Here is a 129442-nt window from a genome sequence, read left to right as displayed (position 1 = left end):
GACTCAAAACGAAAGCTAAAACAACTACATGTAGATCCAGTTATGAAAATTAAAAAACTTGTTCCTCCTATTAAATCAGTAATCTGATAATCTATAATATATGATCATAAAAATTTCCCGCCGATTTTGCGATTATTTTGGTGGAAAAACTGTTTATCATGTGAGATTGTTTGCACCATTGAGAATCTGCTCCGATCCTACATGCATAGAGCCTGCCACACACAGGCAGGAAGCCAGCTCGTTTGCAATGTAGGCCTATTGGGTTAGGATAAAAATCACCCGCAAAACTTTGCAAAAGTTTAGTTATCGATTTATTGTTGTCTCTGCTTCGTAATCTGTTAGGTTATTTGATGAAAATTCGTCACTTTTAAATGTATCAACTACATTTTGTTCAATATTCTAAAAATACGGGACAGATAGGTGTCCCGGAAAGGGTTTGTCGGGACGCCGGGACAAAGGAGCAAAATACGGGACGATCCCGGGAAATACGGGACGTCTGGTCACCCTGGAAATATTTGACAAGAGGTAGTGGCCTTTTTGTGCAATTTTTGACATGTGGAATATTTCATATATATACTGACCAGGATATGCTTATAATTATCTGGTATGTGAAAATAAGCGAAATTTAGTGCCACAACTTTTTAAATGGAATTACCATTGCTTTGTTTTTCTGATCTGTGCTCTAATTAGTAAACTTGTTAGAGTTGAATTTGTTTATCCATCACCCCTTCCTTTATGTAAAGGTGTATTGATGTATAAGCACATGTCGTGCAACATCCATGCTCTTCCAAATTAAATTTCATAAGAATTCAAATTATATTGTGCCCATTTTTATATACACTGTACTTAGTAGATATTTCATGGCTGAGCACACGAAGGTCCAACTTTGAAGGCTCATTAAAAGTAACAACCTTCTTGTCCTCAAACTTCTATCCAATTTTTCACCCTAAATGTGTGATTGAACAGTATGAGAGGGAGGGAAGGGAATATTTACTCAAAATTTATATAGAGAAAGTTGAAATGAGAAAGGCAAAATGGTAAAGATGCAGCCGGAGAGAAAAAAAGAAACAGACGATCAACGAGAAGAGATGGAAAGAAGAGGAAGATCAAAGAGATCGAGAGAGGGAAAGAAAGGGGGAAATGACGAGGAATGAGAAAGAGGTGAGGAGAGAAAGGCGAGACGAGAGGGAGATAAGAGGGCTTGATATAAGGGAGATGGGGAAATAAAAGAGAGATATAAGGGGGATATATAGAAAGGGAAGGTAAGAGAGAGAGAGATGAGAAAGAAGAGGAAAATCAGAGAGAAAGAAGCCAAAGAGAAAGGAAAAATAATAAAGAGGGAGATCGAGATGATATAAAGGGGAGAAATAAGAGAGAGTTGTTGTTGGGCCTTTCTTTGTCATAGTGTGCGCGTGAAAAAGGTCGAGTTTTTATGATTTCATGTCTGTATATTTACTCCCCTTTAATACAAAAATGTGACTAAATCAACATTTTCAGTTATGAAAGTATTCAATAACATATATTACATGATGTAACAAAGCAAACTAAAACTTTAAACAGCACAAGGAACACTTTCTTTGCGTTCCTTTCTCCCATCTGCCTTCACGCAGCATTTGTCGACTAGCCAGTATTGACCTAGCAAAATGGCGGCGCGCTCAGTCGAGCGTGAAGTCCGATGCTCTTCGTTGCCGCACGGCTTTGTGTACGTTGGGAATAGGGACACGTATTCCACGTATCTCTAGTTCAGTGGTTAGAACTCAATGATCGACTTACGCAACGCACTGCGTAAGGCAGCTCTCGGAGACTATAAATAGCGGAGTTTCGCAGTGATCTCGTCACTTCGACGGCGGCTGAGGTCGGAGTCAGACGACGAACTCTCTGCGCTCCTCTCCAACTGGGCTGAATCAAGAAAAGGTTTGGAAATGAACAATGCTCGCTTAATTTCTACTACTGCAAATACATTTCTGGATAATTGGTGACGGTGTTAATGGTGATAACCTGTACAAATGCTGAACAATGATGTATAATTAAATTATGACCGTTGTCATACACCAAATGTAATCATCGTCTCCAACCTGTGTGATCTATGGAATCCGATTGACTTCTACAGTATTAGCCTTCCCATAGAGATTATACAGCTCCAATAGAAATCCCCTGTTCTTCTATATTTCACCTGTTCAGACTACCCCTCAACACTCCACCCCCATATATTTTGGGAAAACGGAACACGCCCAGGTCTCTACATAAAGCCATATTATACAGATTATAAGGAAGCTGCTCGCATCAAAGATGGCTAGTAATTCATCAACGGATGAAGGTGAAAGAGGCAAGGGACAGGCCGGCCCCCCAGCATCCAGAACCCGTTCCAAGAAGGAGGGCCGCCACACAAATGGTGTCAGAAGTGGGATGGAGAATGTGAGGACATCTGGAACAGATGGCAGCAATTCTTCAGGGGATGAATCAGTTTCTACACATTCTGGAATCAAGTTATCTACCAGTAGGAGGAGGCAGAAGACCGAGGCTCTGATGGAGATCGCACAGATGATGAAAAATCAAGCCAAGCTAGCTCAGGACGAGATGATGAAACAGCAAGCCAATGCCCAGGTTATGATGATGCAACAGGCTAAATCTATGCAAGCACAGATGGAGAAGCTGCTTCTGTCATTCTCTAATGAGCAGAGTAAGCCTACCAGACGGAGACGAAGAAAACTGAGTACTCGGGGGAGCACAGATAGGTCTACACAAACAGCATCATCAACTGAGGAGGAGGAAGTCCAATCCAACACTACGTGGCAGAATAGGAGAGGCATTCCTATTAATTCGCCAGTACAAAATGCTGCCAGGGAAACGGCATCACCAGCGGTGCAACCAACTGCTGTGCGAGACCCTCCAATTGATGACAGTAGGCTCCAGGCCATAATCCAGCAAGCATTGGAAGATACACTCCAACATGGGCATACGTCAAAACCAAGGTCATCACAGGATGCCCAACAGAAGCCTAGGGGTACCCACTTTATCAAGCCAGACAAATATGATGGATGTTCATCATGGATTGATTACAGCCAACATTTCGACTCATGCCGAGCAGTGAATGGCTGGGATGATGAAGAAGCGGGGAGGATCCTAGCATCATGCTTACGAGGTCAGGCACTAAGGCTGCTACGTGAACAAAGGCAGATAGTAGGCTTCAGTGACCTGAAGAGAATGCTTGCCAACCGGTTCTCAGACGATAAACAGGCTGAGAATCATCTACTAGAGATGAAACAAAGACAGAGACAGGAGGGCGAGACACTAAAGGAGCTTGCACAAAGCATCAGAGAGCTCACATCATCGGCCTATCCAGAGCTGGATTTTGATGTTCGGGACAGATTGGCGAAGGGACACTTCATGGACGCCCTTGTGAAACCCAAGCTTAGAGAGGCAGTGTTCAACAACCAGTGTAAGACATTGGATGATATGGTACATGCTGCAGTGGTAGCTGAGGCCTTCCATCATTCTGAAGACCAGCGGAGCAGCAGGAAACCCAAGTACAGCAGGGCAATGACAAAGGAGAATGAGGAAGATGAATCAACCTCCGAACCAATTTCAGAAGTGAAAGCTATGGTAGCTACCTTAAAGGAAGAACTCTCCAAGCGTAATGCTGAGATGACCACATTGAAGGAAGAATTGGTAGAGGCCATCAGGACTGCACTACAGCCACAACCTCAGACTGTGGTACCTAGTGACAAGCAACAGCAGAAGCAGGGAAATTCAGACAAGTTTGATGGTAGCTGCTACTATTGTGGAAAGAAAGGCCACATGAAGAGGAAGTGCAAAAAGAGGATGAGAGACGAGGCTCAGATTCATCAAGCCGAGCAACAATATCAGAGCTCAACAAACGAAGTAAGGTCGCCCCAGGGGGGCATGGCGCGGCCGTGGAACCTGGAAGCACCAGCCACTCAATACCAAATGCCACACAGCCAATAGTTACAACCAGGTACAATGGAGAAATCAACAAAGGAATTATGAAGGGCATGTATGTGCCAGTCACTATCGGTGGGACACAGCTGAGTTTTCTGGTAGACACAGGAGCAACAGATACATACATCTCCAAGTCAGGCTATAGGAAACTACAAGAGAAACCTGTGATTCAAGCTACTACAGAGAAGGTTATGCTTGCAGATGGCTCACAACTAGAGGTGGATGGAAAGATCCACACAGAAGTGATAATAGGCCAGGGGAAGGCAAGGATCACCCTTGTCGCTGATATCTGTAGCGATGGAGTCTTGGGCATGGATAATCTTCTACAGTTAGGAGCAAGGCTTAACTTGGAGACTGCTACAATGGAAACCAAGTGGGGTTCAGTTCAGTGTCGCCATGATGACAACACTAGAACTTGCTTCCGCATCATAGCTACTGAGATGTACACCATACCGGCAGGCCGAGAAGGCATCATTACAGGAAAAGTACTGGATGGGGTTTCAGATGACGTTACAGGCATGGTCGAAGCATCAAATGATAGACGTCAACTTACACAGAAAGGCATCATCTTGGCCAGGACCCTCGTCAGAACTAGTAATGGAGCAGTCCCAGTTAGAGTATACAACCCTACAGGATCACAACGTGTGATAAAGAAGGGGACAGAGCTAGGATATTTGTCGGCAGTATCAGAACTAGATATCCGAGCATCTCATCTTTCCAGTGAGGAGATTGATCTACCAGAGTACCTGACTGATTTGTACGAGCGGAGTATACAAGAGGTGCCAGAGCAGTACCATGCACCTATTGCTAAGCTACTGACTACATACCAGGATGTCTTTTCTAAGGGAGACTATGATCTGGGGAAAACCAACCTGGTGAAGCATACAGTTGACACCGGGCAGACCAGACCAATCAAACAGAGGCCACGGAAACATCCATTTGGACAGCGAGATGAAATCAGGAAGCATGTCAATGATCTCCTGGACAGGGAACTCATCGAGCCTTCAGACAGTCCATGGGCAGCCAACATCGTCTTAGTCAGGAAGAAAGACGGCTCCCAACGCTTCTGTGTTGATTACAGGCAACTGAATAGTGTTACCATTAAGGATGCATATCCTCTCCCTCGTATCGACGAGACCCTTGATGCACTCTCTGGAGCCAAATGGTTTTCAACGTTGGACCTTGCTAGTGGGTACTGGCAGGTAGAGCTTGACTCAGATGCTAAAAAGAAATCAGCTTTCCTAGTAGATGGGGGACTGTATGCCTGGAAGGTTATGCCTTTTGGCATGTGCAACGCCCCGGCAACGTTTGAAAGACTCATGGACCAGGTACTGAGAGGACTGCACTGGGAGACTCTATTGGTCTACTTGGATGACGTGATCGTGTTCGGGAAATCCATTGATGAGGAGATGGCGAGGCTGCAGCAGGTGTTTGAACGTCTAAGACAGACAGGGCTGAAGCTGAAGCCAAAGAAGTGCAACTTGTTCAAGACTTCTGTTTCATACCTCGGGCACGTCGTCTCTGCAGAAGGCATATCGACTGAGAAGGACAAAACAGAAACAATCAGGACATGGCCCAGACCTGAGTCAGTGAGGGAGGTCCGTGGATTCTTAGGCCTTGCATCTTATTACCGTCGCTTCGTTGAAGGCTTTGCTAGAATTGCTAGACCTCTGCATCAACTGGCAGAGAAAGGACGGAAGTTCGAGTGGAATCAGGACTGCCAAGAGGCCTTTGAGGAACTGAAGCACAGACTAGTCACGGCTCCAATACTGGTATACCCTACTGTGGAGGGAAGGTTCATTCTGGACACAGACGCCAGCAATGATGGTATCGGTGGTGTACTCTCCCAGATACAGAATGGCCAGGAACGGGTGATAGCCTATGGAAGCCGAGTCCTAAGCAAACCAGAAAGGAACTACTGTGTAACCCGCAAGGAACTACTTGCTGTAGTAGTGTACCTCAAACACTACAGGCAGTATCTTTATGGTCGCCACGTCCAGGTGAGGACTGATCATGGAGCTCTGAGATGGCTGATGAATTTCCGGCAACCTGAAGGTCAGCTGGCAAGATGGCTGGAAGTCATATCAAGCTACGACATTGAGATTATACACAGAGCTGGAAGGATTCACAGCAACGCTGACGCTCTATCACGAAGACCATGCAGGCAGTGTAAGCGAGAAGGAGGCTGCATCTATGGAGGAGACACTGGGAATATCAACGTTATCACGTTGAGGAATGATAACCTAGCTGACATCCAAGAGGCCCAGCAGAAAGATCCTAACATAAATCCAGTCAGGAATGCACTGGTGGAAGGGAGGAAGCCATCCCGGGAAGAGGCGACGGCATATCCTTTTAAGGTCAAGGTTCTCCTGGATCACTGGGACCAGCTAGAGGTCAAAGATGGTGTTCTCTACAGGAGGTGGGAATCAGGAGATGGGCGAGATGTCAGGTGGCGTTATGTACTACCTAAAGCTCTGATACCGGAGGTGCTACTAGACCTACACTCTTCTCCCATGGCAGGACATCTTGGTATGACAAAGACTCTACACAAAGTACAGGAGCGTTTCTACTGGGTAGGAATGAAGGAAGATGTCAGATCCTTCATTAGGCAATGTCCAGACTGCGCTCGCCGACAGAAGGCAGGACCATGGAAAAGAGCTCCGCTTCAGCAGAGGCAGAGTGGATATCCAATGGAGAGGATCGCCCTGGACATTATGGGACCATTGCCAGTTACTGATGACGGGAACAAGTACATTCTTGTGGTAGCTGACTATTATACCAAGTATGTCGAGGCATATGCAATACCAGATGAAAGAGCTGAAACAGTGGCACGGAAGCTAGTGGACGAATTCATCTGCCGCTATGGAGTTCCTAATGAGATACATAGTGACCAGGGCAGGAACTTCGAGTCCAACATCTTCCAAGAAGTTTGTCAATTACTGGGTGTCAGAAAGACAAGGACGACACCGTACAACCCAAAGAGTGATGGGATGGTTGAAAGGTTCAACCGGACACTGATCAACATTCTTGCTACCCTACTGTTCAGACTACCCCTCAACACTCCACCCCCATATATTTTGGGAAAACGGAACACGCCCAGGTCTCTACATAAAGCCATATTATACAGATTATAAGGAAGCTGCTCGCATCAAAGATGGCTAGTAATTCATCAACGGATGAAGGTGAAAGAGGCAAGGGACAGGCCGGCCCCCCAGCATCCAGAACCCGTTCCAAGAAGGAGGGCCGCCACAGTATGTTACATAATGCAATCTTGACCTAAATTTGCCTTTTGGTAATTCAGGAAAGAAATAATAATTCTCGAAAATGAAATCATTTATGTGTCAGGTATATTCCGAGCATTTTCCAAAATCGTTAAACCATTAATTTCACAGATTAAGTGTCAAAATTAAGCACTAAAGTGCGAAGTGATCATTACAAGGGGAAAAGGTACGTGGAAAATACCACCTTACACCAGTATGGGACTAGATATCCGTCCCCGCAGACACGGCGATCAGCCCGTGTGCGCACGCTAAAATTTATCATTCTGCGGCTCGTGTGCTAGGAATGAACTTGATTTTTCTCTCAATTACGAAACTCATCGTGGAAAAGGTTATCCAACATGCATTGATATACTCGTAAAATTTATCGTCATGTATCATTTACAACACAAAACATAGAATATAACTCTTCTTTCGGAGAACTATTAGTAAGTTGTTCGAATCTAACGATTTTCTTTTAAAAATTTAGCTGATTTCAAATGCCTGTCATTTCCTTTAAAAAACTGGAATCAATAATCCACTACCGTTATCAGTTATGAAAAATTCTAGGAAATGTACTAAGATGCTTTTAAAGAAAATAAAAAATTAAGGTGATTCAAAAATAAGGATTTTGCAATGCTATATCAAATTTCTGTTATATTTTCATCAATTTTGGGATTGCATCGAAATGACTGATAATTCGACGTCTTACCAACACTTGCTTTTAAATTTGGTATATGTTGGTACACTGATAGTCAACGTAAGTGATAAACATTCATAGCCTCACTGAAATTTAACGATTCCATTGTTTTTATGATTTTAATGTCGCAGACATTTTAGAGAGTGAGCAAAGTGATGCTCACGAACGTCGCTAACAATACGGCTAGGCGGGAAGGCCTTTCAATGGCGCGCTCCACTGATTTGAGGCCGTGAACATACGTGCTCCAACATCTCTTTTACACTCTTCCGTATTTTGTTTTTTATTCCCCTTTCTCTTCATCTCTTTTTCTTCTAACTTTTATTCACTATTAAAAGGTCATATGGGCTTTCGCCCCTGCCCCTATATCACCGCCTCACATATCCCAGCCGGAAGGAACACAGAGTCACGCAGCGTGACCAGTGTGTTAAAAAGTGGACTGCGTGAAAATATTATGCACACTGTTAAAATGCTCAAATTCAACAGTGTAAAGATATTTTCACACTATAGTGGACACGTCAACAGTGTGACTGTTCACATCGTGTTCACATGGTCGACCATATGAATAAGGGATTCGCACTGTTGAAATGCTCAAATTAACAGTGTGAAGGTGATTTCACATCGTGTTCTGACACTGTCAACATGCATATAGGCTGTATAGAACACACACAGCAAAAACTGTGGTGTTAACCGGTGTACATAGAGGACCACACCAGTTATTTTACTCCGGTGTTAAATTGATGGTGTTAGTTTAACACTTTGGTTGTTACATTTACACTCTTTGGTGTTATGTTCAATCTCTAGGGTGTAATTTTAACACCTCGGGGTGTGGTCCTCTATTAACACCAACTGGTGTCAGTTTTAACACCACAGTTTTTACAGTGCAGGCGTTCTTTCCAGAAGTGATATTTACCGTCAAACAGATAGTGACGGGATTGTCGTAATTATAAAAGCAAACCTTAGGGTTCAATCAAAATGTTCTCCCTACTGGAATGAACACACTGCAGTGCCCCGTGTGTGGTGTAAAATCACCTTCACACTGTATAAAATTTGAGCATTTCAACAGTGTGAATCATAGTATTCACGTAGTCGACCGTAGATTTCTTTAATAAATATATACCCAGTTTTGTGATCTCATTTTAGGGTATATGGTATCATGAAAATTTAGTTTCGCATAAGAATATTGCAATATGGGAGAATTAAAAAAAAATTCTGGGAATGGACCTAACCCCTTTTGCAACCAAACTCTTCTAAAGAGCTCACCTGTCAAAAGGGGTTAGGTCCATTTTTCATAAATTTTATTGTTTTCTGTCTCAAAACCTATAGATTTTTAGTCGCTATAATGATACCAAAGAAAAATTTGAAATTAACATTAAAACGTGAATAAAATTGGCAAAGATAATCATTTTTATATTCAAAAGAGATTGAATTCATTTCAGATTGCTTGCAAAAGAGGTTATTGGTCCACAATTATAATTTTTGAACAAAATATGTAGAAAAAAATTGAATACAGGTACGTTTCTTTTACACCCAATTTTATGTTTACAGTCATGATCGGGTAGTATGACAATTTAGTTTATCATAAGAATATTGCAATAAGTGCATGAGAATAAAAAACATGATTTTTCTCGGAATGGTCCAAAGTGGACCTAACCCCTTTTGTAACCAAATTCTTTATACATTATTTCAATTTCATGTTTCATTTCATAATGAATTTGTTTTTACTTAAGGAGAGGACATGAAATACTCAAGGTAAAAAAAGTTCCCAGAAAATGACATTTCATTTAATATTTATTTATTTATTTGTTTATTTATTCATTTATTTATTTATTTATTTATTTATTTATTCATTCATTCATTCATGTATTTATGTATTTATGTATTTATGTATTTATGTATTTATGTATTTATTTATTTATTTATTTATTTATTCATTTATTTATTTATTTATTTATTTATTTATTCATTTATTCATTTATTCATTTATTCATTAGTCCTTGATAGATGGGGAAGCTGCCTGCATATGACGTTACAAATGAAGCAATTTAATTCCCTTGAAGGATATTCCTCAAAATGTCACTTCTGGTATCTTCTATTCGTCTCGCTGTTCAAACTTCCCTTTATAAAATAATTAAAAAAAAGGTTGGATGAGCATAAAAATGTAACGTAAAGATGGCGCTCTTCATTCTGGTAAAAAGCTAAGGAGTGCTTGGTGAATTGGCCTATCAAACAACCCCACAAACAACCAAACCACTGGGGTCGATTGCACGAAAGGGTCTTTGCAAGGACTGTCTTTCGTGTCGCCCATTTTTTTATGATGTGCCATGTGAAACGTATTACAAATAAATTATCTGCAAACATATTTTATTCGTCCGTTAAAATAAACAAAATATTTGTTTATAGAATGATGTGATATTTCATAAAATTGCATAAAATTTTATTTGAAAGCAAGCTTACGAATTTTATTTGTTTATCCTAAATTTCAGAAACACCCCGCTTATAGCGCATCATAAAAGATGGGCGACGCGAAAGACGGTCCTTGAAAAGACCCTTTCGGCAATCTCCAAACCTCGAAACCAACCAACCTCAGAATTGCGCGCGCCTTTCGAGATTTTCCCGCGGTATCGTTTGATAATCGCAATCACTCGTTAATGCACGTAACCTCCATAGAGTAAAACGTAAACAAGTGATCGCGATATGTCTCTAGCGGAAAATCTAATTTTGTAAAGAGATCGAGAACGAAGAAAGGAGTGTGTCTGACTTAACGCAGGAATGCATTCCAAGGTTAATTCTAGATCGAGTTTTAGTGGGTTTCCAACACCAGCCAGACCTGTTCCGAAGTTTTTCCAGGAACCTTCGTTTTCACAGAAAAAGGTAAGCAGAGAAGAGTCCAATTTTATTGTGATGTGACTGTGAGTGTGAGTGTGTGAGCAGCTGAGCTGAGGCTGAGCTGGGGCCTGTTGCATGACGAGATGAGCGATACGTAGGAACGTCCTAGGACCATTCTTCCGAGATAGGAAGATTGGCGACAAATCAGCGCTTTCCGTTTCACGAAGGCAATTTTGTCTTCCAAGTCCGCGACATCGTTTGATATCGATAGTATCGGAAAAATATTTAGTCTTCATCGTCACCTGAACCTTTTATTTCTGAATGACGACTTTACATAAAATCCGATATTTCAATAAAAGGAGATCAAATAATGTTTTATTTATTACTGATAGTAGAATTGATGTATGGAGCTTACTTTATGAGGTTAAAAGAGAAAAAACTTTAAAGATTCACAAACATAACTAAATAAAATCGAAATTTTCATTATTTCCCTTATTTAGAACACGGTGTCTTTTTAGAGACACCTTTTATTGATATTTCAACGAAAGAGACCCTTGTCCGACATAAAAATTGATTTAACTAAGTAATTTCGACATTTATGAGTTCAATATTCTGTATTTTTATAGAATACTTGTATATAATGATAATTTTGCAAATTATGCGTTAATATGTTATTTGTTGAGGTAAATATAGGGTTTGAATGGAGTAAACAAAATCAACAGTGTCTGATTGTATGAGACTAAAAAGGAAAATATGAGAGGCTGCGTGTGAAAAATCTAATTTATTTATTTTATTTGTCAGATATAACGCAAGAAATACAAATGTGAGTATTTAGAGTATAAACATACCTCAGTTGCATGATGAGTAACAGAAGAAAATGAAAATATGAAAATTGCTGCAAACATGTCCAAGTGGATAAAGTAGTACTTTGCAATAATAATTAAAACATAGAAAAAGGTGTGAATCAATCCGCAATGGACAAATACTTTTACAGAAATAATGCTAAATATGACAACGATCATAAACGCTGGTCATATTTAAAGATGATCACTTAATTTATGGAAGGTTTAAGAAATAACATAAAAGATTTAAAATGCGCCTCTTCGTATGGACTTTCCATAATCTTTTCTTTAATGAACTTATCTTCATTTGTAATGATTGTGATGGATTCGTAAGCTATAGGCTTAATCTGTATCTTAAATTCAATATTAGCTGCAGGTTTTTTGTTTTGTTTCACTGTTTCAAATCCAACAATTAATTTTCATTGATTAAAATAAATCTCAGCAAAAAAAAATAATTATAATGAAAATAAAATAAAAATAAATAAATGATTTAGCATGTTTAACATCTTAGTTTTGTTTGTCTTGGTTTTTTTTTGCTGAATGTTATTGAACACGTTTTTTACCTTACATAATTTCTTTTAAAGAAATTTGTTGTTTATCTTTAATGAGAAAGCATGACTGGGGTCGGCTAAAGAGATATAGTGCCGCCCATTTCAAGTATTTCAAGTTTATTTTTTTAATAGAAAAGGGGTGGGATAAGACGGAGGGAGAATAGAAGAAAACATATTATTTTAAAAAATATTTGGCCCTATACATTACCCCCGGGAATAATACATGTACCCCGGCCGGAGAAGTTAAAATGACATCCGTTTTTGGTCGTCCTGCCGTGCAAAAAGACGACCTGAAATTGATGACAACTATAGCCCCCATATAAAACATAACTTGGCACCATCCCAGATAAAATGCATCAGAGTGCAACCAAAAAAAATGTTTAGAGGTGATATGTCAGTGTGGCTTGCCGTAAATGCATTTTCTCTCAATGCCGACGGTGGCGGGCGGTGTGCAAAGAAGATCATGCCTACGTAGGACATGTCTGGAGGTGTCTTTCCAAGGACCATTCTTCGTATCGCCCAAATCGGCTTTGTGAAACAGTTGAGCGATATCTCGTTCTTACGTAGAATGGTTCTACGAAAGACCCTTTCATGCAACAGGCCCCTGGACTCCTGCAGTCATCGTTTGGCCCGTACCGGGCCGGGCCGCCGCGGCGACTGGCACCGGTCTGCACAGCTGAGCTGACCTTACGAAAGCAAGGACAAATGTACGATAATTTCATCATTTTGACTGTATATCTCTGCCTATTGTTATCTTGTCAGTAGATAGTAATATGATGATCGATCATAATATATCGGGTGACCATAATTTGCGGGCATAATCGTGATATAGTCCCCAAATCCAGAAGTGGGGATTATTAGAATCACACCTACCAGAACGCATGAAAATCACTTCCTTTCTCCAGAACACAGTCTCCAACTCTCGCACAACTCTGTGGCAAAATGATAACACACACAAATGAAACACATTGTATATAAACACTAGGGTTCTCTCCCTATTATATACTCGTGATACAGTCCCCACTCAACGGGAAATCAAGCTTGATTTTCACGGCGGTGGGGACAGTTTCAACAGTATATATACTCGTGATCCAGTCCCCACGCTATGGGATACACGGTTCACTTTGCACGCAGTGGGGACAGTTTCAACAGTATAGTATACTCGTGATCCAGTCCCCACGCTATGGGATACACAGTTCGTTTGGCACGCAGTGGGGATAGCTCCTACAGTATATTATACTCGTGATACCGTCCCCTCACAACATAAAATCGTGCTCGTTCAACAAGGGGATGGGGACAGTTTCCCGATGCATTGTGACAAGGATAAAACATTTTAGAGTATGGCTGCGGAAGTTGAGGGAGGGGGGGGGGGACTTCAGCCCCGCTTCAGCCCCTACCTTTTTCCAAAACATTGTGAATCATTCTGAACTAAAATCCTATAGAAATGCCTTTTTTTCCAGACCCGGTTAATTAAAAATTATAATATAAGTTCAAAGTCTTTTTTTCCAGACCCGGTTGTTTAAAAAATTATAATATAAGTTCAAAGTCTTTTTTTCCAGACCCGGTTGTTTAAAAAATTATAATATAAGTCCAAAGTCTTTTTTTCCAGACCCGGTTGTTTCAAAAATTATAATATAAGTCCAAAGTCTTTTTTCCAGACCCACTTTTACAAATCATTTCTTAAAGAGTAAAAAAGTAACAAAGATCCCCAATCTCTTATTATTGTTAAATAACATGGAAATATAGCGTAGTCTTTCCTCCAGACCCAGTTATAAAAATCGTTAAAAACACAACAAAACAAAAACCCTGAAATCTTATCAACATTGAATAGCACGGAATATGGTGTAGTCTTTGCTCCAGTTATTTCAAAATAGGAAATCATGAGTAACAATAAAAACAAACAATATTAATTAACCAAGGCCCCCCTAATATTATTGATGTAGAATAACGTTGTTGTTGTTGTTGTATTATTATTTATAATTTTGGAATAACAGGGTTTGGAGAAAAGACTAAATTCGATTTTTTTTTATTCCACTGGAATATCATTATGGTATCTTAGTTTGGACTTATATTATAATTTTTAATTAACCGGGTCTGGAAAAAAAGACTTTGAACTTATATTATAATTTTTTAAACAACCGGGTCTGGAAAAAAAGACTTTGAACTTATATTATAATTTTTTAAACAACCGGGTCTGGAAAAAAAGACTTTGGACTTATATTATAATTTTTAATTAACCGGGTCTGGAAAAAAAGACTTTGAACTTATATTATAATTTTTAATTAACCGGGTCTGGAAAAAAAGACTTTGAACTTATATTATAATTTTTTAAACAACCGGGTCTGGAAAAAAAGACTTTGAACTTATATTATAATTTTTAATTAACCGGGTCTGGAAGAAAAGGCATTTCTATAGGATTTTAGTTCAGAATGATTCACAATGTTTTGGAAAAAGGTAGGGGCTGAAGCGGGGCTGAAGTCTAGTCTGCAGGCACAGACCCTGATTGGAACTTTGATCAACAAGTGTGCCTCCACGCAAAGACTAGCACATACAAAACTTGCTGTTCCAATCAACGTTGCCAGAACTGGCATAATTATGCTTTCTGGCATAATTTCGACCCTTTCAGCATAATTCATTATGCCGGCATAATTCTGGCATAATTAGACTTTTTTTCTGGCATAATTTCGACCCTTTCAGCATAATTTGGGGCATAATTAGGCTGTTTTAAGCAAAGAATCTTGCATAATAATAGCATAATTGATCTATTTGAAGATTGAAGACCTTTTTTTTTTTTTTTTTTTTGCTTGTCAATTTTTCTTCTGGTACGAAATCCTTTATTTGTGATTGAAGACCTTTTTTTTTTTTTTTTTTTTTTTTTTTTTGCTTGTCAATTTTTCTTCTGGTACGAAATCCTTTATTTGTGATTGAAGACCCTTTTTTTTTTTTTTTTTTTTTTTTTTTTGCTTGTCAAATTTTTTTGGCGGACGGTTTTGCCCCCCCCTGTGGAAAATCCTAGGGTCCAAAACGGTTTGGCATAATTTTTCGTGATCTAGCATAATTTCGCTGCTCCTCTGGCATAATTTGATTTTTTTCACTGGCCACGCTGGTTCCAATACAGGGTCTGCATAATCTTCCAAAAATCATTTCTCACGCTCCAAATCTGGCCCCACCTCCTTCTTTCAGAGTCACTTTCCATTGGCTAGTAAACATTGTCAATCAGCCTCCCAGGGGAACTGCTACCAGTGGCCAGTGGGAAGATAATTGATAACTCAGATAAGATTTAGCCAGTAGTTAATCCAACATAAACAATGTCCCCATGCCCAGAAAACCCTCCAGGGATCTTGTGGTCTACATCCAAATGCAGAAATGAAATGGTCATTATAGGGCCTACTGTATAATACCATAGGAAATAGTCACATATCCCTGCTAGAACAAATCTTCCAGTCCTAAGCAGGGAAGTACACGTAAGCTATAGAAATGTCTATTTCTTGTATTGGCCCATTATAGTTTGTTCCAATACCAATGCAAACAGTTTCTTTATATCTTTCTGTTGGGTAATTTTTTCACTTTATATACATGTAGGCCCGGGGGGGGGGGGGGGCACTCAGTATATAATGCATAGTGGGTATGTGCCGCGGAGGGGACCCCCATTTTCACACTCAAATTTTCGTTCCGAGGCATAGCATTTTTGTCTTATCGAGACAAAAAACAAAGAAAGCCGCTCCAAGGCATAGCACTTTGTTCTTATCGAGAAAAAAAAAGAAAGAAATCCGCTCCAAAGCTTCGCATATTTTTCGTTACGCCGTTCCGGTCGCATTGATCTGCTGCAATTTTGGTGAAAAGCGGCCGCCGAGTGCTGTCCGACCATCGTCTCTGCGCTAGCGCACCCAGCGGAGGCCGCGTATAGCTGCATCATGCACGCATGCCCGTTCCATAGGGGTACATACGCACGTACTCGCACGCTGGCGATCCGTTCCAAGGACCCCCGTTTTCACAAAATTGTAGTTCCGAAGCCCGTTCCGAGGACCCTCCTTTTTACAATAAGCCCGCTCCAAGGCCCCCGTTTTTTGTCTCGCCCGCGGCACACCCCTACCACTTTTTTGGTCGAGTGCCCCCCCCCCCCCGGGCATGTAGGTTGGAACTTCCTTCATGTATTTTATTAGCCCTATAATAGATTATGAATATAACTAAGGATCAAGGACAAGTTCACCCAACAAAGAAGTTGATTTGAATAAAAAAAGGAAAATCCAACATTTTGTAACACTGAAAATGTCCTCAAAATCGAATGTTAAATAAGAAAGTTTAATCACATTTTAAAGTTTCGGTTAAATTCACATACAGTTTTTCACATCCTGGTCCGATTTGCAAATGAGGAGACTATCCACTTTTTTTGCATTTGATTATGTGAAATATTCTAATTTTCTCCTCATGTCAAATGAAACAACGACCAATTCCTCCCTGAACATGGTGAATCAGCTTTTTTATTACTATGGTTTAGTTAACTTGGTCCTTATTGCACAATTTAAACACTAACAAACAAATGAAATAGTGAGTTAGGGTTATAAACTGTCTCGTTTGCATCCCAGGTGTGCATGTCACATCACTGTTTTGTGAAAAATAAGCGAAACTTTAAAATATCATACATTTCTTATTTTACGTCCGATTTTGATGAAATTTTCAGCCTAGCTAGTTTGATTTTCTTCTATTTATTCAAATAAAAAAATTATAGGGTGGACTTGACCTTTAAGATTTCATATAATTTGCACGAAGTCCATTTCTCTTTGGCTCTCATTTTTCTTCCCTATTCTCCACATTTATTTGATTCTATCTCATTACTCCTTAATCACTTTTCTTTTTTCTAGTTAAATATTATTACATCTTTAATTCCAATCTGTCATTACAGCCAGGGCTGTTGGCAACAGAAACCTGTGTGCAGGTTATAAATAATAAAATTAAATTCAAATACTTAAAAAAAAAACAGTGAAGACTTTATATTCACAACTTAAAATGGCATGTAAAATGAGAAAGACAATGATGTCCCTCATTTTATACTTTTTCTTTCTTCTTCTTTCATTAAAAAATAGTTTTAACGATATTTCAATGTTTACAGATTTGACATAAAAGACCAACTTGACTGAACATATTAAATGTTAGTACCATGGCAATGCCACATGTTTAGAAGAGAAAATTTTGCTTCACGTGACGATGAGGAGAAATTTGAAACATCAATATTCAATATATTAAAATACCAAAAAAAATAGTGAGTGATGTCGTCAGTCCCCTCATTTGCATACCGACCAGCAGTGGCGTACTGTGGGTCACGGCATTGGGGGGGGGCACCAGCAAAAATTCTGAGCCACTTAGTGAGCGCGCTTCGTATGTATCTAACTGATCAAATAATGCGAGCGCGAAGCGCGAGCTGAAAATGTTGGATATTCAGACCTAAAAAGGGACTCAAATTTCTGTAATCATTATACGTACCTGTCTCACTAAACAATGCGAGCGCGAAGCGCGAGCTGAAATTTTTGTATATATTGACCTCAAACAGGGAGATTTTAAGGACTATATTTTAGGAATCCATTAAGAGTATACATATCTCACCATAGTCATCTAATGCGAGTGCCAAGCTCTTGCTGATTTTGTTAGTATTGCATCTAAACACATTAAGCACTTGTCATGCTTGTAGTAATTGTAATCATCATACGCATCTCACTAATCAAATATTGCGAGCGCAAAGCGCGAACTGAAAATTTTGGATATTCAGACCTAAAAATTGACATTATAATTAAATTTGTGTAATCATTATACGAAGAGCGAGCTGAAATTTTTTTACATTCAGATCAGAAAAAGGGACATTTTAAGGACTGATTCTATAGGAACTCATGGAGGGCAGTTATACCTCACCAATCCACTAATTGCGAACGTAAGCACGGACAGGAAATGTTTTATATTAAGACCTTAATATTGGGCAATCGCTTTAAGTAGTCATGAAAAAGAAGCATACTATTGTGCATAAAACAATATCTCGAAGTGCGAAAAAATATATTTGGTGTATATTGACTTGAAAACGGGAGGTTTTAGTACAACAGGATTAGATATCTTCTTAAACAGACAATGCGAGCACCAGGAACAGTGAAGACATAGGGCCTGAGTTAATGTTTCATAAATTTATGAAAAAGATATTTCTTATGTAATATAACATAACATAATCATAATTTAACAAAACATCATAATGAACAATAATTTCTTCTTTCCCAGTACATTTCTCTTCCTTTCTCCCTCTTTTTCTCCTTTCCCCCCTTTTTTTTTTTTTGGGGGGGGGAGTCAGCCGATTGGGGGGCACATGCCCCCCTCCCGTAGTTACGCCACTGCCGACCAGGATGTTCACATCATTGTTGTGAAATACATCACAACTCCCTGGTGAAATGAAGCAAACATGTAAATTGTTATCACTTTCTTTTTTTCAGCGTTATGCTTGTGGGATTTTTCTCTTTTTACTCAAATCAACTTTGCTTATAATAAAAAAATTGCACATGCACATCGATTAGGATGAAAATAAGGTACCAGTAATAAAGAAAATAAAAAATAAAGTTATAATGTAGGCAGTGGAAGCATGGGCGGGGCATAAGGATGAGTCTACACTAAATTTCTGGTGGGGACATCCCTCCCAAACAAAAAGGAAACCTAAATGAATAAGAAAAAATGGGGGAAAGTCACGGGTGAAAAAAAAGGGAAAGGAGCCCCTGGTGAAGAAAGGATGTAAAAGTCGGTTAACATTATAACTCTACCCGCCTTGCCGTGGGGGGGGGGGGGGGCAGTCAAATGTACTGCTGTACACATGACCAAATTATTTCCAACCCCCCTATAAACGAGTTTTCCTCTGTGTTGAAAATAACCCGCTAAACAAGTTTTTCGCGGGTTCATTTTGCACATTTTGGCCCCTAAACGAGTTGTCGCCAGAATATGACACCTAAACAAGTTTTGTCTCAGGCCCATACACTTTTCAGAAAGGAGGAGGAAAAGCCCCGAGGAAAAAACATACCCTAAACGCGTTTTGCTAGTCTAAAAAAAAACTTTGGAAAAAACATACCCTAAATAGACTCTACGTTTGACCCCGCGATTGACCATTGACCAGTCTTTCAAAACCACCCCTTTTTTGAAAATTTGTATTTTTGATACCCTAAACAAGTGCATGCGCGGTCCGCGTCCAAAACTTAAAAAATGCACCCCTTTAAACTATTTTCTTTTTTTGGTTACGCATGTGTACAGCAATATATTTCACTGCACCCCCCCCCCCCCCGCCACCTTGGCGCTACGCGTTCGCGACGCATGCCCAATTATTCACACAATTATACTGCTTTGTATAAAGAAGACTATAGGCCAAAACTACAATTACTGTATTTCCCTGTAACGATAATTATGTGGATCCAGAGAGCCAGAGCGGCTCCGCACCCCCCCCCCCTTCTGCCGAAAATAGGGGAAAATGGTAAATAAAAAAGGAAGGAACATACACAAATACGAAGAAAGAAATGAAGAGAAAAAATGTGAAGATGATATAAGGAGGGGAATAATTGGAAACAGAGAAACTGTCAGGTCATTAAAGGTCAAGTCCACCCCAGAAAAATGTTGATTTGAATAAATAGAGATAAATCAAATTAGCAAAACGCTGAAAATTTCATCAAAATCGGATGAAAAATAAGAAAGTTTCAAGTTTTGCTTATTTTTCACAAAACAGTGATATGCACAACTCAAATGAGAAAGTTGATGATGTCCCTCACTCACTATTTCTTTTGTTTTTTATTGTTTGAATTATACAATATTTCATTTTTTATAGATTTGAAAATGAGGACCAACTTGACTGAATCATATAGTATTAAACAATGCTTATTCCACATGTTCAGGGGAGAATTAATCGTTGTTTCACTTGACAAGGATAAAAATAGAATATTCCCTATTTCATATAATAAAATACAAAAGAAATAGTGAGTGGATGACGTCATCAGTCTCCTCATTTGCATACCCACCAGGATGTGCATATAACTATTTTGTGAAATTAAGCAAAACTTTAAAATGTCATAACTTTCTTATTTTACATCCGATTTTGATTTTCAGTGTTATGTTTGTTGGATTTTTCTCTTTTTATTCAAATCAACTTTTCGTTGGGGTGGACTTGTCTTTTAAAGGACAAGTCCACCCCAACAATGACTTGATTTGAATAAAAAGAGAAAAATCCAACAAGCATAATGCTGAAAATTTCATCAAAATCGGATGTAAAATATGACATTTTAAAGTTTCACTTCATTTCACAAAACAGTTATATGCACATCTCGGTTGGCATGCAAATGAGGGAACTGATGACATCACTCACTCACTCACTCACTATTTCTTTTGTATTTTATTATATGAAATATGAAATATTTTGATTTTCTCTTCATTGTCATGTGAAACGAAGTTTCATTCCTCCCTGAACATGTGGAATTCCATTATTTGAACATTTTGTGGTTCAGGCAAGGAGGTCCTAATTGTCAAATTTGTAAAAATTGAAATATTGTATGATTCAAACAATAAAAAACAAAAGAAATAGTGAGTAAGTGACATCATTGACTCTCTAATTTGGATGTAACTGACTCGTTCATATAACTATTTTGTGGAAAAATAGCGAAACTTTAAAATGTCATAACTTTCTTATTTTACATCCGATTTTGATGAAATTTTCAGCATTGTGCTTGTTTGATTTTTCTCTATTGATTCAAATCAACATTTTTCTGGGGTGGACTTGACCTTTAATGTTTTCTTTTTTTTTTCTTTCGATCAGTATTTCAATTGATATATAGGTTGTAGTAGTTTTGTATTTTCCAGGGTTTGTTCGGCTTTTTGCTGTCTCATTTTTAGTGTAATTTCTATAAAATGTTATTTCTTTCTTTTACCATTTTAAGTAATCGAGTTGGTGTTAAAGATAAGAATGTTATGACATTAATTTTTCACAAAACATTGAGTTTAATGTTTATACATTTGTACATGAAGGCCTACCTCCTGATCATCATGCAAATGAGAGAATTACCCATGTCACACACCATTTTCATTTGCATTATCTTATGATGTGAAATGTTTCAATTCCTTCTGTTTGTAATCATATATTATGAAAAATTATTAATATGACTGAGCAAATTTGTACATGTGGAACCACAAAAGGCATATTGTAGATGAATATGAATTATTCGAGAGTATCTTTGATATCAAATTTAGTGAGTGTAAATTGATAAATGCTTTGCTTTTTTCCAATAATTATAGGGGAAAACAAACCCATATAAGCCTACAAACTAAAACTTGATAATTAAGATAATATCAACAAAATTGATATTGATGTTACAGTTTTGGAGAATATTTCCAGAACTTTCTTTGCCTTCTAATGCCTATACATGTAGGATAAAATGTTATGCCTGCGCTGTCAAAGATTACTTTTGTTTGATAAAACTTTGCTGTACAATGTTAATTATAAGCAACGAAAAGGGCTTTGTTTAAAAAAAACACTGTGTGATCCAAAATAATAAACATACCAACATGCACAATTAAGAAAACTATCAAGATTCAAAAAGAGAGAAAGCAACATTTATTTATCAGGGAGTCAGGGAACATGGCAAGACATTTGCCATATATGTATGCCACTATGCTATTGCATAATGCTAGACTGGAGTTTCAATCAGGAGTATAAGTGCGATGCAGCGTGTAATTAAACAAACACCAGTTGATCTCCTGCCCAGTAGGTGACTGGCCCAAATGACCAGCTAGTGGGAGGAGAGTTCAGAGAGGGAATGTCATGGTAACAAACTCACAGTGATTGACATAGCAAAATTTGTGCCCAACTTCCAAAGATGAAGCAGACCCTTCGCGAGAGAGCCTTCAGTACACAAGGCATGAGTAGGCTGCACATTCAGACCCTTAACTCGAGCGAAGGGTTTGCCCAGCAGACTAGCTGAAGTCCCCCTCCCTCAACTTCCGCAGCCATACTCTAAAATGTTTTATCCTTGTCACAATGCATCGGGAAACTGTCCCCATCCCCTTGTTGAACGAGCACGATTTTATGTTGTGAGGGGACGGTATCACGAGTATAATATACTGTTGGAGCTATCCCCACTGTGTGCCAAACGAACTGTGTATCCCATAGCGTGGGGACTGGATCACGAGTATACTATACTGTTGAAACTGTCCCCACTGCGTGCAAAGTGAACCGTGTATCCCATAGCGTGGGGACTGGATCACGAGTATATATACTGTTGAAACTGTCCCCACCGCCGTGAAAATCAAGCTTGATTTCCCGTTGAGTGGGGACTGTATCACGAGTATATAATAGGGAGAGAACCCTAGTGTTTATATACAATGTGTTATTTGTGTGTGTTATCATTTTGCCACAGAGTTGTGCGAGAGTTGGAGACTGTGTTCTGGAGAAAGGAAGTGATTTTCATGCGTTCTGGTAGGTGTGATTCTAATAATCCCCACTTCTGGATTTGGGGACTATATCACGATTATGCCAATTTGCGCACATTTGTCGATTTGAAAAATTATCATTCAAGTTTTCAACCCCCAAATTATAATGTCCAACTCAAAGTTCACACACAATCAAAGTTAATTGAAATCATCAATACCAAACAGAAGGCAAGATCCTATCTAGTCATGATCACTGATCAAATGATAGTTAAAATCGCATTGACAGTGATTTTCCGTCTCAAAAAATTGTATTTTCTGTTTCTGAAAATCACTGTAATTCCGTTTGAACTTGATTTAAAAATGGAAATTCCGTTTTGTCACTGAAAATGTACACAGCAAAAACCTGACCTCCGTTTTGCAAAGGTGGATTCCGTTAAATTTTACATGAAAAGTATAAGAACCAAACGGAATTTCCATTTTATTTACCGGTAAAACGGAAAATCACTGTCCCTAAAATCGATTGATGGAATTATAATGTAACTTTAGTAGATCAAGGGTTTCGCTGGTATCGCTATCTCAATTTAATTTGCATCATCCATGCCAATGGTGATCGAGTATGGATGAAGTTAATGTGAGTGGCTGAAAAGGTGTGACCTTTACTTTCGCATGATCGTTTTGCAAAGCTTTATAATAGAAATGGACTAGGAGTGGACAAAGGTAAGATTAATAGTATCACTATCAGATGGAGTTTAAAATGCCATAAAATCGGTTGGTATCACATTTTTTTTTTTTTTTACTTTAGAGACCTGGCACTTCTTGCAAAAATTGTGTTTTCTTGATGCTTGTCGAGAAGTTCTGACTTTCATTGAACGGATGCAAAAGTCAACAAATTTTGTCAATATTTCAACAAATGGACACCAAATCTTCAACAAAATTACTCATCTGGGTAATTTTAACTTTAAGTTAATTTTTCTGTTGGTGTTATCAGATTTTCAAGATATTGATTTATTTTGAGATATATGCGACTTTGCGGAAAATAAGGTAACACGCAAAATATTTTCAATATAGGCCTAGGCCTACATATTGTACAAGCCAGCAAGACCTAAGTCCCATCCACTAAAATTGAAGGAAAAAAAATGAAAAAGTTTAAAAGTTTACTCATATTTATTTAATTAATTATAAAACAGTGAATGTAATTATTATTACTCCATTCTCATTTGCTCGAGATGTACCTAAGGGAATTCAAGAAACTTACAAAAATAAAATCCTGGTGAAACTAACACTAACAGAAGATCTGGGCCTAATTAAACAAAAAAGGTGTAATAAATGTAAACCAAAGTGACAATTTCAGGAGACACATCACACTGTAATTTTTATAAGGCTTTAATCTGCACCTATGATTGTTTATCATGCGATATAAATGCTGTGAATCATTATCATTGGCTACAAGTGTAGTCCACAAGTAAAGCCTACCATGTTCTACTATACTAGTAAACTAAAACCTTTCATTCTTTTCTCGTCTGCCTGAAACCACTTCATAGAACCTCAATGGCTCCCAACAAATTGTGTTGTACTACTATATTGAATTAAATCTAGAATTGTAACATTTTTTTTCTTTTTTGATTTGTTTCAGAATACTGGCTCGACCCCTCATGGCTCTCTACCACCGCGTCCTCCAGCGAAGAGTCTTCCGTCTGTGAGCCGTTTGTTTCCTCACCGATCTAGAACAGAGGATGAGAACAGAGCTACAAATGTGTCCTTCAGACAAGCAGATAACTGTATCCTTCAATAGAAAATAGTGATTACGATTAAGATTAATTATTCCAAGATGACAACACTTGTACTATTTTATACAAGCAAATAAATATATCCTTAAGATAGAAGAAAGACAGAAAGAAAGAAAGAAAGAAGGAAGGAAGGAAGGAAGGAAGGAAGGATGGAAGAAAGAAAAAGAAAGAATGTACAAAAACTAATGAGACTAAAATAAAATTCAGAGCTCTTTATTCTTCAAACTTGCAACAATATGATTATTTCACACTTATAGAAATAAATGCATCTTTTGTAGAAAATGTTGTCTTTAATTATTTTCAAAAGACAATAATCATAATAAAAGGTCTTCAATATATTTTATATTTCAAGTTGACAACACTACAGATCAATGTATCCTACATGGAAAAAAGTATTTCAAACTCATTTGACACTAGCAGCAATTTGAAGCTCTTGTTTTTCCAGCTTTATTCTTTAAATTAGCAACTCGTAAAGTATGGGTTGAAAATTTACAAACTTTCTTGTGAATGCATTGAAATTTGGGTTGTATTGCTTTGCCAATTTAAGGATTATAGTGATATTTTCCTTTAAGATTAAGGACTTTACACAGTATGACAATCAGTCAAATTTGACTTCTTTTGCCACACACTATAGATGTACTCCTTCAAAGTGATCTATGCTTGTTTGTCTTTACACTCATGAATATTAAATATGATATGATTATTGCCTACATCTGGGACAGAGTTTTAACGTCACGATTCAACAAAGCTCTGCATCAATTTGTAAAGTTCCTTTTCATGGTTGTAGCTTGAATTACAGGTGTATGCTTCAATGCCCAATTGATGTTTATATTCCTTGACTAGTCTATTTTCCAGCTGTTCTCCAGAGCCCTCACTATAACCAAAGCAGTGGAGAACTCTATTTTGATCAGTGTTTCAGAGTGGAGAGAAGACTAGGAGCTGGATCATTTGGAGAAGTAAGAAATTATAAAGTAGCTTTGGATAAATCATGCTGTCTCAAACCAAAAATTCATTGGCTTGCCATACATGTAGCTATTTTTTAAAATAAAATCATTAAATCTTTCATAAAGTATTCCTCTATAAAACCTCTATATAAACAAATTAAAATCATAACCTTTTAATAATAATGACACTACCGCTTGCCCAGGGCAAGTAGATTGCTGTGTCAGGCAAGTAAAATTCAATAATTTTCCTTACCCGCTTGTTTGTTTGGAGCCCTAGGCTGGTATTCAGTTGAAAGTATTGATTTAACCTATCATCTTAATTGATATTTTTTTTTTATTAAAAAGGACAGTACAAAAGACCAAACATGTCTGTTTTATCTATTGTTGGACTCAGTGGCCATGAAAACAAATATTCAGACAGATAACAAACGACAGATGAACATACATGTATAATCAAGGTTCTATTGTACAAAAATTGTCATTTGGGAGCAATTTTTACCAAAAATGTTTTATTTGCCCACCCCTAGTAATAGTATGATACAAGTCATATTAGTAGTGTTGATCAACTTCACTCAACGCATACAATGAGTGATAAAATGATGTGTTCACATTGGCCTTTAACTCATGTTTTTGTTGCATTCATACCAGGTTTTCAAGGTCCAGAGTAAAGAAGATGGCGGGTATTACGCGGTCAAGAGATCAAGAGATAGGTTCAGAGGAGAGTCGGACAAGTGAGTTATTGAATAATGTATCAGCTCAAAGCCACAAGATATAACAAAGCCTAACCTTATTTATTTCTTAGATAAATGTTAGCTATGGTAACAATTTCAAAATGAGCTTTATGGTATCAAACAAAGGGGCCACCCAAATGTCTGTATGTATGTGTATGGATTGAAATATGTTCCAGAGGACTCTGGAAGAAATTGTGTAATTGCTGAGAAATAAGCAAATTGAGCATGACATTTCACCAAAATAACTGTCTGCCCTTTCATACTGTAAAAAAAGTCGTAATTTGAATGATGATTCCAGTGACAAAGAAGAATAAATTTTTAGCACGTGTGAATCCAAAGTAGAACATGATTAGAATCATGAACGCTAATCACAATCACGAATTCAAATTCTACTCCGGAGATGAATTCCAGTTAAGTTTCACTCAATTTACAGTACGAAGTTTGCGTTTGAAAGGCTTGAACTCTAAAACATTTTTTTGGGGGGGCGGAGCTTACGTGACCTTTCAGGCACTTCCATAGATAATACAATTGTCACGCACTCATCGTAGTTTGTATTTGCGATGCAGTGCTTTGATTGACAAGTCACCAAGGACACATATCGCCTTTGCTCAGGAATTCAAATTCAAATCATAGTTTTTGAGTGAGGGTGTGAAAGGTCTGATGATTCTAAAGACAAATTGCAATCATTATTACAAAGATGATTCAAGATTCATGTGTGAAAAGGCCCTGTACCTGATCTACATGTACATCTAGGATAATATGGTAACAATAAACCTTGGTTTTACAGACTTTTTCATGATATCTGTGTTTACTCTTGGTATCAATAATGCATAAAGCATTTTCATTTATTAGATGCAAGATAACAGAGCAATGTGGATAAAATTCCTTGGCCAAGGGCTGTGCTGGGTATCGAACCCCAGACCTTCATGGTGTAGCCGGGCGCCATGGACCACTCGGCCACAGCATTCTTTAATGGGGAAAGGGGGAAAACTTCAAGAAACAAATTTCTTTAATGGAAAGGCATTTTATTTTTAAGAATTCATTTATTTTATATCCTCCTTTGAAAGTGCTTCATTTATCAGCACTGTGAATGAGGACTAGAATAATATTAACAGAAACGGTCTTTAATCTGAGTCGAACATTCAAATTCAAATTAGTATGAATGATCACTTATCAAAACTGTTGTAAACATTTGCGACACTCTTCCAAGATCTGAATATTAGAGAAATACATGTACTTCAATGCAGATATAATTCACATTTTAACAAACTATAAGTAGGCTATAATGTTTATGATTTTATTTTTGAAATGATTATAATTAAATTTGCAGGAGGAGAAAGCTAGAAGAAGTGAAGAAACACGAGAGTCTTTCCAAACACCCCAACTGTGTGGAGTTCTATAAGGCATGGGCTGAGAGGGGACATTTATATATACAGACTGAACTCTGCAAAATGACGTAAGAAGGGCTGAGGGAGGGTTTATTATAATAGGTATCGGGGGGGGGGGGGGGACGCGGAGAGAGAGCATTATGGGATATACAGAGAAAACTGTGCAAGATGACGTAAGACAGCCTGAGGGAGGGTTGGGTATGGGGGTGGAGACGGGGTGAGAGGATATTTTATATACAGACAGAACTGTAGAAGATGACATACAGTTGTAAGAAGTATGAGGGAGAGTAGGGCATCTGTATGGGGTGGGGATGAGGTGAGGGAGGGCATTTGAAAGCAAAGTTGGCTCAGTCGGTAACGCGTCTGCCACCCCGGGCGGATGACTGAAGCCAGTGCGTTGTGTGTAAATGTCTCTCCCATGTTTCATAGATGCAGGCAATGTTACAGTGGAAAACAGTCCGTCCCTTGGATAGGATGTTAAACGGAGGCACCGTGTAGAGGAGAATCACCACCTTTGCACGTAAAGAACCCACTGCACTATTCGAATAAGAGTAGGGGGAAACCCCGGTGTAGTGGTCTCCTGCATTCCCCCAGATATCGGGAGGAGAGACCTGCGGGTCACAGTTCTGTGTGCGCGCCCTTCTAGGCTACCCAGATTGGCTGGTTCCTCCAATGCGCCTTTGAATGTCTTTGACAGATACATGGCGCTATACAAATGCTGTGCATCATTTATATAGCTGGAACTGTTAGGGATAGTTAGGTATCAGGGGGGGAGGGGTGGGGAGAGAGCATTATGGGATATGCAGAGAGAATTGTGCAAGATAACGTAAGAAGGCTAAGGGAGGGTGGGGTATCCGTATGGGAAGGGGATGGGGTAAGAGAGGGCATTTATAGACAGAACTGTGCAAGATGGCAAGAAGGGCTGAGGGAGGGAGGGTCGGGTATGGGGGTGGGGAGAGGGAGAGCATTTACAGACTGAACTGTACAATGAAAAGCCTGGGGTTGTTGGGAGAGAGGACGAACAGATAGAACTGTGCAAGATGACAGAAGAAAGGCCGAGGTACATGTAATTTGGGATAAAGCGAAGCAGAAAAAATTTTACCTCTCGTAGATAATGATATGTACATGTATACACCCCTCCTGCTTCCATTTCTTATTTCTTTGCTTTTGATTTCATTAGTCCTTCAGATGTTCAGAGGCAAAATATTTATATCTATTTTTGAATTTTGAAATACTTACATGTATATTTATATCTATTAAAGCTTGTATTCTATAAATGTGGGCCTGCCTTTAGCTTGTTTCAGGTGCCCACCTCAGGAATGCAATGAAGGTTTCTGAAAGGGGTCCTCCAGGCTAATAAGCAGGGCTATTTGAAGAACCAGCTTACAGCTCTACTGTGCGTCCCAGAAAAAAAAAACAAAGCAGAGAATTTATTTTGTTGGGGGGAGGGGATACAATGTGAGGTAGTAGTTTCCCAGGGTAAAACTTGGATTATTTTCATTACATTTCATTTCACTTTAATTTCAGCTTGCAGTCTTATGCTGAACAGAATCACAAGATTCCTGAACATATCCTCTGGAGCTTCTTAGTGGATCTTATTCAGGTATTGTGAAGAAATCGCCCTCTATTTCTGATCTTCCACCTCAATAATAATAATAAACAGTTCTGGTATAGCGCATTATTACATTATGATTATAACGTCTTTATGGGTGTCAAAAGGACTTGGATATTATAACCCCGGCTTCAAATTGGCGGCCGAAATTACTTACAGAGCACACGCAGTAGGAATTAATTCCTACTAGGTACCTATTTTGCTCACCTGGGTCAAGTGCAGCACAACATGGATACATTTCTTGCTGAAGGAAACTACACCATGGCTGGGATTTGAAAACAATGAGCCAAAATCAATTTCGAGATAATGTTATAGGTTTGAATATGCAGATTGTAAAGTGTAAGATGATAATAATAATAATACCAACATGCTTATATAGCGCATATCACTGCCAAATGCGTCCCTATGCGCTTAATTGGATATTGTTACCCTGGCTTTAGCCTCGCAGCCTTTTACAGCGCGGTGGCATTTCAAGGAATAAATTCCTGCCAGGTACCCATTTACCTCACCTGGGTCGAGTGCAGCACAATGTGGATAAATGTCTTGCCGAAGGAAATTACGCCATGGCTGGGATTCGAACCCACGACCCTCTGTTTCAAAGTCAGCAGACTAATCCACTGGGCCACAACACTCCACATTGATAATACATTACCTGTCAAAATTGTTTGAGTGACAATAACCCACACACAAGAAAAAAAAAAATTGATATTGATGAAGCACCTTCAAAGAGTAAGAATAATACAGGCTATGAAGTTTGGGGTTCACTCATTTATTGTTGAAATATTGATTGTGTGAATTTGTCTCATTATCATGATTAAATGGTGTATCTCACATTTTGAACATTTGACAATTTTGTTCCCAATCAAAGGATATTCTCTCTGAGATAAAAGTCCAATTCAAGACTTTTGGTGATAAAGCTTATGTGGAAATGGCACCAAAATTATGGGGCAACCTACCTCATAATATAAGAACAATAACAAACTTCGACGGATTCAAATCTGTGTCAAAAACATATCACACATAGAGACTATTCATATGGCATTATGGGTCTGTAAGTACTGATTATTATTATTTATTATAAAAAAAAATTGAGAAGACAGCTCCAAAACGGTATTTTAGGAATATGGCAAGAGTGGCAATCTATAAATGTTCTAATTCCTGCAGAGAAATTTTCCAAGGCAAAAGAATGATGCTACTTGTGTCTTATCTCTAAAATCAAGCTTCTTTTCAAGCTTTTCATCATTTTGTGTGGAGCGTTGTGGCCCAGTGGATTAATCTTCGGACTTTGAAACAGAGGGTCGTGGGTTCGAATCCCAGCCATGGTGTAATTTCCTTCGGCAAGAAATTTATCCATGTTGTGCTGCACTCGACCCAGGTGAGGTAAATGGGTAGCCGGCAGGAATTTATTCCTTGAAATGCCACCTCGCTGTAAAAGGCTGCCGGGCTAAAGCCAGGGTAATAATATCAAACGAAGCGCATAGGGACGCATTTGGCAGTGATATGTGCTATATAAGCATGTTGGTATTATTATCATTTGACAGCTCAGTCGATGATAGGTGTATTAAATATTTTTAAAAAGCAGAGGCTAATGTCTAAAATGATGTATTGCATGTTAAAATCATTCAATAATCCACACAAATATTTGATTCAATGTTGAACTACATGTACCTTGCAGTTGGGCAATCTTATATAAAGTAGAAAATTAGATGTGTAATTTCCTTCGGCAAGAAATTTATCCATGTTGTGCTGCAACATTGGGTTCACTCAGTATTGATGAAAATTGTGTGAAATTGATCCCATAACCAGGAGAAAAGAAATACGTTGTAACAGTTTTTGTTAAATCTGTTTTTCAATATTTTTCAGGGATTACACCACATGCATTCACACGGTCTGTTGCATCTGGACATTAAACCAGAGAACATCTTCATATCTTTTGATAAAGTCTGCAAGCTGGGGGACTTTGGACTGTCTGTTCAAATGAATGAAGTAAGTTTTTATTATTTTTTTAGGGTAAGATTTAATTTGTGGATGGATTTCATTTGATTTTTTTGTGGGTTTATATCGACTTGGACCGCATACCTATCTACCTTCTGAGTGGAAACCAGTTTAATGTATAATGGAAAGTTTGAACAGTCTTGAAAGAGATCTTAAGTGGTCTCACCTTGCGATGTGGTTCAGGATATTGTGATGAGAATATTAACAAAGGGATCTTCTAAACTTCTTTTGAGAGCGTTGTTGGCTCAGTCGATAACGCGTCTGCCCATCGAACCAAAGATCGTGGATTCGAGTCCACCCCTGGTGGATGACTGAAGCCAGTGCGTTGTGTGTAAACGTCTTTCCCATGTTTCATAGATGCAGGCTATGTTACAATGGAAAACACTCCGTCCCTCGGATAGGACATTAAATGGAGGCCCCGTGTAGAGGAGAGTCACCACCTTTGCACGTTAAGAACCCACTGCACTATTCGCATAAGAGTAGGGGGAAACCCCGGTGTAGTGGTCCGCGTGCACTCCCCCCCCCCCCCCCCCCCCCCCCCATCGGTTATATTGGGAGGAGAGACCTGCGGTCATAGTGATTCAGTTCGCTTTTCGCCTCCTAGACACAGGCGATGCCAAACAAATAATGATAATAATAAAAACTCTTTTGTTGAACTGAGTAAAGGGATACCAGTTCAAGAAAAAAGATGAGAGCATGGTCTTTCATTTCATTTATTTCATCTTTATTTCACAAGCCAATCAAAATAGGCTGATAAAACCTACATACAATATAACATTTCAATTACAATGTACATAAGGATGTAGTACCTCATCACAGATTATGGTAAATAGTAAAATGGTAAAATATAAAATACAGTTGTGTTCTATAAAAATGCAAGGCTTGTGAGGCACACCTAAGAAGGCCTAAAGGCAAGGTAGCCTCAAATAAGAAAATATGTCAATAAAAGGGATGAACTCAAGGATGCAGTAATAGACTGAGAAAGAGATCAAGTAAAGATGAGTCGGGAGGAGAGGTAGGAGAGGTAAAGTGAAAGAAAAGGAGAATAAAATTAGCTCCAGAGTAGAGAGATGAGCGAGAGAGACTGGATAGAAATATACAGATCGTATAATAAAAGGGAACATTCCTAACAACCAGACAAACACCGTCTTGTTTTACTACGTGGTCTCAATCTTTGGTCGACTGCCCCAGATGGTTCATTTCTACTTTGTCTTTATTGTATTGCATTTTGTCAGCTGAAAATTTGGTAAATAACACTAATAGGTCTTTTAATCATATGGATGTAAAGCCCAACGCAAACTATGCTATGCGATTGCACTAAGATCTGATTCCAACAAGTTGCCGTTCCCATCTTCGTGCGATCGAATCGCAGGCCAGCGCACACATTGCAACAGCTCTGCAGCGCGTTGCATCTCACGGTGCCTCTTCTTTTGCGCGTTCTTTGTCTGGGCTGCAGCAGTGCAGCAAATTGGCCATGATTTTGTCGTCTAGGACAAATCTGATTGGCTGAAATTAGTAAAAGCGCAGAAAAATCACAAAGATTTGACACGTAAAATGTCTGAGATTTGTTCTGCGATCCTACTGTAACAAAGCGGGTCGCTATTGCAGTGAGTGCGTTGTAGGTTGGCGCACACTCTGATTTTGTTACAATTGGATCTTGATGCAATCATGTCGCATAGTATGCGCTGGGCTTTAGTGTTAGTGATATTAGACCAGGGGGTGGGGGTGTTTCACAAAAAGTTTAAGTGTTATATATTCTCTGTCTGGTAATGACGGAGGCAAAGATTTGGATTGTTTGCGATTGAGAATGCTTCTAGTTTCATGATATTCTTACTAAATATAATAAAAGGAGTTCAAGAACTCAATGATTACTTCCATTTTAACTTTAAGTCTCTTTTTATTTTGTTAATCTAGCGTGATTTCACTGATGCTCAAGAAGGAGATCCTAAATACCTAGCACCTGAGCTTTTACAAGGTCACTTTGGAATGCATGCTGATGTTTTCAGGTAAACTATTTTTCCTTCACTTTCGTATGAAGAAATTCTTCATTTGTTTATGTTATCTCTTTACTGCACAGCAGAGTGAGTCTGTAGGTGCTGTTTTTCTGACAGCAGCGGCAGCAGTATAATATATATAATAATATATAACAGCCATATCTTGTTGTTTCTTTATGTTAACAGCAAGTGACAGAGTTTTAACAGCTAATTTCAAGAAAATTTGTTTATAAACATATTATCTATTCAATTCACTTCTATGTACAATTTCCCTTGCTCTGTACAAAATATTTGCCCAATATTACTTTCAGTGTGTGCCTAAGTTAACTTCGATTTAATAAATACAATGAGAATACATACCTGTGTTTTTCAGCTTAGGTATAACGATCTTCGAGCTCGCCAGCGACTTAGAGCTTCCTCGTAATGGAGACTCCTGGCATGATCTACGAAGGGGGAGGATACCATGGCAACTAACGGCTGGTATGTCAGGAAATCCATTTACGTGCTTAATAATGCATGAGCCACTAACATTCATTTGATATATTGGTAGAATTTGCTTACAGGTATATTTGTAGCTTGTCTGTATATATGTAAAGGAACTGTTGCTGGGCTAGCGCCGTGAAGGTATTTGCACTTTATATAACAACAACAGCAGTAGTAGTAGTAGTAGTAGTAGTAGAAGTAGTAGTAGGAGTAGTAGTAGTAGTAGAAGTGGTGGTAGTAGTAGCAACAGCACTAGCAGCAGCAGCAGTAGTAGTAGTAGTAGTAGTAGTAGTAGTAGTAGTAGTAGTAGTAGTAGTAGTAGTAATAGTACTAGTAGTAGTTGTAGTAGAAGTAGTAGTAGTAGTAGTAGTAGTAGTAGTAGTAGTAGTAGTAGCTGTAGCAGTAGTAGAAGTAATAATAGTACTAGTAGTAGTTGTAGTAGAAGTAGTAGTAGTAGTAGTAGTAGTAGTAGTAGTTGTTGTAGTAATAGTTGTAGTAGTAGTAGTAGTAGTAGTAGTAGTAGAAGTAGTAATAGTAGTAGTAGTAATAGTACTAGTTGTAGTAGTTGTAGTAGAAGTAGTAGTATTAGTAGTAGTAGTAGTAGTAGTAGTACTACTACTACTACTAATAGTAGTAATATCAGAAGCTGGTTATGAATTATGAATTCTAATGAATTAATTGATACATTATAAGTGCAATGAATATGGAAGAAATATTATGAATCCCATCATTCCATAGAAGTGCGGTTATAATTCTAGTTTAGACTTGGGTTAAACCTTGGTTTTATTATCAGGATACCACCCAATGGCCTGTATTCTGAGTCTATGTCAGGTTTAAATTAGACCATGGTTTAATTTAAGTCTGTGCTAAAATTATGGGAGCCAAAAATTCTAACAATCTGTTTATATTGTATATTTCTTGTTAACTATTTTGATTTCTGTTGCTTTCATAATGATAAAATACTTGGGTGTCATATGAGTTAATGAATTGGATGTGTACTGTTAGGGATTTGTGCCCCAATTGGCTCTACATAGTTAAACCACATTTTGAAACCAGGGTGTAATTTAAACCGGAGTTCAGAATACGGGCCAATATGTTTATTATGCTTTTTTTATTCCCTAGGTATTTCATCTGATCTGAAAGGATTGATAAAAAGTATGATGAATCCAGACTTTCAAAAGAGACCATCCCTTGCTGAATTGATGGAGACTAGTGTAGTTCAACGTACTATTGCCTGGCAGAGAAGAAAGAGGGCGCTGTGCAGAATGGTGAGGAAAATAAATGCTCTACTCCGCCTTGGTTGATATGCTGGTAGTAAGATATCATCTGCTACTGTGTGAGGCACCTTGTCTGAAGGCCTCTTCGCACTTAACGACTGGTCCACAATCCAATTTCGAAACAAATCACGTCATGCTTATTTTCTGAAAATGTGAAATGAAAAGCATCTTCTTATTTTAGGTTGAAATTAATTGTAAGAATACCCTACATCTGTGACTTTCCATGCATTGTAGTCAGTGGGTACCCGGTACGAAGGAATTCCTTGGAACATGCTAAAGCCATTAATTGTATGCAGTGCTTAACATTAAAGATCAATAACACAGATAGGCACATGTGGCGAAGATTCCTTAAATGTCCACTATTCTCGAAGCTTTTGGTATTGTCTTTAAGAAGAACATTCTCCTTCTTTCTAGAGCAATCCTAACTCTAGGAGACTCTTGAATGACCTCAGTGAAATTAACAATGTAAACAACAGAGCTTATCCTATTTTCATTTTCCAACTGCTTTTAGCAGGCCCTATTGCCTGCCAAGAATCATTGTATATTACACAAATACCAATCATTATTCTGCCTCATGCATACATACCTAAATAAGACATTCTGAAATGTTCTTATTATGCAATAAACTTCCTTATAGAAAAAGAATAACTAAATGGATGAATATACATGTTATTTCTCCTACAATTCTTATATATAATATATTGTTATTGCTTGAAAAAGCCTTGAAAATGCCTAGAATGCCATACTTACGGGTATTTTGTTATTTTTCTGCTGTTACACATTCTCAAATAAAATCATTTGCCACCTATGAATACATACAAACAATTGAGCGTTCATTATATTGGATTCTCTTTGAATTCATTTTACAATCCATATTTTCATATTTTATATTCAATGAAATACTCAGAAAATTTGTTTTTGCCCAATTGATCGCAGGCTCGGCAGCCGCTGTGCAGCGCCAGATTGACGGGGCTCTATCCCTTTAATTGTTGAGCCCAAACAGGGTAGCAGCAACTCCCATCTTTTTTTAACGTCTTTTGGTCTGACACAGCCGGGGTTTGGTCTCACAACCTCTCGGTTGCGAGACGGACGCTCTACCAACTGAGCCACCACACTGGTTGATAAGATTTTGATTTGAATGCTAGTATTCAAATGCTAGTATCTTTCCAAACCTAGTGTTTATCTTGAAGGTGCTCTCCATTTTCTTTTATCCCCAGTGGAACAAGTTTCAAGGATTCCTTTCGCTTCTATTCACCCTGCTGAGTGCTGCTGTCTTCAAGATCTTATCCCCATCCAAGCATAGTATGAACCAAGATGAGATCGATGCCCCTGTGATCAAACACAGACACCCGTCATCATGGGATCTCAGCTTTTCAGATGGTATGTGAGGGGATTCAATAGGGAAGGGGCGCTGTGAGTAGGGGTAATGGGGGAAGGGGTGTTAGAGGAAGGGAGTGGTAGATGTGTGGGTGAAGTAGGGAGAGAGTTTTACTGGTTACCCAGATGAAATAGATTGCCGTCTAGACTCCAATAGACTCCCATCATCGTGGGATCTTAGCTTTAGATTTAGATTTATTTATTTCCATTTTCCAAAATTTCAAAATATAATCAAAGTAAGAATACATAGATTATTCAATATAATACAGACAGATCAATGACATTTTGTAACAAATATTGAAGATAAGTTAAACAAAACTAAAGTGAGTTGCAATTATTTTATCCATGAAAAGAATGAAGAAATGAACGGAGGGACTTGCCAAGAAAAGCAAAGCTTGTATAGAAGGGAAGTCCCTAAACTTAGTTTCAATACTAATTATAAACAAACTATATATACAACTATATACAAAAATGGAGACGGACACAGTAGAGCTTAAAACAAGTAATCTACAAATATCAGAATAAAGCGAATAAGTGACAATAAAAATATTAAAAAGAGAAAGTAGTTCATATAATAATAAGCTTTTCAGATGGCATGTCAAGGGAGTTGGTTAGGGAGGGGGGGCTGAAGGATAGAATTATTGCAGACCTGCCAACCAGTACATTTTAGCCGTATTTAGTACGTTTTTGCAACCAAAATACGGCAGTACGTTTTTTCTTTGAAAAATACGTTTTTTGTAAAAAAAAAAAAAAAAAAAACTAAATCGTAATTTATTGAGAAAAATAATCTCTATATGTCTCTATTTCATAAAACGTGCACAAATATGGTTATTAGATCAATGTAATTTCAGGTAACTTGTTTTTTTTTCAATCATTTTGTTCAAACCAGGGTGAAGATATACACATGTTTTAATGTTTTTTTTTTTCATCTGCAAGAGCAGTGCGCATTTTAGCTTGCATGCAGCGAGTGAACCAAGCATTTTATTATGAAATACACTTTTTTTAGGCAAAAATACAGTTTTTTTTATCACAGAATACAGTTTTTCATTCCCAGAGATTGGCAGGTCTGCTATTGAAGAAGGAGAGGGGAGGGGGTTATGGAGGGGAAGAAAGTTTTGTTGGTCATCAAGATGAGATAGATGCACCTGTAATTAAACATAGACACCCGTCATCATGGGATCTAAGCTTTTCAGATGGTATGTGAGGGTTAGGGAGGGGAGCAGTGGAGGAGGGGTAATGGTTGAAGGGGCAGTGGAAGAAGAGGGGGAGAGAGATTTGTTGGTAATAATAATAATAATATAGAGTATTTATAAAGCGCCAAATCCACATTGATTATGTGCTCAAGGCGCTGAAATATACTTGGTATATTATTATTACCCCAGCTGCAGCTGAGCGGCCATATAGGCGCTAAAGCATTCAAGGAATAAAATCCTACCGGGTACCCATTCACCTCACCTGGGTCGAGTGCAGCACAATGTGGATAAATTTCTTGCCGAAGGAAATTACGCCATGGCTGGGATTCGAACCCACGACCCTCTGTTTCCAAGTCTGAAGACTAATCCACTGGGCCACAACGCTCAACCCAAACTAGGTTGATTATCCTGTACTAAAACATAGACGCTTATTGTTATGGAATCTTTCATTATCAATGTTGTCAATAATGTTTTGTATTCAGAACTGAATATTCATTTTTATTTCAGATGAGATATTTGAGAGTGACATATCACACGGTTCCTTGGGTTGTCCTTTGGGCAGTCTTTCATTCTCTAGTGAGGAAGATGCCTGCAACATCCAACATACAAAACCTATTCATAACAGGTAGGTTGACTTCACACTTTATTGCTACTTCAATGTTTTAAGAAAATTGGGCAAAACACATAATGACCACTACATTTGTGTAATATTGGAATTTTATAGGGTACTCGAGTATAATTATACAATATTGACTGGCCTTGAGGGAACATCAAATATATGTATTGCCCACAACAGAATCATATTGGCCTGAGTCTTTAGACGAGGGCAATATGGTTCTTTTAAAGATAAATTCCAGGGGCCCGTTTCATAAAACATTTGCCGCAGCGGCAACTCCCATTTTCTGCGGCAAATCTGTGTTTCTGCGGCAAATCTTATAACAGCGTCAAGTTTCCGTTTCATAAAACTTTGCCGCAGATACTTTCTGCGGCAAATGACAATTTCAGCGGCAATATTTGACGCAGCTCAAGGAGCTGCGGCAAATGACAATTTCTGCGGCAAATTTGATGCAGCTATTTGAGCTGCGTCAAATATTGCCGCAGAAACAGCTTTTTCATCAAAATACCAACAATTTTGAGGGCCTAAGAGCCATATTGGTCAATTTTTTGATGATTTTGATTTGATAAATTGCTTTTTGTCATTCTAAATAGAAAATACATGTATTTTTACTCATTGACAAATAAAAAGTAGATATTTATTGAATCATCATTCATTCTTTTTAAAGTCAAATTTATTTCAATAAATAGATACATAGGGAACATACATTGTGTTCCTGCAAATTTACACTTTCAAAAAAGCTTTCCTTTATCCTGTAAAAGAATGAACAAATGATGTCTCATTTTGTTAAAGATGTTTCCTCATTGGCTTTTAAGTTTCAATTAAATTCATTTCATAAGTGCTGTTGTTGCTGCTGCTGTTGGTTTTTGCTGATGTGTTTGTTGAAACTCTTGCTGAAGTTGTGGTTGCTGTTAATGTTCCCGGAGTGGTTGTTGGACATCTTGATGTTGTTGAGGTTGCCGGTGTGGTTTTTGCACCTCCTGCAGAAATTGTTTATGCTGCTGTTGTTGTTGCTGTTGGTCAATGCTGTCGTTACATCTCCTGTGTGGTTGCTGCTGTTTTTGCTCCTGCTGCTGTTCATGTGATTGAAGTACCTGAAATAGAAATTAATTTATAATGCATATAAGCAAGATACCAAATTTATTCCTAATTTCATTTTCATTGTTAACCCTTAATAGACTGTGGGGGAGGGGGGGGGGGGAGGGGTGGAGGCACCTTTGGATACTTTGCAAGATTTCTCCAAATGGACAAGATCCTCAGGCGCCACCTGGGATGATCTACCAGAATAGCCTCACCTAGTAAGGTGTATTAACAGGATTTTGTACTCATTACATTCAGTTGATTTTGCATGAACTCAATTCATCAAATGAATGTAAGGGATCTACCAGTAAAAAAAAAATTATGTGAGCTTCTTCGGGTAATCTTTCTGAGTCATTTTACTCCTTTACTGACAAATTAATAATTAAAAACATGATGAAGTGAATTTGACAGTAATTTGACATGTTGCATCTTAGGTGGTAGTGGTGGGGGTCAATAATTATAGAAATGCAGAATATTCATGTACCAATTTGGCAAGTCACACCAATAATTTATTAATATTAATTATCTACCAATGATTGATATTGGTTTGTTATTTTTGCAGCTGAAAAAAAAAATCATCAACACCTCAAACTTAGAGTTTATTTCTAAAATTTGGACTGGATTCTTGACAAAGAGCATATGAAGAAGAAAAAAATCATTCAAATTGTTATTATGTGACTTACTTTAAATGCCAAAGTGAATCAAAATTATGATCAAGAGTGTTTAACTTACGGGTGAAATCACATTTCTAGGCTCTTTGTCTGGCTCTCCAAACCATTCAGTCGTTGAATTTGGCATGGCTTTCTGATACTATCTTGTGTCTTTCTGGAAATGTGGACAAAGCCTCACCTGAAGGAATTAAATTGAAATTTTCAAAAAATGTTTCGCACTATATTTTTTTTCCTCACATGTATACATTGCAAGTATATCAAAAGAAAATAAAAGGAAACGTCATTTGACTACTAGGTTTTTATCATGGGGGGCGGGGGGGGGGGTAAAGGGCTCAAGATGGGTTAATATGATGAACAAAAATGCAAACATGCAACAATAGATAATATATAAGGAATCTCTGGTTGAGAAACATCACTTCATATGCTATACAATTGTAATTTGTTCCTCATAATTTATCTTGCACACATATGTACACGTAGTGAGGATGGGTGAGGGAGAGAGAGAGAGCGAGCGTTGTCATCGTACATGCAAAAAGTATTAAATCCATCACTGGTGTATAGATGAGGGGGCAATGCCCCCCCCCCCCAATGTTTCATGACCAAGAAAAAAAAAAGGGAATGGGAAAGGGTGAAATAGTCTATTATTTTCTGATTACATCAAAATCTTTCTAAAAATTTGATTTCTGTATTTAAAAGTTCAACAATTTTGCTCACTCCCTTCGCTCTCTTGCATCTTTGGAGAACTTTTGTTCCATCCGCCATATTTAGCCCTCTCAAAATATTTGGCTCATTACGCCACTGAAATCCATTGTAAGAATTTTATATTTTAATGTAAACCTAATCTAACCCTAATAAGACTGCCAGGGTATTTTGGAGGCAGGAAAGATGGGTGGAAGGGGGGTGGGGGCCCTCAAGAACTTGACCGTTAATTGCGCAATTGTGAAGAAATGCAATATGCCTGCCACAGATGAAAAAATTGTATATTTGATCGTTCTAAAATTATTTAAATTTAATTTTTAATAAATATATTTTATTAAATCATGCATGAAATTAGAATTTGGCTGGAAATCTATAAACAAAGCCCTTGAATTTTTTTGTTTTGTTCAGACACATAAAAATTAATTGATATCAAATCCCTTTCATCTGTATTTTTTTTCCTTTCTGAAGTATTTCTTTGTTTTTTGTTTTATTTACTTTTTTCATATTGTTGAAAAAAATTTCTGATCATAAGCACCAATTAATTGATTTTAATCAGTAAAAATAAATATTAACCAGTATGATGCAATTATGAATTTTGGCTAGAAACAGAATTTGCATTGGATTTGTTCATGAAATCACATTTTAAAGCAATTCTGACATGTACTTACACAACGTTGCGTAATTACAGAACCGGGTACCCATGTGTCACAAATTTTGTCTGAAAACTCATGAATCTTTAAAAAAAAAAGGCATATAATGACGCGGCACCATCTTTCACGTTGTGGATTTATCGTGAAAATTTTGGGCCCCCACCGCCTTTTTAGGGTTAAATCAGATTGCACATCATGATGGGTTTTACTGATATTCATTCTGCAACCCATATTTCAAAGACTATCCATCATATCTGACATTGATTTTTACCTGTGGCAGTATGTTAGTCTCTGCATTTCTACAACTGTGGCCAAATATTCTGCTACAAGTTCATTAGATGGGCCCTTGGCATTTTTCTTATTGTAGGAGACCGGTAAGCCCTGGCTTTGAAGTTCCTGGTCTATCCTTCTCCAGCTGCAATATCTGGTCAGTTGAGGACTTGGGGGCTTTGTGTCAGGAGTGGTCTTGGTAGTGGCGGTGGCAATGGTGATGGCAGTGGCAGAAGCAGACTTGGTGGTGGTGGCATTAGTAGCACTGATGGTGGTGGCAGCAGTGGTGGTGGTGACTGCAATTGCAGCATTGTTGATGGTGGTATACGCCTCATCACGACCAACATTTGCTCCTGCTGCCATCTATTATGTTTTAAGTAGAATAAACATTAAAACATTTGATTATTAACACATCAACTTCAGAACACTAGTATATTGATAATAAAACTAGTAGATATAGCAGTCAAAGCATAAAATGAAATTCCACAGAAGAGTACATGTACCTTCTTCTAATAGATTTCAGACCACCTTGATGATGTTATGCTCAAAGCAAGGTTTTTATTTGACAACATTGGTCAAAGAGGAACATAAATTTAAATCTTTGGTTGATCAATAGTACTGTACAATACCCCATTCAGATATACGTTGACCAATTATTTCTTGTTGAAACACATATGTCTTTGTTATCAATCTTGTAGGGTATAGAGAGCATGCTGATTCTATAGCTATCAGTGTTGTGTACCGAGGACGGCCTCGGGACCAGAATTTGCGTCCTCGGCCTCAAAGCCTGATGTCTCGGCCTCAGTCGCTCTGTCTTGATGTCTCGGCTCCGAGGCCTGACAAATGCAGTCATTTCCAGCACATAAATTGTGTCCATCATCAACGCAATGTGAATTTCTAATGCACACATTATTATTAGATCTAGATTCCACCCCACCCCCTCTCTGTAGATTATATATACCGGTAATATCTATATATTTTGCCTGTTTTTTTAATTAATTCTATTTATTTATTTTCAATTTTTTACATTCATTTATTTATTTTTTCTTGAGGGGGGGTCAATGGTCAATTGAATTTAACAAAAAACATGCAAATATTTTTAGCGGTCTCTGTCTCGGCTGACCCAGCCTAGGATACAACACTAATAGTTATGCATTTAGATATGATTCACACATAGAAGTGTTGTATTGTCTAAATTAAAAAAAAAAATGGTCTATTGAGAGACACATTCCTAACGTCGATGCATAAACTATGTTATGTAAGCTAAAAAAAAAAGTAGCCCCGGTATCGATCTGCCATTTTGTTTTCAATTTTGAAAGCAGAACAAAAGCGACATAACTTTCGCCTTTTTTGAGCTTACACTTTATGCATCGATGATAGTATTGTGTCACGATAGATCTTCATCCATGTAATAGAGGCAAGTGCATAATTTTCCCCCTTTAATTTGGGGTGATATGGTGACCACAATTCTACCCCATTTGTCTGCCAACTAGCCAGGAGCTGTCCGTGTAATACACGGACAGCTCCTGGGCTGCAGCCCGTACAGCGGGCCGCAGTTGCCTGGGTTACTCGAAATATATCACAAAATCAGATTTTGTATAGAGTCTAGATCTAGAAGTACTTAGATCCTCTAAAAAAGGCCCAAATTTTTGCTAACTGACTCAGCTTTAAAAAAAAATTAATTTTGCCTTTTTGTATTACTGTCTGGCCACTAAACTGTTTATACTCGCAAGCCACCCACCCCCCCCCCCTGAAAACTATAAGAAAAACAATCCTTCACAGTTACAGAGTACAATATTTGTGACAGTCACCCCCCCCCCAAAAAAAAAAAACATGCCAAAGGCAAAGCCGAGGCCAAACATAAGCGTGAACACCAATCGACACCCATCAATGCTTCTCGAGACTTGACTGTATTTTTGTCGCCCACAACAAGCCAAGCCACAAAAAAATAAAGGCTCACTCTCACACAGCTGTTCACATATCGCACTGAATTAGGTAATTAAAGACTAAAGTCAGAAAGAAAGACAGATGCAACTCGAGTCGCAACGCCGCTCATTCGAGCTCCACCCCACACACATCAACACTACTGCCGTGTACTACGCCGAAGCTCCGGGATAGCGACCACTCGGCATCTCGATGATGCCTCCACGATATCCCCGGGCAAAATGCATGTTTACCTCGTAGAAAACGATGGAAATATGATATGTATTATCAATGTCATTCTTTCGGAAGTGATTTATTTATTACTTTATCAAATGATGTAATAATTGAATAAATACAATAATTAGAAAGTACTTACATCTCCGATTCAAATTTTACGTAAATTCTTTCACCATCAAAATTTTTTCGCAGACGACGTGTGTGAAGAAAAAAACCGACTGTTAGCTGCAAATCAGGCGCAGGCTCGTTCACGAACTATTTTTCATTTATTTATTTTTATTTACGATAACAATTTGTTATTGCTTTTATGAAACGGATATTTGCAACTATGACAAGTTGCCATTGCAATAACAAGATTTGCCATAGATATGGGAGATGGTTACAGCCCGATAGACCGCGGGTCCGATAGACCGCGGGCCCGATAGACCGCGGGCCCGATAGACCGCGGGCCCGATAGACCGCGGGCCCGATAGACCGCGGGTCCGATAGTCCGCGGGTCCGATAGTCCGCGGTGTGTGTAAAATTATGATCAGGATATAGTTAAATCCAATGCTATCAAGAGGTTAAAGGTCAATGATACGAGTCCATGGGGTTCTATATCGATGACCCAAAGGACAATCGCCCCCTGACTTCTACTTCAAGGAAAATATTATCCCCATATTTTTATCGTCAGGGACTGTTACCCCCCGGAAATTTACCCTCTAGACGCCATACGGAGCCTCTAAAATGCCATCGACTCGACGACATGGCGAGATACTTTATCTTGCCATGTCGACTAAATAAGCTTATTATGTCCGCATGGCGCGATACGTTATCCTGCCAAGTCAGTCCACTTATAAAAAGTTATTATGTCAACATGGCGAGATATTTTATCTTGCCAAGTCGACTTAAATAAGTTACATGTCAACATAGCGATATATCGGGATTCTCGCCGGGACTTGTACACTTCATATTTCGCCATGTGGACATATCTACTTGACAAGATAGAATATATCGCTATGTCGAAATAATAAGCGTATTAATTACTTAGGCGGCGGAAGCGGAGGGGGGACCTTTCTCCCCTAAATTTGAGGTGGGGGACGGCCCCCCCCCCCAGATTTTTAGTTGAGAACCTTTTTTTTTGCTTGTCAATTTGTTTTCTACGCCCCCCCCCCCCCTAATTGAGGTTAATCCCCCCTAAAATCTTTGTCCCCCCTAATTTTGGTTAAAAACCTGTTTTTCTTGTCAAAAAATTTTGGTCGTCCTTCCAATAAATTTTGGTTGATTTGCTTGTCAATTTTTTTTACCTGTGTCCATCCCAAAATTTCAGGTGGACCCCCTAAATTTTTTTGCCTTCCGCCGCCAATGATTAATTAAGACATGGCAAGATAAAGTACCACGCCATGTCGTCACGTTGATGGCATTTTCAAGGCTCCGTACTAGGGGTAATTATTCGGGGTAATTGTCTGGAGGGTAAATTTCCGGGGGGGGGGGGGTATTAGTCCCCGGCGGTAAAAATATGGGGATAATATTTACCTAAGTAGTTTTCAGGTGGTGATTGCCCTAACTGGGTTATTGTTATAGAACCCAGGCGCGGATCCAGGATTTCGTGTGGAGGGAGGGGGGGGGGGGCAATTTGACCTGATATTTGGCGCCCATATGTGTACTTTTCGAAAAATGGCGCCCACTCCCTCCCGGCCAGGCTAACTTAAGTGCCTTAAATGGATTTGAATTATCTTATAATCTTATTTTTAAAAAAATCAAAGACCACTTTTTCATGTGTTCTTGACAAAAAAATCCATGAATATATAATGTAATATCAATGGGAGCGCGAAGCACGAGCGATTTGGGGGGGGGGGGTTCAATTTGGTTTAACTTCTAACCAGAGTAGGCCCTACTAGAATTTTGTGTGGACGGGAGCTATAGTTTCTGTACTGTTGTGTTAGAATACCCCTCAATAATATTAATGATAACCTTTTGGGAATAATGCAATCTCGAAGCAATCGACTAATTCTCATCAGTTGCGTATTTATTCAGCATGAGTGCACGGAAGGGAGGGGGGGTGGCGAGGGCACCAAGTAAAAAAAATGAAATGGGGGGGGGGTAGACGTCAAAGAAAATCTGAGATTTCATTCTCAAAAACAAATTGAGGTATCTCACAAGGCCTAAATAAATAATGAGAACGCGAAGCGCGATCTGATTTTTTAAAATAGATTTTTCATGTATTATATCTTGGAAGCCTAAGTCAGGGGTGGACCCAGCTTCCGCCAATAGGGTGAGGGGCCATTTTTTCACCCATATTTACCCCGATCGGCCGCTCAAAGTTGATTTTTTTTTCTTTGAAGGGGTTGTCCCAGTGCCGTAATGAGCCAACAATCTCGAGGGGGCTCGAGATTGTGTATCGCATAAAATTAATAAGAAGTTGCCAGTGAGCGAAGCGAGCAAGCAAATATGCTGACATTTTTATAACAAAAATACAAGGTTGTGATAGATTTTGACATAATATTTGGAAAATATTATATTTCATTCTAATCCCTTTCCTTTTCTCTCTATTTTTTCTTAGTCTTGATTCTCTCTTTTTTTAGGGGGGGGGGGCAAAACGCCCATGTCCTAACAGTCATTGCCTAGCTTTACTTTATAAGCAACATAAATGTGTAATAATCTCTTAAGTCCTATGTAATCTAAAAATGAAATTTCATGTATTTTGTCCTGAAAATTGAACATTTTGGGCAATGTTTGTGAGCCTGAACAGGACGCGTACGTAACTAGATAATTACCACGGGCGCGAAGCGCGAGCAGAAATGTTAAATATTCGTTCTGGACTGGTCGAAAAGGGACCTGTTAAGGATGTTTTGCAGTTAGCCATTAAGACGATACATATTTCAACGATTAAATAATGCGTGCGCGAAGCGCGAGCTGAACATTTTTGATGTTCCAACCTAAAAAGATGAGATTTCAAATCCCCCAATGGGACAATCAATTCATGTTTGTCAATCATGAAAAAGGATGAGTAATTTTTGGTATCTAACTACAATAATAATGCAAGCGCAAAGCGCGAGCAGAAATTTTTTGATATTTTGATTCGAAACAGGATAATTTTAGCACGTTTAGAATAAGATCAAGCTTTGTATCTCAAAAACATGCGTGCGCGTGTTTTAGAGTTAGACAGAATACTGGCAAGCTGAATACATTTCATTTTTCATCATAAAAATCAATAATGCGAGCGCAGAGCCCGAGCTGAAAATAATATTTGAAATTCCGATTTGAAAAGGGTCAATTTAAGCGCTGTTTACAGCACTGTGTATATAGGGAAATTTGATAGCACTATATAAATAATGCGAACGCGAAGCGCGAGCTGATATTTTATTATTTATTTGACCTAGGATCAAGACATTTTAGGCCTAAGGACATTTTGTCATCATATAAGAATGATGACTATCTTCTATTTCTTTTCCTAAAACTTGTTGACATTTATTTTGAAAAGGGGACAATTTAGTTATTATGAATTCATACAAATTTTATTTCATATTTATTAATCTGTTAAGCCTCATGAGTGTGTGAAATTTGTTGACAGTGCATGAGGCTTGAAAACTGGATATTTTAAGTATTTTTGTAATCCTGAATAGGATTCATTGGTTGATATTATTTTTAGCAAATAATGCGAGCGCAAATTGCGATCCGGAATTTTTTAATGGGGGGATTTAAGTAGTTTGTTATAGAATTAATATATATGTATACATAACTCACCAATCAAAATGCGAGCGCACAGCTCTAGCTCATAGGCCTTTATTATTTTTTTTTACAATCGAGACACCTGAAAAGGTATATTTAGAGAATCTTATATGAAATATAAAAAGACAATAGGTAGGCCTACTTGGCAAATAGTGCGAGCGCACAAAATGTTGCAAATGTTGATTCATACCATAAAACGGACATTTTCCAGAGCACATAAATTGGTAAATAAAACAAAATAATGAAAGATCGATGTCCGATCTGAATTATGTTTTGTATATTGATATTTTAAACTACATATCAGCCTATTGAGCAAGATATGTATCTTATCGAACAGGCAATGCGAGCGCGATGCGCGAGCGAAACTTTAATATAGTGACATTAAATATTTTTACAAATTGTTTTCCAAGTCTTCTCCTGACCTTGTTTTATTCACTCGTCTTCCTCCTTTTATGTTTCGTCTTCTTTTTTCTCCTTCCTTTCCCCCTTTTTTTCTTTCCCCGTTTTTCACAATTTATTTGCTCTGTCAATAGGGGGAGGTTGCCCTCGGGCCGCCTCGATCCGCCTATGTTAGTAGTTGTTATGATGAACACGATGCATATCTATTAAAAAATGAATGCGACTGCGAAGCGCTAGCTGAAAACTTTTATAATGGTGAAATGAAAAATACATTTTCAGTTGTCAGGTTAGAATATCAAATATTTTCAGCTTGTGCTTCTCGTTCGCATAAAAAACTGTAAGGTCGGGATGCGTATATAATTAAACAATTTATTGATGCCAGCGCGAAGCACGAGCTCAATTTTTTTATATACTGACTTAAGAAGGACTAAGTTATAATTCCTACTCTAATTGCTTGTCCTTTTTCTCTTCCTTTTTTTCTGTTTCTTACCCCTTTTTTGCGCCACCAAGGGGGGGGGGAATCTTTGCCCCCTGGATCGGCCTATGTATTTTGACTTTAAAAACACTAACACTTACATGTGGGATTGAAGCAGAGGATGCATATTTCATTAATCAAATATTGCGAGCGCGTAGCGCGAGCTGAATTTGATAACCCTTGTTTGTGACCCTAAACAGGGTATCTATCTCGCTAAACAGACTTAAAACTCGAAAACATTGTTTTTTTCTGCTATCGTAAAAACGTGATATTTTAATTCAGCCGCATTAATTTAAGTTTTTTGGCAGGACATATATTTCACTATAAACAGGAAATACGAGCAATGTTGCGCCCCCGGTAGAAAATGAATTTGCATGAAGCCCTCTAAGTTGAAGGTCAGTTTGGCGCCCTCGGTTGAACATAAACTTGGCGCCCCCATGTGAAATATAACTTTGCCCTCCCTCCCCCTCTGAAACATGTATTAGTCGCATTATGGTCAAAATTCAAATTAGCGCTCCCCTAGTTCGAACATCAATTTGGAGCCCCGCTATATCGAACATCAATTCGGCGCCCCGTAGTTCGAACGTTATTTTGGCGCCATCAAATCGACGTCCAGGTCAACATCTCCCTCTACCGTTTCCCATCTCCTTTTCTTTCTTTTTTCTTTCTCTTACCCTCATTCTCCTTCCTTCCTTTCTCTCTTTCTTTTCTTTCCCCTTTTCTTCTCTTTTTTCTCTCTTGTCTTTTCCTCTTTCTTTTCTCGTTTTTCCTCCCTTCCCCCTTACTCTCTCTTTTCCTCTCTCTCTCTCTTTTCTTATCCTTCTTCCCATCTTCCTCTCTATTTAAATATTCTTCTCTTCCTTCCTCTTTTTTTCCTCCTTTTCCTTTCTCCTTTCTTTTGTTTTCTTCCTTTTCCGTCCTCTTTTTTCCTCTTCTTTCCCCTTTTCTTCTCCCTTTTTTTCTTTTTTTCCTTTCCCCTTTTTCTTCTCTTCCTTTCTCCTTCTTACTCTCTTTTCTATTATCTTCTTTACCATCTTCCTCTTTCTTTTTTTATTCTCTCTTTTCCCCCCTCTTCCCCCTCTTTTTTGAGCTGGGGGTGGGGGGTGAGGCAGTTCCCCCTCGGCCCCCCATGGAACCGCACCAAATAGAACCCCATGGCCTCGTATCATTTGACCTTTGGTCTTCTCGATGACATTTGATATATCTTATTATAATTTTACACACACTGCGGACTATCGGACCCGCGGTCTATCGGGCCCGCGGTCTATCGGACCCGCGGTCTATCGGGCCCGCGGTCTATCGGACCCGCGGTCTATCGGGCCCGCGGTCTATCGGACCCGCGGTCTATCGGACCCGCGGTCTAACGGACCCGCGGTCTATCGGACCCGCGGTCTATCGGGATGTCCCCTGGGAGATGTTACAGTTGCAAGTCAAAAGTTTTATGAAACGGGCCCCAGTAGTTGCAGTAAACACTGATTTCATGAGAAAGTCTGTAAAACCAGGCTTAATTGTCAGTATATCATCGAGGATCTAGATCTGGTACAGTTTCATAAACTGAACTTTGTGAAATCTTGAAATCTACGCTGAAAATGTTCAGACTGAACTTCCCCAACACAGATAAGCGCACGTGGGACTGTGTATAATTATTGCTTTGAGCGTCGGGCCCGACGCTCTACCCGAATCCTGTGCTTATTTGCTGATTTCTCAGCAATTACACAATTTCTTCCAGAATCCTTTGGCACATGCGTTTTATTTATACAAACAGACACTTTGGTGGTCATTTCATTGGATTCTTTCATTTTGATATCGTTACCAAAACTAGCATTTACCTTTAAGGGCAATATATTTGATATTCCCCGAAAGAAGAGCCAGTCAATATTTTTATTAAAATCCAAATCAGACATTTAGAGCAAAAATCATGGAAATTGAGATATTTCTTTTAAGAATAGGGTTCTAATCTGTCATGTTTTTATCAGTTGATAGGCTCAGCACTTCACCATTATGACATACCTTTTAGGTCCCCAGGGACGCATATCTAGTTCCAGAATCCTGCATTGTCTTTGTTATGCCATATCCAGACCTGCCAACCAGTACATTTTTGGCGTATTTAGTATGTTTTTGCAACCAAAATACGGCAGTACGTTTTTTCTTTAAGAAATACGTTTTTTTTTTTTTTACAAAATCGTAATTTATTGAGAAAAATCATCTCTGTATGTCTCTATTTCATAACACTTACACAAATATGGTTATTTAAATGTAATTTCAGGTTTTTTTTTCAATCATTTTGTTAAAACCAGGGTAAGACAAACACATGTTTAAATTTTTTTTTTTTTCATTTTTTCATCTGCAAGAGCGGTGCGCATATTAGCTGGCATGCAGCTTGAGCGCCGCGATGAGCGGGTGCGCCGCGCATTTTGTTATGAAATACATTTTTGGGGGGAAAATACACTTTTTTTTTATCACAGAATACAATTTTTCATTCCCAGAGGTTGGCAGGTCTGCATATATTGTTGCTGCGCAGAAGCGTATCTCTTTCTTCGCGTCTTTAAATGCCCGGATATGAGACCAGGGAAAATACAAAGGTATATTTTGCGTCGTCTCTGCATGCCAAGTCAATACACGCATGGAGACCGAGCAAAAGACAAAGAATATACCTATCCTTTCCCGATATTCAGAAAATCTAGGGCAATACAGTTTTATAAATGACCGTCGAAATCAGAGATGTCTGATACGGGTGATAATTCACATAGTATCCCTTACCGAACCTTAACCCTATCTTAACTGGGCTATTTCAGACTAACATATACTTGATTGACCCCCCCCCTCAGATCTCAGCGGTTGATTGCGCGATCGTTGCGAAAATTTGCACGCGCGTTAAGCCGGATGTAAACTACAAGACTGTATAGTAAAATTTTCTAAAACTTAATTGCTTATATTTCTTTATGAAATAAATATGCAAAAAAGGGTATAAAAAAAAAACTGCCCTAATTTTGGTGTTTTTTTTGGTATGTTTTTGCATTAAACTCTATTTATATAGCTAGTAGAATGCTAATTTTTTGTGAACATATAGAAATTGACCCCCCCCCCCCAGTTTGATAAGGGTTAACCCTAAATAGACTGGGCTATTTCGACGCCTAAGAAGATGGGGAGCCCCCCCCCCTTATGATCTTGAACGTCGATCGCGACGAAAATTGGCACGTGCATTACCCATGGCATTATCTACAAAACTATAATATCAAATTCTGCGAAAAATCTAAAGAAATACATGAGAAATTTAGAAAACAATAGAATACATAAGATGTATTCTATTGTTTTCTACATTTCTTATGTATTTCTTTGTTTTTTTACTTTTTTTTATTGTTTTTTCAGTGGAAATTGTCAGGGACTTTATTTTGACCATAAACAAGTTAAAATTAATTGATTTTAAGCAGTAAAAGGAAAAATAATGATACATTTTATGAATTTTGGCTAAAAACACTATTTGCATTGGATTTGTACACAAATTCACGTTTTTAAGTAATTTTGGGTCTGCATGTATTTACGAAATGTTGCGTAATTTCGGAACCGCTTACCCAGGGGTCACAATTTTGGTCTCAAAAGTTGGGCGAGACTTGAAAGTAAAAAGTCAGCGAGCAATGCGGTTAAAAAAATTTAGCGGCGGATTTATCGCAAAAAATGTCGAGGGGGGGGGCTGATTCAGCCCCCCCCCTCCCCAGTCTTCTTAGGGTTAAGACAGGCTTTAATATGCCCTGTGTTTTGTATTTCCTACATCTTTAGTAAGGGCATACTGACTCCATCTACACCAACTCTATTGAAGAAGAAGAAGAAGTGCGGTGGTCCTACTCCAAGAAGCTCATCTCCCATCACTAAAAACAGACAACCAGCAAAGTAAGTAGCAACAATGGCATATGGCCATATGCAGCATACTGTACCAAATCTATATTCATGACGAGAGAATGGCCAGTTCGGAGTTCCATTCTGTGCAGGGAATAATTTTCCTCGTATCGCATCGCAATTTGCTCCACACTTTTTAAAGACTGCTATGCATAAACTCTTTCGTATAGCATATTTTTACATAGGACTGTACATTACTTAGTTGAGAGCTTTTCTCTTATGACCAAAAATGCTATTCAAATTTGTAAAGCAAAATTATTCTCTGCTGCGCATGATCAGGAGAAGATCATTTGTACTAAAATAATATGGAGGTTTGATATTTATTGAGATAAGCACCAACTTTGATGTCTTGATTATTCATGCATTCTTTTGAATTAGGTTTTTCATTTCTCAGTTGGCCAAGTGCATTGATATAACAGCATGCTAATGCATTCACAGAAATGTAATAAATACAGTACCTTGATAGAGTGTTCAATGTGTGTGCTATATTAGTCACCTGGGCCCCGTTGTACAAAGAGTTACGATTGATCCGATCAATCGTAACTCTATGGAAATCCATTAGTGTCATAATTTTTTGTACAGGAAATTTGCAAAATGTCCTTTGTAATCAAAGGAGAACACCCCAAATTGTCAAGAAATCAATGAATTTATGGATATGCATTCATATCTAGATTTTTTTTTAACAAACATGCATTTCATATGTTGACTTTGCTGGCTTTCCATAGTTGCGATTGATCGGATCAATCGTAACTCTTTGTACAACGGGGCCCAGGTCTATGCAATTTCTGCATCCTGCTATGTAGGGCATGCTCACATAATATCTTGCTTTGAATTCTACCTATCATAATGAAAGAAAAAAAGCTGATATGACCAAAATTGCCCTTGAGGTAACTCAGAACTGGTCTATTCATCAGCAAGCTTGTCATGGTGGAGCAGTTGCCACCCCCCTCCCCCCCCCCCCCCCCGAAAGTTAGAGAACTTACATTTTTTACTGAAAATTTTTACGAAATTCACCTAAAGTGTGCATGAAGTCCTTAAATTTCAATTAAGTAAATGCAAAAGCGCCCCCACGACAAGCTCGGTGGCAAATCCTATTGTCATGGATCCAGATCTGGTACTGTGTCATTACCTGAGCTTCGTGAAATAGTTTAATCTAAGGTGAATAGCGATAACCCTGTAGATCGACTTCAGAGATAAGCATATGTGGGACAGTGTATTATTATCGCTTGGAGAAATACCTGATATTCAGCGCAAATCCTATGCTTGTTTTGCTGATTTCGCAGCAATTGGCACCTTTGGCACCTGTTATTTATGCAAACAGACACTTTGGTAGTCAGTTTATTGCATTCTGTGCAAACTCATTGGCCCGTAGTCTGAACTCGGATTTAAATTAAACCCTGGTGTAAAGTTGTGGTTTAACTATGGAAAGCCAATTGGAGCACAAATCCCCAACAGTACACTTTCAATCTATCAATTCATATGACACCCAAATTGTTCAAAATTTTCAGGAATGATAAATGAAGTATTTTTATTCATTATAAAAGGAAAAGGAAAAGAAAAAAGTAAACATAAGAAATATACAATATAAACATAATTATTTAACTTTTGGTTTTATTTAATTTTAGCACAGAGTTAGACCGTGGTCTAAGTTAAACCTGACTTCAGAATATGGGCCATTATGATCATTACCACAACTGGCATTTATCTTTTAACAGGCTGAGTCCATGTGGAAGTCCCAATGTAAGCTTAGTACGGGGTGCAGAATGGATTGGTACCCCTACGCGTCCTTCGCCGTCCAGAACGTCGGTCCTTCTAACCCCGAGATGCACTCCTAGTAAACTAGATTTCAGCTCGATAGATAGTGAGACAGAGAGACATAGTTGTATGATTGAACCTAGGAGCTTAAGTTTGGTAAGTTCATGAAAGTGATAATCAATGAAGTGGTGTTTTGTATTCCAAAACGCCGGGGGGGGGGGGGGCTTTTTTGCCTACCCCCCCTTAAGATCCTTGCCTTAAAATTCTTAAATATTGCTAAACAACGGCTAAATTTTGGACTGGATGGATGGATGGATGGACGGACGGATGGATGAATGCATGGATGAATGAATGAATGAATGAATGAACGGACGGACGGATGGATGGATGGATGGATGAATGCATATTACATGGATGAAAGCATGCATGGATGGATGAATGCATGGATGGATAGATTGGATGTGTGGTGGATGAATGGAGTAATGACTGACTTTAAAGGGGAATGAAACCTTTGGAAAAACAGAAAAATCAAAGAATAAGAACAAAGAAAGTTTGAGCAAAATCGGGCAAATAATGAGAAAGTTATGAGCATTTGAATATTGCCATCACTAATGCTATGGAGATCCTCCCATTGGCAATGCGACAAGGATGTGTGATGTCACATGTGAACAACTTTCCCTTTGATGGACTATAAAATACCCCCAAAATGTCTCTTTTTGCTTTTTCTTGCGGTGATACAAACTCTTTAGCCATGATGTATTCTTTAAAAATCTGTATTACATGCCCTCCTATAGAAAGAACACACGATCTACTGATAGATGTGATAAAAGAGGCAATTTAAGTGAAAGTATACTAAAGTAATGGGGAGAGTTGTTCACAAGTGACATCACACATCTTTGTCGCATTGCCAATGTGAGAATCTCCATAGCATTAGTGATCGCAATATTCAAATGCTCATAACTTTCTCATTATTTGTCAGATTTTTCTCAAACTTTCGTTGATCTGTTTCTTTGATTTTTCTGTTTTCACACAAGCTATCTTGTTCCAATGGTTTCATTCTCCTTTAATAAATGAATGTATCAACAAATAAATTTATGAAAAAGATGTCTTTAATACATTTAATCTTTTTTTTTTTCCAAAGAAATTCAAATTCCAGTATGATAAACTTTTATGACCCATGTTGTGATAGTATTTGACTATTCCCACCGGATGGATCAGAACTTTGATAGTATAAAAATTTGAGTTTTTAATTTCATGCCTTTAAGCATTGTTGACAAAATTACAGCAAATGTATTTAATCTCGTTTTCATGCAGAGTTGTTAGAGGATAAGATTTTTTTTTTTTTTTTTTCAATTTTTCAATATTTTTCTGAGAATTTACAGGAATTTTCCATTCTCTGTCTTTCTGTCTAGGAATTTGATGAGTTGGGGGAAGACAGTGACTGAAACAGAGACTACCTTGACCACATCCAGGATTATGAATATTCATGAGAAAGCCAACAAAATGAGGCTGTAAAGCATTGACAGATACAGTGTTGAATAATTCATGAGACCTTATGGGTTGTGTGGTCTAGCCTTGGACTTGTGAACATGAGGTCAAGAGTTCAAATCCCTGCTCGGACATTATCTCCACTTTATTAAACCAGACTGGGCTGAGAGTAATTCATTTCATCTATAACTGATTAACTGAGACATTGTGGCCCATGTTCTAAATTCTGGTTAACTAAAAAATGGTCAGGGGCCCGTTGCATAATACTTTTGCCATAAAAAACCCTTGCAAATAAACAAAAACTCTGGCTAACAAAACTATGCAATTGAAAATTACACGTTTTTTTCATGGCGAAAGGTTTTATGCAACCGGCCCCTGATGTTGTGGTTTAACTATGGAGAGCCAAACATTACACGATTATATGACATGGCAGGCTCACATTATCAGCTCATTTTACACTCAAATCATTCGTAACTGTTTTGCAATGATACTCAAAATAGCTTTCTTCATTATTATTATTTTATTCGGCACTTAAAGATAAATTCCAGTTGTGGGAACGATCTCAAAATGATTTTTTACAGAATTTAATGTAATGATCACCAAAGTGTCTGCTTGTATGAATAAAAAATATGTGCCAAAGGATTCTGGAAGAAATTGTGTAATTGCTGAGAAATAAGCAAAATAAGCGCGGATTCTGTCATTTCCGTCGGGTCTTTATTCCAGCAATAATAATACACTGTCCCACGTGTGCCTATCTGTGTTGGCGATCTTCAGTGTGATCGTTTTTAGCTAGATATTATGATTTCACAAAGTTCAGTTTATGTAACTGTACCAGATCTAGATCCACGATGATATATCAATACTTTACCTTGGTTTTACAGACTTTCTCACGAAATCAGTGTTTTACTGCAACTACGTTCATTTAGCTTTAATAAAAAACAAGACAGCATGTACAATGCAAGATTGAGAAATAGTACAAAAAATACAAATATTCTTTAGACCCTTTCTCACCCAACCAGGTAGCCTGGGTAGGAAATAGGTCAACTTAATGGCCATGACCCACAGGCCTCCCCTCCCACACCTGATTGGGTGAACAAAGATCATTACATACAATAGAGTTACAAAATGGAATAACATGATGATAGTATAAAACAGGTAGGTTGCACAAAAAAGGAACCAACTTATGATTAACAACCATAGAAAGCCAGGAGGAACAAATATTTGATTAAAATAAATTGATCCAGAATTAGGGAACAGTTGAAATCAGCATTAAAGCGTGAGGGTACAACGAAAGAAATATAGAACCATACAATGTAAACAACATTTTGACATGTTTCAGATTCCCATAAATGTAGCACAGAGTTAAATCATGGTCTAAGTTGAAATGGACCCCAGAATAAGCCAGTTCGGAGTTCCATTCTGCTCATGATCAGATGAAGGTCAGTTGTACTAAAGTGACATGGTGGTTTAATATTTAATGAACTATAAGCATCAACTTTGATGTCTTGATTATTCATATATTGTAAATAAAGAGGCTTAAATAGGAGGAAATTATAATTTGTAAACAAATTTTCGGCATTACTCCTACGTGTTCAAGATCGCACGCTCAATCTGTAATGAAAATCATAAGTCAGAAAAAATTGGAACACGGTGGGATTCGAACCTGCCATCTACTGCTTTCCGGGCAGCGACTTACCCACCAGGCTATTCTGGTTCACGGCTAAATCACGATGAACTGGAATTTTGTCTGACTTATGATTTTCATTACAGATCGAGCATGCAATCTAAAACACATAGGAGTAATGCCAAAAATTTGTTTACAAATTATTCATATATTCTTTTGAATTGCGTTTTTCATTAGATCCACACAACACGTTGATCCGTCAACTATAGCGACTGGTATTACACAGTTGGCCAAGTACATTCTTATAAGAACATGCTAATGCATTCAAAGTAGAAACGCAACAAAACCTTCATAGAGTGTCCATTGCTGTGCTATTCTAGTCACCTGGGGCCCGTTCCATAAAGCTGTTCGTAAAATATGAATGACTTTACGCAAGACCGGTGACTAATTACTACAGAAATTGTTAACAAAGATCCCAAATAATTTGACTGACAAGCAGAAAAAGAGGATTTATTGCACACAAAAATATGACTTCATGTTCAAATTCAAAAGATTTTAACCCATTTTTACAGATGTATGATTTTTTTTGCTATTACTGATAAAAACCAATTTGTTTTCGGATTTTAGAGATGATGGAAATAGTGCTGACAAATATCGGTGAAAAGGAACAAAACAATACGAGAACTCAGTTTTTATACCTCAATTCTTTTCAAGTTTATTTTGTTTATATACAACTCAAGAGTATTAAGACATGAATGAAATCAGCTCTTTTTAATCATCAAATTAATCAAGACTAGAAAAAACAAGATTTATAAGGATTTCATATTAGCATCAAGAGCATGTTTTAGAATATTATATTGTTTTGTTGAAGAAATGAAAAAAATCAATCTTGGAGTTTATGGAACAGGCAAGGATTTGTTTACTCTCATAATTACAGGGACCACTGAAAGCCTTTCTGGAAGGTATTTAGAGATTTTACTAAGTATATGGTCGCCCCCTTATATCGACTTCTTCAGTCTCCTGATTCCTATAGAGATTTCTTTTTAGACAAAAGAAGGTGCTTATGTTGACTACTTAAGGCATCCTCTTTTTTGTGGTTGGGGATCCGCTGTCCTTTTTTTTTATTAGGATTCCACACAACAGCAACGATATATGGCTCCAAATAAATCCAGTAAAATGTGATTTAAATATGGCCCCATTCTTTATATATATATATATATTAGGAATATATATATATACACACACACATGTAATTATCTACTCATGTGATGAGAATATGTCATTTTGCAACAAAAAAATTAAGAATGTTTTAAAAAGATTTTCTATACTTTACACCTTAATATGTTCTAATATGTACTAAACAGAATGTATGTTATTGTATATATTGATGAGAATAAAAGATAGCGACCTACTATTGACTTATTGCTGAAAGTGATTTGGTTTGCTCTGATCCTGTTGTGTTACTTTGAGTGTACTTGGCCAATGAAGTCATATTTTGGTTGTGTTTGGGTGAGCTAGATGCGCATTGTGGGGGCGGGATGATTGGGGAGGGGGTGGAGTTCAAGAGGAGGAAGAAGAGAGGGGAGCACAAAGCGAGGAGACAGTGGAGAGACTACATAGGAATGAGGAAACGGGGGAAGGAGAGGGGTAGAAGTGAGACAGAGAAATAAAAGAGAGTAAGAGGGAGAGAGTAGGGGTGGGGGTCTATATCTTACTAACTAGCTTTTTTGTAGACCCCTCCACTTTTTCATGTTAAAATAATATGCATATTCCAAATGAATGGATCAATATTTAAATAAGTTGGAAATTTGTGTAGGGTCTATATGTTTATGAATGACTTATTGTACTGGTACCTTGATGAAAATGATATTATTTATGAAGTTGTCATAATATGATGTCTATGCAGTTATGACGTTATGAAATTTATGATGTCAGTTTGTTTATACTCACTGAAAGAACCATTAAAAGAATACACCAACTGGGGAGTGAACTGTGTGTGGTCTCTCATTGACTGATAGTATTAAAATATACGTTTTCAGATATCTACTGAAACTACAGAAAATAAATTGACCTATAATTGCATTAATGTATAGAGAAACTAAAACGTTTTGAGAGGAAAAAGTAATTGTTTTGCTACTTGGTAACATAATTATTGCGGTATAAATGTATTGAGTAGTTGATTAGCGTGTTATCATTCAAGTGGGTCTATATTACTAGACTACACTAGCATTATGGGTCAGGAATCTGGCCAGGTACGAGCAGTTGAGAACTCGAGGTGGTGCTCCATTCGTCGTATCTGAATTTTTTTTAAAGGGGGAGATCCAAGAGAGGGAGAAAGGAGGAGAGGGGAGGGGGCAGTATATAGAGCGAATAGATGTTAAGAGAGAGAGAGAGATGGTGACAGATCAAAAGTAGGACAGTGAGGAGGTGATCAGAGAGAGAGAGAAAGAGGATGAACAGACCGCAGTATATTACCCCCCCCCCCCCCCGCCCCCGATCCGCGCGCATATAGTATAGTATAGTATTTATTTTCCGTATAAAAACAAAAAAAATGCCAAACGGATGGATAGCACATTTTCAGTTTAGTCGACAAGACTATAGGCTACTGTTCTTCCATGGGGTCCATATACAATACAAAGTAAAAAGTAAACACATATGAAAGAAGCATAACATATACGGTAAATCAAACAAAATAACAAAAATGACATGATATATGTTGTTACTAATTAGAAAAGATCATAAAATTAAATAGTTTGGCAAGAATTTACACTAAATATTTTTTAAATGAATGAATTGAATGAATTAGGATGCTATCACGTTATTGAAAAAGGTTTTCACAAGGAGCAAGGAATAGTAAAATGAATAATATAAATATACAATATAAATGAATATGTAATCATTGTAAACTGTCATAATAACACAGGATTCTGGTCCACGCATACAATTTTAAGAGGACAACAATAAGAGCGTGAGTGACACTATGCAAGAGAGTGTTAAAAGATTTGATATCCGACTCAACTGAATGGTGTGCACACCCAATAATGGTGTGTATGTGTGTCAGTGAGGGAGGGGTGGTATAGGCAATATGCATATTTCAAACTCACATACGTTCTTGGCAAACTTATCCCCAGGCTGGCCAGACATATGAACTCTTTTAGAGTTTCAACGAGGTCTGATCTCTGCAGACTACTAGTACTCAACCTGCTCAAATAGACGTCATGATCGAGTGGAAGAACACAATAAGTTCAGATCAACTATTGGACAGTGTATAGAATTTTCAACCTATGTATTGCATAATTATCCACACGAATGAAAAAGCTTCCATAATATCACGGCAACATTTTCAGGACAAGCTTTTAATTACAGTATCGATGTTTGTTATAGGCAGTGTACGTAGAGCTTGAAGAAGAATGGTACTAGCTCTATAGTCTATGTCAATTATCTCCGTTCTAATCAGATCGAGCATACCAGTATGCAGAATTTGCCTGTAACACAGATGTTTCTTTGAATATATAGGCCTACAGATATCGTGGTTTATGTCACCAGTCCATTCACTGCCGTTTATTTCGTCAGCGGTGGTGACATCTTTCCACTCCCATTGACTTTGTACACAACGAGCGCGCACACACCGACACACACGAGAAGAGAGGTGACAAATTTCACGATAAGGCCAAGATTAAAACCTGTCGAAATAACTGCCGGTAAGTACAGTACGTCCCTTTTAATTTACTCTCTTGTGTGTCTATGCTCTATAACAACTTTAACAACACTGAAAAAGTTCAGTCCTTATACCCTCATTAATAACAAGAAGACTTCATACTAAGCTTTTGCGTTATTGGATAATCTAATGCAATACATACATGCATAATAGTTTTCATGTTTTGTTAGGTTGTACGCAAATCTAGGATCGTGTAATATGCGGTACTAAAAATATATTGGGTTCAATTTCTTATACTGATATTCATCAGAACCATAATATGTTTGATTTTGTGCATGTATATGCCAGTAGCATGTGAGGTGGGAGACAGATATGCTGTATGGGAGCAGTAGGGGAGAGTGGGGTAATCCCGAACGCGGGGTAATCCCGAACACCATAATATCTATAGGAGAGGTGAGGTCCTGCTGTCATGGCATAATAGCCGTAACACAGAATGTTGTCTGAATTCCTATGCACGGATCTGTTGACTGGTCTCTTCCGATTAAAGAATAATCGAGAAAATGCATATGACAGATTTTCGCTTTTTTACGTTTCCTTCATTGAAGAATGAAGAGTGGGGTAATCCCGAACGCGGGGTAATCCCGAACATCTCAATATCTCCTAGGAGAGGTGAGGTTCTGCTGTCACGATATAATAGCCGTAACACAGAATGTTGTCTGACTTTCCATGCAGGGATCTGTTGACTTGTCTCTCCCGATTAAAGAATAATCGAAAAGAATCCAAATTACATATCTTTAATTGTTTATGTTTCCACGAATGGCGTTCGCGATTACCCTGTGGCCCGGAAGTGTGGGGTTATCCCGAAAATCTGCGTTTTGTACTATAAATTCTAAAGGAATGCTTGATGTTGAATAAAGACGTTGTTACAGTCAATATATGGTGTGTTTTTTTATCAAATTATGTACTAGTTTTGGAATAAGGCTCACTTTGATTCTTGCTATCGCTCTGATCAGAAAGGTGTTCGTCATTACCCCACTTCCCCCTATTTCTAAAAAGATGCGCGGCGATCGAACGGGAAATGAAATATGCCTTAGTTTTTATGAGGTAAATTTTAACGTAATACTTAAAATGATGTCATATTTTACCCTCTTTCCTTCCGCTTCTTTCCTTTTCTCTCCCATTTTTTTTTTGGAGGGGGTGGTGTGAAACTTGTGGGGCCATGCCCCCATAAAGCATCCCCCCCCCCATTTGTCCGTTAGTGATGTGTAAGTTAACTGTGTAATATAACATTTGTTTAAAAAAAAACGGAAGCAATAACTTGATTGTGAGCGAGGTCGAAGTCGACTTGTACGGGACAATATTTTGATAAGATTCTCAGCTTGTTAAATGTATAGGCCCTAATAGTTAATTGTTGCTCGATTAACAATGGTATCTGATCGAATTTTTACTTTCTTTTTCTATGGTAAGGCAATGTATAATGGTCATTAATTTTATATATATAGGGGGGTACAGTCTTTATTATTTCGATTCTATGACGGCAAAGTTTATTTAAGCACAGATTGAGGTATTAAATTTTTTACAAGCTCTGCTTCTTTTAAGTGCCACATTTCTCATGTTTTCTAATCAAGCTCATTGATTTTGTATGTGTATATATCTAAAATTTATTGCCAATTTACTTCAATTTCTATGTACCATTTTTGATATTGTATGTTCATTTGACACATGAGAAATAAAAACGCTTGAACTGAATAATTACCGGAAACTGTTCACCTTATATGAAAAGTCCGCCCCAGAGTCCAACCTAGTTAATTCAACTAAAAGGATAATTCAAACAAACATAATACTGAAAATTTCATCAAGATGGGGTGTAATTTAGAAAGTGATGACATCTTAAAGTTTCACTTAATATAAAGTTCTAATAACACATTCTGGTGTAAGTGCGAATGGGAGACTGATGACATCACCTATCTGCTTTATACTTTTTATGTATATTTTGTCAAATATTGTATTTAAAAAAATAACAATAATAATAAATAATAATAAAATAAATCAATAAATTTAAAAAAAAAATTTCATTGTCATGTGAATCAAACAAAGCATTATTCCTCTCTGAACATGGAGAATTACCATTGTTTAAAAATCTTGTCACTCAATCAAGAAGGTCCTCATTGATTAAAAAGGGTCAAAATTTTTCCTCGGTCGCTTCGCTACCTCACATATTTTTTTTAATTGGGCCCTACACGCCATGTCTGGCCACCCTCAGGATTCTTGTCTCGTGACGCCCTTAATATACATGTTAATGTAGCTCGAAAGAGCTAGAGCCGCCAATAAACCATGATGAATTGATCCATAAAACCCTTCCGTTTTCTTTCTTAATTCATTAGAATTCTAATTGTGAGGCATGCACAGTCATGCTCACATGTCAACACAATCTTAGACTTTGGAACCTAGCTCGATGGACGTTTGTCTTCTACCAAGAGCAGGCTGTATATCACTCATGTGATCACAATAGACCTACAACTAGAGTGTAAACAGCCACTAGATATAGCGTTGCGGTAAGAATATTAGTTTCGTTAATTCTATATAGATTACACTTTAGGCCCATCATGCCCAGTCAGTCGAAATGTGTGTAATAATAATGTTTTTGGATGTTATGATCTGGTAATTCCTTTGGTGACGTGAGGCGACATCCAACAGCGCTTTGTATCCGACTATTATGCAATAGTGTTATAACTAACATAATCTTTGTATCATACATGAAACACATTTATGCATGATGGACCGAGATTCTGGAACTCCCTCAGTGAAGAGATCATTGATAGCTCATCCATCAGTTCTTTTAAAAGAAAAAACCTTAAAAACATTTTCTTGAATCATACAGGTCATCATTTCCTCAATGATGAATAATCGTACCATTGAATTTACAATTTCATGCATACTTTAAGGTATGGTCCGGGCTTAAAATATTTATATCTAAATGAATAGATTAAAATTCACAGAGCAAGATGCTGAAAATTTCATCAAAATCGGATAACAAATAACGAAGTTATTGAATTTTAAAGTTTATCAGTATTTTGTGAAAACAGTTATATGCACAACGTCATGAATATTCATTAGGTGAACTGATGATGTCACATCCCCACTTTCCTTTTTCTTATGTTATTACGTGAAACCATATTATTATATTTGTTCATACATGTGTAAATAATGTGTATCCATTATGATGAAACAAGTTGCGGCAGTACATAACTAATGCCCTTAATCAGTTGTCAATCCATTTTTTTTAGTTCTTGGAAGAAAAAATTGAATAAATATAATTTCATATAATAAAATACAAAAGAATTAGTGGGGATATGACATCATCAGCCTACCTAATGGATATTCATGAAGACATGCCTAGAACTGTTTCACCGGAATAATGCAAATCTTTATAATTCAACAACTTTGTTATTTGTTATCCGATTTTGATCAAATTTTCAGCATTTTACTCTGTTTATTGAGATATAAATATCTCCAGCCTGGACCGTCGCTTTAAATTATTTTCACTTTTTTCAGCGTTGAAGCCCTGCTCGTATATTATTTCCATTTCTTTCTCCTTTTGTTCTCATATCCCTCGTGTGTGTTTCTTTTTTTTTCTTGTTCTTTGTTTTTATGCTGTTATTTGTTCTGTCATCTCTGTGTCCGTCTTCGTAGGCAATTCTGAAATAATTATTTAGAGGGGTCCACACTCTACAAGCATTTTCTTTTTAGTGGGTCTCTCTTTTTTCTCATATCATTAGTTTATGATAATTTGCTTATATAAAATACTTTTTTTTACTTATGGAAAAAAACAATAGATACATGTGCCAACCTCAATTTATGTTGTTTGTGTAAGTTTCATTTGCAATTGTCATTTTATACGTCCACTTTACTTTGTTCCGTTGAAAATGAAATGAAATGAAACAAATTGAATTGAATTGAGTTGAAATTAAATTGAATTGAATTATAATCCCATGAGAAATAACTAATATTAGGCCTAATCGTATTTAGGCCTATGGTAGTTATTATGGACTTTCTGCTTCATCGCGTTTCCTTGTCTTTCTCGGTTTACCTTTGCTTAAGGAAATTCTGAAAAGGGGTATTAAATATCGTGATGATAATCCCTGATTAGGGGCATTATTTAGGGATTTATAGTTATATGCCTATGACAATGTGTGGTAGATATTTACTATCCATTGAGAAATTATAAAGATTACATAAATATCTATATTGTTAGTTTGATAACACCACAAAGTTGATGATAATAAAGCATTATCATCACATCTTCTTCGTAATTTGAAGTTTCTTTGTCAGTATTTATATAAAATGGATGTTGCGTGATAAGGGCCTTATCCCATTTCCCTTGCCGGGCTATAAAATTATGTTACCTCTCAAACTCGAACTAAAGGCCTCGATGCAATTTATTCATTTAATTCTTTATTTCATTTCCATTCAAATATAATGATATAAAGTAGGCCTATATCAGATGCAAAGTAAATGATTTAACTTCTTGAACTAGTGTAAGTGTAGTCTTTTTACCTATCCTATAAATGGTGCGATTTGGAATCCCTCCGATCCCGTATACAGTGCGTTTCAGAAAAAAGGTAATCAAAATCTAGAGGGCCGATATTCGGATCATGTTTAATTTTGTGAAATTATTCTGCATGGATATGAAAGAAAAACCCGTCAGCTTTCCATTGATACCGTATTTGTACAATTTGCGCCAAACATGACCGAACTAATTGATGTTAAAGACAACAGGTGCAGGTACCACTTTTTTATGGCTAAGTGGGTTAAATGTGTGCTTCATAGAATAAAATGTAAAAAAGTATTTTTGGGGAAAGAAGAGTCAAGGCATTCCTCTGAAATGATGATTGAAAAGTTAATGTCTTATTCACCCACACCTTCAACATGCCCCCTTCTCCTCTGCACACAAAAACGATAGCGTGGAGGAATTAAGGATATCTTGGACAGATCGTCTTACCATTGCCAGATCATTGCAAAAAAACATCCACCTCATGTTGAATTTGGCCCTGCAAATCATCAAGATCTTGAGAAGGAATTACAAATGCCTTATTTGAATTGTCTCCAAAGGAAATAATCACAGGGCGCGAGGTGAGGGGATCTTGGTGGCAATTCTACGTCATGGTTGAGGGCAACAACTTGATGTCCAAAGAGTTCTTTGAGCCTATCTCGAATGATGTTGGATCTAAGGACAGGAGTCCTAGTCCTGAATCCACCAAAGATGCAGGTACACTCCTCGAACCTGCCACTTAAAATGTTGATCCAACGACTGTGGTACGATCTCCTCGTTAATCATTTGCAAGTTCATTTGCCCACTTACTCTCGTTATGAATGAAAAGGTCCAATCAAGATTTTTTTTCTAGCTCAGGCATCGATGAAAGTATTCACATCGTCATCTGCCCTTTCATCAAGTTTTCGAAAACTTGGAAAAAGTGGTATCTGCACCTGTTGTCTTTAACATCACTTAATTCGCTTATGCGTGGCACAAATGGTACAAATGGGGTATCAGTGGAAAGCAGATGAGTTTTTCTTTCACATTCATGCATAACAATTTCACATAATTAAATGTAATTCGAATACCAACCCACTAGATTTGGATTACCTTTTTTCTGAAACGCACTGTATAGAGTCCTTGAGAAAGAGGGTTCCCAAAAAGGTCCTTTACATACTCAAAACCTTAAATGTTTTTTTAAGAACTGTAACATTTTTAAAGGATCGGAAGTGGATGTTCAAGGTGATTTAGACCCTTGTCGGGAACCTTTAAAGGTTTCAAAATCATGGGACAAGTATACAGAACCCAAGTGCCATCATATTTGTTTTAATCGTAGTTTTGTTGTCTTGTCTGAATTTAATTTCACAGTTGTGTTGATTCTGTGGAATAAACTACGCTTTATGGTTCGCTTAGGGCGGATTTGGCATCAGGATGGAGGAAAGTGATGAAAGGAGCGCCCTCTACGTTGGGGCTTCTTCAGACCTAAGGGACTATGCATCTTACGAAGCACCCCCTCTACCGGACCAGGATTCACCCGTGGCTATCGTTAAAGAGGTAAACACTGGGCGGACTCGTCGTTGCTGGATCACCGTAGAGTTTATAGTTATCTTGGTGGCTGCTAGCTATGGTGGCACATCCACACTTGGCGGGCAATACATCAGGTTTCGCGTAAGCTCAGAACTCTACGGAAACGCAACCTTTAATAGCTCGCATGACAGCGCCTGTGATCAAGGCAACTCTACCGCGTTCATCGAAGGGGAGATCCAGAAGATCACGTCTAAATGGACGCTTTATCTCACTTGCTCCGCTTCTCTTCCAGGCATCTTCACGACACTGCTGATTGGAACCCTGAGTCAGCGATACGGGAGAAGAGTTTCCATCCTTCTGCCATGCATGGGATTCCTCGGAGATTGCATTGTCAAGCTTTTTGTGATAAATCTCCAACTTCCTCTAGGCTACCTCTTCGTTGGCAGCATCTTCTGTGGTCTTTGTGGCAACCTGGCCCTTTTCATGACAGGATGCTTCACTTACATCACTGACATAACTACAGAGAAAGATCGGATGATCCGGATTGTCATTGTTGAAATTCTTATATTTGTTGGGATAGCCGCAATGCAGATCACCCTCGGGTACTTGATCAATGCCCTAGGTTTTGCTCGGAGCCTTTGGGTTCCGTTCACCGCCCTGGTTCTGAGTATCATCAATGCAGGGACCCCATGCCTCTTGGAAGAGACTATTACCGATGAGAAGAAGAGGGACACGGCTGAAGTACTCAAAGACATCGTTCGTCTGTTCCGAGGCAATAAAGGTAAACATCTGTTAATGGTTAACACATTACCTGGCACTATTTCATCATGTTTCATAAAGCTGTTCATGAGTATTACGCGTGACATTGCGCACGACTGGTGATCCTTTCTTGCGGTAGATGATCTACTACACATCATCTTTGTTGTCGATCTGCCTTTCGAGAAAAGATCACCAGTCGTTTGCAAAGGTCTGAGTACTTTACCAACAGCTCCATCGGGAGACCGTCTCATGAAAGGATTTGTCGGACATTTTATCCGACAAGTCCTGTTTTATCCGACAGTAACCGTAGTAACAGCGCCTCTCAGCCAATCAAATTCAAGGAAAGTTGCCAGACCTGACAACTTGTCGGACAAAAATATTGATGAAACACTCCCCTGGAATACGTCCTCCCCATGCCGTACAAAGTCGATTGGAATTCCAGGTCCCCGTCTTACAAAGAGTTATGATTTATCCGATCAATCTCAAGCATATGGAAATCCATCAGTGTCACAAATGTTTCTTTAGGAAATTTGTTCAATGTCCTTTGAAAACAAAAAGAAGCATACTGAATTGTCAAGAAAACAGTGAATGTATGAATATACATCATTTCTAGAAAATATTGTGAACATGACAAAGAAATCGTCAGTATATGTCGTGCCATCTCATCGGGTTATCATGTCTTGTCGGGCAATCGTGTAAAACAACCATTCGAGTAAAGGGTCCCCTAAATTTCGGAAAGGTCGGATTCAATTTAGGCCAATATCTTTGGTGAAAATTATTTGCCAAATATACAACTTGACCCGATCTTTTTGGGGAATTTAGGGGGTCTTTCTCTTGAATGAATTAGTTACACGATTGCCTGACCGGACGCGATAACCCGATATGATGGTTTACCCGTCAGTATAAGTCTTTATTTTATTTTAAGCTCGGTGGTTATTACATTATATTACATATCATATCGGTGATTATTACATATTATATGTTCCTTATTATCGATATCGGTATCATATTATATCGATATCAAACAGATAATCGTCTCTACATTCTGATTACAATGCTTGCTGTCAGTATACTAGTCGGTATCGTGATTCAAGGCGGTATCATGATCACAGTGCTCTATGGCCAAGGGCAACCGTTCTGCTGGGGCCCAGTCATGATCGGGTACTTCGTCACTATCTCCCTCGTGATACCAGGAATTGGTAAGCTAGACCCTTGCCGAAAACAGAGTGTTTTTGCACCGCGACGCAGAACGATTCCAAGGACACAGTGGCCCGTATTCTGAAGTCGGGGTTAACTTAAACTCAGGTTTAAAGTTGTGGTTTAAGTATGGATAGCCAGTTGTTGCATAAATCACTAACAGTAGAGATATCGTATTTCAGCTCATTTTGGCTCTCAAATCATTCATAATTGTCTAGGAAGTGGAAATAGCTGATTGTCTTCACCATTGAATAATCAGGAAAGAGCACAATAAATGTAAGAAACATACAACTTAATAAAAATGTTGACACTTTCCGCTTCCCATAATTTTAGCAAACAGTTAGACCATGGTCTAAGTTAAACCTGACTTCAGAATACGGGCCTATAAATGCAATGAAACTGCTCGTCAAATGACAATGAACAGCTAGGAGGCCTCTGTCGAAGATTGGTAAACCGGAACCGGAAGTTTCGGAGCTGACAAAACAATTTTATTGCAAATATTTCGTCTGTCATTAGTCCGGGACCAAATTGGTGTTTTGATTCGCCAATTTTCGGCAAAGCCTCTTGATTGCTCTTTGTCATGAGAGGCATTTGAAAATACGTTTTCTATGTTCTTGAAAACGTTTTGCGTCGCGGTGCAAATACTCGACATAAACCTTTTGAGTATCATGTATAACATACAGACATATGCGAGTTTCTTTATCTTTTTGCACACGACACTTAGCCTCTCAATCTTATTTCTCTTTTCCTTTCTCTGTTTATAAAGGCCACCGCACACCTTACGACTGGTCTGCGACCCGATTTTGGAACAAATCGCATTTTGCTAATTTTCTGAAGATGTGAATGGAACATATCATTTTATTTGAGGTTAAAATTAATTAAAATAATAATATTATAACAATTTTGAATGATTGCAAGCCCTTATTTTGGAGTGAAGTCCAAATTAGTTTCAAATCGTAGCCAATCGTAAGACTGCTATGACATCATTACGACTAGATATTGAATTCTTTTTTATTCTAAGAAGGATGATAGCATAGTCACAAATTTGATCATAGGTATTCGTACGATGATTTCGAACATTACACAGTAAGATATTCCAAGTCTCAATATTAGCATCAAATTCTATTACATTTTATTCTGAAATCGGGTCGCAGACCAGTCGTAAGGTGTGCGGTGGCCTTAAGGGATTATCGCTTTTCCGGTATCGTTACCACTCTCTGCTTTTCTCTTTTTTTTTTAGTTTGTGTAGTCACTTTTCTTTTTTCTTTGTCATAAAAAACCCAATTTTCTTTTCGATGTATATGATTACGTTTACACAACCCGACTTCTAACTACCTGTTAGAAGATTATGATATGCCCAGAGTGGCGTACCAATACAAGCTCAGCTTTTTAATAAGACCCTCATTTTCATTTTTTTAATTAGAATCTGTAAATTGCTAATTTCTTAAAATTTGTATTGAAACCGACGTTTTATTAATTTAATGATCATTTTGCTGAGCTATTGTTTATAAGTGTGGGAGCGTCGTGGTCTAGTGGTTCTGACTCTCGCCTTTCAAACAGAGGGTCGTGAGTTCGAATCCTAGCCATGGCGTGTTTTCCTTCAACAAGAAATTTATCCACATTGTGCTGCACTCGACCCAGGTGAGATAAATGGGTACCGGCAGGAAGTAATTCCTCAAAAAGCTGTGCGCACCAGAATCGGTAGATTAGCTTAGCCGGGGTAATGTAGGAGCGCCTTGAGCACCTACCAAGGTGGATACGTGCGCTATACAAATCCTATATTATTATTATTATTATTAAGTATGCTATATAACACGCATCAAAGTTCAGGATTGTTTAAATAATACATTTTTATTTGACCTATTAATGTTACCCTATGTTTTCATATTTATGGTATTGTGCAGGAACGGTAGCCGGAGCTGGTATTTTTCAACGATTGAAGCTAAGCTATATGTGGATCGTGCAGGTCTCGATTATAAGTGGTTTAGCTAATACCCTAGCATTGGCATTCACATTTGTCATACCATCGACTCTCCTAATCTTTGCAAGTAAGTTCGCTTGTTTTAACATCTTTTATTAAGGTTCAGTGATTTGTGTTGTTTCCTTTCCTGTTTATGATTGCTCCAGCTCTTTTTTTAAATAAAAATTTAAAGGTAGAGAGTGTGTCATTGTTACATATTTAGGTTATGATAATAATGAGCACGATAATGATAATAATATGCAAAATAGAACTTAATACAATGTTTCTCAGCGCTACAATCTAGTACCCCGGCTTATTAGCACGGCTACCGTAATCGGGTGCCCGAGCATTCATCAACGAAGTCCTTGGGTGGAGAGTGGCAAATGTAGGTAAGCGCCTTTGCCGGACATCGCGATAAGCCATGGTGGGATTCGAACCCCGAAACTTTGGTTCAAAGTCTGGAGACTTAGCCACGATATATCTATGACAAGATGGGAATCAGGTGCATCCCCACTAGCGTACTTAGAGGAGGAGGAGGGGGTACAGAGTGTCCCTTGTGGAATTATGATGACCTTGATTTTTCATTTAAGGGAAAGTTCGAACTTTGACCTTTTTTTTGGTGCTATTGTTGTCATTAAATTTTTTCCCTTCCCGACGAAGTTTTTCCACTACCGCAAACGCAAATGTCATGGAACAGTTTTAACACACCAGTTTATATCAGCGCATTTTCAACAATCTGAATAAGCTATCGTGATAGGTTATTTATTGGTAAAACTCTGAATAAGCTACCGTGATAGGTTATTTATTGGTAAAACTCTGAATAAGCTATCGTGGTAGGTCATTTATTGGTAAAACTCTGAATAAGCTATCGTGATGGGTTATTTATTGGTAAATATCTGAATAAGCTATCGTGATAGGTTATATATTGGTAAAAATCTGAATAAGCTATCGTGATAAGTATTTTATCGGTGATATAATTATCTGAATAAGCTCACGTGATATGTCATTTATTGGTAAATGAACTTTGTATTCATAATACTTGTATTCCCTTTCTGCAGGTACGTTCCTTGGGTTGTTCAAGCTCTTGGGTCTTCCCGTAATTCGTACATTCCTCTCGACTGTAGTGCAGAAAAACGAACATGGTAACATTTACTTGCTTTCTCTATTTCTTAGTACGTATTATTTTCAAACTATCCACCGTTCCCATGAGGTTCGAAGAAATTAGAACTACCTAAAACTATTGGGGATGGTGCAAAGTTGACTATACTAGCTATTTTTGGTTTTACGCATTACTATAATAACTATCGTTCGAACTGTCCCAAATTGTTCAAAATTTTATTGCGGGCACTATGACGTTCGAATAAAAGTAGTACTTGAAAGTTAGGAGGGGGGTAAGGTGTACATTTGACTATTGCGTTTTTTACGCATTTACTATAATAACTATTGATCGTATTGTCCCAAAAAGTTAAAAATTTGTGTTGTGGGCATTATTTTGGATAATATTGTTTAAAGACATGCCTGGTTTGTATTACAAATGTTGTAAGAGATGTCGAAGATTATTGTAGATTAATCTTTTAACATTATTACGGTAATACAGTATACACTACCAGTCACAATTCTTTGACTCTCTATTACCTGTTTCAGCCAGATAACAATAGATTCAGTGGACCGAATCTAACTGTTCTCTGGTTGAAACACGTAATAGTGAGTCAAAGATTTGTGACTGGTACTGTATATGGAATTTGCGATAGACACGTTTGATTTTTTTAACCCCTACTCGACATTGCTGGTTTTATATTGGACGTTTCTTTGAAAGTACAACAAAGATACAGTGATCATGGTGATACATAAATTTTAAAAAGCGTTTTAGAAAGTAAGGTAACCTAACTTGGCAAATATATTGTCCTATTTACACAATGATTTACACATTACACAAGTTATGACATTTAGTTAAGAAGTGAGTTTTTATTGGACTTAATGGTACATGATTTGAAGGGGGGCCATGAGGTCCATTTCATTACCATGTCAAGAGTATTTTTTTTTTTCATACCGAAATTACGACCACATTTGAATTATTCGGAGCAAAACGGTGCAACAACAAAGAAAGTGCATTACACAAAGACAAAGAAATTTAATTTACAAAATAAATACATCAATGATTCGTGCAAATGTCACAATATATATGGTAGGTTTATACACTGTAAAAACTGTGGTGTTAAAACTAACGCCAGTTGGTGTTAATAGAAGACCACACCCTGAGGTGTTAAAATTACACCCTAGAGATTGAACATAACACCAAAGAGTGTAAATGTAACAACCAAAGGTATTGTATAACACCTGTAGGTGTTAAACTAACATTAGCGCGTTTTCGCCCAGCGTCGTACGACGTAGAACGTAAGGGTCGTGTGCAAAAATCGCCAACTTCCATGGAAACAGAGGCCCGAGCGTTCTTGAGCTCAAATCACGGACGGTTCTTCCGCAAATTAGCGGGCGTCCGCATTAGAACGTAGGATTTGTCAACAGCCGTCAACAGCCAATCAGATCGCTTGTAGAGCGAGCAAGCGCGCGCCGACAGCCAGTTCATAGAGCGCGGACGCGGGATTTTCCCTAGTAGTGGTGACGTCATGCAGTCTACGTACTTCCGGTCGATCCGGCCGCGTTCAGCGATTTGCGAAACTGCTTACAAGCGAGAGTTGAGCGCGACGGACGCACGAACCAAGAGATCGTTCTACGTCGTAGATAGCGTCGTACGACGCTGGGCGAAAACGCGCTACTGTCAATTTAACACCGGTGTAAAATAACTGGTGTGGTCCTCTATGTTCACCGGTTAACACCACAGTTTTTGCTGTGTACCCCGTTGGGTGAGTGCTTGGAGAAACTCGTAATCTTCCACTTGTGGAGGTTATTTGTTTTATGTTATTCCTGAATGCCTTGTGTCTATTACATTCCTATCTTTATCTTTTATGAACTTAAAGGAGCATTATTTGCTGCGTTGGGCGTCTTGGACGGCCTTTCTGCCTTTCTCGCCACGCCCATAGTAAATGGAATATACTACGCTACTATCGATCTCTTATCAACAGCGGTCTTCTTCGTAATGTCGGCACTGTTGATCATCCCAATCATCATTACCGGGTAAGGTATCTTAGACACAAGCATTCTTTATTCATGTGTGTCATCTTGTCATTCTTTGCTTTTGCTTCTTCATTTTTTTCATCAATTATTCTACTTGCTTTCTACCATTTCTTTCTTCTTCTTCATCATCTTCTTTTTTTACTTTCTTATCGATTTAATAATTTTTTTTTGTTATTCAATTCATTTATTGATGTATATTTCTCAATTTAATTCATTTCATTATTCATTTTTGTCTCACCTGCATAGCAGAGTGAGACTATAAGCGCCGTTTTTCTGACGGTGGCGGCTTCAACATCAAATCTTAACCGAAGGTTAAGTCATTTTAAGTGACATCATAACTTAAAAAGTATATTGACCTAGTTCATTAAATTTGGAATTAAGATTAATCAAGTATTACTAAATATCCTGCCTGAGTTTCAGGTCACACAATCAAGGTCAAAGTTCATTTAGGGTCAATGAACTTAGACCATGTTGGGGGAATCAACACCAAAATCTTAAGCTAGAGTTAAGATTTTGAAATGTCATAACTTCGAAAGTATATAGACCTAGCTAGTTCGTGAAACTTAGCCATAAGGCTAATCAAATTTTACTAAACATCCTGCTTGAGTTTCAAGTCACATGACCAAGGACAAAAAACATTTAGGGTCAATGAACTTTGACCAAGGTGTGGGTATTTGTTAAATTAACATCACATAACTTGGACCTAAGAGTAATCAACCTGTTTCAGGTCACATGACCAAGGTCAAAGGTCATTTAAGGTCAATGAACTTGGGCCAAGTGGGAGATTTTGTTGAAATACCATCATAACTTCAACAGTTTATGAATCTGATTCATAAGACAAAAACATAAGAGTAATTGAGTATCACTGAACATCCTGTGCGAGTTTCAGGTCACATGACCAAATTCAAAGGTCATTTAAGGTCAATGAACTCTGGCCCTATTGGAGGTAATTATTAAATTGCTGTCATAACTTTCAAAGTTTATGGATATAGTTTATTAAATGTGGCTATAGGGGTAATCAAGTATCACTGTCAAGTCTTAGGTCACATGATCAGGGTCAAATGTCATTTAGGGTCAATGAACGTAGTATATTTGAAATGTTTGTCCCCAATGGCTGATTGTTCACACAAACTTTTAAAACATGCTTTTTTTTTTCAATTTCATTGTCCCTCTCTTCATGTATCTATTTTGTCTCTGTCCCCTCCCTTTCTTCCTCTCTCTTTCCCTGTTCCTACTGTATTTGTATACCACTTCTTCAGTGTTCTACAATGCAAGGGTATCGGCAAGGTTGATGGAAGGCGCCCTCTATCGATTAATACAGATGCTGATGATGCCACAGAACCTTTTCTATCAAGAGATGGCCCAAATAGCTGAAAATATATTATGCGATTTAATTCAACTATAGGCCTAAACATACATATTTCATATTAACATGGACAGAGCTACTATTGTTTAGGTATAACCAATGACATAATTCAGCCAAATTGTGGCCATTATATCACGAGTCAGTGATTTTCTTCGATAAAGCACGATTTCGCTGTTTCTTATATTAATGTTTGTGAAGAAACTCAAATGAACTCCAATATGAAGCGCATCGTCTTATAGGAACACCCCAAACCCTCATCTTCTCCTATCTTGCCAGGTAATTCCTAACACATAATGCAGCATTCTTCACATGGTCACCCCCCCCCCTCACCACGAAGCACACTTTTTGTAAAGCCCTCCCCCCCAAAAAAAAAAAAAATAATAATAATAATAATAATAATGATAATAATAAATCAATAAATAGTGAATGTTAATAATAGATAATTAAATAATTAAGTAAATAAATAAATGAAATGAAATGAACTAAAATGAAATAATGATAATGACATCAATAATAAAAAAATAATAAAAATGTGACCCTTTTTAGAGAGAATGTTACAAATATAACACAAAACAAGTTTATTAAGATTCAATGTTATAAGAAAGGTATTAAAGGGGAATCCAGCCTTGGTCATAAAATATTGGGTTGGAAAGGAAAAATATCAAGAAAACAGAATGATGAAAGTTTGAACGAAATCGGACGAGCAATACGCAAGTTATAGCTGCTTTAAAATTGAGATCCCTATGAAATTTTCAAATTGGCAACTGTGTAAGTAAATTATGACAAGGGGAAAGGACAACTTTCCTATAGACCATGTACTTAGTTATCACGGATTTCTGGTTCTCGCCTAAGTACCCATTCTCCTGGGGCAGTAATCTAAATATAACCCAGGTAGTATATTGTTTTATGTCCTCATAAAAGGAACAAATAAATTGAAATAAAACTTTAATTTGAAAAAAAATAACTATTGTATGTTTTGGAGTACATGGAAGAGTAGTCATTGCCTTACAACACGATGACATCACATTTGCGGCCAATTTGAAACCTCCATGGGTATAGGGATTAGCAAGTTTTACAACTTTTAACATGTCATAACTTTCTTATCGTTTGTCCGATATTGTTCAAACTTTCACTTATCAACTTGTCTGAGTTTTCTTTTTCCTCTGATGTTTGTGTAGAAAGAAAAAAAGACGAATAAATATCTTATCTATCTTATCTTATCTATCTTATCTTTTTATTGGGCTGGATTCCCCTTTATTGTCCCTGTGACATAATACGAGGTCCGGTTGGGGGCGTCCATATTTGCGGTTGCTCAGTAGAGACATTTCGTTTGGGTTTGTAAGACAAGCTATGATTGCTTGAAATAATAAACATGATCAAATAAAGGATTTTATTGTAATTTCATGAAATTAAAGTGTGTTTTATTTTTCTCGCGATTTTGTAACAAGTGTCTATCAAAGTTTATTATGGCCGATTGATGATGTAATGCGTTACCCAGGACCAAAATCCAATTGAAACCAGTTGGATTTCCAACTGGTTTCAATTGGTTTCAACTGGTTTCAATTGGTTTTAACTGGAATATAACAATTTCCAGTTGAAACCAATTGAAACCAGTTGGGCAACTGGAAATCCTAACTGGAACCAGTTGGGTAACTGGAAATGACTTCCAACTGGAAATGATTTCTAACTGGAACCAATTGGGTAACTGGAAATCCTAACTGGAACCAGTTGGGTAGCTGGAAATGACTTCTAACTGGAAATGATTTCTAACTGGAACCAGTTGGGTAACTGGAAATCCTAACTGGAACCAGTTGGGTAACTTGAAATGACTTCCAACTGGAAATGGTTTCTAACTGGAACCAGTTGGGTAACTGGAAATCCTAACTGGAACCAGTTGGGTAACTGGAAATGACTTCTAACTGGAAATGATTTCTAACTGGAACCAGTTGGGTAACTGAAAATCCTAACTGGAACCAGTTGGGTAACTGGAAATGACTTCCAACTGTAAATGATTTCTAACTGGAACCAGTTGGGTAACTGGAAATCCTAACTGGAACCAGTTGGGTAACTGGAAATGACTTCCAACTGGAAATGATTTCTAACTGGAACCAGTTGGGTAACTGGAAATCCTAACTGGAACCAATTGGGTAACTGGAAATGACTTCCAACTGTAAATGATTTCTAACTGGAACCAGTTGGGTAACTGGAAATCCTAACTGGAACCAATTGGGTAACTGGAAATGACTTCCAACTGGAAAGGATTTCTAACTGGAAATGACTTCTAACTGGAAATGATTTCTAACTGGAACCAGTTGGGTAACTGGAAATCCTAACTGGAACCAATTGGGTAACTAGAAATGACTTCCAACTGGAAATGATTTCTAATTGGAACCAGTTGGGTAACTGGAAATCCTAACTGGAACCAGTTGGGTAACTGGAAATGACTTCCAATTGGTTTCCAATTGGAAATTTTCCAGTTACCCAACTGGTTCCAATTGAAACCAGTTAATTTGCATATTATCTGCCAGTGTACACAGATTAATGTTTTATGTGATTCATCATCATTTAAAATGTATCTATTTAATTCTTTTCTAATTCAAGTACCATACTTGTTTCAGATAAGTGTTTAGAATGCTTAGCAGTGAAAACCATTTTCATAAATGTTATAGATTATAATTAAAACAGATTATAAGATAATTAGTACACCACTAACTGTTACCAAATTACATCAAATACAAATACATATATTTGAAGATCTTTCATATAAATAGATATACATGAAGAAAGTCTATTTTATCAATGCCCTTTACATTGGTATTAATAAACATATAGCACTGCTTCTTTGTTGGCATGAGCAATAGTTAGTGCAAATTCTAATTAATTTGTCATTAATTAAGTCATTCCAACTGGAATTTCCAATTGGATCCAGTTGGAAACCAATTAGTTTCAACTGGATCCAGTTGAAACCAGTTGCCTCCAATTGGTTTCAACTGGAACCAATTGAAACCAGTTGCCTCCAATTGGATTCAACTGGTTTTAATAGGGAAATTGGAACAACTGGAACCAATTGAAACCAGTTGCCAACTGGTTGCTTAAATTGGTTTCAACTGGAACCAATTGAAACCAATTGCCAACTGGTTCCAGTTGCCCAATTGGTTTTAACTGGAACCAGTTGGCAACTGGTTTCAATTGGTTCCAGTTGTTCCAATTTCCCTATTGAAACCAGTTGGCCAACTGGTTTCAATTGGATTTGCTCTAATTGGTTTCAACTGGATTTTGGTCCTGGGTACCCATGTGTGTGTGTGTGTGTGTAAGTTTTTAATCACCTACTACTGAGGACATTTTATAATTATTATCATTTATATTACTTTACTTTACCCAGCAACCAGGGACGTCCTACAACTGGGGACGTCCCCGGTTCAGACAACCATGACAAGATTTGTGGTCTAAACATGGTACATATTGTCATATATGTTTCAGAATACGGATTTCTTTTTTTTCTGGGCCGCACTGATATAATCGCACTACATTTAGTGTAAACAAAATAAAGAGATATCACTAGTTTTGTGAATCAATCAATTACGAATGTTTTTGTTATAGTATAAAAACTATGAATAAATATGCATAAATTACAATGTCATACAACGCATATTGGTCCGTATTCAGAACTCTGGTTTAACTCAACCTCTGGTCTGGATAGCCAGAAGTGTCATAATCACTAACGTAGCAGTTTCCTTTTGTCAGCACATTTGCCTGGGGGGGCAGTCAAATATATTGTTGTACGCGTGACCAAGGAATTTCCAAACACCCCCTAAATGAGTTTTTCTCTGTGTGCAAAAGAACCCCCTAAAACAAGTTTCTCGCGGGCTTTATTTACACATTTTGGCCCCTAAACAAGTTGTCGCCAAAGTATGACCTCGGGGAAAAAGCTTGGGGGAAAAACATACCCTAAACACGTTTGGCTAGTCTTTAAAAAAAAACTTTAGGGGTAAAGCATACCCTAAATACGTTTGACCCCGCGATTGACCGTTGACCAGTCTTTCAAAACCACCCTTTTTCTTGAAAATCGGTGTTTTTGATACCCTTAACGAGTCCACGCGCGGACCGCGTCCAAAACTGAAAAACACCCCTTTAAACGCATTTTTTTTTTTGGGGGGGGGGGTCACATTTGGTGCTCGATTCATTCATAACTGTCTTGGAATAAGCTGAAATAGTTTTCTTCACTATTAAAACATGGAGGTCGAACACGGTAGACATAAAATACATACGCAGAGGCTTACCATGAGTCACTGCATTAGGGAGGCACCAGCAAAAAATTGAGTCACTTATTGGGCGCGCGAACCGCGCTTAATTAATTGCCAGGTATACTGACTTAATAGAGAAATTTTATTAAGGACTGTGTCAATGAATTTATATGTATCCCACTGATCGAATAACGCGAGCGCAAAGCGCGAGCTAAAAAATGTTGATATTCAGATCTAAAAAAAGGGGGGCATTATAAACAAATTTTGTAATCATAAAACGTACCTGCCTCATTAAACTAAAAATGCGAGCGCGAAGCGCGAGCTTATTTTTTTATTTTTTATTTTTTGTACATTGACCCCAAACAGGGACATTTTAAAGACTATATTTTAAGGAATTCATGAAGAGCATAGGCCTACATATCTCACCATAGTCATCTAAATGTGAGCGCCTTTTTGTAGTCATGCAATCATGAATATGATATGTATCTCACTATCAAACTAGTTTGAGATTTGTTATTCAGACCAGAAAAGGGGCATTTTAAGGATTTTTTTGTAGGAATTCATGAATAGCAGACTTATCTCACCAAGCCACTAATGCGAACGCAAGCACGGACTGGAACTGTTTTATATTAAGACCTTTAGGGGCAATCACTTTAAGTAGTCATAAAAACGAAGCATATGTCACTACATTAAATAGTAAAAGCTCGAAGTGCGAGGAGATATATTTGATATAATTATATTGACGTGAAAATGGTAATCATTTAATTCCCTTAAAGATGGTTATATCTCATTAAACAGACAATACCTGCACCAGGAGTGATGAACACACTTCCTGATAAATTGGACCTAAGTGAATCCAAATGAAAAAAAAAATCATTTTGGCAAAAAAAATCTACAGGAGCTGTGTCATGACATACCGTACCACATTAATATCATTATGATAAGTTATGGCGCCATCTAGAAATGTCGTAAGGTTTTCACGACATAGATTCCTGAAATGGGTTTGATTTTTACATCAATTGACAAGAATAATCATATAAATCACATGTGATGTATTCCTCTGTTATTGGACTATATAACAAAGACATATTCATTTATTGACAAGAATAATAATAAAAATAACAATGTGGAAAGTATTGCAAACGAAATATTAGATATTGCATCAGTCAGGATAGCCTAAATCACAACATCACTTAATTTTGTAATCTTTTTCTAACCATGTTTTCTAGTGCCAAAAAGGGGGAAAATTACACTTTTGGGGGTAATATTTTACAATTTTTCGGCATTTTTCGTTAAGTCCTCCCCCATATATGGTAAAAGTGAAAAACATTGAAATCACAACATCAAATATTCATTTTTGTACACCTCACACAACTTAAGAATAAAATTGGCGATAAAAATTGAGAAATAAGGGTGAAAACAATTGCTTATCCTATTGGGCTTGGTACAGGCCAAAATGGCGCCAAAAAGGACCCCCACGAAGGGAAGGAGGGGTCTGAAAATTTGAATCCCATCATGTTTGGTCTCAAGGGACCCTATTGAAGCCAAAACAACCACAAAATCAATTTTGGCAAAAAAAAACCCTATGGGATTACACAGAATAGTGTACTAGGACGGAGTCGGTCCACGACGAACACTCTTAGGTACTCTCCGCCCACTGGTTGAATCATATCGTATGTCCTTGGCTGAATCATGTTGTAGGTCCATGGCTAAATCAGGTTGTAGGTCCATGGCTGAATCATGTTGTAGGTCCATGGCTGAATCATGTTGTAGGTCCATGGCTGAATCATGTTGTAGGTCCGTGGCTGAATCAAGAAAAGGTTTGGAAATGAACATTGCTCGCTTAATTTCTACTACTGCAAATCATGGACCTGGGAAGCGGGGGGTGCTGGGGGTGATGAAGCACCCCCCAGAAAATTTCCTGGGGGTGCTGCGTGTATTATTTTTCATAGGCAGCACCCCCACGAAATCAGGTTCCCCTGTATTTTTTTAATATGTTATAATGTACGTAATTATCACATCCGACAATCACAAATCATTTACCACTGACTTTCACATATTCCAATAACATATATCCCTTGCCCTCCTTTCGCGACTAAATCAAGCTCTGGCACTCCGATACAGACGTGGTCGCGTGCGATACCTGTTAACCATACACACTACTTGATAGCAGGGGGGGCGTGGGTGTGGTTGGACTTACAAGTCAGACAATAGAAATCAAATTTCACAGTCTTTTTCGCCCAGCCCAATGGCCCTGGGAAGCGGAAGTGCTGAAACCCGCCCAAAATTTTCCTTGGCGGTGCTGCGTGTGTTATTTTATGCAGCCCCTTCTAGAAATCTGGTAGGTATGATAAATGACAGAATTAATTGTAATGAAAATGAACGACGCTTTGTAGAAACCGCTCCCCCCCCCCCCCCCCCACTGACAGAGTACTTGAAACAGTGTTTAAATTCACTCCTTTTCACATCGGAATATCAAATATTTTCTGTTCACGCTTCGCGCTCGCATTATTGATTTTTATGATAAAAAAATGTATTGAGAATGCCCAGATACTAGGTCTAAATCTAAACACGCGCACGCATGTTCATTCAGATGCGCAACTTCTTTTGGGGGTACTCCGGGCTGAAAATATTTATATCAAATACATGTTATCAAAATAAACAAATTTTATCAAAATCTGATAACAAATAGTTAAATTATTTAATTCTAAAGTTTAGCAATATTTTGTGAAAACTTTGAAATGCATGTCGTCATGAATATTTAATAGGTGGGTTCTTATGTTATTACATTGAATCAAAATTGTTTCATTTTTTCATACCAGTGTGAATGATATGTCTCCCTTATAATGAAATTAGTTGCAGCAAATAATATGTAATGGACAAAATTAGTTGTAAATTTATTTGTTTTGGTTCTTGAAGGGAAAATATTGTAAACACCTAATTTAATATAATAAAATACAAAAGAACAAGTGGGGCTATAACATCGATTTGCTCATTGAATATTAATGAAGACATGCCTAAAACTGTTTCATTGGAATAATGCTAATCTTTTAAATGCACAAGTCCTTGTCTGATTTTGATCAAATCTTAATTCTGTTGTTCGTCTGAATTTTCTTTATCTTTTCAGACCATATTACATTCAGTTTAGAGTAGCCCTTTAAGAGTGCTTAAATTATAAAGTTTCAGATCAGAATATCAAAAATGTTCTGCTCGCGTTTCGCGCTTACATTATTAATGTAGGAGGATATCCAATTACCCATCATTTTTCTTGATTTACAAAACATGAATAGAATGTCCCGTTATTCATGTTATTAGTTCTGAAATCTCATTTTTGATCAACGATTGTTGATATATGTATCGTCTTCATGGGTAACTGCAAACAGTCATTATAACAGGTCCCTTTCGATTAGGCCAGATCGTATAATTAAAAATATTTGCTCGTGCTTATTATTTGTTACATACGCATCTTGTTCAGGACCACTAACATTGCTCAAAATGTTCGATTTTCAGGACAAAATACATGAAAATTCCAAAAAAAAATATCGCGCTTCGCGCTCGAATTATCTTATTATATATATATATGTGTGTGTGTATAAAAGAACAATGAAAGACTAAATTGTGCCCCCTCCCCACCTTTGAGGAGAGATTTCAGCACCCCCACTAAAAAAAAATCGTTCCCAGTGCCCTGCTGCAAATACAATAATGGATAATTGGTGACGGTGTTAATTGTGATGACTTGTACAAATGGTGAATGATGATGTGTAATTAAATTATGACCGTTGTCATACACTACGTATTCATCGTCTCAAACCTGTGTGATCTATGGAATCCGACTGACTACTACAGTATACATGGTATACAGGGGCGGATCCAGCTTTTTATAAAGGGGGGGTTGGGGTGGTATGCGAGGGAGCGTAGCGACCGAGTCCAAGCGAGCGGAGCGAGCGAGGGGGGAGGGTGTGGGAGGGGTGTGTCCCCCCCCCTCCCACAGCAGGGAAAATTTTTGAAAATCTGTGTGTGAAAAATGAAATAGATATATAGAAATAGAATAAAATAAAATTACAAGTTAAAAAAAAAAGATAAGATTTAAAAAAATGGTCCCCGGATTTTTTTTTTTTTTTTTTTGGGGGGGGGGGTTGCAACCCCCCCAACCCCCCCTCTAGATCCGCTTCTGGTATAAGTACCCCAGAGAGAATGTACAGCTCCAATAAAATCCCCTCTTATTCTACATTTCACCTGTTCACACTACCTCTCAACACTCCACCCGCATATACATAATATATTTTGGGAAAGCGGAACACGCCCGGGTCTCTAAATAACGCCATATATGCAGATATATGGAAACCGCTCGCATTAAGAATGGCTAGTAATTCATCAACGGATGAAAGTGATATAGGCAAGGGACAGGCCGCCCCCCCCCCCCCCAGCATCCAGGACCCGTTGTTCTTAGTAGGAGGATTGCCACATTATTATTATTGTTGTTTTCTTAATAAGGGGATGTATTGTTGATATTACGATGGCAGGACACTACAAGATTCTTTTTTAAAAGAAAGACTGGACCGAACGTATCTCAATCAAACTGGCACAGTGGAATTTTTTTTTTTTTTCATATCGGTGCTGGAATACGTGGAGTTTCAACTAGGTTATGAGAGCCATATCTGGAATTTTCGCACCGCGACGCAAAACACTTTCAAGAACATACAAAATATGTTGTCAATAACCCTTTTTGGTCAAGAATTTATGAATCCAAACAATGGTTTCGTTCTGAATTCTGCACAACCTACATTGCAATTCTTTGTCAGTTCCGAAACTTAAGACGAAACTCCGACAAAGACCTCCCAGCTGTTCATTGTGATTTGATTTTCATTTTCAATACATTTACTGCGTTCTTGAAATTGTTCTGCGTCCCAGTGCGAAAACAATGATATCGCTTTCACAACCTAGGATTAGATGAGTCAGTTATTAAACCGGAATTATCAATCCGTAGCTATGCCAATCGCCCTGCACTGACTTGGTATTATTTGTTACATTGAAACAAGTCCCTTCCCAACTGAGCTAAGCTTCTTACTCACCAGTCTCATCTGGCTTGCTGCAAATGTATCCCGTATCAGTCTCGGTACACATGTTCATGTCCCCATAGCACGGATCAGGAATACAATCTGGAAATATTATATCCATAGTTATTTATAATATATATGTGAAGTTTGGCACAGTTGATGTGGATTACAAATAAATTATGAAATCTTCCTTATCAATATGGAAGCTGAAGGTTGAATATTTTTGAAATATCAAAATGAACAGTCTAATTTCGATTATCATCATGCACATGCCATGACGGTAGGTCGGTGAACCGGGTCCCGTCTTACAATGAGTTGCGATTGATCAAAACTATGGAAAACAAGCAACGTCAATTTCTAAAATGCATGGGGTTTTTTGCAAAATATTTTATAGATTTGCTTATATTTGTACATTCATTATTTCTGATGTTTTTTATTATTAATATTCAATGTGTTTTCCTTTGTTTACAAAGGATCTTGTGCAAATTTCCTGTAAAGAGATTATGATATTGATGAATTTCTATACAGTTGAGGTTGATCGGATCACTCTTTATGATAGACGGGCCCCAGAATTCATTAAAATCGTCTAGAACGAGACTACGGACAGAGCCTCTTCAGCGGCATTATTATTTTTTGATTTCAGACGCGTTTATATAGGAATCAAATATTTGGACCTGAACATGATTGCCTTCGTTTGTCAATGTGACACACCAACCCTACCTCGGGTACACTAACCTGGCATCGCACATACAAGAGGGCGCCCTATATCTCTCTGATTCAAGACTTCCGCCATACCTTTGGCGCCTTCCAACATGTCCTTGTTGGCAAGTTTCAGTAGCTCCCTCACGGCAGTTCCATTGGCTAAGATCCCGGTAGGGCATACAATGACAGGGTGACAGGAGACGTCACCGTGGACAACTGTAAAAGAGATATGTACAACTGAGGTTAGGAAGATTTCGCAGCCACTACGGTTAAGATTTTTTTGTCAAAAGCCCTTCACAACAAAGAAGCCTTTGTCAAAAATCGGTGACTCAGAACAGTCCTGGACTAGTCTGGATAAATGATATATTTGCAATTTTTCGTAAGCTCTGAATCTTCGGGCAGTATCCGCTGTCCCGGTTCACCAATTAAATGATTTCTAAGGAGATCCTTGTGATGTGACGAGCATTTTCAATAGATTCTCAACGTTTCAGAATGCGCCTGCGTAGTGGTTAGCTAGAACTGCAATTCCTATCAGGGTGGTTGACTGTAGAAGTGTGGGTGGTGGGCAGTGGCGTAGCTACGGGGGGGGGGGGCTGGGGTCCCGTGCCCCCCCCCCCTGAGATTGGTGTGCCCCCCCCCCTGAAAAAAAATGGCAGAGCCAAAAAAAAAAAAAGGAGAAAGAAGAAAAGAAAAAAGGAAAAGAAGAAGAAAGACAGAAGAAAAAAAAGAAACGGAGGAAAATAAGAGGAGGAAGACGAATGAATGAAATAATGTGAAGGGAAGACTTGCAAAAAAAAACCAATCTTTCATGTAACTATATAAAACTTTTGCTTGCGCTTCGCGCCAGAATTGCCTGTTCGATGAGATTCATATCTTGCTCAATAGGCTGATACGGAGCAAGTTTTGAAGTCAATATACAAAATATATTTTAGCTCGTACATCGAGCTTTCATCAATTTTTTTTCATTAACAAATTTAAGTGCTCTAGCTGTAAAATGTCCCTTTTATTTTAGCTCGTACATCGAGCTTTCATCATTTTTTTTTCATTAACAAATTTAAGTGCTCTAGCTGTAAAATGTCCCTTTTATAGTCTACATATCAGCATTTTTAAGCTCACGCTGCGTGGTCAAATTGTTTGATTTGCCAAGTTCCTATTGTCTACGTGTATTCCATAATGTTCCATTAAACAAATGTATTCAGACTGCCCAGATTCTAGGTCTAAATAGCCTGCATGTTCTTTATATTAAATGTACTTAAATTATCCAGTTTCACATCAGAATATCAATAATTGTCTGCTCACGCTTCACGATCGCATTATTAATGATACCCAATTAACTATATCCCATTTATGATTTACAAAATATGAATAGAGTGTCCCGCTTTTAGGTCTAAAATATCAATTTTCTTCCTCTCGCGCTTCGCGCTCTCAACAATTGTTTAGTTACATACCTATCCCATTTATTAATACAAAAAATGCTTAGAATGACAATTTTTTAGGTCGGAATGTCAAAAAAATTTGCTCGCGCTTCGCGCTCGCATTATTGAAATATATACCGTCTTCGTTGGTAGTTGTAAGCAGTCCGGTCCCTTTTCGATAATGCTAGAACAGTTAATAAAAATTTCTGCTCGCGCTTGGCGTTCGCAGTAACCATCTAGTCACATACGAATCTTGTTCAGGATCACACATAACATTGCCCAGAATATTAAATTTTCAGGACAAAATACATGAAAGTTAAAAAAAAATCGCTCGCGCTTCGCGCTCGCACTTTTTATAAGGCTTATGAGATTATTTCATGTTTATGTTGTTTTATAAGAATAAAACTAAGAAGTACTGATCGGGGGAAATAAATTATAGGTGAAGATAATTTCGGGCCCCGTCCCCTATTGGCGAAAGTCGGATCGGCCCTTGTGACACATACACACACAACGGAAAAATTGTGCCCCCCTGAAAAAGCAAGGACCCCCCAGTGCCCCCCAGGAAAAAAATCCTAGCTACGCCACTGGTGGAGGGTGGTTGACAGTAGGTGTGTTGTACTTTCTTTTGTTTCGGGGGGGGGGGGCATGATATTAATTTTGATAGGAGACGCAACAGGTTAACACCGTCATTACACAAGCAAGAAACGATACAAACGGAAATAATTTCTTACCATTCAACGCAAAGAGTGTTACAAACCGAGTCATGGTGATTTCATTCATCTGCAATAGGAAAATGGAGTAAAGAAATACTATGTAATGCAGTAATGGAAGACGTAATTTATTTTATTCCGTCTGATGGCATGAACAACTCAATTTTTCCTGATTTAAACTGAAAATGCTAGTAGACGAAACTGATCGGCAATTGAGCATGACAATTGTGATTCTTTCGATTACATTTTGGACCTTCGATCAGAAAACAATAATAGAGTGAGGTGTTCATTCTAAATTAAATCCGTCCAGCCTAGCAGGAAAGGGTGAAAGTTGGTGACAGAATCAAGGCATGTGTAAAAATGCAAGGGGTGAAGGGTGTCGGACGAGAGTAGGTATGTGGGTGGGAAAATGGGTGAGAGTGGGTTTGTGGGGGTGGATTGGTTGGATGTGAGTAGTTGTGTGTGAGGGTGGATGGTAGATGAGATTAGGCGTGTGTGGGTGGAGGGTGGGTGAGAGTTGGTGTGAGGGTGGATGAGAGTTGGTGTGTGGTGTGGAGGGTGGGTGAGAGTAGGTGTGGAGGGTGGGTGAGAGTAGGTGTGGAGGGTGGGTGAGAGTAGGTGTGGAGGGTGGGTGAGAGTAGGTGTGTGGAGGGTGAGTGAGAATAGGTGTGTGGGGTGGAGGGTGGGTAAGAATAGGTGTGTAGGGTGGAGGGTGGATGAGAGTAGGCGTGTTGGTGGAAGGTGCATGAGAGTATGTGTGTGGGGTTGAGGGGGGATGAGAATAGGCGTGTGTGGGTTGAGGGTGGGTGAAAGTAGGTGTGTATGGTTGGAGGGTGGGTAAAAATTGGTGAGTGTGGGTGGAACGTGGGTGAGAGTAGGTTGTGGGTTGGAGGGCTGATGAGAGTAGGTGGGTGTGGGTGGAGGGCGGATGAGTGTACAGTGTGTGGGGTGGAGGGCGGGTGAGAGTAGGCGAGTGGGTGGAGGGTGGGTGAGAATAGGTGTGATGGTGGAGGGTGGGTGAGAGTGGGTGTGTGTGGGTGGAGGGTGGATGAGAGTAGGTGTGTGGGGGTGGGGTTGGGTCAGAGTAGGTGTGTGGAAGTGGAGGGTGGTTGACAGTAGGTGTGTGGGATGAGAGTAGGTATGTTGGGTGAAGGGTGGATGAGAGTAGGTGTGTTTGGGTGGAGGGTGGATGAGAGTAGTTTGGGTGGAGGGGAGTAGATGTGTGGGGTGGATGAGAGTAGATGTGTGGGATGAGAGGAGGTGTGTGTGGGTTGAGGGGAGTAGATGCGTGGGATGGATGAGAGTAGGTGTGTTTGGGTGGAGGGGAGTAGATGTGTGGGGTGGATGTAAGTAGGTGTGTGTGGGTGAAGGGTGCATGAAAGTAGGTGTGTGGTGTGGAGGGTGGATGAGAGTAGATGTGTGGGATGAGAGTAGGTGTGTGTGGGTGGAGGGTGAGGGAGAGTAGGTGTGTGGGGTGGAGGGTGGATGAGAGTAGATGTGTGGGATGAGAGTAGGTGTGTGTGGGTGGAGGGGAGTAGATGTGTGGGGAGGATGTAAGTAGGTGTGTGTGGGTGGAGGGTGCATGAAAGTAGGTGTGTGGGGTGGAGGGTGGGTGAGAGTAGGTGTGGGGAGGGTGGGTGAGAATAGGTGTGTGGGGTGGAGGGTGGGTAAGAATAGGTGTGTAGGGTGGAGGGTGGATGAGAGTAGGCGTGTTGGTGGAGGGTGCATGAGAGTATGTGTGTGGGGTTGAGGGGGGATGAGAATAGGCGTGTGTGGGTTGGGGGTGGGTGAAAGTAGGTGTGTATGGTTGAATGGTGGGTAAAAATTGGTGAGTGTGGGTGGAACGTGGGTGAGAGTAGGTTGTGGGTTGGAGGGCTGATGAGAGTAGGTGGGTGTGGGTGGAGGGCGGATGAGTGTACAGTGTGTGGGGTGGAGGGCGGGTGAGAGTAGGCGAGTGGGTGGAGGGTGGGTGAGAATAGGTGTGCTGGTGGAGGGTGGGTGAGAGTGGGTGTGTGTGGGTGGAGGGTGGATGAGAGTAGGTGTGTGGGGGTGGGGTTGGGTCAGAGTAGGTGTGTGGAAGTGGAGGGTGGTTGACAGTAGGTGTGTGGGATGAGAGTAGGTATGTTGGGTGAAGGGTGGATGAGAGTAGGTGTGTTTGGGTGGAGGGTGGATGTGAGTAGTTTGGGTGGAGGGGAGTAGATGTGTGGGGTGGATGAGAGTAGATGTGTGGGATGAGAGGAGGTGTGTGTGGGTTGAGGGGAGTAGATGCGTGGGATGGATGAGAGTAGGTGTGTTTGGATGGAGGGGAGTAGATGTGTGGGGTGGATGTAAGTATGTGTGTGTGGGTGAAGGGTGCATGAAAGTAGGTGTGTGGTGTGGAGGGTGGATGAGAGTAGATGTGTGGGATGAGAGTAGGTGTGTGTGGGTGGAGGGTGAGGGAGAGTAGGTGTGTGGGTGGAGGGTGGATGAGAGTAGGTGGGTGTGGGGTGGAGGGTGGATGAGAGTTGGTGGGTGTGGGGTGGAGGGTGGATGAGAGTAGATGTGTGGGATGAGAGTAGGTGTGTGTGGGTGGAGGGTGGGGGTGAGTAGGTGTGTGGGGTGGAGGGTGGATGAGAGTAGGTGTGTGGGGGTGGAGGGTGGGGGAGAGTAGGTGTGTGGGGTGGAGGGTGGATGAGAGTAGATGTGTGGGATGAGAGTAGGTGTGTGTGGGTGGAGGGGAGTAGATGTGTGGGGAGGATGTAAGTAGGTGTGTGTGGGTGGAGGGTGCATGAAAGTAGGTGTATGGGGTGGAGGGTGGGTGAGAGTAGGTGTGGGGAGGGTGGGTGAGAATAGGTGTGTGGGGTGGAGGGTGGGTAAGAATAGGTGTGTAGGGTGGAGGGTGGATGAGAGTAGGCGTGTTGGTGGAGGGTGCATGAGAGTATGTGTGTGGGGTTGAGGGGGGATGAGAATAGGCGTGTGTGGGTTGGGGGTGGGGGAAAGTAGGTGTGTATGGTTGAATGGTGGGTAAAAATTGGTGAGTTGGGTGGAACGTGGGTGAGAGTAGGTTGTGGGTTGGAGGGCTGATGAGAGTAGGTGGGTGTGGGTGGAGGGCGGATGAGTGTACAGTGTGTGGGGTGGAGGGCGGGTGAGAGTAGGCCAGTGGGTGGAGGGTGGGTGAGAATAGGTGTGCTGGTGGAGGGTGGGTGAGAGTGGGTGTGTGTGGGTGGAGGGTGGATGAGAGTAGGTGTGTGGGGGTGGGGTTGGGTCAGAGTAGGTGTGTAGGGGTGGAGGGTGGTTGACAGTAGGTGTGTGGGATGAGAGTAGGTATGTTGGGTGAAGTTAACGCTTAATCATACACTTGATTTTTAAGATTGATTGTACATTATAGTCAATAGAAGCAAACGTAGAAAACTGCTCTACGATCAATGCTAAGCTTTGTGTTACAGGGGGGTTACAGGCCCTACAGATCTGCTTTTCGTGTGCAAAATTATTTCCCGCGACACCCGCACCATACATGCATGTACATTACGACTGATGGCTGGAGATGTTCGAAATGCAGGACCTACAAAATAATATGACATGGATAAGAAAGTGGTTTTTCAAACAAATCGAGTACATATTGAGTGAGGAAAAAGTTACTGGATTAAGGCTTAGATATAGATCATTACAGTCCATCGAATCGATATTGCATTTAATGTGGATTATTGGTGTATCTCTGGCAATTGATTCCATGGGTCAAATCACCTCTCCAGCCGAAACCATTTCGCATGCGTTGATTATGTACACAGCATGTATACGTCTGAACACGGGTTTTTTCTTTTGTTTACTCCTACACAAACGATATGCCTCTAGCAAACAACGTAATGGGCATTATGTTTTACTTTCCCCAGAAATTGGGGATTAGATTCGAATTCCCGGGGGGACCACTTCCATTGATGAGTGGATACCAGGCACGACCATGCTGTTTCGAAAAGCACCCTAAACAAGGGAAGCAAGGCTTTTCCAGATTATGAAAATGCATCTCTTAACAAGTACTTAGATTGTGAAACTCTATAAGTATTGGCAACATATCCTCCTTTTCAGTATTTTAAACATCGTTTTTGACACCCTTTATAACGTTTCATAGGCTTATACGTAAAGTACTCGCCCACTCTTTCCCTTTTTACGCGTGGTCGCGCCTGGTATCCACTCTTCAATGGAAGTGGGGCCCCCGGGCGGCCTCTCGAGCTCTGGGAGGAACCAAATGTTGCTTTGGAAAGTCGTCCTAGATCGGATATATCGCTGTTACCATAGTAGCAACCAGAATTTGCACACGAAACGCATGTTAAATATTTCCGTTGCAGATGCGAAACGAAACAAAATCTCGCGTCTCACAATTTGCATTGCAGGACAGAGTTTTACGACCATGACGACGGGCCCAAAAGTCTCTTCCAAAATCAACTTACGTCGTAAATAAGCGTTCGCGTTCTCCAACGAAAGGTCGGGAATGTGGAATGCAAGACGCATAGTACATGTTTTAGCGGTATTCCTGTTAGTCAAAAGTTTTGGGGAGCAGATCTCGTACTGGGAGAAATGTAAAGATATTCGCAAGAGAGTAACATGTTTAATCTTCCAAACAATGTAGTATAATAATCGGACAGATTTTTAACATATCCAGCAAATGATTTCATAAAATTTTTCCATTTTACTTTCCGTTTGTTACCACCCTCCCCCCCCCCCCGACTTCGGTAGTGTATTTTTTCTTCTATTTTTAATTAATTAATTAATTTTCTCACAAGAAGGACTGCTCCCTCTAGACATCCCCCTCTTCTCCTCCATACACTCTAAAAAAAAATATTGGGTAAAATTGCTCCATGAGGGTAATTATGTGTCCAACCAACATTGGGCATTTCTTTTGGGCATTTCTATTTATCCAGTGTGATAAAAAATGTGACCGTTCTCAAGTAATTGTTGTTTTTTTAACCTTACTGGAGAGTATGCTTCTCCCGCAATCGGGTAAAATACCGCCCCAAATTGGTTGGACACATAATTACCCTCGTGATGGAACAAGTTTTACCCAATATTTTTTATTTATTTTTACAGTGTAGATACACCTAGATGCATGCAGGGGGAGAGAGTGACTCGTTTCCGGAGAACAAAAACCTCAAAAATTCAATAAACCATTATATTCAATCAGTCTCAAAGTTAGCTCTTAATAATATGTTTACATAATATTCCGCCCGTATTTCTTTTTTTATTTTATATATTTATTATTTTTATGTTTTGACCTCTTTTGTTATCCTGCCAATTTCCTGTAAATATCGTAATTCTTGCTGATTTATGATAAGAACATAAAAAAAAAACATTAGGCCTACACAGATAAAAAAAATAAAAATAAAAACCGTGGTGTTGACCGATGTACATTTATAGGACCACACCACAAGTATTGCGTTTAATTTGTGGTGTTAGTTCAACACTCAAGGGTGTTATTAAAACACCCCTTTTTGTAACTGTTACACTTTTGGGTATTACATTTAGTCTCTCGGGTGTAATTTTTACACCTCAGGATGTGGTCCTCAAGGGACACCAACTTCAGTTTTAACATCCCATATCCGGCCCCTGCACCCCCCCCCCTCCTTTGAGAGCTATAATCAAAATTTGTAATGTAAATATACCGTTGTACCCAAGTGTGCCCCCCCCCCCCCCTTGAAAGTGAAGACCTTTTTTCGCTTGTCAAATTTTCTGCGGACGAAATGACCTTCAATTTTAGATGAAAACCTTTTTTTTTCTTTTTTTTTCTTTTTTTTTCTTTTTATTGTACAGTTATTATTAATTTTTATTTTTTGGCTTGTTAAACTTTCATCGGTAAAATGTGCCCCCTCCCCTTGGAAAATCCTGGATCCGCCCCTGATTGTTTAAATCTCTACTCTCCGTCAATATCTCTCCAAACGCTATCTCAATAGTTCTGAAACATCTTACCGTTTATGCTAAAGAACAAGCACTATGAATTAATTTCGTCCTCAGAGTCTCGGTGAGATACCCGATCAGCTATATAATTTGTTGATCACACAAAAGTCCTGACTTCTGGTAAAAATAGGAATTGATCGATCCTGCTGAAGCGAGGTAGCTCCTTAACACCAATCTACTGGAGCAAAGTTATAAGTGAGCGAAAAATCGCTTGTGTATCAGCTATATCTTGCCCCAAAGTGGGGAGAGTGAACCGTGTAAGTTGTAGAAAATTATGGTAACGGATCATGATTAATGAACGAAAACTAAAAGCAAAATCGTAGCTGAGAGTGTCAAAATGTATATTATCCCTTTCCTCCCTCTCCCGTGTGTTTGATATATGTTACTAATGTAATCAACTGTTTAATAATTATCATTTTTAAAAATCAGTAAAATGTAATAACAGTATAAGTGCTTTTAAAGCGGAACAACAGCAACGTCAAGGAAAGTCAATAAGAGCTTCAAATAATAAGAAGAAGAACAAGCTTTGAAGATCGGGTTCACTCAAGGTCTGGAAAAGATGTGCACATTTCGCAATCTCGGTGAAACTTTCCAAGCAGGGCACGGTGTCAAAGAAAGTCCTGCTGGTTTTTTTTTTTAAGTATTACTCTTTCAGATATGCTTATTTTCTCATTCTTACTTTTTGAAGAAGAAATGGGTGTTATGGCTATTCAAACAGCATGGCCCTGGGAGGCGGGGGTGCTGATCGCAACCCTATTGGGGCTGCTGCGTGTGTTATTCCCCATAGGCAGCATCCCCTGGAAATCTGAAAGATATGGTAAAAACATGGCAGAAATGTTACACAAATGATCTATTTGTTAGTTAAAACGGTTTTTTTTTTTTTTTTTTTTTTGCTTGCTTGTCAAATTTGTCCTGGAAGGAAATCTCATTCTTTTTGTAGCGAAATCCCTCATTTTGCCCTGTCAAATTTATCCTGGAAGAACATCTCCTTTTAGAGAAACCCTTTTTTTTGGGGGGGTTGTCAAATGTAAACCAGCACCCCTGTAAAAAAAAAGAAAATCGTTCCTAGGGCCCTGTTAAAGAAGGCAACACTTTTCCTCAGTTCCTTGCGGAGTTGCGGTTTAAGGATAAAACCAACCTAGGTCCCGTAACATAACATAAAGATAAGAGATTAATCGTACGTACGCTTGATTTTCACGATTGTTTGTACATTGTAGTCAATGCAATCAATTGTAGAAAAATGTTCTACGATCATTGCTAAGCTTTGTGTTAAGCCCCTTTCACAATTGACGTACGACCATTTGCGACCTTTTGGTCGTGCGACAGGCTGCAACAGGCATCAATCGCTAGTCATCTCATAAGATCGCACAGAGGCTTTCACAGTTGCAACAACTGTCGTACAACAAAAACAACCAGTAAACCCCGTTGCACGAGTAAGTCGCATATGCTCTTATTGTGCTCGTGCGATCACATGCGAGTGTTGCACGAGGGATTGCGAGTGGAACGGTCGCATACATGCGAATGAAACGGTAGTGCAATGTTGTAAGCCGTTGCGATCGGTCTTGCAACAGTCTTATGGCCCATATTATTATCGCAACCAGTCGCAAGACAGGTCTATGTACATGTAGGTCGCTTGCACATGTGCAAGTGTTGTACGACCTCCAGTCAAGTAAATGCGACTACTAAGTTGTGCCACCTCTCGCACCAAGTCGTACAACGTTGAACAACACTCACACGATGATCGCCCGAGCGATGGTACGACCCCGGGTACGGCCTGATGCGAGTGAATCGATCGTATTTGATCGCGTTCGGATTTTGAACATGTTCAAAGTTCAGATGTGACCAGTCACGACCACCTCGAGTTCGTGCGACCGTCTACAACGACTGCGTGTGCTCGCAAGACACCAAGAGATCGATCGTGCAACAACAAGAAAAAACTGTTGCAGGCGGTCGTAAACTGGTCGGACGTCAATTGTGAAAGGGGATGAACAGTCGCATACAAGCGAATGCAACGGTAGTGGAATGTTGTAAGCCATAATTTCGATCGATCTTGCAACAGTCTTATATTATCGCACCCAGTCGCAAGACTGGTCTCTGTAGGTCTCCAGCACATGTGCAAGTGTTGTACGACCTCCAGTCGACTAAATGCGACTATACTTAGTTGTGCCACCTCTCGCACCAAGTCGTACAACGTTGAACAACACTAACACGATGGTCGCCCGACCGATGGTACGACTTGTTGCGAGTGAATCAATCGTATTTGATCGCGTTTGGATTTTGAAGATGTTCAAAGTTCAGATGCGACCACTCACGATCACCTCCGACCACCTCGAGTTTGTGCGATCGTCTACAACGACTGCGAGTGCTCGCAAGACACCAAGGGATCGATCGCGCAACAACAAGAAAAAATTGTTGCAGGTGGTCGTAAACAGGTCGTACGTCAATTGTGAAAGGGGCTTTACGGGCTCCTGATCGCCATATCAAGTGAACATCATGACCAGCAGGCTCATGCAAGTCGTACAATCCTATTTTCAAATTCTTGTGATAATTACCTCAATTCTTAAACATTATTTTGTTGCTGGTATCTGTGATAGAGTCGGATATCTCTTTTTTTATCTAGAATTTCCTTTTACTAGCTAACGTGGTGTTTGTCAATTTTTTAAGCAGAAATAATATAAAGAAAATGAAAGCGAAATAGTGAAATTTAATATTATTTACTGAATATTATGTCAAAATCATCACAAATCTAAATTTTTGTCAGAAAAATGTACAAAATTTTTGCACGCTCGCTCGCAACTTTCTTTAAATTTTGCCCGAATCGTCATATCTATCCCCCTGAAAATTTTTGGCCCAGAATGCCACTGTTAAAGGAGAATGAAACCCTTGAAACGAGCTGAATCCATATCAAAGAGAAAAATCAAAGAAACATATTGTTGAAAGTTTGAGGAAGATTGAATGAATAATAAGAAAGGTTTGAGCATTTGAATATTGAGATCACTAATGCCATGTAGTTCCTCCCATTGGCAATGCGACCAAGATCTGTGATGTCACACACGTACAACCACTGAACTGGAAATACGTATTTCCAGTTCAGTGCGTACAACTCCTTCATTACTTTATTCCTTTTTTCACTTATATTCTCACTTTTATAGAGTCTATCACAAGGTGATGTGTTCTCTTTATGAGAGGACAAGTACAGAGGTTTCACAACATTATATCATTGATGAATCGTTTGTCATATGATTAGAATGAGCAAAAAGAGATATTTTGGGGTATATTTTCAGTGTCCAAAAGGGGAGAGTTGTTCATCTGTGACATCATAGATCTTGGTCGCATTGCCAATGGGAGGATCTCCATAGCATCGACATTCAAATGCTCATAACTCTTCTATTGCTAGTCCTATTTTACTCAAACTTTTGTTGATCTTATTCTTTGATTTTTCTGCTTTCACAAAAGCTAACTTGCTCCAAGAGTTTCATTCTCCTTTAAGTAATGGAACAAGTGCTTTTCCTTTTAAAATATTTTTGTTTCTCTATATACACATGAAACTGTAGGCCAATTCATTAATCTTGAATATAGATATCCAAAAAGACATATTGAGACTAGATATTTGAAGAAAACAAACACAGTCATTGAGAGAATAATGTTAGTAAGTTTGCTACTCTTTCATTCTTTCCAATCTTTTATTTTACACCCCCCCCCCCCCATCAGATTATTTTTCACATATGTTTTCCAATCAAAATATCGTTTCAACGGCAGCTAGAACCGCTTTGGGGGCTTATATACGCATGTTTGTTTACGCGGAACCGTGATAAATGCTCAATTTTCGGTACCTCTTTTGCAATTAGTGAAAAGAATTCTTGTATCAAAGTTACTCCAAGGACTCTGGTTAAATGTATAATTTATGTACTAATGGTTAAACCGTAGGGTAGATAACACACATGTTTATCAGGCAATGACACGTACGTCTAAAATTTAACATTAACTGGAACAATGAAAATTACAACCAAGCGGATATGTCTACATTGTTATATGCTCGAGACGAAGGCGAGGGAATGATCCAAAAAGAGATCTAAAACGGAGCCACGTGCATTATTCCGCTCTGACATCACAGAATAAGAACTTTTTTTGTAATGTCCTCCTAAATTACGGATTAATTAATTATTTTTTGAAGTCTTAAAATAGTTGTACTCCTATTATACCTCTGTATGAATGTGATCCATCATACATGATCAATTTGAAAATCGCGAAAAAAGGGATACACAGGAAAAAAAATCAATCCCAAAGCACTTAATAAGAGCGAGTCCTTCAGGATATCATGCGAGTCGTATCATATGAATACAAACGTTATGAGGCCTATTTTAAATATATTTCGTTTTCTAAATTAAGATATTGAAATTGATCATTTCTATCACACCCTTTCATTAATATAATCATGGACCCTACTATCCCCACACTTAATTTCATTTTAGTAAATAAAGAGGCTTTAATAGGATGTAATAATAACTTGTGAACAAATTTTCGGCATTGCTCTTATGTGTTTAAGATCGCACATGCTCGATCTATAATGAAAATCATAAGTCAGAAAAAATTGGAACCAGTGGGATTTGAACCTGTCATCTACTGCTTGCCGGGCAGCGTCTCAACCACCAGGCTATTCTGGTTCACGGCTAAGTCACGATGAACTGGAATACAAATACCCTCTATCCTCTTCTTTCTGACTCATTAATATGCAAATGCCGTCCGCCGTGTACAATAGATAGTAAATAAAGAGGATTTAATAGGAGGTAATAATAATTTGTGAGCAAATTTTCGGCATTACTCCTTTGTGTTTAAGATCGCATGCTCGATCTGTAATGAAACTCTTAAGTCAGAAAATATTTCCTCTTTTTTCTCCACCCTCCCCCCCCCCTCTCTCTGTCCCTCTGTCTCTCTCTCTACCCCTCTGTCTCTCTCTCTACCTCTCTCTCTCGTTTTATTTTTTTTTCTATCTGACTCAGTATTTCTTTACCTTTGTAATTCAATCTCATTCTCAATCCCCTCTATCTTTCTGTCAATAGAAGCATAATAGTCATTGTATTGTATATATCTTTGTTTTTCTTCAAATTCAATTATATGCAGCATAGGAAATGATGATTACACGTTTACACAGATATAAAATGATAACCCTAAATTACGTTGTGAAAAACATTATACATTCTCTCGCTGATCCTCTGCTTCATATATTTAATATGTCATTGCAGCTTGGCCAGGTACCAAAGAAGATAAAAATAGCTAAAGTTATACCCATTCTCAAAAGGGGAGACCATTTAATTACTAGTAATTACCGCCCAATATCTTTGTTAACTTCGTTCTCAAAATTCTTTAAAGAATAATTTATAAAAGGACAGGTGTTTTCCTTAATAAATATAGTATTGTATGCGATAATCAAATCGATTTTAGGAAAAAGCATAATATACAACTGATGCTATTTTGACATTAATAGATAAAATATCTACTTCTTTTGACAGTTCTGATCATACCGTAGGGTTGTTCCTTGACTTCTCGAAAGCATTTGATATAATAGATCATGAAATACTTTTATATAAGCTATCAAATTACGTTATCAGAGGGACAGCTTTACAATAGTTCAGGAGTTACCTTTACTCATAGAATTCAGTTTGTTACCGTAAATGAATCAGAATCTACAACAAGCCCAATTGCCTGTGGAATTCCACAGGGTAGTATTCTTGGCCCTCTGCTATTTGTACTTTATGTATATGAAAAATTCATCTCATGTTCTCTAATTTATTCTCTTTGCTGATGATTCCAATATTTTTTAAACACATCATGATCCACATTTACTTGTGAGCACTATGGATGCTGAATTTAAAAAAGTAACAAATTGGATAAAGCCAACAAACTGTCAATGAATCTGCAAAAAACAGGTTACATGCTTTTTAGTCATTAATTGAAACATCTGCCACATCAAATACTTTTAGATGATACTGAAATCAATGAAGTGCAAGCAACAAAATATTTAGGTCTTACTATTGATAACAAACGTACGTGGAATGCTCATATCAACAATAGTTGCAAAAACTGTTGCAAGAAATGTTGGATTCATCAACAAAATTAAAAAATGTTCTTCTAGCACAGGCGCTATCCATGTTGTATTGTGCATCAATTCTACAGTATCTTAATAATGGGATTCTAGCATGGGAAAATGCCTCTTAAACGAGACTCAACAAAATATTTCTACTTCAGAAAAAAGTACTGAGGATAATATGTAATATACCCTTTAGAGCTCATACGGCTGAATTGTTTCGTCAGAAACGTATTCTTAAAGTCATTGACTCGCACCGCTTACAACTATTCCAACTCATGTATCAGCTAGATAGAAATAGTGTACCTAATGTCCTACAAAATAAATTGATGAGAAATAATACCTAGCATTCATAATTATAATACCAGACAGTCAAATGACTATCACTTACCTAAAAAACGAACAGTATTATCAAGCAAAACTATATATTTTACAGGACCCAAAAATCTGGATTTCTCTAGACAGAGTAATAAAAAAAGGCATCTACTCTGAATCGATTTATATTACTCATCATTTTTTTTCTGAATTCATACTGATTCAATTATATCCACGGTAGTGCTGATTATTTTAAAGTTAATATATAAATTTTTATATAGTGTATATAATTCGTGTTACAGTGTTTACATCTATATTAATTTAAAGAATTTTGCTAATTATTTTACTCTATTCATATCATATATTACCCTTGTATATAATTTCGATAGGGGGTCTACATCTAACAAGCGTTGCTTTTTAGTAGGCCCCTCCACCTTTTTTCATTTTATTGGTACGTTTTAAAACTGCATATGCAGATGATGTATATTATACTGTAAATGGTTTATTATGAATTGTACTTTGAGAATTTGTGGAATATGAGTATATGAATAAATAAATAAAAAATAAAAATAAATCAATTAAATCAATAGGCTATAAAATAAATTAGCATTGTAAGCAATATGACTATACAAGAGAACCATCTTTCATCTTTTCTTGCGTTTCATGTTATTACCGATATTCCTATACCCATCAGTTCTACCCGGATAGTATTTGTAATCCAATGATTTTGTCGATAATAACCCTAACTTATACTTTATTTATTGTAATATACAATTCCCTTATTCCTCTTTAACATTGGTGCTACGTTGCTATTATTTGTAATGATCTTAACCCTTTGATATTTTATAGTTTTAGACATACATTATAGTTTCTCATTGTTATTGTTTAACTCAATCGTTTATACATTTCCTATAATACCATAATTAATTAATTACTATCATTTCAGTGTTTATTATCAGTTAATACAATATACAATCAGTAGTTTTATAATTAGTAGCTGCTCCGTTTTTTTTAAGTTATCATTTAAGTAAAACTATTTGTTTGTTTATGTTAACTTACCAAGCATTGTTATCTTTGACTCCGACTTTGACTTTATTTTCATGTATGATATGATGATTTTTGTTGTTCTTTATCTTTTCATCGATCAGGTCATTTGACGAAAAACATTTCTATGCTGATATTTTGTACCTGAATAGATATGTTCTAATAAATGAAGAGTTTAGTTGCAAAAGGGCTTAGGTCCACTTTGGACCATTCTGAGAAAAACCATATTTTTTATTCTCACTTACTGCAATATTCTTATGAGAAACTAAATTGTCATGATGTACTACCCTATCATGTAAACATAAAATTGGGTATAAAAGAAATCTAACTGTCTTCAATTTTTTTCTATAAATTCTTTCGAAAATTATCATTGTGGACCTAAGCCCTTTTGCAAGTAAACTGAAATGAATCCAATCTATTTTGATTAAAAAGTTGATTTTTCTTTGCCACTTTTTTCACGTTTTCAAGTAAATTTCAAATTTTCTTTGTTTTTATCAAAGCGACTAAAAATTTAGAGGTTTTGAGACAGAAAACAATTAAATTTATGAACAATGGACCTAACCCCTTTTGACAAATGAGCTCTTTAGAAGAGTTTGTTTGCAAAAGGGGTTAGGTCCACTCCAAGAAAATCATTTTTTTTTAATTCTCCTATATTGCATATTCTTATGCGAAACTAAATTTTCAAGATTCCCTACCATGACAACATAAGATTGGGTATAAAAGAAATCTACCTTTATTCATATTTTTTTTAATATTCGTTTCCAAAAAAATTCGGTGCGGGACCGGCCTAATCCCTTTTGCAACTAAACTGAAATGGACCTAACCCCTTTTGAAAAAAAGTGATTTTCTTTGCCATTTTTGATCACTTTTAAATCGGAATTTCAACTTTTCTTTGGTATCATCTTATAGAGCTACTAAAAATCTATACATTGAGACCAAAGAATCAAATTTGATGAAAATGGACCAAACCCCTTTTGCAAGTGAGCTCTTCAAATAGATAAATTTAGTAAGTGTTTATGGTAAACACTATGACAATATAGAATGAAGATAAAACTAAATGGACATAAAACATTCTCGTTTCTCATTTTTTTTTTTTTGCCTGCAATTACTCGTGAAAATCATGGGAATGATTAAAATTGACCAGCCTCACGCGTTACGGGATCCTGGACAGTTTCGCGCGGGGTTTCGCGGAGCCCGTGAATACTCGGCATTGACGAAAATAGGGTCAGCCCACAAATTTCCTTTTCCGATTGATCTCAGAGACGCACTGGTACTGGTCGTACTGTACTGTACACGTGTGGTTACCAGTGGTTGATGTTGTTTGGAAGTTTTCGGAGGTAAGCTAATTTGATTTTGAGAGTGTTCGCCCCTGTTCGGCAACCTGTCCATACACTGATATACACGAGGAAAAGAATAAGTGTAAGTCAGATATATAAGTGACGTATTTAGAGATAGAGAGGGCCTCAACTCGGAGTCCAGTTTACTGTTTAGCAACTCTCGATCAGCCGCGGCCGCGGGGAACCCATTGGCATTGCATCATCATGGCATTGGCTTTGGGGCCTAGTTTGGGGGGCGTTTACTTTCATCGACATTTTTGTCCGACAAGTTTTCAGGGGGGCGTTTCATCAACATTTTCGTCCGACAAGCTGTCAGATCTGACAACTTTCCTTGATAATGATTGGCTGAGAGTCAATGTTACCATAGTAGCTGTCGGATAAAACAGTACTTGTCGGATAAAACGTCCGACAAGTCCTTTCATGAAACGCTCCCCAGGTCTGACAACTTTCCTTGATTATGATTGGCTGAGAGGCACTGTTACCATAGTAACTGTCGGATAAAACAGGACTTGTCGGATAAAATGTCTGACAAGTCCTTTTAATGAAACGCTATCCCCAGGACTCGTCCGTGTTACACTACAGTACAGTCAGTAGTCTACTCTCTAGGCACTTGTTCACTGCAACCACCCTGCCTGTGGGGAATCTACAGGTTGGACTATGCCTGGCATGCTAATGCTGTACAGAGCACACACTTAAAAAAATGATTAAAATATCACTTTTGTGACCAAAATTACTAATTTCCGTACAGTTAGAATTTATTATTCATTAGTAACTTGGGATTAATTTTTGTATTCACTAGAGCGCTCACAAACTTGAATTTTGGGCATATTTTTGTGTACGCCCTCTATTGGTGGAAAATAATATGGCAAGAAAATTTTCATTTTTTAATCTCTATTTTTAATTAAGAAAAAATTAATTTAAAGAATCAAATTTACTTAAGGGCCAAGTTGTATGACGAATAAGTGTAATGGAAACTGTCAGTGTAAAAAAATCAAGCATTTGTCCCAAAGTAAAAGAGAAAATAAGCCAAACATTGCCATCCTTATTTTGCCACACATGGAGATATAACTAAGAACAAGGTTATATCATAACCTTGTTCATTGAATGAGTGACTCTAGGTAGGGACCACTCACACTAGTCGTGCTAGTACGAGGTTAGTATATATATAGGCCTATATATACTAACCTCGTAGTAGTACACCGAACCGTGTTTGACCCTTGATTTCGAAGTAGTTGGCAAACATCGCTTCATTGCTGAAGTAATATTTGCCGAAACTCCTTCTCGCTACGTATTCACCGGGGCTCTTTCCGGTAAGTAAAGTAGCAATACATTAAAAAATTGAAAATGTAATTTGAATATAATTTAATAAATAATAATCGGTCAAAAAGAGCTAATTTCGCTTACCTCGGCCTGGAAAGTAACTTCGCTTGTCTCTTCTACGGAAATACAAGGAGGCCCGTTGGTGGCGCTAATAAATTTCACAACCTTGATTCAGCTCCTCGGTATTTCATAAGTTCTAACTGTGTCTAAATTCTTTGAATGCGCAATTCTTATGATTAATTTACTAATTATGGGCACCAATAAATGAAATACCTTCAAACATGTCAAAAACATAATTCAAGATTATTATTGGCGATGATAACACTTTTCTGCAATTAATTTAAAACTATGACTAATAAAGAAAAATTGAAAAAAATATACGTGCCTGGAACGAAACCAGCAGTAAATCAATAACACGGTATACCAAAGTCTTTACAATGAAAAGATTGGACACTTCACGGACTTTGCGTAATGACCTGCGTGTAAAATAGTGTAGGTGCCTAGTCTTTCCCTTGTCGTGTCTTTGATATGAATATAAATCGCGCGCCCTCTTTAGACGAAAATTGATATCGGCGCTGACCAAATTTTATCTCCGTGAAATCTTCACTAAAGATCAAGAAAATATACATATTTTTAAGAAGAAACTTCAAGGAGAAGTCACGGAAGGATCTAAATGATTGGGTAAGTGTCATAGCAGAATGTGAAATCCCTAATTATGTGTGATGTTTTATGTGGGCGAAAGCCCAGTAGTATGGCAGTGTATCCTATTGCCGGACACCTTTATTTCAGTGCTTTAAAAATGACAACGAGAGGAAATACAATTAAGAAAAATTCGCACTTGCTATTCCAAATATTATGAAAATTATTAATATGATAAAATTATTTAATATTTACCAACCATTTTCTTTGCATCGCACCTGCCGCATACCCCGCCACGAAAAACAATTATTTTCGTGCGCGACAAATTACATCATGATTCCGGACGCGCGCCGGACGGGTAAAGATATCCTTGATTATAATGATGTGAGAATAAATTTCTGTGATTTTTTTCTTCTTATATCATATCATGAATAAATTCTAACTTTTTGTTTGCTTTTTTTATATCGAATCTGAGCAGATGTTGGTAATAAATTCGTGTTTGATAACTTAATTTATTTTTTATGTTTTGGTTAGCTGCATGTTTCATGGCACTTTCCAGTGAGCACTCGTTCCATTCGTGACGCTCATCAAGTTCTATCGATGCGCAGCCGATCGTCAACGGCTCTACTCACGGTAAACCTCGCGCACGGTACTTTAGAACTAGCCGTCGACGATCACCCACAATACACCTCACCTCATCATTCGATCGAAGGAGCCGACGAGATTGAAATTTGGCAAATCAGGCCCATATTTCCGTTAGAAAATATATCAATTCATTCAATTGTTAATGCAAAACTATGTTATATGATATTTTAAGCATTTTCTGTCATTTTAGAGATAAATAAGGTAGAAATTTGATTTTTTCGCCTTGTTTTTGCAATCTTGTTCTATGTATTGATCTGTGAAAGTGAATTGCGGAAGTCTTACGGTACGAAACTGTTTTCGAACGCATTTATATGCGCGTCCGGAATCACAATAGTGTCCGGTAATACAATACGTGACTATATATGGATGTGTCGTGTGTGTCGCGTTATTATGAATGATATTCCTTCGCACGCGAGATGATATGAGCCCATGTGTGGGTAGGGACAGGGTACCGGTACTCTCTAAAATGGGGTCGCAATAGCACTCCTTTTATTTGGAGTGCTATTGCGACCCCATTCTACCCCATTTTGGAGAGTTCTCATGTCTGCCTAGTATTACACGGACGAGCCCTGGCCTGGGTTACCAGGCTGAGAGAGAGAGCTGTGCATGTGTTGCGCCTTGCGCAGTTGCGGCTCTTGTGTCATGATCATGTGTGACCGGTTATTTTCCTTCTTCATATTTGTGTGTAAGCAAGTATGAGTGTTTGCTTGTTTTTGTTTACTTGGAGGATCTTTTTTAGGGCTTGGATCCAATGATTTCTCAGAACGATATTATTAATGATTACTGCAAGGCCAAGGGTTTATTTAGGAAAGGGGGTGGGGCAATGCCAAAGCAAAGGCATAGTCAGGGGCATCCATCTAGAGTCGGAGTCAAGCATGTCAATAGAGGGACCTCGCCTCCGAAAGGCAAAACACTTATTTTCCTATTCATTTTTTTTTGGGGGGGGGAGGAGTAGGGTTTATCTAGGAGGGATATATGTGCAGTAGCACAAGAGAAAGAGGAATAAAAAAATAAAATCCTCTAATTGTGTCACAAAATGCTCATTCAATTGTTTTTTTTCAAGTTCTGTTTTTGGGGGGGTCGAGGGGGGGGGGGGATAAGTGCAGCAGCTCTTAACTTGTCCAATGGGTAAGAGAAATATTGTGTTACAAAATACTAGATGTTACTCTTCATTTTTTTTTATTTACTGGAAGCAGAAAAGGGAATACTTTTTTAATTTAAAAAAACCATAGTTCAAATAATACTCAATTTCCAACCAAAAAACAAAAACCTGATGTCTGATGACTTGAGAGTATGAACTACATTGAATGCTCATTTCTTTGAATACCTAGGGAGTACTAAAGATGGATCAGAACAAGTCTGCTCAGCCAGCCGAAAAGAAATCGAGGAAGGAGAACGCAATGACGCTAGAGGCCATTCGCTACAAGGGGAGGAGGTTGGAGATCTTGAACCAGAAGAAGCTCCCTCTTGAGACGGTTTATGAACAGGTCACATCGACCGAGGATGGCTGGCATGCCATCAGAGAAATGAAGGTATGTGTTTACTTTAGCCTAGGAAATACTTGAGGGCGAGGGGCAATTTTGCCCTCATGACAGCCCAAATCGCCCCTAAAATTCCCCTAAAATGCATGCTTTGGGGCGACCATTCATTCTAGGGTCGCCCCAAGATCTGTCTCAAAATCAAGATAATTCAGAAAATCAATAATCGAACTAAATGGAAGAATAATGATATTTGCATAATACTGCATTATGGCTTGTTTCCCTTAAAATGTAGTCCTTAAAATGAAAGAAATAGCCCTTAAATTCCGCAATTGCCCCATTAGGAAAAAAAGATAGACCTCACCCCTAAAAAAATGAAAATTATTTCCTACCCTGGTTTACATTGTAGTTTAAATTGCCACTCGGTCCACACCCACTTGGTTTACAAATATTTGTATTCATCCAAATAGATCTCATCCCACTCTAATCTTGGTTTGTCTTCAACTAATTTGTCTGATGACATATTTACCATTTTGTCTAATATCCAGTGAGGCTATGTTACAAATTTGTCCAGAATACTAATATTATTATTGTTATGTGTTTGGCATCACCTGTGCCTGGGAGGCGAAAAGCAAACTGAATCACTATGACCCGCAGGTCTCTCCTCGCGACATAACTGATTGGGAGAGTGCAGGTGGACTACACAGGGGTTTCCCCCTTCTTTTATACGAATAGTGCAGTGGGTTCTTAACGTGCAAAGGTGGTGACTCTCCTCTACACAGGACCTCCATTTAACGTCCTATCCGAGGGATAAAGTGTTTTCCACTGTAGCATTGCCTGCATCTGTGGAACAGGGGAGAGACATGTCTACACACAACATAATATTCAGTCATCCGCCTGGGGTGGACTCAAACCCACGTCCTTTGGTTCGACAGGCAGACGCTTTACAACTGAGCCGACTTCGCTCTCTCTTGTTGGTCTAACAAGAATATATCATAGAATAATGCTACAGTACAAGGAAAACTCCAATTAATGCCTCCATATACATGTACATATCATGGCTGGTGTCTTCAATCTTGAAATGATCGCGCCGACTGTGTATTGTCCCATGTATTCATTTTTGTGTGCAGGAGTGTATTAAATTCAATTCAATTCAATAATGATTTATTAAAAACATGCCTCGCAGCCAAAGGCTGAATAAAAACATGTGTACAATTTACAACAATAGAATAATACTGAAATGCAAACATGAAATGATATAAAATTACTAGTACTTCTTATTATAATACAAGGAAATAAATTGTTGAAAGTAAATAAAATCATATATTGTATTGAACATAATAAATATTAAGTACGTAAATTCTAACCACTACAATGAGGCGCATTGTACATGCATGAATGAAAAGTAATAGAAAAGAAAAGATTGGAAAGGAAAAAGACTGCATAGGGAGACAGACAGAGAAAAAGTGAGTAAGGGGAAAGGGTAATTAAAAGGAGATATAGGTAGAAAGTACAGAGAGAGGATTGGGCCAGAAAGATGAAGAAAGTAGTGGCGAAGATTGAAAACAAACAAAAGCATGCATTTATGACAACAAATTAAGTACAGAGTACACTGAGTGAGGCAAGGCGGTATAGAATGAGTATGACTATCCTAGCAAATAAAGAAAACTATACCTATCATATCTTCCGGGGGGGGGGGGGGGTCAACAAAATAATGTATCTAGTTCTCGTTTAGTAAGTCTTTGAAGTAGGGGATGGGACTATTTCGGAATCGGTTGGTTTTGCATTTGAATTGATTGTACTTAGGGATTTTCCTTAGCGAAATGTCTAGTCTTTTGGGAAGAGGGAGCCAAGTTTTGCAGTGTGGATTGATGGTAAGAGATTTAGCAAATTTTTGAGCAAGAATTTTCCGTCTAGAATCCAATGTTTCAAGGTTGATTGTTTGGCAAGCATCTTCATACGACGAGTAGTTACCTCCTAATATAATTTTGCTGACTCGTTTCTGTACTCTTTCTAGGTCAGCAATCTGTTGTTTGGTCAAAGCCCCATTGAAAACCGGTGTGCAATATTCTAATAAGGGACGGATGTATCCAACATAGACAGTTTTTAGGTCTTCAACGGGCATTCCATATTGCTTGAGTGATCTGAACATATAAATTTTCCTTTTACACTTCATTAGAATTTCACCTACATGTTCATCCCATTTCAAATTTGACTGTATTGTTACACCCAGTATCTTAGCGGAAGTGACGAATGCTAATACAGATTCACCAATGTGTAGGTCATTACGAATAGGGGGTGTTTTCATGAAAGTTACATTCATACCAAAGCACTTGGAGGGATTCAATTTCATATGGTTATTTGTCGACCAATTTTGCAATTCATTGAGACATTCTTGTATTTTGGGGGGTGATGATATTACTCTACATTCTGCCAAAGTTAGATTATCAACATATTTAAAGTAAGGAATAGTCGAAGAATTACATGCGTCATTGATCATAATCAGAAATAGTAACGGACCTAATTTTGTACCTTGTGGTACTCCTGCATTATTTTCCAAACATTGAGATATTTTACCCTGATACTTAACACACTGTTGACGACATTCTAGGAAATCAACAACCCACTGAATTAAAGGAGAATGAAACCCTTGAAACCAGCTGAATCCATATCAAAGAGAAAAATCAAAGAAACATATTGTTGGAAGATTGAATGAATAATAAGAAAGTTATGAGCATTTGAATATTGTGATTACTAATGCCATGTAGATCCTCCTATTGGCAATGCGACCAAGATCTGTGATGTCACACACGTACAACTCCCTCATTGCTTTAGTACTTATTTCACTTTTATAGAATCTATCACAGGGTGAGGTGTTCTCTTTATGAGAGGACAAGTACAGAGGTTTCACAACATTATATCATTGATGAATCGTTTGTCATATGATTAGAATGAGCAAAAAGAGATGTTTTGGGGTATATTTTCAGTGTCCAAAAGGGGAGAGTTGTTCATCTGTGATATCATAGATCTTGGTTGCGTTGCCAATGGGAGGATCTCCATAGCATTAGTGATCTCGACATTCAAATGCTCATAACTCTTCTATTGCTAGTCCTATTTTACTCAAACTTTTGTTGATCTTATTCTTTGATTTTTCTGCTTTCACAAAAGCTAACTTGCTCCAAGAGTTTCATTCTCCTTTAAGCATGGTCGTACATCAAGATCAGTCATTTTACGGATAAGGATGGTATGGTCAAGCCTGTCAAAGGCTTTACTAAAATTAGTACACACAATGGTAGAAATCGAATTACTTTTTTCTGCATTTTCAAAAAGACAATGAAGGAGCTGTACAAAATAGTGAGTAGTGGAAAGTCCAGTCCTATTACCAAACTGACGTGAATCAATGTGTTTTTCAATGTCTTGCAAAAGCAATTTTGCCACAAAACATTCAGCTATTTTGGCAAAGTTACTTGTGAGAGCGATTGGTCGAATGTTGTCGATAGACGCGGGCAGTGCCTTAGGTATCGGGGTAATCTGGGAGAGCTTCCATTGATCTGGTACAACCCCAAGTTGGAAAGAAGTGTTCAAGATATCAGTAAGGGGCACAGACAATTCAAGAGCAAATTCCTTTTCAACTCTAACAGGTATGTCATCCTTGATCCCTGCGTTGGAAGAATTTAAGTGTTTTAAGCTTTCGAAGTACTTCCCATGGTTGGACAAGGGAGCACTGACTTGGAGATGGAAGGGAACCTCTGTCCAGAGGAGGGAGATCAGCTGCAATGGAAATGAGATGCTTGTTGATAGTAGCAGCTGCTTCTTGGTGGAGTGAAGAGTCATTGGCGTCAATACCAGGAATCGCAATGGGTGTTGTATGTGACTGTCAGGATCATTTTAATGATAATAATGCTTGCCATCTGATGTGCATAAGAACAATCTTTCAAGTACACTGTCTCTTACTCAAATTTACTAGTCTTATGAAGAAAACTTAAAGCCGTCATGGAGTGTCGCACCATTTGGACGTTAAAGAATCTGGGGCTCGTTTCTCAACACACGGACAAGTTAGTCATATCTTTTTCCACAAACTACAGAGTTAGTTCCAATCTTGCTAAACCTGTTTCACGAAAGGCTTCCTAACTGGAATCCCTTGATAGCGATACTATCGGTAGAAATGGCAGACAAGACGTGGCCTTAGTCACAAATTAGCATAATTTTCAAAAAGCTAAATTATGATAAAACTGCTATTATTGTGATGAATTGGGAAATATGTTGTCAGGTTGTTGTACCCGATCTTGGCAAAGAGGGTTTCGTGAAATTAGCGGACAAGTAGCTCACTATCTCTGATTTTAAATCAGAGATAGTGAGCTACTTGTCTGCTAATTTCACGAAGTTATTAGACTTATGACGGTGTTTAGAAACGGGCCCCTTCTTCCAATCAATCAACCACGTACACTGTGAAGTTGGAGTTCACAATTAACACTCACAGCCAGAGATAACCATTCCTCTTCATTATTATAACATTTTAGAAATTTTATCTCTTCTTTTTCAAATTTCTATTTCCTCCAGGTTAGGGGAGCTCCTGCGATAGCAATTGTCGGATCTTTGTCTCTTGCTGTTGAGCTTAGCGGTATGTCCTTTGAGAGCAAGTCCGAGCTGGTAACCTTTATCTGTAAACAATTCAGATACCTCAACACGGCCAGGCCTACTGCAGTGAATATGTCTGAGGCTGTAAAAAGGTTCACCAGTCTTGCAGAAGAGCTGGGCAGTGATTCTGAGACAACGATAGAGTCATTAAAGGACAGGTAAGCCTCACTTCTTTTACCATGACTTTGTCATAGGTCTTGTTAGTCCAGTACATGTAAAAGGTTCACCAGTCTTTCAATATACCTTGGCAATGATTATGATACGGCAAGAGTCATTAAAGGACAGGTAAGTATCACTTCTTGCAGAGGAGTTTCTCAAATTCCCCATTAATTGGTTTAAGATGAATTTGAGAATTGATGATCAAAAGCCGCTTTTGGCCCTGACGCAGCTCTGATTTCTTCTTTTTCTACTGGGTTGATCTGCCTCCTGCAAGATTGAAGATTCGTGCAGATATGGTTGACGCAGTGTGTGTGTGTAGCTGGGTTCAGGTGCAGTGTTTCTATGTACAAGGTGCTAGGAAAAAGTATTGGTTTAGATTCTGCCTTCCGTCAAGCTTTGACGGAAGGCTGTTGCATTACAGGCATTGATGAAGCTGGATGGAAGAGCATTCCATGCCCTGACAGTTCTTGGAAAGAAGGATTGTTTGTAGAGTTTGGTTCTGCATTGAGGGATCTGGTAGCATAACAGATATAGCTGCAGATTCCGACTTGAGTCCACATGCTCCGGTTTTATTCAACATAAAAAAAAATATCTTACAATTTATCTCCCCCTTCCAGAATAATAGAAGAGGCTGAAAACATGCTTGAGACTGATGTGCAGACCAATAAGAGCATTGGCATGCATGGAGCGGACCATTTGATAAGTTCATCTGGGGATGGACAGGTTGTGATGACCCATTGTAACACAGGATCCCTCGCTACAGCTGGCTATGGTACAGCTTTAGGTAGGTGCAGTAAAACAAACATATCTGTTTCATATATATCTAGGAAATGGTATCAAATCTGACATAACACCCTAACCAGGCCAGGGGCCGTTTCATAAAGCTGTTCGTAAGTTAAGAGCGACTTGAAGAACGACTGGTGATCCTTACGCGCTTAACCATCGCCAATTAATATATCATTTACCTTAATAAAGGATCACCAGTCATTCTTAAAGTCGCTCTTAACTTACAAACAGCTTTATGAAACACCCACCAGGCTTGTTTGGATGTTAGCTGGGGGGGTGGGTGTGGATCAACCCCCTTGGAGATCTCGGCTGCCGATTGAGCGAGCGCCACAGAAGTTTACACAATGGTAGTGTGCGGTGTAATCTACAAGGCTGTATGGCTTATTTTTCAAATATAAGTAGATTTTTTTTTATCATGCTGATTTATGCATAAATCTCTTTAACCCTAAAAGAGCCAGGTTATTTGGACCGATCTCACAGCCAAGGGGGGGGGGGGGGCGGACCCCTGAGATCTCGGCCGTTGCACAGTGGTAGTGTGCGATTAAATCTACAAGGCTGTATGATTAATTTTCCTGAAAAAAATAAGGTCTTTTTTTAATGCTAATTAATGCATGAAATAAAACATTTGCTCTAATTATCTTATTATGGCCCCAAAATTGCTAATTTTTAATTCACAGACTCTTTGTAGAATTCTGATCAAATGTACAGCGTGTCTTAAAAAAAGTAAACCCAACTTCAACGGCAAATTTTCAGAAAACTAAAAAATATTTGCACATTATTTTTTCATGGTTAGATAGTCCAATAAGTCCTCTGTCCAATTATATCACTTAGGTTATCTAACTCGCATGCATGACTGAGCATGATTCAACTTAGTGAACTGGTGTCAAATCATCACTGTGGCAAGTTATTTCTTGTTATTTTCATGCATTCAAGGCCAATTTGAAGTTAAATGTTTGTCACATGTTAGGCCTATGATTAAATCGTCACTGTGGCAAGTTACATGTATTTTTTGATATTGTCATGCATTCAAGGCCTATTTGAAGTTAAATTTTGGTCACATGTTAGGCCTATGATTACATAACAACTTCAGCAAAGGTTGTTCCTAATACAGGCACACTTCACATGCTTTCCAAACATGGTACAGTTGACAATTGAGCAGAGTATTCCTGGTAACTCGATACCAGGAAACAAGAAGTTTCGTGGAAGTTCAAGAGGCTTTTCGGGTGCAGTTCCCCGAGAGGCAGCCTCCAACAAAAGGGCCATCTGGTACAATGTGAGAAAGTATGCTGATCACGGAACCAGTTTAACTTCATATTGGCCTTGAATGCATGAAAATAACAAGAAATAACTTGCCACAGCGATGATTTGACACCAGTTCACTAAGTTGAATCATGCTCAGTCATGCATGAGAGTTAGATAACCTAAGTGATGTAATTGGACAGAGGACTTATTGGACTATCTAACCATGAAAAAATAATGTGTAAATATTTTTTAGTTTTCTGAAAATTTGCCGTTAAAGTTGGGTTTACTTTTTTTAGAGACACACTGTACATTAAAAAAAAATTGGTATCGCAAATTTTTTCTTATGTATTTTATTTTTTCTTATGTATTTATTTGTTTTTTACTTTCTGTTTTTTATTGTTGTTTTTTATGGAAATTGTTGCAGACTTAATTCTGATCATAATCAGTAAAAGTAGAAATAATGATAAATTTATGAATTTTGGCTAAATACACAATTTGCATTGGATTTGTACATGAATTCACGTTTTAGAGCAATTTTGGGTCTGACATGCACTTACATGATGTTGCGTGATTTCATAACCGCGTACCATGGCAACGCAAATTTGGTCTCCAAAGTTGCGCGAGACTTTAAAGTTTCGCGCGGCGGATTAATCGCGAAAAATGTCGAGGAGGCGGATTCAGCCCCCCCCCCTGGCCTTTTAGGGTACTTCAAAGCTCCCAGAGTGGTAATATTTGGTGTAAATATTCTGTGTAGCCTTCCTATTTGTGTCTGAAAAAAAACTTTGTTAAAAAATGAATTTGTATTTTTCTTTCTATCAACATTTTTACCGAACCTTTTTGAAACATACATGTAATTATGCTAAAATCATTTAGAATCATTTGGTCAAAGTGAAAATGATCATATTTTTATAACATGAGAGAACTCAAAAAGCAGGTTTAGACCAATTAGCAATTTACCCGATTTTCAGACAACTTTTTTCTTCCATGGGCTACTTTTCACAACTTACTGCCTAAATCTGGAACATTAGATAAGCTTTAATACTGCTATGAATGCCGATTTTCAAAGCCACCTTTTTGTCTCGCCTGCATAGCAGAGCGAGTCAACATCAAATCTTAACCTAAGGTTAAGTTTTTGAAATGACATCATAACTTAGAAAGTATATGGACCTAGTTCATGAAACTTGGACATAAGGTTAATCAAGTATTACTGAACATCCTGCTTTAGTTTCAGGTCACATGACCAAGGTAAAAGGTCATTTAGGGTCAATGAACTTTGACCATGTTGGGAGAATTATTTTCAAAATCTTAACCGAAGGTTAAGTTTTTGAAATGACATCATAACTTAGAAATTATATGGACCTTGTTCATGAAACTTGGGCATAAAGTTAATCAAGTATTAGTGAACATCCTGCTCGAGTTTCAGGTCACGTGACCAAGGTCAAAGTTCATTTAGGGTCAATTAACTTTGGTCAAGTTGGGGGTATTTGTTGAATTACTATCATAACTTTGAAAATTTAGGGATCTAGTTCATAAAACTTGGACATAAGAGTAATCAAGTATCACTGAACATCCTGTACGAGTTTCAGGTCACATGACCATGGTCAAAGGTCATTAAAGGTCAATGAACTATGGCCGTGTTGGGGGTATTTGTTGAATTACCATCATATCTCTGTAAGTGTATTGGTCTAGTTCATAAAACTTGTACATACGAGTAACCAAGTATCACTGAACATCTTGTGCGAGTTATAGTAGTTTTCAAAGTCAGCACTGCTGCTATATTTAATCGCATGATGCAGGTGAGACCGCCAGAGGCATTCCACTTGTTTCTTCCATGGGCTACTTTTTACAACTTACTGCCTAAATCTAGAACATTAGATAAGCTTTAATATTGCTATGAATGCCGATTTTCAAAGCCAACTTTTTAAGTTTCCAGGGCTCTTTCCCGCCCCACATTACTTTTTCCCCTGCTGATTTTTATTCTCCCTTTCCAGGCGTTATTCGCGCTCTTCATGAAAGAGGAAAGTTGGAACACGTCTACTGCACCGAGACACGCCCGTACAACCAGGGAGCACGTCTAACCGCTTATGAGCTCGTGTATGAAGACATCCCAGCTTCACTTATTACAGACAGCATGGCTTCATTTTGTATGCTCAAGAAAGGCGTCACAGGTAAGTTTACTCTGGTAATTGGTGCTGAAGGTTTATGTATGAACACCAAGCCTTGAAATGATCGGGCACGGGGTGCAAATTTGCGTTCTTGAAGCCATCGATTGCGCCCGTAAAGCCACAAAACCATCAAAATCTAGACGATCAAGGCAGAAATATTTTCCAGGTGAAGCCATATGTGCATCATATTTATAAATTAAAATATCTCAAATCCAAGTAAAAGTATGATGAGCACAGTTTCAATTCATGCAATCACTGGCTCGCAAAATGTTGGAAGTTCCAGCAGACATTCGCTCCCTCATTACGCATGGAGCCCTTGTTGAATGAAGGTAACCCAGAAGGTTGACTTTATTTCTGTGATAATTCATTGTGCATGTGGTTTTACGTTGTTTGTATTTTGATTAGTCATTTTGAAGATATGATCATAAATTTGCGAGAAAGTTCGCAAACTCGGAATAAAAGCCACAGATTACTTAATTTGCAACACATTTTTTGGCGATCCCGCTTCCCATATATGATCTCTTATCATTACTCTAGCTATTCGTTTTTGAAGAAATAATGTAGGGGTCAAGGTTGAAACGGTACAAATGCCTTCGGAATAAAACTGTTACAAAGGTATTTGGTGCATATAATTCTTACTAACGCCCTCGATGATGTGTATTATTTTTATACTACACGACTTTCTTTTCTCCTGACAGCCGTTGTCGTTGGTGCTGACAGGGTCGTTGCTAATGGCGACACTGCAAACAAAATCGGGACCTACCAGCTTGCCATAGCGGCCCGACATCACAACGTTCCCTTCTATGTCGCTTCCCCCGTGACCTCATGTGACCTCAGTTTGACGTCTGGGGATGAGATCGTAATTGAAGAGCGTCCTGAGGGGGAGTTGACGAAGATCAACGGCATACAGATTGCCGCTCCAGGTACGTAGGGCTGCCAAGTCACTTCATTTTCAATAGACCAGTTCGTAGTTACTTCATGGACAATTTTGGTCAAATGACCTTTCATTTCTTTCATTATGATAGGCAGATTTCAAAGCAAGATATTACGTAAGCTTGCCTTACATAGCAGGATGAAGAAATTGAATAGACCAGGTGACTAGAATAGCACACCAATGAACACTTTATGAAGGCATTTGTTGCATTCCTACTTTGAATGCATATCATAGCATGTTGCACAATGTACTTGGCAAACTGTGAAATACCAGTCGTTCGTGGACGCATCGTTGTTTTTTGTGGATGTAAATGAAATCCACAATTCAAAAGAATATATGAATAATCAAGACATCAAAGTTGGTGCTTATCTCATTATATTTTAAACCACCATGTCACTTTAGTACAAATAACCTTCCTCTGATCATGCGTAGAATCTTTTGATCATGCGCAGAAAGGAACTACGAACTGGCTTATTGGTCTAATACCAATTCGTCCAATTAACAACTCATCTACTATCATTTGGTCCCACCATTTCTTCTATTAACCGGTTGGTCCAATAGCCATTTAGTCCATATACCATTTGTACTAAGTGTTAATGGGGCGAATTGAATGAAAAATCTGTATTAGACCAACTGGTTATGAGACAAAGTGATTATTGGAACAAGTGTTTATTGGACCAAAATGGTTGTTAGATGGAATGTCACGAGCGTAAATCCGTAACGTCCCCCCCCCCCTGATCTCGGCCGTGGATCGCACTATTGCGATAAAAATTGACACGCGTGTTACCCTTGGCATAATCTACAAAACTCTAAGATCAAATTCTGCGAAAATTCTCATTGCTAATTAATTTTGCTAATTTATGTGTAAAATCAAAAGTTTTGCTCTAATTAACTAAAATGCAAATTTTTGGTTCACAGACTCTTTATATGAATTTCATCAAATGTACTTAAAAAAGAATTCGACCTCACATTTATTTTGTTATTTATTTTATTGTTTTTTAATTTTTTTTTTTTTTTTCTTTGTTTTTAATTGTTTTTTCCAATGGAAATTGTTGGGGACTATATATTGACCATGAAAAGATGAAATAAATTAATTTTAATCAGTAAAAGGAAAAATAATGATACATTCATGAATTTTGGCTAAAAACACTATTTGCATTGGATTTGGACACTAATTCACGTTTTTTAGCAATTTTGGGTCTGCATGCACTAACAGAATGTTGTGTCATTTCGGAACCTCGTACCCGGGGATTGCAATTTTGATCTCAAAAGTTGCGCGAGACTTGTAAGTAAAAATTCAGTGAGCAACGCGGTCAAAAAATTTTGCCCGGCGGATTTATCACAAAAATGTTGAGGGGGGGCTGATTCAGCCCCCGAGTGTTTTAGGGTTAAGGGTATAAATTGAAATAACATAGAAATTACACTTAAATTGAGACAACAGAAAGCCAAACAGACCCTGGACAAAAACAAAACTATAATACATTACAAGATACAAGAGTCTTTATAGAGAATCAAATAATACTGATCCAGTAAAAAAATGTTTATATTTCTTTTGAAGACATTTTCGTGATTTATTGTTACACATGGGCAAGGATTTGCCTTAGAGTCGCGAATCAAACGGCTTCAAAGCCCAGTTTAGATGCCCCCTTTTATCTTTTTATTTAACATTGACGTTGTTTGTGCCTCTTTAAATTGGCAAACGTGCTTCGAAATGGCTGAATTTCTGGACAAGTCTCCATTTGTTTTGTACACAGATTTTCCTCATCTTTGAAATTGCATCTTTTCCCTCTTCTGAGCACAACATATGTCATGGGAAAATATAATTCACACCACATATGTCAAGGTCAGGAGAAGATAATGTGCAATATGTAAAATGGAGAGTTGTCCACAAAATCAGCTATTTTGAAGCATGCTTGCCAATTTGAGGATCCCCATAGAAAGTACAACAAGATTCTTTAAACGTCCATAACTTGCTTATTTCATTACCGATTTTGATGAAACTTTTTTAAATTGTTCCTCTCATTTTACTCTTCCCAATAAGATTGCTTCTCTTCTTGTGTTTTGGTTTCCTTTAAATAAGATGTTATTCTTTATTTCATTGTTTGTTCAGGTATCTCTGGATGGAACCCTGCCTTTGACGTGACTCCTGCTGACCTGATTACTGGAATTATCACCGAGCATGGTGTCTTTAAACCTAAGGAACTAAAGGAAAAACTGACTCAACTTTCCTCAACATCATAATATTGAGCACGGTGTCTTCAGAGCAAACCAACTACAGGGAAAACTTATCTTTCCTCAACATCATAATATTGAGCATGGTGTCTTCAATGAAAACGTGACGTGACTCCGGCTGACCTTATTACTGGAATTATCACCGAGCATGGTGTCTTTAAACCTAAGGAACTAAAGGAAAAACTGACTCAACTTTCGTCAGCTTCATAGTATTGAGCATGGTGTCTTCAAAAGAAAAGAACAAAAGGGAACAAGTTACTTATCTTTCCTCATCATCATAGTATTGAGCATGGTGTCTTCAGAGCAAACCAACTAGAGGAAAAACTGACTCAACTTTCCTCACATCATAGTATTTAGCATGGTGTCTTCAAACCAAATGAACTAAAGGAAAAACTGACAAAACTTTCCTCAACATCATAGCATTGAGCATGGTGTCTTCAAATGAGAAGATATAGAAGAAAAAATAGAAGTTTGTTCTGTGGCCTAATATTAAAGGTAAACTAACAACTTTCTTATTGTTTTGGTACGGAGAATCATGCAGGGAAATATTAAAGAAAAACTAATCAAACACACATCATTGTCAATGTTTTTTTTTTCAAACAAAACAAACTAAAGAAAGAAAAAAGCAGTCTTTATTTAAACAGTATGGACCGTGATGTTGTTAAAAGAATGAACTGAAATAAAAGCGGACACAGCTTTCCTCATTGCAGTACTACAGATATAGATATCTTCAGACAAAATGACTTCAGGGAGAAAAAAAAACATGCAAATTTCCTTGTTTACTCTGTATTCGTCATGGTTTCTCCAAATGAAAAAAAAAGTTTTATTTTTTTTTATTTTCATAGTATTAAAGTAGCATTTTGCATTAAAACCAGTTTTCTAAACAAATTCTTAACGTGCCATGAACACATATCTGTGCATCCACTGGAGTGCCACAAACACATTTTCGTACAATGGTCATACAGCTATTGTTATGCCTATTGCATTTTGAGGAGTGCATTGCTTGCATGAGTGATTTCATTGTTCAGTTCAACTTATGGTCAAGAGGTTTAACATTATTGTCTCGGGAGTGATTCCCTTTTTTATGAATAAAACAAAGATAGACTCTTTAAAAAAAAAGCACTCGCTGATTACAGTGAATGGCACATTAAGAGTTAAAATGCCCTTGTCAGCATACACAAATTCATTGCCTAAGGATGTTCTGCAACGATGCAGTCTGCAAAAATGTTTTTCTTAGGGTGTTCTTGCACCGACACAACGCTTTGTAAGTAGGCCCAGTTTTGCAGACTAGTTGTACAGTAACAGGATTTGCGAAAGATGTTGGGAAACGGACTGATGTAGCGGCAGATGTGGTTCCATCGGTGGGGCAGGTATCGTTCTTTACGGCAGCTATCGTTAAGAACCATATCTGCCGCGTTGACGTGGTTTAATTTTCCTATTACTCATTTTCCTATTAAAATAGATGAATAAACATGGTAGGTCCTATATAATTTTGAATTTCGGGAAACGATAGCAAGAACGATACCTGCCGAAGAGAAATTGGTTCTGAATCCGCTGAAGTTGGAACACGATCCGCTGGCAGATAGTGTTCCTAGAACCGTGTCGGCCTAGCACCGGATCCGCCGCTACACCGGTCCTTTTACTCCAGAGATTCCTATAAATTATTGGAAGCCTAGGGTATCATGAAGAGGAAATAGTGACAATGTCTGGTATTCCCATAGCATCAATCCAGTTGACGCTTGGTAATCTATGGAGTGCCACTCACGGATGCTACATTTGAGACTCGATGGCTGGAATACAAAAAGATGGTTTTGAAAACCATTTTGAACCCATGGTTTATGCAGGTTTCCTGTATGAAATATGCCTAAATGTCCAATGGTGATGCATGCGTTTGTCAATGGCGCAAAATTGATGCCTGTTGCCATGGTAAAGCACGCTATTTTATTCATGAGTCCACTGTTTTGAATTAATTAGTCCAGTCTTCAAACAGACGACTCGTGAATAAAAAAAGTTATTCAGAAAATCTGCATAAACCATGGGTTCAACCGATGGTTTTAAAACCACCTTTGTGAATTTGTGCCAATGAATTCAGACTTCATCATCATATTTTCAGCCATAAAAACACTTTTTTGTGTGTAGAAATTATAATTGATTTTCCCACTTTTTAAATCAATTCTTAGTGGCATCACTACTCATTAAAGTGATTGGTTAACATTGGTTTGACTTTTAAAAAATCTGAGCTAGAAGGTCACACTTGTCATTTGTGTCTGTGATATGTTACAAAAATGAAGCCCAGAAAAAATTGCGTTCGAAAATAATTATTTAGTGCTTCAAAAATTGAAATATAAAGTGACCGAAAACACCATCTTAATTTCATCCATACACTTATGTGTACTATTTAGGCGTCTATAAGACGCCTATATACAAAATCGGGGTTTGCCTTGTAGTTTTAGCTTTTCATTCTCAATAATGGTTGTTTTCAGGGTTTATTAGTTCTAATACATGCACTTGTACACATGTTTCATCTTGGTTTGAGAATTTTTTAAATCGGCTGCTCACAAAGTTGAACAATACCTTTAACCAAAAAATGTGAAATTGTTTTGGATTATTTTTAAAGATTTTCTGAAACTCCAATTGGCATTTGATACAAGGAAATAAATATTTTTGCCAAAACATGAAACCAATTAGTTTTTGCTTGTATAATGCACTTCCTTGATATGACACTTTTTTCAAGTGAAAGTCTGGTAAAAACACACACACACATACAGTTGAGGCCAAAAGTTTACACACACCCATGGAATTCAGTGGAATTTGTTTGCTTGTCAAACATTGCAAAATTTACTATATCTTCAGAAATATAAATACTACCATGACAAATTCGGTATCAAATAAAAGACGGTATTGAGCTCTTTCACATGATGGAGATGCCGTTGGGATTAAAGTTTATTTCAGGTGGAATTTTCTTTTAAAAAGTAATATTTGTGCAAAATGTATTCTATTGTTTGTTATATTTTCAAACATTGATAGAAATATAGAAATGTCAAATCCATGATCTATATTACATTTTCTATCATTATGTCACCACTGACCAAAAAATTGTGAGCTGAAATGTTTGTGTTGAGAAGTAACTAGCACAAATATGAGTTTTTTTGTAAAGTTTTTACTTTTAATTTGTCTAAAATATGAAGATTTTCTGGGGAAAAAAGACACCTGAATATTTTTCAGACCCTGATGACAAAGCAATTTGATGAAGGGGCATGACATACTCACTTGTTTAATATCAAATTTGTCATAATAGCACAATTTTTTTTATAAGATACAGTAAATTTTATGGTGTTTGGCAAGTGTCAACTTTTCTTTGTATTTCCTGGTTGTAAGTAAACATCTGACCTCAACTGTATATATAAATATTTTATTTAATTTATAATGTGTGCTTTGATTGATATCTAGGCCTCCAGCACTACAATGTTGCAAATATACAGCCAGACTTCAGTTTTGCAGCTCTGGTGTTATCATATCCCAGTATTCCATATATTATATGTATATCTATATTTCAACATTTCAGTGTGTATCTGTTATGTGTTCGTAGTAAGTGGTAAAATGATAGTTGATACATAAACTTGCATGAGTTGATACCATTTGGGTATGCATGTAAATGGGGTTATTTTTAATTGGTCTAATACCAAATCGTCCAATCACCAACTCGTCTAATATTATTTGGTCTACCATCAGTTCGTCCACTATCCACATGGTGTAATTGCCATTTCGTCCACTTACCATTTTGTCTAATAACCAGTTGGTTCAATACCCATTTAGTCCATTACCATTTGGTCTAATGGGACTAAGTGTTAATTGGAGCGAAATGAATGAAAGTAAAATGGATATGAGACCAACTGGTAATGAAACTAAATGGTCATAGACGAACTAGTGATTAGACGAAGTGATGATTGGGGAAAAACTGGTTATTAGACTAGATGGTTGTTAGACGAAATGTTGATGGGTTGAATGGCATTAGATTTAATGAAGGTAGACCATATGGTGAGGGGATAATTAAGCAGTAGACAAATTGGCAATTTACGTAAATTAGGCAAAGATGTGATGTATATCTCTTCAAATTTCTATGTATGTCTACAGATTAAATATGAAGACCCACAAGATTCTCTGTTTTAGGCAAACTTACCTGTATATCTTTATTTTTTCACAATTTGGTGTGCATCTGTTAAAAGTTATGTTGCTTGTAATATTAAGTAGTATAATGGTAATTACTACATTGTCTGGCTTATTTCATTTTAAATGAATCTCTTTAAAGGTCAAGTCCACCTCAGAAAAATGTTGATTTGAATCAATAGAGAAAAATCAGACAAGCACAATGCTGAAAATTTCATCAAAATCGGATGTAAAATAAGAAAGTTATGACATTTCAAAGTTTCGCTTATTTTCCCCAAAATAGTTATATGAACGAGTCAGTTACATCCAATGAGAGAGTCGATGATGTCACTCACTCACTATTTCTTTTGTTTTTTATTGTTTGAATTATACAATATTTCAATTTTTACAGATTTGACAATTAGGACCTCCTTGCGTGAACCACAAAATGTTAAAATAATGGAATTCCACGTGTTCAGGGAGGAATGAAACTTCATTTCACATGACAATGACGAGAAAATCAAGATATTTCATATAATAAAATACAAAAGAAATAGTGAGTGAGTGATTTCATCAGTTCCCTCATTTGCATACCGACCGAGATGTGCATATAACTGTTTTGTGAAATGAAGCGAAACTTTAAAATGTCATAACTTTCTTATTTTACATCCGATTTTGATGAAATTTTCAGCATTATGCTTGTTGGATTTTTCTCTTTTGATTCAAATCAAGTTTTTGTTGGGGTGGACTTGTCCTTTAATAATATCTGTACATGTTTATTGTTTTTATTCTTTTACCAACTGAAACAAAATATGTGTATTCAGATATCACGGAATGTACATGGAGATGCCATAATAGTTGCCATTCATGTTTTGTAATATTTGTTTAATTGAAGAGTTTAGTTGCAAAAGGGGTTAGGTCCACTTTGGACCATTCCAAGAAAAACCAAGTTTTTTATTCTCACTTATTGCAATATTCTTATGAGAAAGTAAATTGCCATGATGTACTAACCTATCATGTGAACATAAAATTGGATATAAAAGAAATCTATCTGTCTTCAGTTTTTGTTTATGTATTTTTGAAAAAATTATCATTGTGGACCTAACCCCTTTTGCAAGCAAACTGAAATAAATCCATTCTCTTTTGATTAAAAAAGTGGTTTTTCTTTGCCACTTTCATTCACGTTTTCATTTGAATTTCAAATTTTATTCGGTATCATCAGAGTGACTAAAAAGTTAGAGGTTTAGAGACAGAAAACAATAAAATTTATGAAATATGGACCTAACCCCTTTGACAAATGAGTTCTTCAGAAGAGTTTAGTTGCAAAAGGGGCTAGGTCCACTCCAAGAAAATAATTTTTCTAATCCCATTTTGCAATATTCTGATGCGAAACAGTTCACTTTTTTAATGGGAATTTCAACTTTTCTTTGGTATCATCTTATAGAGCTACTAAAAATCTATACATTGAGACATAAAAATCAAGTTTGATGAAAAATGGACCTAACCCCTTTTGCAAGTGAGCTCTTCAATTGTTGATCAAATCAATGTAGAAACACCTTGAGAGTGTATGAATTGAAGCTGTAACAGTTGTGTTTTTTTTTTTCCTATAGAAATGTAAAAACATTTTACATGGGAATTGGCAAACACATAACTTGTATTGGTATTTTTTATCAATCTCAGTTTATTTCGGATCATACAACATAAAAGGGATGCTCCGGGCTGACAATGATTATATTTGAAATTCAACAAGCAAAATGCTGAGAATGTCATTAAAGTAGCTACGAACCAATAGCGCCATCTCGAGTCCTTAACTACTCATACTTGGCCAGTTTCCTTACCCATAATGCTAGTGTAGTCTAGTAATATAGACCCACTTGAATGATAACATGCTAATTAACTACTCAATACATTTTAATATACTGCAATAATTATGTTACCAAGTAGCAAAACAATGACTTTTCCTCTCAAAACATTTTAGTTTCTCTAAATACATGCAATTATAGGTCAATGTATTCTCTTTAGTATAAGTAGATGTCTGAAAAATGTAGATTTGAAGACTATGTATTTATAACACACAGTCAATGAGAGACCACACACGGTTCACTCCCCCTTTAAAATCTGCTAAAATTGTTTAAAATTATTGAACTTTGAAATTTAACAATTTTATTTTGTGAAAATGATTGAATGCATGCCGTCATGAATGTGCAGTATGTAGGCTGATGATGTCATGTCCCGACTTTCATTTTTCTTGTGTTACATCAAATTACTTCAGATCATCATGCTTGTGTGTATAATATGTCTCCCTAATGACAAAATAACTTGCAGTAATGATGATATTACATATTAAATCACTATTAGTCAGCCCATTTGTTTTTTCGTTTTTTTTTTGGAGGACAAAATTTGAATAAGTATAATTTAACATTATAATAAAATGCAATAGAATATTAAAGTGGGAATGTGACATCATCAGCTTGCTCATTGCATATTCATGAAGGCATGCCTAACACTGTTTCACCAAATAATGCAAAGTTTTAAATGTCATAACTTTGTTATTGCTTGTCCAATTTTGATGAAGGTTTTAGTGTTGTGTTAGTGTGATTTTACTATATGATCATACGTGCTTACAATGTGGATCAATTTCTTGCTGAAGGAAATTATGCCACGGCTGGGATTTGAACCCACGGCCCTTTGTTTCAAATTCAGAAGACTAATCCACCGGGCCATGTTGCTCTGGATCTGTTCAACTCAAAATTATTTTGTGCCTAGAGTACCCCCTTTAAAGGGATACTCCGGGCTGAAAATACTTTGATTTAGCAGATAAAGAAAAATCAGACAAACAAACACTGAAAATTTGATCGAAATCGGACAAGGAGTAACAAAGATATGGCATTTAAAAGATTTGCATTATTCCGGTAAAAGAGTTCTAGGCATGTCTTCATGAATATTCAATGTGCAAACTGATGATGTCATATCCCAACTTGTTATTTTGTATTTTATTGTATCGAATTAGGTTCATTCAATTTTTTCCTTCAAGAACCAAACAAAAAATTGGATTGACAACTCATTTAGTGCATTAGATGTTAATTGCTGCACCTTTTCATCATAATGGAGACATATCATTCACACATCTATGACAAAATCAAACATCATGATATCATGTCGTAACATAAAAAATTAGGAAAGTGGGGATGTGACATCGTCAGCCCACCTAATGAATATTCATGACGATGTGCGTATAACTGATTTCACAATATATTGCTAAACTTTAAAATTAAATAACTTTGCTATTTGTTATCACATTTTGATGAAATTTTCAGCATTTTGCTCTTCGAATTTTACTCTATCTTTTGATATATATATTTTTTCAGCCCGGAGCATCCCTTTAACACTATTGTCTCACTGAAGAATTGGACTCCACACAGGCTCGTGGTAATGCCATTCAAAACAACGCAATAGCTGTGATCAGTCTTTAGGTGTTTCAGTGCAACTGTAGCATTAGCAATGGCAGAGAAAAGTTGGTGTTGCCAATTTGAGGAAGAAAAGTTTCCCAAAAGAAATTAAGCTTCAAATCATTGTATAAGAAAAATCTTAAAAGCAGCAGTGTAAGTCTGCTCATGTGCATTATAAAGTAATATTGGTATTATTTATTAATGCCAATATGAATCTTTTTCAGGCATTTATTTTAATTTCAATTCATTCATTGTTATTGTATTGTTTATCATTAGTGATGTATGTTCATGATTCCAAACAAAATCTTTTTCAGGCATTTATTTTAATTTCAATTCATTCATTGTTATTGTATTGTTTATCATTAGTGTTGTATGTTCATGATTCCAAACAAAATAGTGTATGTTACCATGTTAATATATTTAACACAGACATTTAAACAGTACTAATATTTTTTGTACTCAAGGGGACAATAAAAATTACTTAGTATTAATCTTATTTCAGTGTGTATTATTGAGTTTGTGCTTTTTGTATTTTTATAGCTATATGTCAAGAATAATAACTACCATTAGATATTCAGACAAACATCATGATACTGTCACATATTTTTTAATACAAGTATTAAGGCCTGTTTTTATCATTGCATTATTCAACATAATCTGTTTAAAAAAATAAGATCTGGGGCCCGTTTCATAAAGGACTTGCAACTGTTGTAACTTTGCTATTATGGCAACTTCTATGGTAACCTTGATTCTGATTGGCTGCTGAGCCCTGTTACCATGGTAGTTGCTATTATGGCAAAGTTACAACAGTTGCAACTCCTTTATGAAACGGGTCCCTGGTCAATGTGAGTTTCTTACAACCGTCTCCCCCCCCCCCCCAAAAAAAAAAAAAAAAAAAAAAAACTCGAATTATTTGGAAATTATTGATTGTTTTTAAATGCATTTTCCATGTTAGGACGTGGTGACTACTAGCTTACATTTTTTTTTTATAAATAGTGCTTAGTAAAAAAAAAAATCATTGTTCTCTTTCTCTGTTTTATTACATTTATGATTATTACTATTGTTTTCATTGTCTTTTTAGTACTAGTAGCAGAAGTAGAAGTAGTGGCAGTAGTAGTAGTAGTAGTAGTAGTACTAGTGGTACAGTGGAAGTAGTAGTAGTATAAGTAGTAGTAGTAGTAGTAATAGTAGTAGTAGTAGTACATGTAGTAGTAGTAGTAGTACATGTAGTAGTAGTAGTAGAGTCCACCTCCCCCCCCCCCCCCCATCCCCTTAAAATTATGCAACAATTAAGAAGAGCAGGATACAGGTTTGAAATTCCAAAAGTGATATTCAATTGCGAAAATGTCGGGCCTACGTCACGTACGTCACACCCCCCCCCCCCCACACCCCCCTAAATAATCTACCAACATACGCCCCTGGTGGGTGTTTCATAAAGCTGTTCGTAAGTTAAGAGCGACTTTAAGAACGACTGGTGATCCTTTTTTTGTGTATATTATTTACCCCAAGAAAGGATCACCAGTTGTTCTTAAAGTCGCTCTTAACTTACGAACAGCTTTATGAAACGGTCTTTGTTTTAATACTTAACTAGGTAATATTGTGCGTTTCTTTATTAGACTTTAGAGCTCCCGCCAATCAACCGTAATACAACTGTGGATAGAAGCAGATTGAGGAAATCAGTGTAGAAAATCACTGCTTTAAATCGCTTTGTAGAAAGAGCAGGAGTTATTCTGAGCCGAGCCGGTCCGCAAGCTTGACGTTAATCAGGAGCCGGGGTATTGTTCCTGATTGTACGAGGCCTTTGGATAGGATTTAAAGCCGTTGGTCTTCTTGACGTGTACACATTTCGAATAGCTGAAGAGGAACAAGAAGCAAATAATGCAAGGACCATTCTAATATAATTCAGCATAATTGGATTTTAAAAAATCGGTAAGTTTATTTTGTATAGTGTCTCAGTCAAACACAAATCATCAAAAGAGAGGTCAATTAAATTGCAAATTATCCAAGAAATATTTCTTACCATTAGTTTGGAGACAGAGGGGGAGACATATTCAGAGTTATAAAGAAAAAGAAGGGTTATAGGTGCAATGCCATTCAAACTCCAAATCAAATAGTCTTGACCCGGAGTCTTGATAAGAGAGATCGAGGGAAGTATAGAGAGGGAAATCGTTTCCGTTTATTTTTTTTTTTATTGTTTCGTCTTTATTTGGTTTTTCTGAAACATTGATTCATTAATCAGGTTTCATGGGATATGTCCCACCACTGACTCCTTTTACCGACATTTCTAATTCAATTTTCACACGGATTATTATTTCCTCGATTGTGCTGAGATTAGCTAAGAAATCCAATGTCCTTTAAAACATGAAAATGTATCAAACCACTTGGCTGGCAATTATCTCTGCATTGACGCTTCTACCTTGATCACTATTAGCAGTGAGATAAGAATGATTAGTTTTGAAGTACATTAAGTACCATGCAAACATATATATTATGAGTCTTATCTTTATCGAGTCTGGCTTAAGTACACTTACGTGTTGGCCGATAAGTTTTCACGCAGTAATAGTATGTGGATGTGGATGAATGGATATGAAACAATATGAGATCAGACAATTGAGATTAAGCTCATAGTGGTTGCCATGGTTACTGAATTGATATCTGTTTTCATGTGGACATTTAGAAACAAGGGATGGCTGTTTTCAAAGTATTATCATTGCAACTTGCGCGAGGATGTATTCATCCAGAATGGGGAAGGGGACATATAAGAAAGACTATTTTACATATTTCATTCGTGACATTATTTTACACTATATGTTATCCTTCAAGGGATTTTTATCGCCGTTTTTAAATTTCTTAATAAAAATCTCTGTTTTTTATTTTTGTCTTTCTATTCATTCTTCTTAATTTTCCTTTTTCATCGTTTTGTTTCCCTCCTTGATAAGCCGCACACTGTAAAAACACTTTAAAACTGTTTTTCTACATGATCTTACAGTATGTTGCTTAAATAGTTTCAACAAGTGTCTATACAATTTCAAACAACAAAGTTTAATATTTGATTCTCAATAAATTTAAGCATGATTGTTTAAGCTGTTAAACAACTACTGTAAGCTTCATAAAGTAAACAGCGTTGTATAAAATTTTAAACAACATGTTTACTGTGCAGGGAACTATCGGTCGCCCTATATAACCCCGAGCGAGCATCGCCCCTAACCCCTAGCGAACGTCGCCCCTCAATATACTATTTCCGTCAAGCTCAATTAATCGCATTGGATCTTTAAATGAAACATGTTCCGGGTCTGCCGATTTTAAACACATTTTCTCACGGGGAAATGTCATATTTTTATGAAGCCGATGAACTTTTGCGGGTGGCAAGTTGCATTATATTGTAAGAATGGCCTACACATTGCGGCATTGAAAGCTAGTCATTCGTGTCTGCTATATAGACGGGATAGAGAGCCAAATAAGGATTGTTGACGGTAAATGGAGATATTACATTAACAGATAGCACAGGGAAGTTTGATCTGAAAATTACTAGGAAATGAAAATAAAAAATATATATATACAGTACAGGCCAAAAGTTTGGGGCCACTTTCAGGTTGTCAAAACAACATTTGCTGTAAATATATTCAAATTGTACCTTAAAGTTTAAAGGTATCTATATAGTTTGAATAGAAAACCGACTGAGGTTTGAAAAAAGTGCAATCAAAACTGGTTGGAAACATGCTTGTGTCGGATGTGATGGAACTGCTATATAGCCCATTCATTATCAATAGATAGATACCCAGGACCAAAATCCAGTTGAAACCAATTA

At 37.9% G+C, this 129442-nt stretch overlaps 6 protein-coding genes across 9 annotated transcripts; 4 read left to right on the top strand and 2 right to left on the bottom strand.

Annotated features, from left to right (window-relative positions):
• The first annotated feature begins 23177 nt into the window (after nucleotides 1-23177).
• On the top strand, nucleotides 23178-43081 carry LOC129263837 (membrane-associated tyrosine- and threonine-specific cdc2-inhibitory kinase-like). Its single transcript, XM_064100713.1, has 13 exons — nucleotides 23178-23192; nucleotides 24195-24339; nucleotides 25204-25304; nucleotides 25941-26023; nucleotides 27354-27479; nucleotides 28939-29014; nucleotides 30887-31009; nucleotides 32933-33024; nucleotides 33386-33492; nucleotides 34618-34763; nucleotides 35990-36152; nucleotides 37850-37967; nucleotides 41426-43081. Exons 1-13 carry the CDS (start codon nucleotides 23178-23180, stop codon nucleotides 41529-41531), a joined length of 1401 nt encoding a protein of 466 aa, XP_063956783.1. The 3' UTR covers nucleotides 41532-43081.
• Nucleotides 43082-50632: 7551 nt separating this feature from the next.
• On the top strand, nucleotides 50633-57279 carry LOC129263413 (uncharacterized). Its single transcript, XM_064100712.1, has 4 exons — nucleotides 50633-50655; nucleotides 51851-51961; nucleotides 53683-53878; nucleotides 55135-57279. Exons 1-4 carry the CDS (start codon nucleotides 50633-50635, stop codon nucleotides 55165-55167), a joined length of 363 nt encoding a protein of 120 aa, XP_063956782.1. The 3' UTR covers nucleotides 55168-57279.
• Nucleotides 57280-59936: 2657 nt separating this feature from the next.
• Nucleotides 59937-75331, top strand: LOC129263838 (proton-coupled folate transporter-like). Of its 2 annotated transcripts, XM_064100848.1 has the most exons (8): nucleotides 59937-60535; nucleotides 62877-63047; nucleotides 66395-67334; nucleotides 68341-68511; nucleotides 70414-70557; nucleotides 71528-71611; nucleotides 73445-73601; nucleotides 74861-75331. In XM_064100848.1, exons 3-8 carry the CDS (start codon nucleotides 66458-66460, stop codon nucleotides 74973-74975), a joined length of 1548 nt encoding a protein of 515 aa, XP_063956918.1. In that variant the 5' UTR covers nucleotides 59937-60535; nucleotides 62877-63047; nucleotides 66395-66457; the 3' UTR covers nucleotides 74976-75331. The 2 variants fall into 2 exon arrangements, with proteins under 2 accessions (XP_063956918.1, XP_063956919.1); XM_064100849.1 differs by lacking the exon at nucleotides 62877-63047 and having other exon boundaries at nucleotides 60221-60535.
• A 4227-nt stretch (nucleotides 75332-79558) lies between these two features.
• Nucleotides 79559-87160, bottom strand: LOC135154398 (uncharacterized). The gene is made up of 4 exons (XM_064100541.1): nucleotides 87117-87160; nucleotides 85004-85186; nucleotides 84284-84370; nucleotides 79559-81016 (listed from the first exon to the last, which is right to left on the bottom strand). The coding sequence occupies exons 1-4, from the start codon at nucleotides 87148-87150 to the stop codon at nucleotides 80820-80822; spliced, it is 501 nt and encodes a 166-aa protein (XP_063956611.1). The 5' UTR covers nucleotides 87151-87160; the 3' UTR covers nucleotides 79559-80819.
• Nucleotides 87161-87438: 278 nt separating this feature from the next.
• Nucleotides 87439-91580, bottom strand: LOC129263411 (uncharacterized). Its single transcript, XM_064100710.1, has 2 exons — nucleotides 91520-91580; nucleotides 87439-90263 (listed from the first exon to the last, which is right to left on the bottom strand). The coding sequence occupies exons 1-2, from the start codon at nucleotides 91578-91580 to the stop codon at nucleotides 87439-87441; spliced, it is 2886 nt and encodes a 961-aa protein (XP_063956780.1).
• Nucleotides 91581-101719: 10139 nt separating this feature from the next.
• LOC129263839 (methylthioribose-1-phosphate isomerase-like) lies at nucleotides 101720-121818 on the top strand. Of its 3 annotated transcripts, XM_064100847.1 has the most exons (8): nucleotides 101772-101883; nucleotides 105737-105937; nucleotides 110444-110679; nucleotides 111298-111464; nucleotides 114700-114876; nucleotides 115572-115796; nucleotides 117918-118059; nucleotides 118328-118634. In XM_064100847.1, exons 2-7 carry the CDS (start codon nucleotides 105749-105751, stop codon nucleotides 118046-118048), a joined length of 1125 nt encoding a protein of 374 aa, XP_063956917.1. In that variant the 5' UTR covers nucleotides 101772-101883; nucleotides 105737-105748; the 3' UTR covers nucleotides 118049-118059; nucleotides 118328-118634. The 3 variants fall into 3 exon arrangements, with proteins under 3 accessions (XP_063956915.1, XP_063956916.1, XP_063956917.1); XM_064100845.1 differs by having other exon boundaries at nucleotides 101720-101801; nucleotides 117918-121818; XM_064100846.1 differs by having other exon boundaries at nucleotides 101754-101883; nucleotides 117918-118634.
• The last annotated feature ends 7624 nt before the right edge of the window (nucleotides 121819-129442 follow it).

Source organism: Lytechinus pictus, chromosome 6, assembly GCF_037042905.1.
Source record: "Lytechinus pictus isolate F3 Inbred chromosome 6, Lp3.0, whole genome shotgun sequence".
Lineage (NCBI taxonomy): Eukaryota > Metazoa > Echinodermata > Echinoidea > Temnopleuroida > Toxopneustidae > Lytechinus > Lytechinus pictus.
Note: the sequence above shows the minus strand (reverse complement) of the source record. Positions and strands in the feature narration are given on the sequence as shown.

Bases quoted from the DNA above. Each gene is read 5' to 3' on its own strand.
- LOC129263837 (XM_064100713.1), top strand. The intron at 24,340-25,203 runs GTATCCTTCAAT...TCTATTTTCCAG, and splicing joins CTTCAGACAAGCAGATAACT to CTGTTCTCCAGAGCCCTCAC. The intron at 27,480-28,938 runs GTAAGAAGGGCT...CTTTAATTTCAG, and splicing joins ACTGAACTCTGCAAAATGAC to CTTGCAGTCTTATGCTGAAC.
- LOC129263413 (XM_064100712.1), top strand. From the start codon at position 50,633: ATGAGACCAGGGAAAATACAAAG. The intron at 50,656-51,850 runs GTATATTTTGCG...CTACATCTTTAG, and splicing joins AGACCAGGGAAAATACAAAG to TAAGGGCATACTGACTCCAT. The intron at 53,879-55,134 runs GTAAGTTCATGA...CTTTCTGTCTAG, and splicing joins AACCTAGGAGCTTAAGTTTG to GAATTTGATGAGTTGGGGGA.
- LOC129263838 (XM_064100848.1), top strand. From the start codon at position 66,458: ATGGAGGAAAGTGATGAAAGGAGCGCCCTCTACGTTGGGGCTTCTTCA. The intron at 67,335-68,340 runs GTAAACATCTGT...GATATCAAACAG, and splicing joins TCTGTTCCGAGGCAATAAAG to ATAATCGTCTCTACATTCTG. The intron at 71,612-73,444 runs GTAACATTTACT...ATGAACTTAAAG, and splicing joins AGTGCAGAAAAACGAACATG to GAGCATTATTTGCTGCGTTG.
- LOC135154398 (XM_064100541.1), bottom strand. From the start codon at position 87,150: ATGACTCGGTTTGTAACACTCTTTGCGTTGAATG. The intron at 85,187-87,116 runs GTAAGAAATTAT...TCTCTTTTACAG, and splicing joins AACACTCTTTGCGTTGAATG to TTGTCCACGGTGACGTCTCC. The intron at 81,017-84,283 runs GTGAGTAAGAAG...TTCTTGATTCAG, and splicing joins CAGCAAGCCAGATGAGACTG to CCACGGACCTACAACATGAT.
- LOC129263411 (XM_064100710.1), bottom strand. From the start codon at position 91,580: ATGCGTCTTGCATTCCACATTCCCGACCTTTCGTTGGAGAACGCGAAC. The intron at 90,264-91,519 runs GTAAGTTGATTT...ACCCTCCACCAG, and splicing joins CGCGAACGCTTATTTACGAC to CACACCTATTCTCACCCACC.
- LOC129263839 (XM_064100845.1), top strand. From the start codon at position 105,749: ATGGATCAGAACAAGTCTGCTCAGCCAGCCGAAAAGAAATCGAGGAAG. The intron at 105,938-110,443 runs GTATGTGTTTAC...TATTTCCTCCAG, and splicing joins ATGCCATCAGAGAAATGAAG to GTTAGGGGAGCTCCTGCGAT. The intron at 111,465-114,699 runs GTAGGTGCAGTA...CTCCCTTTCCAG, and splicing joins TGGCTATGGTACAGCTTTAG to GCGTTATTCGCGCTCTTCAT.